Source organism: Siniperca chuatsi, linkage group LG5 (genome assembly GCF_020085105.1).
Source record: "Siniperca chuatsi isolate FFG_IHB_CAS linkage group LG5, ASM2008510v1, whole genome shotgun sequence".
In the NCBI taxonomy this organism is placed as follows: Eukaryota; Metazoa; Chordata; class Actinopteri; order Centrarchiformes; family Sinipercidae; genus Siniperca; species Siniperca chuatsi.
In genome coordinates this window covers 5,033,586-5,152,682 of record NC_058046.1, presented here as the reverse complement: position 1 = coordinate 5,152,682, position 119,097 = coordinate 5,033,586, and the positions used below count along the sequence as shown (strand labels likewise).

The window sequence follows — 119,097 nt, the reverse complement described above, 5'->3', positions numbered from 1 at the left end:
TGCATGATGATTTATTTGTTGATTATATTTTTGTGTTATTAATGGGAACATGCAAAGTAACTAGTAAGTAAAGTTATCAAACAAATGTAGTGGAGTAAAAAGTACAATATTACAAACATAGAGATTCAGTAAACTCTTTTGTCTCTGGGGTACTAACCTGGTTGAAAGAAAGGTCAAATGTACAACTGATGTGAATATTCGATCTGTAACCTTGCAGACATTTTCTACTTAAAATAAAAAGTCCCTTTAGCTCAAGATTTGAGATCAGTCCTTGCATCTGCACACATCATCTTGTCTATTTTTAAGAAATACCTGAACCACTGTGTTTCTGTGCACACTATTTACAAGCCTGCCATTTGCAAATCTTGCAGAGTGATATCCGACCAACCAGTCAGTGGTAAATGGCTTAATGGGAGTTAAACTGGTGGTAAACAACTTGCTAGTTTGACAAAAAAATAGGATGCTTGCAGATTTTGGAAGACTACTCATTGATCTCAATTCCTGTTGTCCCTTCTTTGGGTGTTCACCGGGTCTAAAGTGACGGGTCCCAGGGATGTTTTATAGGTGCTCATGATGTACTAGTAAATCTCTAGAGATCCCAAAGAGAGAGAGAGTTTATACAACTCAATTACATTTCAGCCAACAAAGTACATATTTAACCGTATCCTCTTAACACCAAAAGTGAAAACACAAAAATCTGTGTGTGTAGCTGCTGAGATACATTCCTGACAAAATCATGTGGTACAGAAATGTTTGTTTGACTGAACTGCAACTGAATTACTTTTGATGCCGATTAGTTCCTCCAGTTAAATATCATTGTGCCTCCCTGCAGCAGCGTGTATTGTGTCTATGGTACTCAATTTATAATAGCCAGTGGAATTACTGTGCTCTTCCCCCCCTGGGCTTGTAGTCATGCTGTAATATCTGAGTAGCATCCTACTAAAATATATTTACTGTAGCTCTTTTTTTCATGACGGCTGATATGCTACGTGGTGAATTAATACACTCTCTCATTAATTTCCTAGGCTTGACTGAGCTGAAACTGAATTAACCTCCACACTGGTCAGTCAGTCAGCCAAGTGGATTTATAGGCAGGGAGTGAAGTGAGGTGAAACACACAGGCACCCAATTAAAAATCCCTGCAGCCAAATGGAGGGGGGACGAAAAGTTACCAATTAAAAAGCAAGCATTTACACAGCGCTGAATCACCCGTTCAAGATAAATAACTGCTACACTTCATTGGCTGAGGTCCTGGTGCTGTAAGGTAACTGAAAGCAGGGTTACAACACTGAGTTTAATTGCCTCTATAAGGTAATAATGATAGATTATAATGCAGTAATGAAGTCTGTGATTTAACACATTTAACCTTTCTATTAGTATGACTGCTCTCTGAGCCATCCAGTAACAGGCTGCAGAGTGAAACAGCAGCGAGGCCAGTGCACCATATGAAAAGATGAGGTTGTTCTCTCGGCAACAGAAGACATTTAATGGCATGAGGGGAAAATATGGAAACACACAATTTACATTGCAAAGAATTTAGCATTTTTTCCCCTGCATGCAACCAGGCAACGTATTCAGGTTTTCATGTAATACTGGCTCCCACCACCCAAGGGAACCACTGAGTTGGAAATCATCACATGGGTAGAGGGGGCCAGAGGTCATGGCCACACCACTGGGAGGGTGGCTCAATTTCATAATATCTAATAATGTATACACTCTGTAAACTGGGTCTAATAATAAAGACATATTTTAGTAGTGATAAAATGACAAAACAAAACTTTATTTTGTAGAATATTATCACTCAACATAGTGTGCCAGTGACATATGTAAGGCTTGAGAAGATGGTTATGTTGCCTATTCTGAGAAAAAATTGAGCAGGGATTCAATATCTTTCAGTTTCTTTTGGACACTTTCAATACACACAACCACGTAATGGGGTTACCAACAAGCCTTTAAACCGTAGCCTGTGAAACATCAACGTGTTTGTTAGTGTGACATTTTATATTATTTATTATTATTTTGTATTTTATCATTTCTTATCAACCCTTTACATTTTAGGAAAAATAAGATCTTGATTTAACCAAATTTTTCAATCTGGTCTGGACCTGGTCTGGACAAATTGGGGGTGGCTTTACAAACTATCGGATTTCGCAGTGTAAATTAACCTGATCAAATTAATCACTCTAAAAATATGGTCAAAACACCAATAAAACATTAGATTAAACGCCATAACTTTAATACATATTTGCGCAAGACTATATTTGTTAAAAAACTGATAAAATTAGGAATACCCGATCCACATTATCATTATTTTCATCCTCTTGAACGTCACAGTACCCGTGTGAGGATGAAAACTTTCCGAGGAGTCCATGAAGGCAGCATTGCCTAGCAACAACGCAGTTTAGTTTCTCCGCTGGCTCTCAGCGTAAACTTTTAGCCAACTTTCTCTGACACTATGCCCAAAAAGAAGGATAAGAAAAGCGGCGACAAACAAGATGAAGTCAAGAAAACATCGAAAAAGGAGAGTTCCCCGACTCCCGCAGATAAAACCGCTTCTGACGACAAAGAGAAGGCTTTATACCCGACTCAAATACGATTTTTGAACGAGCAGTTGGAGAGGTGAGGCTGTTATACACGAAAAAGCGCTTCTCTATTTAACTCTAGGTAAAATAAGTCAGTGTAAGTTCCTTTAATGGGAATGATGTGATAACATGTTTATTCGTGCGAGTAAATACTTTGTAAATAATTTTGTTAGTCTTGTTTTTTAAACTTAAATTAAAATATGACTTCAGCGCAACTTTTACGTCATTTGCACTGTCGTAATGTAGTATGCTATGTTAGCTTGTCATTCGTTAGCTGTGTTATCACATTGAAATTAGACTCTTTCAAAGTGTATATACAAGATACCTAGCCATAACACATAACCAATGGCGGAAAGTAATTAAGTACATTTACTAATGTACTTTACTTATGTGAGATTTTGAGGTACTTTACTTGAGTATTTCCATTTTATGGTCCTTTACACTTCTGCTCCACTAACTACATTTCAGAAGGAAATACTGTGCTTTTTACTCCACTACATTTATTGAACAGCTATAGTTACTAGTCTACTACTAGTACTACTATCAACAACAGTGTAGATAATTAATAATCTAAAAATATGATACATAATAATATAACACTCACAGGGGCCATGTTTCTGTATTATGAGTACTTTTAATACCTTAAGTACATTTAGCTGATAATACTTCTGCACTTTTACTTGTAATGGAGTATTTTTCCATTGTCGTATTCTTACTTTTACTTAATAATGTCTGATTTTAAAGCCTAGACTGAGGCGTTCACCTGCTCTGGTGGCCTTCTTTAAAAATGTGTTTGAATTTCCGAAGGCCCACTCCAAATATGGGCACCGAGAATTATCACTACCTTGAAGTGAAAGTAAGTGTGCTTCAGACCAGCTTCAATCACAATTCAATGGGTTACACCTGCAGTTTTTGATGACACCTATTTCTTGTTCCTACTGAGGTTGAGTGCACTTAATGTAAGTCACTTTGGACAAAAGGATCCGCCAAATGAATGAAATGCAATTCCAGCATGCTAAAAATGAACCATAATACAGCATGCAACTATCACAACCCTGTGAGAGGCAGCAATGTGATGCATGGCATCCAGTCTGCCAGAAATACAGAAGAAGATACACATCACCCTTTTGTACATACAGTATGTTATTTTGTCCTTAACCCTTGGGCCTGCATGACCCTCTTCCTCCTCCAGATATCAGCTGAAATGTGACCAACTAGAGAGGCAGAAGAAGGACTTAAACTCTCAGTACAGTGCACTGGAGAAGGAGAAGAAGGACATTGTTGAGTATCTGAAACGCTCCCTGCTGGAAAAGGAGGACGAGGTGGACGAGCTGAAAGAGCGCCTGGAGAGTCAGCGGCAGGCTGCCGATAAGGAAAGAGACGCCCTGCAGCTGCAGCACAGTCGACTGAGGCAAGAGCTTCAAGACCGGATCGAAAAACTCACCGCAGAAAACATGACACTTGGTGAGATTGAATATCTCTGTGGGTTAAACTGGGGTCCAGTTCAGCTCTCACTGTAGCACGCTGGTCTCATGAAACGATTTGAGATTTTGAGAACTTTTCTGTGGTTTGATGTTTTTCCACATAAAACTGAGACATAATTATTTGATTGAGAAAATAATACAAATATCAAAGAAAAATGTTTTCCACACAGCATGACATTGTCACATCTTCCACCCTGTTGGAAATTAATTAATTAATTTATGATAGCTACTACAGCACATGTGAAATATAAACAGTTCTTTTGCACACTGACTCACTTAAAATTCACACCTCCAACCCAAAACCTATGATCACATTTTAGTAGATAGACATTTTTATTTATAGACACCTGAGCGTGAGATTAATCTTTTACAAACTTTTACACACTGACAAGGATGGTATGGAAATATGACAACAATGAATTTCTAGCCAGTTAACGCTAGATAGCCCAATTATACACTACATTGGTATTAACTGGTTTCATTGGACCTGTAACATCAACACATTGTAACTACAGTACATTCACTCACCATGGCAACAAACAAGATGGCTGGCTGAACAGTTTAGCAACCTCTACACTGCATTTAACACAAATTGGATGTAGAAACAAACTCATTGGTTTGCATTAAACCTCAGTAAGTGGAACCACTAAGGTTTAACTCTCTCCTCTCGTTCTCCTCTCCTCTCTCCTCCTCCAAAGCGGCGAGGCTTGCTAGTCTAGAGGAGTTTCAGAAGCAGAAGGAGCAGCTGATGTCCAACATGGAGTCTCTGGAGAAGCAGCTGGCCAGTCAGAAGGAGGAACACAAGGCTGCCGTCCACAGCCTGGAGATGAAAGCGCTGCTGGAAAACAAGAGGTTGAGACTGCTGATATACTGACAGCATTACATCTGAAATTACAGCTAACGATCATAGCCTATCCTAGCTATGAAAAAATAAAAAAATCAACAATATGGCAGAAATGTGTGGAAATAGCGTAACATTCCAGGCTTTTTTTGTATTGAAGGTAAAAAGCTGTTATGTACAGGGCTAAATAAACTTGACTTGCCTTCAGGATTATTAAATATACTATGCCTAAATGATTTACTCTCCCACTCTCCTCTCTTCTGTTCCCTGACAAAAGGTTGGAGAAGGACATGGAGAGCCACGTGGCGGTCATGGCGGCAGAGGTGCAGCACCTGGTGGACCAGAAGGTCCCGGAGACGACCAGGTTGGCCCTTCAGGAGAACACAGAGGTTAAGGCTCTGTTCAGCCAGCTGTCAGAGCAGGCACGGGTCCTGATGGGGGAGAACTCTGCCCTGCGAGACCGTAAGAGTCGGCTCAGTGTGGATGTGGACATCCTGGAGCAAATGCTCAGCGAGATGTCCCGCAAGAGCTGCATCCGCAAGAAGGTGAGAGTCCTGGATAATAAAGTTTTTTTTTTACCAATAAACAGATATCTATCTATTCATTGCTTGGGCTCAGTGGGTTTGATGATGTTTGCACACACGAGTTGTAATTGTAATGAACGACCTTGTAATTTTAAGATCTTGTCAACTAATGCATCAAAATTGGGTATCCGTAGATTCTTATTGTGTTTTTTGAAAGTTTCATGTTATTTTCTTTATATTTTGGGGGTTATATGATTAAGATTTAAAGTCCTCTATCAAAAAACATTTTTAAACTTGGTGCTATAAGGTCCTACTGTTCACTCCAATCACACAGAACTACATTTTTCTGTCAGGAAAGAAAAAAACATTTTTTTGCCAAATGATTTAAAATAACAGTGATTAGCTGATGTAACTAAATGTATTGTGAAATAGGTACCCCAGCCAAAAAATGTCAAATTGTTCCCAGTTACAAGTGGGGTCTGTAAGGAGACTGTATCTTTACTACTACTGACCATATTGTCATGAGATTTTGTTGTGTGGATATTTATGGACCCCAGAGGATGATTTCTTGACTAACAATTGACAAGCCTGAAAACCCAATGTATCTGTATTTTGCTGCAGATATTCATGGTCCCCAGATAATGAATCTTTATGTTTTTTGGTGACTCCTGGGCTTTTCCTAAAGTCCCATTGTCAGGGTAAATACTCTCCTTAATGGGCTGGCTTCTGGTTCATATACTATTCTACATAATATCTGCTTAGCGAGGATTGTTAGTCTGGAAGTGCAGTGGCAAATAAGAAGCACTCGAAGCTGTAACAGTTTAATTTTTGTCTTCTTTCCCACCACCACATTAACATAACATTAATTTTGTCTTTCCTTGGGCCTGGATTTTAATATTAAAAACTATTTGATTCACTAAAAACACTGGACATCTTCTCTCCGTCAGGTGGTGGAGCAGCTTACAGAAAAGTGTCAGCAGCTGCAGGTGGAGCTGAAAGACTGTCGGCAAGAACTCAAGCAGCTTCAGACCGAACACACAGGAGTCCTGGCTGAGATGGAGGCACTCAGGTCAAAGTTTACTCTGTCTCTACTGTCCGTACCATATCCACATACTGACTCATATTCTCTCCATTTATTTCAGTGTTCAGAGCAATTAACAAGAATATCTCAATTTTGAGTAAAAACCCACAAGGTTTCTGGAAAAAACAAAACAAAACAAATCCACAGTTTTTTTTTAATTTCAAACTAGCAGCGGCAACTCTTTAAACCAGGCTGTTCCTTTCAGTAGATTCAGTTATTACTCATATTATTTACCTTGTTATTTTTATTAGTAGTAGAAGTAAAAGACTGAGGAGATTACGCATCATTAGGATGAAGGACAAGTAAGGACAAGTAAGAGCTGACTCGTGAGGGTCAACTTACAAAGCTAATCAGGCACATTTGAACTAAAATAACAAGCCTAGTAATTATGCCACAAAAAGCCAATTAATTATACTTTGTTGCACACACAAATACCAAAAGCAAAAGACTGGAACATGCAGGAACACTGAAGCACACTCTTAACTGAACTTAACTGAAAGGACTAATTGGCCTTGATTTAATGCAGCTGACTGCAGCTCTGACCATGAAAATATCCAGCATGAGACACTGGAACATGACCTAAGTAAATACAGTAATTTAGTGTAGTTTCTGACCTTTTTAACAAAGAAAAACAGACTTTAAAAAATAAAAAAGGTGATAAGCTCATTAAAAGTTTTTGTGGTTCTTTTATTTAACTTGTTGTGTAAAACGCCTTTTAGTATGTTGAAAGTTTCAATCAAATTTATTATTATTAGAGATGATGATTTTTTTTTTACATACGTTTACATACACTGACGAAAAACAAAAAAATGACAATACCACATAAAAAATTAAAAATACAAAAATGCAGAGAAGAATCCCATGATGTGGATTTAAGAAACAAATGTCCAATAAGAAATACAGCTGCAACATGGTTGTTATCTTGAGTATCAGTGACATTTTGTGGAAGTTTTTCATCTAAAGTACAAGCTACAATCTGCATAAAAAGACAGCAGACAGTTGATGAGTTTCAGGCATGTGAACTAAAATTAGTTTGGACAACAGTAGGGAATGAAAGGTCTGAATTTAGCAGTGCACGTGTTGGACTGCACCAACTAGAAGACAGAGGCTTCACTCATTGTACTGAAAGTAAACACATAGTGAGAACTGATTAAATTAAACTTTAGTGACATTTGTAGGGAAATGGCATAAAACTGTCAGTGTTTTGTTTTCAGACAGGACCAGGCCTCACTGTCTCAGCAGTGCGGTAAAAAAAGAGCGGAGGTGAGTCGGCTGGAGGCGGAGCTACAGGAGGAGAGGAGGAAGAGAAGCAGGATGAAGAGCATCATGCAGGAAGCAGCCATCACACTCAGACAAGCCCTGATGGTAAAATAAGTCCTGACCCTAAACACCCCACGTCAGGAACATCAGGACACACAAACATGTTCAAGTGTCTTATTTTAGGACATATTTGCCAAATGTAAGCCTAATTGCTAAATTATTGGGGGGGGGGTTTCACTGGTATGTTTCTGTGACAAACAGGGAGGTTAACGAAAGGGAGCTCTGTGCTTCAGCAAAACCAGAAGAGGTGCTAGCACTAAAAAACATAACAGTGTGAAAAAGATACACATCTTTATTTATTGGTCAAAAACCAAGTTGTAATTATTTTTAACTAATAAACAAAGATCTAGTTTAGTTGGACATTGTTAGTTGGTTGTAATGTAAAAATGGGGAGGTTAAACATTCTTAGCAATAAGACAGTTATCCGTGTTAACTAATTAGCCTAGATGACCCTTTAAGTCACAATACAATAACTACACCATGATCCATATCATCAAACCAGCTGAACTGCTAAGGAATACACTCTCAAGCATTTTTACCACTAAGCTAAATGACTCTTACTCATGTAAATGGGAGACGTAGAAGTGTAAGAAGTTAACCCAAAAAACAGATACTTGTGTGTATATTGATCTTTGTTAATTGTATATTACTAAGAGGAATCTTGTGACAGTTCATCAGAGTGACATTTGAAATATCTACAAATGTTAAGCTGCTGCCTGCAATTGAAGTTGTATCATGTCATGCAAAGCATAAGGTTTACACCACTGTTAATTAAGTAGGCTAATAATGCACTGAACAATATAAGCAATTTAGCAACATTACATAGTAACATGAATACTGATATTTATCTGAGCCATTGAGATTGTTTCAGCCTCTTAGAAATGATTTCATGACTTCAGCTCTGATGTTGGCTCTGTTCCCTGCAGGAGGCACCTACCGAGCAGGACTCGGAGGTGGATTCTGTCCTCCAGTGGAAGCTGCTGATGCAGAAGCTGCTGGTAGTCTTGGACAGACCCACACTCACCAACTCGACCGCTGAGAAAGACAAACTGAATGAGCTGCAGATCTCTGACCCTGCAGCAGCTAGGTCATAAAATCACTCTCTCACTGGAGAGAGAGACTGGTTGTTTTGCGTACCACCACAATTTTGTAGCTTTTTGTGGGCTCTTTGATCTGCATTGTGCACCACATTGTGAGACTATAGTATCCATCAACTACATATAGAAATAATCAATGACTTTAATATGCTTAATAAGTCTCAGCTGAGTGAAACCAAACTGAGCACTTTGTCATCCTGTTTCTTGTGTCTTTACAGAGCAGGGACCTTGAATCCAGCTTTGAGTTTCCAGTTCGAGCTGGCCCGCTACAGGCCGGGCGATCTCGGCCTTGTACCCCGTCCCACACTGAAACACAAACACATACTGTCTAGGATGGGAGCTGGGTCCAGCAGCACCCACGTGCCTCTCCACAGGTTTGTTCAGACCTTGAAATTCACCTACTGGGTCTGCAGGGGGCAGTGTTGTTTGTTGAAGTCCTGTTTCAGTTTCCTTTTTGTCGACTTAACAACAGAATTGTCTTGTAGAAACAGAAAATTATAGTGCAAGAACTGTTAACGGGCTCTGGTGGAAAGAATATCGCCCTTGTGTTAAATTTAGGTTTACTTTTACAAACAATACATATATTTTGGAGAAAACATTAACTAACACTCATCATCCCCCCTATTTTAAATTAATAGAGGCTATCATTTTGATATTTAAGGACTTCAATCACCAAATATCAGTTAAAAAACAAAATTGATTCAGTTTGTTGTGTTGGAAATATACTCTTTAATATAACTCTGCTCACAAAAACCTCTTAAACTTGTTCATGACACTTATTTTACTGCTGTTGCTCTTTCCATCCCTCAGGAAGCCGTCCAGTCAGAAAACAGCTGGCTCCGTTAACCTGAGTGACTCAGCTGTCAGATTTTTGACCTCCAGAAACTCGTTCACTAAACCCAAATAACAGTAACTAAACTCGCTTCCTACTCATGTTGGTGAAAACCCTTCAGATCTCCAATCTGTTGATATGTTGCCTGTTAACTTCATTTACCTTCTGTCCTGTCCATATTTATTTTGTGCTATAAGTGAGCCGATGTAACTTTGTGGCCACAAGTTACAAATAATGATAAACACCAAAAATTAACTGTAGCAGTAAGGCACAAGTAGAGTGAACTGACTCAGTTTGTCTATTATACAGCAAAATCTATGTAAAGTTTGCTAACATCTGGTAACATTAGCCACTGAAGCTACTGGTCACACCAGACCGAGTAAGGATGTAAGCTATGAATTCAACTTTTCATTAATCAGAGAATTAATGTGCTATGTCTTCATTCAAAAAGTCACATTGTCTCACTTAAAGGCGGAGGTGGAAGAAGTACTCCAATCTTTTACTTAAGTAAAAGTAGTAAACCACAGTGTAGAAATACTCTGTTACGAGTAAAAGTCCTGCATTCAAAATTTTACTTAAGTACAAAAGGTATTAGCATCAGTATATACTTAAAGTACCAAAAGTAAAAGTACTCATTACGCAGAATGGCCTATTTCAGAACATTTTTTTAATTATTGGAGTATAATTTAATTACTTTATATACTTTATCAGCTGGGTAGCTGTGAATTTCCCCCGGGATCAATAAATTTTTATCTTAACCTACAATAACGCATAATTTATTACATTTATTTTGTATTATTAATCGAATCTGCAAAGTAACCAGTAACTAAAGTTGTGCCAAAACACTGACTTATACTGATTTATGAATAAAATCTCAACCTACTGCAAACCGCAAATTTTTTATAATAGATGCTTTTATCTTCAAGTCTTCATTAAAAGTAAATTTTACTATTAAGTACTAAGGAAGCGATTTTATCTTTGCCTTTTGAATTTACAAAGATGAAATTATTGATGTTTCAGATCATTCTGCTTCGATTTATATTATTTAGCCTGTTTTTTTGCTTTTGCTTCACATTTGTGGCATTTTTCTTTTCTTTTTCTTGACACCTGTATGTTATGTCTCTGGGTGAAATGCTACGTTTTGTTATGTTTTTGATCGACATTGTTTCTGATCAACATTTAAGATGTATATACACCTGTGAGCATGTTTTCATTTAATGCTGTGTTGTAGTCTAAAAACAGTGCGTCTCCAATCACCTAAGGTGTGTTTAATGTTAATTGATGACCCCCTCCTCCTGTGAAAGACCATATGATCTGTATATCTGGCCGGGTGTCTCATGCTCTGAGGACGGTCTTTGTGACCGAAAGCTAATTTGGTGTGAATGAGATTTAAGTGTGCGGCTGTTTTGATCTTTTTTTGCATCCAGCACCTTTTTGTTCTGTGGTAGTTTTTTTAGAACATTTTGCTAAATGTTGGACATTAACATTTTGTCTTAAAAAAATAAAATTTTTGTAGAGAAAAAAAAAATTAATACCTTCTTTTCTTCTGCTAAACAGGTAAGGAGAAGCATTTAGAAACCCAGCAGTCGCAGCACAGACTGAAAACTTCAGATTAAACCCAAAGAAATGTTTTCCCATCAGGCTGTGGTAAGAGAAACACAACTGGAAAACGTGATCCTCAGTGCCGTTTAATTTCCCATAAATGTTATGTTTACTTAAGCTTTGTGGGTCATCAAACAAGACGAGACACTGATAAATATACTTTAATTGATGTTTATTGTTATATGGCAAAGTCTCAGGCACTTCAATTCTCATTTGAGGATGAAAGTCAGTACCTTGATGAAAACTAGAGGACAGACAGCTTATATTACACATGAGAGACGGACAGAAAGAAACTGGACACGAAGACAAAAAGGAGAATAACTAAACTCTAATGACTACCGTATGTACAATGAAATACATATATCTGCATTAAAAACTATACTTTTGATAAATATATAACTTCATGGGTCGTTAAGTAGTAATAGGAAATATTCAAAATACTGTGATTCTTCTTTTTAAATAGATACAAAGGGTTTGTATAAAAGTACAATTTCTCCAGTCTAGGTCACGTCTATTCATTAATGCATCCATCCACATCAGTTGTCCATGTACTGTAGAGCTGGGCGCACATGTGTGAGACTGGGATGTCGAGGCGAGCAATATATACAGGAAATATTTCCTCTTACATGTGGGTGGATTATTCTCCATCTGTCTACTCTGATGCACTCAAAAAAGAAAAATTGAATCACAAATGAAGTTGTTTTGGTGCTCTTGAATGATCAACATTGAGCTTTAGAAATAAAATAAAAAAGTTGTCAAATTGCAAAAATCAAAACAAAAAAATGAACAAAAAGAAGGGAAAAATGGCATTTAGTAGTTGAATTTGTGTCCGTGTTGGTTTGCTGATTGTTTGAGACACTTCAGCCAGAATCTGATGAGAATCTGAGGCACCAGCTGGTTACATTCATATTCAAAGGGCACTTTGGGCTCGTCATGGAAGCAAGTGTGCACATAAATAAAGAACATTTCCAGAAATCTCATTGGTTGGTTGGTTGGTTGGTGCTTGCATCCAGCTGTGGGTAAGGCATCGTTCAGCGTGAACCAATAGCAGCGCAGGGTTTGTAGGGGGAGGCGGGGCCTCTAATCGAACATGCCCCTCCGAGTGGGACTTGGTGACATCTTTCTGCCGAGTCGAGGGGTCCCCTAGAATACAGACGTACACAAACACACGTGTAAATGTTTCACTTAACAGTCAACATGTAAAGAGATGTGAAATTACAAGAACAGGGTGGTTTTAAAATGGAGGGCGAGGCGAGGACGTACCGGTGACTGGCCCTTGGAGAAGTTGACATGTGCATAAAGCAACACTGCAATGTCCTTGTGTCCTGCTTCCAGAGCGATGGACAGGGCGTTACTCTCATCCTGAAAGAAAACAAGGATGAAGAGACACAAAGAAGGGGAAACAAAGAATAAAAGATCAGTTAGAAACACTGAAAAATAAAACCTGCCAAACAGAATTCAGTAAACAGTTTCTTCAAATATATGAAAAGGTTATATGCAGTTATCAACACACTATGAAAGATTTCATAAATGTCATTGTATATGCTGGATTTAACTAAATTTAAAGCCCCCCAAAAGCCAGTTTCAAATCTTTTCTGTATAACAATAAATATGGATGATTAAATTAGTCACAATAAAAGTAAATATTCAGAAAAAAACTGAAAACATTGAAAATGTTACTTCAGTAAAAGTATAATCAGGAAAATGTACCTAAAGTATTCAAAGAAAATGTCCCCTGTGACTGTTATACTATTATATATTATATCATTAGATTATTACTCATGCATTAATAAAAGCAGCATTTTACTGTTGTAGTTGAGACGCAGCTCATTGTTAACTATTTTGCATCAGACTGCAACTAATGATTATTTTCATTACGGATGAATCTGCTGATTATTTTCTCCATTAATCGACTGATTGTTTGGTTTGTGAAAAGTTCTGAAAATAGTGAGAAATGCCGTCACAATGACCCAGAGCCCAAAGTGACACCTTCACGATGCTTGTTTTGTCCAACCAACAGTACAAACTAAAGTTATCAAATAAATGTAGTGAAGTAAAAAGTACAATATTTCCCTCGGAAATGTAGTTAAGTATAAAGTGGCATGAAAACAAAATACTAACGTAAAGTACAAGTACCGAGTTACATTCCACCCCTTGTGCCCCGTCGTGTGTTACTCACGCTGTCACTCAGCGTGGCGTCGCAGCCGGGTTGAGCCAGCAGCAGTTTGACGATCTCCACGTGTCCGTGTTCGCTGGCACACATCAGCGCCGTGGAGCCCTCGTCGTCCTGGACATTGACATCGGCCCCGTGAGCCAGCAGGGCCCGAACCATGTCCATCCTGCCGTGACTGACCGCCAGCATCAGCCCCGTCTGACCAGCCTGACCGCACAGGGACAAGAAAAAGCTTTTTATTAATGCTAGCACACTGTTTTATGTCCAACATGTCTTCTCTGTTTTATTATTATTACTATTGTTTTTATCGTATATTATTGTTGGGAATTTTATTTTTGTATTTATTTATTGTCTGATTTTATTTGCCTCATTGCCTCCTGAAATGTTTTTAATCCTGGTTCAACCATGTAAAGCACTTTGTGAATAGTGAAAAGTGCTGTATAAACAAAGTTTATTGTTATTAATTATCACCCCAGGGCAGTTCTCCATGTAAGAAATCCAGAAAGCCTTCTTCAGCCCACTTTAAGATAATGTTGTACCAGGAATAGACTTTAATGCAAACATACTGATGCTGAAACAATTACTTGACACATCAATAGTCAGAAAACAAACAACTATGATAACTGAAGGCTGGAACTAAATTGTTTTTATTCTCGATGAAAGTGTCGGCCATTTTCTCAATTCATTTATTGTTTATATCAGGAAATAGTGAAAATGCCCATTATAATTACCAACATTGGTTGTTTTATCAGACCAACAGTCCAAAACCCAGAAATATTTAATTTACACTGCTATGAAACAGAGGAAAGCATCAAATCTTTGCGTTCGAGAAGCTGGAAGCAGAGAATGTTTGGCATTTTTGCACAATAAATGACTGAAACGATTAATCAATTATCAAAATTGCTTCTGCCCTAAACTGATTATTTGTGAAAGTTAAAATAAGTAATCAAGTAAAAATATCACTGATTCCAGCTTCTCAATTGTGAGGATTTGCTGCTTTTCCCTGTTTTATATTATTGTAGATCGAATATTTCTGGGGTTTTAACTGTTGGTTGGACAAAACAAGCAATTTGAAGACGACAGCTTGAGCTTTGCGGACTTAAAATGGGCATTTGTCACCATTTTTTTTTGACAAAGTATATGATTAATAATTATTTTTGTAACCATTATGTATTCATTATTTTGAGTAGTTAGCTAAGAAATGTATTTTATTACAACAAAAGTCTGGCTTATCATCAACACAACAGCTATGGTGAAATGAAATCATGAGGGTGAAGATGGAAATGGCTTCTGTGATACGAAATAATTACGTGATTGATATAAATTAGGGGTGAGAGTCATAATAAAAGATAAAGAGATAATTAAAAAAAAATGAAATGAAGTATAAACTGTGCCAGATGGAGCCGGGTACATGTGGGTGGAATAAACAGGTTAATGGTTGGAATCAGGATTATGTACATACATATTATAACTAAGTGACTGTATTGTTTGTTTCATAGAATTAATAAAGAAAAATGATTGCAGCCCTAAAACACACCTCATTATTTCGAGGCCAAATCATAAAATTATGACTCCGGCAGTAAGAAGTGTAACATGCACACTGACTGAGTTTAACACCACTTGGTGGCACCAAAGTACTATTTTTCCTACTTTGGGTAAAAGTACATCTGAAATGAAACTTTCTGGTAAAATCTTTTGCAGCCAAGACTTTCAACTGAGACTCCTGTGTAGAATCTGGTTTTGTGTGTTTCTGATTTACTAAATCATTCACTCATTTGAAGTCTTTTAAATATCCTTTTATATTCGCTGATATGTCAGTCAAGCACACTCTTCATTTCTGCCTCTTGTTTTAGTTTACAAAGAAAGTGTCCGTCATTGATTTGTCATCACAGCCTTCATTCCCCTGCTCTCTGAAACGTAAGCCATGTGTGGTGGCTGTTGGTGGCCTGCCGCTGCCTTCTGACCTCTGACCTCCAGTCACTGACCTGGCTGGCTCGAGCGTTGACGTCGCCCTTGCTGAAGAGCTCCTCCACAATACGCATGTCCTTGGGCGTCTCCACTGCGGCCAGCGCGGCCAGCATGATGGGTGTGTATCCCGCCTTGTTCTGCTGGTTCACGTTACACACATCTGAAACACACACACACACACACACACACACACACACGGACGCTGTGTTTAAAGCACTCTGCAGTAGCTTTAGGGCATACTTTTTCAGTGCGGGTGGTCTCGTATGCTATAACTGTCTGATTGACTTGTCACTGTCGCCCGTCAGTCAGCGCACACAGTAATGTAGAAGGACTTGTGTCAGGCCAGGTCAGTCTCTTCTCCAGGGACCATGATGCATTGTTTGAACCCTAAAGAACTCATCCTTTACTCTTTTTGTAAGCAGCCTTTTCGGACCGAAGCCTTTCAAAGAGACAAGACATCAGAGCCTGGAGGGGAGTGAGGCCGGTGTGAGGGTGGCTGCCCCGCCACTGAGGGGAGGAGAGGTCTAACGAACTGGGACTGGGTGTGAGGACAAAGGCTACAATGGGAACAGGGGGGTGGACATGCTGTCACAGAGCACAAGGACACAAAGGGCCGAGGAGACAAAAGGCTTTCAGAGTAGCGAGTGGCCGAGACCTCATCACAGTCTATTGAGCCTTCAGAGAGATCAGCGGTGAAGGAAATATTCAGATCTTTTACCTCGGTAAAAGCACTAATACCACGCTGTAAAAATACTCTGTTACAAGTAAACGTCCTGCATTGAAAATGTTACTTCAGTAAAAGTATAATCAGGAAAATGTACTTAAAGTATTCAAAGAAAATGTCCCCTGTGAATGTTATACTATTATATATTATATCATTAGATTATTACTTTGTTTGATTTTACTGTTGTAGTTGAGGTGGAGCTCATTGTTAACTATTTTGTGTCGGACTGCAACTCATGATTATTTTCATTACGGATGAATCTGCTGATTATTTTCTCCATTAATCGATTGATTGTTTGGTTTGTGAAAATTATGAAAATAGTGAGAAATGCCGTCACAATGACCCAGAGCCCAAAGTGACACCTTCACGATGCTTGTTTTGTCCAACCAAACAGTCCAAACCTCAAAATTATTAAAAAATAAATTAAAATAATTAAAAGGAAAATCAGCAAATCCTTAACGAGCTCAGTAATAGTGTTTGATTAGAATTCAAACCGGATTTCTGGTTTAGAGAGGTTAACGATTATCAAAATAGTTGCCAATTAATTTTCTGTCACTAATTGATTAATCAACTAATAGTTCCAGCTGTACTTGTATAAATTGTTGGGTAGTTTCATTTATAACAAAACATATTTTATAAGCTGAAACAGGGTTCTCCGCACATCCCAAAGCAATATGCAGCTGAATCAGGTGCTTCTCAGTCCAAGGGAAAAACAGAGACTGTAGAACAGTAATTGATTGGCAGCCTTTAATTGTGCAAACAGACTGACGTTTCCCTGCTGGAATCGAACCGGGGACATTGTGGTCACACTGTATGCGGATTAACCAAACTCTTATAGTTTTTCTTATTCTTGTTTCTATTTGGGTTGAACTTGTTCTGAGTTTTGACAACAATTACTCTAATGCTGGGTGAATTAAACCACGTGATGGTTATGAAGAAAGATCATTAGTTATAAGGAGTGTCTTTTTGTCTATGACTTCTGATGGACGTTTGCTACCACTTAAAGTGGCACAGTTTACTACTAGAAGAGTAAGTGGCGCTGATTCTGGCACTGTGTGTGTGTGTGACGTCTGTATGTTTAGACAATCTGCAATGGATCGCTCTGATCAGTGAGGAGCTGCCAAAGACCGAGAGAAGAAGAGGAAAAGGCAGAGGAAGTCAGTGTAGTTACACGCCTCTAAGTGTCCGAGTTACTGTTGGCTTTCTGCAGAAACCTGATATCTTAAAAGAGGACGATAAGGATGAAAGAAAGCAGGAGGAGGAGGAGACTGCAGAACACAAAAGCTTCTGCTGTTCTGATGAAGTAGTGAGGAGAGTAAAATTAAACTTGGCTGCATTTTAAGTAAAACAAAGATAATCTCAGGGTCTTGATGGATTAGGAAAGCTTTGAAACATTTTAGAAACACTGGACAACAGAGATTCCTTTCAACTTATTACTAAACACGAACAGGAAACAGATGCTCTGCTAAATGTTTTGATTTTATGCACTGAACTCAACACAAGCAATGCTTTGTGGCCACATGAAGATGAAAGAACGCTTTATAAATTTGCCTTCATGCTAACTTGTTGCTTTGCTTATTTCAGATTTACAGAATCATCCTGCTGCTCTCACCTGCATCCAGCAGCTTCTTCACCACCTGAAAGTTGGAGTGCGACACGCTGTAGTGCAGCGCCGTGTTGCCGTTGCCGTCGGCCATGTTGACGATGTGGCGCAGCACGGCCGGCGAGACGGCCCCGAAGGCCCCCAGGTAGTCCTCCACCATGCCCGCCACCGCCGCCTTCTGGCTGGACACACGAAACCACTCGTGCTGCACTGTGTTCAGACAGGCTCTCTGAGGAGGCGGGGGGAGGGGGGGCTCGTTAATGCTTGTAGACAGTATCTGTGCAGTGTTGTGTAGGGACGCTAATGTGCAAAAAAAATCAGAATCCAAAAATATGCTCATACATGCTGAGACCCAAATTAAACTAAATATTTAAACTTTAAAAGCCACTTTGTGCAGAATTACAAAATTACAGACTTTAGGAGTTTCAGACAGAGACTGCGGCACACGGGAATGCATGCTGCAGAAAAATGCTATAATCTCCTAAAAAAAGATTTCATAAGTGGGTAATTTTCTGTGGTGGAAAGTAACACTACATGTATCATGTTTTGTACCTAAAATCTTAGTCTTGAAAGAAACTAGTAACTAATAATCAGCTCCACCTCGACCAACTATAACAGTAAATTGTTAATTACACATGAATGCATCAGTATAGTAATAATCCAATATACAATAGTAAAATATTCACAGGAGTAATTTTTCAGCATTATGAGTACTTTTACTTTTGATACTTGAAGTACAGTACTGATAATACTTACAGTAAGTAATGTTTTCAATGCAGGACTTTAACTTGTAATGGAGTATTTTCACAGTCTAGTATTGCTATTTTTACTAAACTAGGATATGATTACTTTAGTAATTTTATTCATAGCATTTTAGGGTAAAATAAGGTAACCACAGAAAGTATTTTGCATAACACAGAACATAATATAAAAACTAGTGAGTTGGTTTGCAGTAAAAATAATAAAACCACAGAAAGGTGGTGTGGTGATGAAAAAAATACATTGTGAAGACAAATAACATAGGATCTCTGTGTTGGATACAGTTAAATGTTGTTATTCCACAGCTTAGTGTAGTATTAATATACAGTATACTTTATACAGTAGATTGCTATTATTAAGCACAACTGAGTATGACAAGACCACAAAAACTCCTCACCACATCTTTACTGCTCACAGCCTTCGGGTCACTGAGGTGAGTTTTGAGAATGTTGCAAGCAGCCAGCATCTTCTCACTTAGCTCATACCTTTGGAGAGACGTCAAACACAATGAAACGTTATTATTATTATTATTATTATAACATTCAAATAGCTTCAATCCCCATTTGCTTGTCCTTTATCTAATAATAGTAAAACATTTCCCCACATTAATGTGACTGATCAAATGTCCCCAGAAGCTACTGACAGAAAAATATGTATAACTGCAGCTGCTTTTGTCAGATTATTTATCATTATTACTCAGCTCGTTATCTACTGTGTCTGAGGTGAGAGTGAAGACAAAGCTAGAAGAACCAGCAAAAGAAAATACTCTCCAAATAAATTTCGAGGATAAATAAAATTCTCACAGTAGGTTAGTTCAGAAGAGTGAAAACAGTCAACTAAAATGGGATTTAGTTTTCTTTAACCCACCTCTCTCTCATCTCCTGCTTCTCTGAACTTTCCTCTTCGTCCTTCTTATTCACATCCTCTGCTCCCTCAGGCTGGAACACCTCCCTGGTGCTCCCTCCCTCCACGTTCTTATATTCCTCCTTTCCTCCGTACTCCTTCTCCTCATCCTCATCCTCCTCATCCGACCCAGAGGAGCTGCTGTCCTCTGAGCTGGAGTCGTCACTTGATGTAGTCTCGTACCTGGGCCACAAGGGGGCGACAAACACACAGAAACTTGAAGGTGTTTGCACACACAAAAAAAAAAAAAAAGCTGCAACATGCTCTCATCCAGAACGCCATGTGGATGTTAACAAGCCCACGTTTAACAAGAAAGAACATCAACACAACAGCCTCGTAAATGTAAAACAGCAGCACCTTTAACCTCACTTGGGATACTTAAAAACACTAATACATGACAAAACAGGCATCTTAAAATGCAAAATAAAAGATAATCTACTTAAATATTCATGACGGAGATTAAATACAAGTTCAAACAGGAGAGCCTGTGATTATATTTTCCGACTCACCCTCCGTTCACCCCGACGAACTGCAGGTTCTTCTTGGTGCCGTTGGAGTCGGGACGGCCATCTTTCTTCTTCATGATGGATTTCAGGGTGTTCTGGCTGCATGGCTGCCCTGCAGGAGAGAAAAGTGAGCACAGCAGGATAACTTAGAAAAGAAGATCAACACAAAAGTAAAAATGACATTTATCTGGAGTTTATAGATCATAAAAAGACAGCCTTTAAGTTTCTTTTAGTTTTAGATGTCGATTGGTTCTATAATGCCCTTAATGATGAGGCAACAGCTGCTTCTCAAACAGCTGTTGATTTCGTTAAATCCTACTGTGAATAATGTGTACTGTAGATAACTGTCAAGTCTCTATAAACTCTGTTTCTTTTTCTTCTCTTTTCCTGTATTTTTTCTTGTCATTTTATTATATATTTTTTATTATAATCCTCCTCATAAAATCTCCCGTTGCAGTCTTTTCCTGCAACATTAGAAAGTATCCTGCAGTTAACAGCCACACAACTTAACTAACACGCCCGCGAGTTAGTTCATCACAAATGGCTGATAACGCCTGAGTGATCCACTAAAGTCCTCTGACATGATCAAGAGCTTTGGCTTAGAGGAAAGTAGCCATTAAGTGTCTGTCTCATGTTCTTTCCAATGCAATCTGTCAGCGAAGCATTGGAAGTTTCCCCAAACCCTCAAGTATCTCAGTCATTTTAAATACAGGCCTCAGAAACCAAAATACCAGCCGAGAGCCAGAACACTCAGCACATCTGCCAAGACTTGCCCCGATGGAGGGGCCTCTTTCACTGCTCTGGGGAACAGCTGAGAGAGAGTGAGTGTGTGTGTGTTCATGTATCAACATGTATGCAGTTGCATATGTATACATTGGCGTGTGCACGCTCAGTAGCTACAGAGTCATTCTGCACGTTTCCCGTGTTTTGACAGGAGGGAGTGCGAGCAGCTCGTCAGGAGGAATCCAGGCTGATGGTGATGTTTGTGGCCATATTTTGCCTGTTGCCTGCTTCATATATGAAGTATGTGTGCAAACCATGAGGACAATGGCATTCAGGTGATGCTATAGACATATTTTACATATAAATAGCCACGAAAATCTGCAGCTATTTCTAAACCAACTGTAATATTAGAACTTCACCACTGAAGAAACTGATTAATTTTGTGTTTAGAGAGTGTATTTTTAGCAAGCTAACCATAGCCTCGTGATCTGGTCAGATAACTACCACTGCCTTTTTGCTAAAATATCAGATATACATAGCCTGCAACTCATTGTGTGTTTTTCATTTTTTGGCTCTGTGCACCAGCACACTGGATTTAACGATCTAGCAATGAGCAATTTTACAATAATGCAGCAGGACAATTATCCTGAAGTGGTTTCTTACAGCCAAAAAGTGGCCATAAAACATCATCTGATCTCGATCCAACTGATCATGTGTTTCACTGCTGAGGACCAGACCGAAGGCAAAAATCCACCAAAAAAACAACAACACATGAAGCGGAGATTGTTGCAGTACAGGCCTGGCAGAGCATCAGTCATGTCTCATGACCATCAGTCAGTCATCAGCAAAGTGTCATGTCTCCTCTAATTGATCGTACTTGATGGATGCAATACTTGATCTTTTTTTTTTAAACTTGGTTTTTGATATCTGCGTTATTTTGTTTGTGATGTGTGTATAGCACATGGGTGTAGCACTAGCTGAACTCCTGCGCTTGAATTCATTATCCAACAGATTTGAAGTTCAGCGGAACCAGCAATCCAAAAACAAATGTAAACCTATTATAGGCTGACTATATATGTGTTTGCCTTTTGTCTTTGTCCCCTTTTTGGCTCTGGTGAAGACACAGTGGTGTCGAAACATTGGTCTGTTTGCACTATTAAAAAGGATGCAAATCAATCAGTGTGCTTCAGTCTGTTTTCCCCTCTGGTTTCTGCTAATGTCTGTGGGTCAAATACGTCAGATAGTCATTGATATTTGGTGTCAAATTCCTTTTAGTCAAATAAATGATGAGTTTGTTAATTTGTCCAATTACTTTCTGTCCTCTTAAATTTAAGGACTATACAGTATATACTGTATAAAAAGAATTGCATTTCATCTTATGTGAAAATCATCAACTTAAAGCTGACATTCAGCACTTTCACCTCATAGTCATTGTTTCAATTCAAATCTATGTGCTGAGCCAACACAACAACAACAAAAAACTGTCACTATCCCAGCTCTTTCTGACTGCAGTGTATCTATTAGGAGCTGCCAATCAGCTGCTTTTCTCATTTAGCTTTCTTTGCTGACACACGTTACTTGACACTATTTAAGCTGCAACTCCTGTTGAAGGGATCAGAAAAGGTTAAAAGTACAGATACCTACAGTATTTTCTATAGACTTCACTTCATAACTAAACTGACCTACATCCTCAAAGCAGGAGTCTCTTTCTTGATTTACAGGTTGACATTTTCACACAGCCAGATGCTTAATGGACCTCCATGATGGAGCCAAACGGGACTAAGAAAAATGTGAGACACCACCACAATATCGTTGGTGGTGCAGGTGTGTGAAGGCAGCCGTACCATGTAGTGCTGTAGACATCTGCAGATCCATGCGGCTCTTCTGCTCCGCTGCACTGATCTGCTGCTGCTGTGCAGTTGTGCTGGCAGGTTTATCTGCAGGAGTGAGGCCTGATAAAGTCTTCTCCATCTGTGACCGCTCTGGTTGAACAGACAGTGACTGGGCGCAGAGCTGCTGACTGCAATCTAAAAGGAGGAGAGGTACACCAAAGTCAGTATCCAAATGCACAGGCAGGGCATGGCAGCTCAATTATGCAATAAAAGTGTACTACTATTGAAAAGGGTACCCTGTGGAGTTTTTGACCACTAGAGGTGCTGCGCAGAAATGTTATAATAAGCACGACCATGTTGTTTGAAACTGAAAGGATGGACACGCAAGCTACAAGCACAGGGACGAGGTGAATAATTTGCATTCTATTAAAAGGCCTTGAAAACCTTCTCTCAATCAGCTTGTTACTATGATGATGATGGGGTCCGACAAAAAACACATCATTTTGGTTATTTCACATGAGATTTCTGTATTTGTGGGCGCCCCCCCCTTTCTTTTCTGAACGATTTGAAATGGGCAGTGTTCACTTGGTAAAAGGTGATGTCATGTATTTCCGTGCACCAATGAGAGTTTAGTGAGATCTGAATCAAACGTGATGACAGTTGTGGGTTTTTTGAATGTTGTCAGGCCATCAAACCATACCCACACATACTGATGGAGCAGATTAGCCGATTCCTTAGAAGATAATAACTTTGATTGTTGCTTATTTAAATCATGAATATATAAGAAATAAGATACGGTGAATATTGGTGAATTTATAAAGACAAATCCTAAAGCCCCTGAAAGTTTGAGAATGCAACTAACTAAGCCTGCCTTTTTCCTGATCCCCTCACTTCCTAAAAAAAAAAAAATAAATAATAATAATTTACAACCTGCATGTCAACTCAGCCAATGTGTTGGTAAATAAAGCTGGAATTTACGTCAATGTCTTGCCAAGATGAGATTTGCTGCATGATGACTTTCATGCAATTTCAAAATCGACAGTTGGTGGCAGGAATGCATTAACAGAAGAGGGAGAAGGAAAAAAACACTGCTAGCTGATGTAAACAATGAAGGTTTCAAAACAGAAAATATGCTTTGTTTGTCTGATTTAGGGAGGGAATTTATAAGAAGTATAGAGAATATAAATATATGCATTTAGCAAGTTTGTCAGGTGTTAATGATACAAATACACAATGCAATCTGGTAAGAAAAAGTGAATGTACGCAAATCCATGCAACTCCACAATGTACCTTCAACTACTTTATTTAACCCTATTTACCACTTAAAAAAAAAAAAAAAAAAACAAAAAAACAATGACTAATTCAATGTGGATTTTTGTTAAAACAAAAAGCTTTAAACTGACAGACATTTTTTAATGAGTTGGCAAGTTATGGTTCGTTTAACTCTGTTAATATCTTCAGGTTCTTGACACAAAACAGCCTCAATAAAGTGACAGTAAAATGCAACTACAACCAACTGACTTGGAGAAAGTTGCTTACAGTTTTTTTCTGATCTTACTTGCAACTCCTTGGACACAGAAATCCAACTCCAACCATCGCTATCAGCATCTTAACGGACACTCTTTTACAGTTGTTCCCACTTATTGTGTTCAGGGCCGTGATTATACCGACATTAGTTACATGAACAGGAACTACGTCTGGTTAGTAATTCTACATTCCTAAAGAGGCCAGCAACTGACCAGAAACAAGCACGCACACAACTCAGACAATCGCCTCTGTGCCAGCCAGCATGAATGCATGTTATGTAACTCAGAAGGAGCTATGAATCAGCATCAGCAGTGAGGTGTTAGTGAAGGCAGGGCAGCCCGCAAAAACAACAAGTGGCTGATTGGTGCGACGTTACTGGTTCCCAAAAAGAAATGAGCTCATTGTTGGTTCATGTCCACAGCCCCCGCTGCATTTTTCAGGGTCAGAGATAACTTTGGCCTGTCTGATCCTATCAGGATTCTCTTTAGACAGTGTGTGATCCCTCTAACCACCCCCGAATCTTGATTATTAGACCTTGGTGTGTACGCCCAAATCTCTGTGTTTAATGTCTGTTTTTTTTATCTTCTTCCATCTTATTTCAAAATAAATGAACTGAATTCCTAATCCTATGGGTTATCATCTCAATTTTGTAAATTTCATGATTTACATCCTTCCCTGTGAAGTTTTTGGCCTCTAGTATTGCTATGGAGCCGTTTCTTTTACATGCGGTTCCCTGTTTGGTTTGTGCACGAGGATGCACGTGTACATGTGAGGGGTACGCAATACACAGTCCTGTCAGTGGTTTCACATTATTTCACTGATTGGAAGATGGCAGTAATATGTCAAGAAATGCACAAAAATGCCAACAAAGACGGAAGAAGAAGACTGCAAGCTAGTAAGTATGGATGTAAACAGTGCAGGATTTAAAATGCTTAAAAACATAAAATTTATTTTGTTTGTATACAAAATAACTCCACAGGTCGACTAAGTGCCGCTACTCTTAAAACTCTAAGGAGGTACTTATCAGACTGGTAAGAGCATAATTGAGGTGTTTTTACCCAGGAGTAATTGCTCTGGCCCCAAAAACTGCACTAAAATATAACAACTCCAAAACATTTCATTTGTAATTACCAAAACAGAATCATTCTTCTTGTAATCGTTAAGTGCCTTAGCTAAGCTAAGCTAATAAGAGACAGAAACTAGTTTAATCTATTGTACAATAAACCCTGGAAGAGAAAAAAGAAAATAACAATGTGCCCTCAGGCACTAAATACATGACTGCTTGCCAGCTATTCTGCTTGAGCAAGATACTGTGTATGTGTGTCTGTGTGCACATTTTCTGTTGTCTGCCCTTGAAACTATGGTTTGATTGCCTCTGACTGTGTTCATTGCCTGGCATGACTTTCAGCCAATTATCACAAGAACCATTTATGTTTTTGCAACACTTGTGAGCATGTGGAACCATTAGCATCCTCAGTGCTGGATGTGGTAAACCTCTCACCTTTGTTTGAGTTCCCAGAGTCTGACTGCAGCTTGAGGATGTCCTCAGCGCTTCCATGCTTCATGACCGTGTTAATGGACGAGAGCGTGCTGACCAGCTGACTGTTGATGGATCCAAACTGGGACTGGGGCTGACCAAAAGCTTCTGCAAGCTCGCTGTAGTTGTCAGCTAGCAGCATTTGTTGTTCCTGCAGCAGCTTCTGCACCCTCTCGATGTAATGATCCAGTCCGGCGCCCCCCTGGGCCTGAGCTTGCATTGCTGCAGCCTCAGTCTTAACCTCCAGAGTCTCTTTGCTGCTACTTGTGACAGATTCACTTGGCTGGGAGGGGCCGCATGCTATGTTCCTGGTTTTTAAGCCAACCAAGAAGTTCTCATGGATGCTAACTGGTCCCACCCCACATTCTTTGGTTTTAGTAGAGCTATCTTTGCTGAGGAATGACTCCACATCTGTGGTGGTTCCAACAGCGATCGAACGCATCTTTGCTGTTGAGTGAACATCTTTGACAAGTCCTTCTCCAGCAGCAACCGTCCTCGTTTCAGCCACAGCCGTGTTGGTGTGCTTGTCACAAGTGATCAACACCATATCAGTGAAAGAGTCAGTCAGGACAGCTGTTTTTGTGTTGGTGGATTTGCTCGCAACCTCTATCTCAGTATTTGTCTGCTGAGTTGCTGACTCAGGAGCAGCCATGACACTAGAGTCCACTTTGCTGATTAAATCTGGGTCAGTTCCTTGTGACACCAGCGTCTTGATAGGACTAACGATCACATCCACTGAACAATTTCCGCAGCCAATTGATCTCGACTCTTTGCTCAACTCCGCCATGGCTTTGCAGAGAGCCAAGCTGTCTACTGATTCTTCTGTGTTAACTCCCACTTCACAAACATTCAGCTCCATGCCTACCTGCTGGTGACATGTCTCCACCCATCTCCCTACACACTGATCATTTACCTCCACACGCTCATGCACCACCCACCGGTCCATAGGGATCTCTGGGCCGGTGGCAACACTCTGCACACTGGGTTGACAGGACACTCCTATAGTGTGGCTTTGTAGAGTTTTAGCTGTGTTAGCATGGCTGAATTCCAGATGGTCACCCACTCCCTGGCTGCGCATCTGGACTTTGGCCTCTACACAGGCATTGTACATCTCAGGCCTGGCCATCAAACCTTTGTCTGCTTTTTTCTTGTTTGACCCACCGGCTGCTTGGAGCTCCAGTTTTAGCTTTCCCATCTCTATTTGGTGAGTAGTTTCTTTCAGCTGCACCTCCAAGCGGTAGATCTTCTCCTTCAGTGCTTCAATGGTTTGCTGCTGGAGCTCAATCTCTTTCTCAGCTTCACTGGTCATGCCCAGCATGGCCTCGGTCACACCGACCGCAGCGCTGCGCATTTCCTGCCGCTCCGTCGATACTCCCGCATCCCGGAAACAATGTTCATTTGTCAGCTTTCTGTGAGTGGCAGGAAGGTTGTTCATGTTTTCATCAGTAACTATGCCAATGGACTTTTGGTGGGCCTGGTTTTGTGTGAGAGTATGAGGCTGAATTTCATTAATATTATTGTCCTGGGTTGTCTTTTCCAGAGCTTGGACGTCAGCAGCCAGACGTCTGAACTCCTCCAGCCGCTGAGCGCTCTGTTCCTGGGCTTCAGGCTCCATGATGTGCAGTTCTGTTTCCTTTTGGATGGGGCCCGGGTTCTCCATTTGGTCAGCACTGCCTACACTGTAGGAACGCTTACGGAAGCCACCAGGACCTTGATTTTTGGACTGAGCAGCCAACTGTCTTTTCTCTTCCTGAAGAACTGCAATCTTAACCTGTAAGATAGGAATGGTTTTCACCTGCTCCTCTAGCTCTTTCAGCTTCTTGAGGGCCACAACCATCTGCTCCCGAATTTGTTGAAGGTGTAATGGACTGACATTTGTCACAGGTGTGGCCATGCCTGAGCTCATGGGGCTGTGGCGGATGGAGCTCCCCATGGATGGCGGGTAGTAGGGGTTATACTCTCCATTGGGGAGGTGACCATTGATTAGAAGAGGCTGATGGGTGCTGGGGGAGATCTGGCTTGGGGCAATGGAGCCTGAGTAAGAGGACAGCGAGCTACTGGAGCCCATACCGCCAAAGCTGGCGAGACGGCGGCGGGGCATCGGAGGCTCACTGTGCGGCTGCATGAGCAGACGCTCCTGTTCGAGTCGAAGACGCGTCTCCATGAGGGTCCTCTCCACCTGTGGGTTGTGACGAGGAGCAAACCTGGGCGAAGGAGGTGGCAGGAGCTGTTTCTGCTCTGCGAGGCTCAAGTAGGATTGTTGCAGGGGTGCTTCACAGGTTGCCCTGGAGAGGGTGGGGGTCAGCGGCACAGCAATCTGGGGCCTGGAGTTGAAGAAGACTGGTGACTGCTTGTCGTCGCTGTTGGAAGAGGACAGGGAGTCTGTGGAGGTCCATTCAGCCTGAGTGCTGCCCCCGCCAGTGCTTCCCCGAGGCACCGACAAGGGTTTGGCCACTTTGGGCTTCCTCTGGATACTCAGCTTCCTAATGGTGTTGCCCCTCTCAATGTCATCGACATATTTAAGGAAGTCCAGGTCTAGCTGATAACCATAGGGAGTTTCAACATAGTAGGGGGCCACAGAGTCCTTCTCGTCTTCTGTGCTTGGGCATCTTTGTCCTTTTTCTGAAATAGAGACCACAAGAACATTACATGACACATTAGTTAAGAGTTTGGATTTGAATGTTTTTGTAAGGACCAAAAAATGTGCTACATTATTCACTTAATGTCTACAAATGTAACATAACACTCTTTTGAAGCCCTTGAAACAGCTTGAGTGTCAGTTAAAGTGTTTCCTCGGCCACTGACAATCGCCATAATTTGACAGTGCAAGTACAAACACGTCTCAGGTTTCTCACATCGCTGCTGGAAAAGCGTGAGTGATAATCATCCAACTATGCGAAGCCAACTCAAAATAGCAAGTGGCATAGTAAACTTCAAAATAAAAACAAATGCTGGATATCCTTGTATAATTTAGCCTGTTGAGGTTTGTGGAAACCAAACTGTAGTGCAAAGTGCCTTACAGTGCAAAGCTTGTAACAGATAAACAGGCTGTTGTTTGGATAAGAGAAGAGCCAAAGGGGTCAGTGAGACAGAAAAATAGACAATGTCAATATTTTCTAGTCCAAAATCCATCCCTCATGTCCCACATTTGAGTTTTAACAGACACAAATGAACCATATATTTGAAGACAGGAATAATAAACAAGCTACACTGAATTTCTTAAGTTCATACACTTTCATTTAAGCAACTTTGATTAACATGTACAAAGTCCAAACTCCACACATACGCCCTGTCAGAGAGATCTGAGTCTATAGAGCCAGTCAGCTTTCCAGGCCATTAGAAGACTCCACTACTGTCACACTGTGTTGGCTAAATACAGCGCCTTGTTCTTGGTATGCCTGGAACTCTCACCGACTAAAGCAAACACAGGCTTGAAATAAACGGCCCTGCTCCTTCCTTTCCAGTCCACCCAGCTCCGGCAACTTCTCCCGTCAATCCTTTCCATTCAGCTAAAACAGAGGAGGGAATTACAAGGCTAAGCCTGCTGCTAAAACCTCACCGCCTTGTTGTTCAAGTTTCACTCACCTCAGACCAACAGCACTCTCTCCATTTTTACTTTTCCTTCTTCACTCCTTTGCTCTGCTGGCTGTTTTAGAGGACAGGATATACTGTACTGAGGTCAGGCTGTTCAAGCTACAGAATCGCTGTTTCTCCTCACTCTGTGCACTCTCTCAAGCCTCTCTCCATAAGGGGGAAAAAAAGTTCTACTATTGGTGTAAACTAAGCACAGCACTGCTCTGGCGCACTATTGGACAGCTGCCTTCTCCAATCCCGTGAGGCTCCGAGTTGAGCGCTTTCCCTACCCAAATAAGAGTCCTGTTATTCAGTGGAGGGGAGGTGAACTCATGGCAATAACAGCCTGTTGTTGAGACAGATAGCTTAGCTACTGTACATGTCAAACGTTTATACTCTGGTGTAAGTGTATGTAAGACATAAGTATAAACCAAACAGTGTTATTTATAAGTCAGTTCCAACTTTCACAATGTGTTAAGGACAGTTCATGTGTAAGTAAAACTCTTGATATAGCTGACCTTTATTGTTTTTAGAAGTAATCTTAAATTTTATATCAAGTTAAGGCTCCAACTAGCAATTATTTTTAGCATTTTTCCATTACTTTATTTATTTTTTTAATCTATAAAAAGGGTCAGAATATAGCGAAACATGCTTGTCACAATTTCCCAGAGCACAAAGTGACGTCTTCAAACTGCTTATTTTGTCCGACAAACCCAAAGATATTCAATCTTATTCAATTAACAGTAAATTAAAAACAGAAAAACGGATGTTCATCATTTATCAAAAAAAATGAAAGTTTTCAAACTTCCTGTTGTATTATTTCCTGTTGATTGACTAATTTTATGAAATGCTTTTTTTACTTCACACCATGTAGTTTCACCAAATTAGAACAGAAACAAATAGTTACTAAAACCAACCAAAAATGCCAAATATTTACTGGTTCCAGCTTCACAAATGTGGGGATTTGTGGCTTTTCTTTGTCAAATATGTTAGTAAACTGAAAATGTGGGTTTTAGACAGTTGGTTGGATAAAACAAAGACATCCCCTTGGGCTCTGGGAAATTATAATGGCCATTTTTCACTATTATCTGACATTTTACAGGACAAAACGATTAACCAAAAAATTATCTGCAGAAAATAAATTGTTAGCTGCAGCCCTAAACCTAATATATTACTAATCAAAAGTTAATTTAAACTTTTACAGCTATGTATTCGTGCCAGTAAATAAAGCTATGTTCTTTTATTTTTAGGAAGTAAACTTAAATTTTGAATAAAGCTTTCCACCAAGTGCACTTCTTAAGACAAAGCCCGGGTTGTGTTTTCTGCTGCACTGACCTGAAATAAGCACATCCTTTTTTTCCCCTGGTATAAATAATCTCTGAGGCAGCACAGTCACGGTCTTGTGCTGTCCTGTCTCGGTTTGAGGACTCTCCCTGGCACGAGTTACAGAGTGCTGGTCAGCCATGTCTTTCTCTCTCTCTCTCTCTCTCACACACACACACAGAAGACAGGTTTGTTTTACTATCCCCATGGGGGACAGTCATTGACATAATGCTTTCCCTAGCCCCTTACCCTAACCTTAACAATCACAACTAAATGCCTAACCTTAACCCTTACCCTAACCTAATTGTAACCTGTACCCTAAAACCAAGTCTTAACCCTCAAAAAGCAGTCTCTACCCGTGGAGACCTCAATCTTTGTCACCACGGTGACACAAGTCCCCACCGGGATATACAGTGGTGTGCAAAAGTGTTTGCCCCCTTCCTGATTTCTTGTTTTTTTGCATGTTTGTCACACTTAAATGTTTCAGATCATCAGACAAATTTAAATAGTCAAAGATAACACAAGTAAACACAAAATGCAGTTTTTAAATGAAGGTTGTTATTATTAAGGGAAAACAAAATCCAAACCTACATGGCCCTGTGTGAAAAAGTGATTGCCCCCTAAACCTAATAACTGGTTGGGCCACCCTTAGCAGCAACAACTGCAATCAAGCGTTTGTGATAACTTGCAATGAGTCTTTTACAGCGCTGTGGAGGAATTTTGGCCCACTCATCTTTGCAGAATTGTTGTAATTCAGCCACATTTTTCGAGCATGAACTGCCTTTTTAAGGTCATGCCACAGCATCTCAATAGGATTCAGGTCAGGACTTTGACTAGGCCACTCCACAGTCTTCATTTTGTTCTTCAGCCATTCAGAGGTGGACTTGCTGGTGTGTTTTGGATCATTGTCCTGCTGCAGAACCCAAGTTCACTTCAGCTTGAGGTCATGAACAGATGGCCGGACATTCTCCTTTTTGGAGTTTTTGGTAGACAGCAGAATTCATGGTTCCATTTATCACAGCAAGTCTTCCAGGTCCTGAAGCAGCAAAACAGCCCCACACCATCACACTACCACCACCATATTTTACTGTTGGTATGATGTTCTTTTTCTGAAATGCGGTGTTACTTTTACACCAGATGTAATGGGACACACACCTTCCAAAAAGTTCAACTTTTGTCTCGTCAGTCCACAGAGTATTTTCCCAAAAGTCTTGGCGATCATCAAGATGTTTTCTGGCAAAAATGAGACGAGCCTTAATGTTCTATTTGCTCAGCAGTGGTTTTCGTCTTGGAACTCTGCCATGCAGGCCATTTTTGCCCAGTCTCTTTCTTATGGTGGAGTCATGAACACTGACCTTAACTGAGGCAAGTGAGGCCTGCAGTTCTTTGGATGTTGTTGTGGGGTCCCTGAATGGCAGAAGAAGAACAAAATGAAGACTTTGGAGTGGCCTAGTGGAGATAAGTAGAGCAAACTGTTTGCGAATGTTTATTCAACATCTGTTGCATAATAGCCGAACCTTATATGGATTCAGATGTGAACTTGATACAGCATTCTAGTGAGGCTGAGACTTTGGAGTGGCCTAGTCAAAGTCCTGACCTGAATCCTAGTGAGATGCTGTGGCATGACCTTAAAAAGGCAGTTCATGCTCAAAAACCCTCCAATGTGGCTGAATTACAACAATTCTGCAAAGATGAGTGGGCCAAAATTCCTCCACAGCGCAGAGTTAAAGACTCATTGAAAGTTTCGCAAACGCTTGATTGCAGTTGTTGCTGCTAAGGGTGGCCCAACCAGTTATTAGGTTTAGGGGGCAATCACTTTTTCACACAGGGCCATGTAGGTTTGGATTTTGTTTTCCCTTAATAATAACAACCTTCATTTAAAAACGGCATTTTGTGTTCACTTGTGTTATCTTTGACTAAATTTGTTTGATGGTCTGAAACATTTAAGTGTGACAAACATGCAAAAAAATAAGAAATCAGGAAGCGGGCAAACACTTTTGCACACCACTGTAAGAACATGAAACGCACACACACACACACACACACACACACACACACACACAGAGGAGTAACAGTCGGCCCTCTGGTACTGCAGAGACCCCGAACAGCTGAGCGATGACCTCATCAACACGGGACAACTGAAGGGGGTCACGCTCCAGTGACAGGGAGCCAACAGTGACACTGAGAGCCCGGGAGTCTGCTCCAGTTATCAACAGCTGTTACATTGTCAATTTGACAGGGATTACACAACAGTTAGACAGCCAGCAGTGTGAGACAGCACACTGTTCTGCAGGATTTTCTTTCCTCAATTAAAGACCAGCCATTTTTTTTAAAATGGCTATTAAAACTATTATTTGTTTCTGAATATAAGAGGTGATATTTTCAACATTTCCCAGTCTTCTTCTACAATCATCTCTGCTCATCTCTCTAAAACTGTTTGCCCAATCAGAGAACTAAACATTTTTTGTAGATGATGTGATGAAACCTTCCCAAGAAAATTGAGCTCCACCAAGATGACTAAGCACTGCTAGTATTTAAGGAACTTTCAAAAGGGTCCTCCACCTAGATTAAACATCCCCCTTTACTTGCCTCTGCATTTTTTGAAAGGGGGAGAAATGGGTAAGTAAGACATTAGTTGGTTAATTTGTAACTTCAAAATTTCCTTCATAAATTCTCTCAGGTAAGCTCCAATAGCATGACTAGTCTCTCTAGGGACTTTATGCTACATCAGGTTTTCATGCAGAAATAGAAGAGATGAGCTGAAACCTTGGGGTGTAATAATATACTGTACAATATATTTCAGCAATAATACAAATAAGTGACAATATGCAACACAAAGATGAAAAATGCATCACAACATAAACTAAATTTGGTCACTACCTTTTTGTTTCACCCGTGAACACCTTGAACTATCAAAGCGCTCAACAACCTGAAAACGTCGACAAGCTTTTGGACTTAAAAAAAAAAAAAAAAAACGCCCTTCTCCTACTCGAGAAATCTAAAAATCAGTTTGTGTGAAGAGGCCCACCAGTTCTAAGGGCCAGATCAGACTGCACGATGTCAGCCCGATGATGGGCGCATCCTGACAGATGCCGGGCTTTGGAAACAAAAATAAGCTTTGGGCATGATCATTGATGGTATTTATAAAATGTGTCATAGTGACACGCCGCATGACAACCTGTGCAGCACCTGGGACGCCTCGTGACGTCCCGACAAAAAGCCTTGCATGTCAGAATATTTGATCGCCTACATTTGGCACAGCGACCCTCTCGAAAGACAAAAATATTGTGTAGTCTTATCCTGGCATTATTCTTATTCTTCAACTGAATTTATTCTTCACTTCAATGCAGATAGAATCCTCCTTGTAAAAAATATTTTTTTCATTTAAGAGATTATAGTATTTGCATTTTGCACTAAGACTGTAAGAAAACAATAGGAGTAGGAGAACTGACACTTAAAAACCGTATTTGCACATTTTATCCCTAAGGAGGAATAAATGGGGAATTTTGTACAGTGAGTTTTAGAGCTGAAAGGTCGATCAACAAAAAAAAAAATAATAATAATTTCCTACACTTATATTTGAATAATCGTCATTCATCAATCAATAGTACCAAACATCTGCTGGTTCCTGCTTCTCCAATGTTAAAATTTGTTCATTTTTCTCCGTTTCATATCATTGTAAATCATTGGGTTTTGGACTAAAAAAGCAAAAGCAATGTGAAGATGACCTTGGGAAGTTGTGATGGACATTTTTCAGTATTTTCCAACGTTTTGTAGGCTAAGCAAACCATTAATTAAATGGAAAACTAAATCAACAGACTTAATCGATAATGCAAATAATAGTTAGATGCTGACCTAGTTAGCTTGTTTTCCTCCCAGTGCTGTTAAAAACATCATGAGTTTATCCAACAGTGTGCCAATTTTATCATTATACCCAACTGAAATCAATGTAGCAGAATACAAAAATCTACTTTGCCAAACAAGAGCTGAGGAAATCGGCCAACTGAGAGGTTTTTTAATTACTGAACTAAACATTATGTAAGTGCCAAGTCAACAACTTAAAAATAGCATTCATTCAGAACTTGGCACACAGCTTCCCAGCCCTGCTCTACTTCTCTCAGCTGGGACATCAAAATATTTCAGCCTAATTATCCAACATTAGCTGTAGATTCAGTCCAACAGTATATTCTGTATAAGCTCTAAAGTGATCGCCAAGAAAATGTGGCTGTTAAAAGTTCTCACTCGCATGTTTCCAGGAGCTACTTGCAGTCTTTCACAGATGATTTCCAGGCCAGAGGCTCTAACAGAAACCATGTGCTGAATGAACACAGTTGTTCTTTAAATTTAGTCAAATAAATTGATATCCGAAGAAACCGCGGTGTAATTATTCACACTTCACTTTGTAGCCAAATTCACCAACACACTGATGTGACACCAGTGGTTTAACACATGTTGTAGCCATTTCCAGTTTAACAGACATGTGCTCTGCATAAAATCCCTTTGAATACATCCAAGCTTTGGGGCTTCTCATGTCTGTACTTGAGCGATAAAAGATATTTCGTTTGCTTTTTGTATATTTTTTCTGCACCAACTGAAGTCTTTTTGCAACTCCTTTTCAGTATCTTTAAGCCTATGAACGCTCTCCCTGTGTCTGCTGTTAAAATATTGCGCTGAAGGCCAACTTGGGCCTTGATGTTAATCTGTGAGGAAAAAATATACAAGCAGGGCTTGGCTTATTTTGCACTGGCTCTGTAAAAAGTTTAATTTAGAGCTGACAAACTCCGTTTAACATCCACAGTGCCCTCGGAGACAGAATAAATTAGGCTGCTGGTCTAAATCTGTCTGCCAGTTGTTTGTTATCCAACCGGTACACAGAAAAGTCTTTGTTTGAAATTACTCATTTATTAATTTTATATTAAATTTTATTTCTATTTAGAAAACTTCTCACTTAACCACAGGTGAACACCAGATAAATAAAACCTAAAACATTTAAACCTAAAAGCAGCTCAGAAACACTGACCACATTATATACAGATACTGAATACTGGAACATTAAGCTTATAATGTACTGATGGCCGTTGTCATTCAGTGTAAAACGGTGATATTACAAATTTATTTGGTTGCAGAAGTTTAGATCTCACCGCACGCCAGATTTATTTGAAGTTATTCTGTTTTGTCTGCATGTGATAAGAGAAGTTTTTTGGAGAGAAACAACATCTTTTGTATTCTGCTTCTTCAGGTTTCGGCCATTTTGTTAAGTGCCGAAACTATTAAGTCCATCAATGTAACATAAAACAACGTCAATTCTGATCAATTAACTAACTAATCAAGTAAATATTTGTTGATTCCAGCTTGTCAAATGTGAGGTTTTTGATATTTGTCTCTGTTTTATATAATTGTAAACTGGATATTTTTGGGGGGGGTTTCTTTGAGTTGGGAGATAAAAAGCAGTTTGAAGACATCACCTGATGTTTTATAGACGAAACCAACTTATCATAAAAATAAGATAGAATAATAGATTCATCAATAATGAAAGTAATGATTAGCCCTAGTTTTGTGCAGAAGTAAAACTATACTACAGTTATTCTGTTCAACCTTTAAGTATAACTATCCCGCTTGACAACATACAGACAAATTAAAGAAAAACAAAACAAATGCAGATGCTTCCATACATTATGAGACTCATAATACTGAGACACTTGTTTTACCCTCATTTTGACATAAAACTCATAAAAACAGTGGAAAAACTCTGAGCAGCAGATATTTCCTTACAACTGAAGGAAACTCATCGGACAGAGACAAACAGTCTCATACACACAGCTGCAGAGAGGAATAATACAGTGAAGTACTCAACGTTTTGAAGTGCATTACACTGAGTGGGAGCAAACCATGATGCAAGTGCCTGGGTGGAGGGGACTCTGGTGGCCTGACTGACACACCCCCCCACACACACAGCCACACACACAGCCACACACACACACACACACACACAGGTCCTTTTCTGATACAACCAGCCTGGTATTTCCTGGCTCTGCCTGTGAGCTCTATACGCCTAATTACTCACAAGAAAAGTAGAGCCAACGTTTGATCAACACCTCATACTGCAGCAGCTCAACACCAGGAACAGCGAGACACATCCGTCTGCATAAAAAAAAACAATAAAATAACAGGAAACCAAACAAAACAAAAAAAAGAACAAGAACCTTAAAGCTGCACATTCCTGCCCTTTTCTAACTGAACCCGGGCAGGACATACGGAGCAGACGCTGATCTATTAGCTTCTTCTAGAAACTCACACGGCCGTGCCAGACTCTGCTGCCAAATTCAACAACTTAGCTCTGTACATGATGATGCAGACTGGAGGAAATGTTTGGGCTTCCTCTGCAAACATTGAGGCAGTTTGGAGAACTTTGCCCATCTCGGTCTTTTCTCATAGATGGTCAAGCAAAACAATCAAAGCCACTGTGATTCTGCAGGCTGGTATATTTCTAGTGAACAGATCTGCAACACGGGAATAATTATAATTATATTTGGCTATTCAAATCAGTTTTATAGGACGTTTTAGGGTTCTTTTGGTCGTTTGGGTGTGACCAACAGTAAGCCGAGGTGAGGCTATAAAGCCATGTCTACCATTAGCTTCATTCATGCCTGTACTGTTTTTTGATGAATGGTGATCCCTGGACCTCAAACTAGATGCTGCTTCAGGGAAGACAGCTCATCAAGCCGAGTGTGATAAGTGTTAAAACAGAAAATCGACTAGCTGGAGGGGAAGGCAGGACTAACAAAACACTTCATGCAAAAATGCTGCAAATTGTAACATTTGTTAAGAACAAAATTTACAAGAAACTTTGCTGAGAGGTAAAACAAGATCTTTACAGTGCACCACCATGGACAGACATGCTACATGCTTCTGCCTACATAGTGGAACACTCTCAGCATCTACGAAAAAAACTAAAATTTAAATAAATCTAAAATAGAAAACAGACTGCAGGTGCAAGAACTAAAAACATATTGGGGAAAAATAACTTAAGTTAATAAATAACTGCTATGTTTCTGCAATAAATTTGCATTATTTCCCCAGATATATGCAACAAAATGGACAGCTGTTTTCGCTCAACATCATCTTAACAAGACTTAAGAGTCTACATGTACAGCCAAGCTAGCAGCTCTGTGAGGCAGTACTAAGGCACAGCTGTGCTTTGAGCTAAATGCTAAAGTCATGCTAACATGCTCACAATGACGATTCTAAACATCTGCAACCTGCAGATGCAGCAGGTAAAATGTTTACGGTGTTTATCATTTTGGTTTAGCGTGTTAGCATGCATTTGCTAAGCAATAATCACAAAGTACAGCTGAGGCTGATGGGAATGTGTTTAGTTTTGCATGTATTTGGGCATAACCCAAAGTATTAGACTGACCCACTGAATGACTGCTAAATCAGCTATTTTTGGCCAGCTAGTCAATTTCCCCAACAACAATTCAAAAAGACAACAGCAAATGAGTAACTCTAGTAACTAATTAACAGCTTATTTCTTGTTCATCTAATCTTTACAAAAAACAAAAAACTTTTTAAATCCACAACATGCCATTTTTGGTTTTTGTTCGGATTAACAAAAAGAGACATTACGTGTTAATTGGTGATCTTTAGAGGTGCTGGCAGGTGGATTTTGTCACCTTTGGACAGAACCAGGCTAGCTATTTTCCCTGTTTCTACTCTTTATGCTAAGCTAAGCTAACTGGCTGTTTTATGCAAAGATCCACACAAGATGCTGGTCTCCCCCACCCCCCCTCCAACTGCGTGGCCAACTCTTCAGCCCCCTCTGAGAATGACTGTCATTGGTCATTTGCAGCGCGGGCAATACCAGTAGCAAAAAATGTTATTAATAAATCAGGCTTAATTATGTTACTTATCAGATGGACTACACTGTTAATATTTAACATCACTCATTAAAAAAGGACACATTTAAATTTTCTATCAAGCAGTAAAATGGTTTAGGTAGTGCACTAATTCTCATTACATGTGACTACTGTATTGTACATGCATACATTGTTGATGCTAAAATAATATACTGTTCAGCCCTACTGGCTGCAGAAGGCACCTTTGAAATACTGACAATGAACGGATTAATGCACACTGAGATACAGTCACACTTAAACGGACCGGTTCAACATCTATTCATCAAACACTGTTGTGCAAAGACACTAAGAGTCCAGAGCCTTCAGGACCAGTGAATAAAACAAACAATTATCCCGTTTAGTTTACTAAGACACAGCGCCCTGCCCCTTTGGCACACATTATTATAAGCTCACAGCACTTACATAAACACACACAATAGGAAAGGGACTGATGGGGCACAGTGAGAAAACAGTACCATGGGGTATTTCAAGTGGCAGCTGGATCTGTCCCCGCTGCAGAAACAAAACCACTTCGGTGAGTTTGAATGATCTGCGGGGGGGGACCACTGCTCTCTGGGTTTTCTGTCCACAACAGACTGGTGGCATTCAAGTCAGGCCAACGCCATCATGCTCTGCTCTGAGCCATGACTCAGGGTTTTTATTTTTAGACAAACCACGGCTTCACTGCATGAGCGAAGATGGTTCAAGTCATTATTTAGCTTGTTTCGCTCACAATCATCCTTTTCACATGTGCAGGTTTTTTTTTTTTTGGCATTGAGTCACAGGTTCTGCTTAAATAAATAGAGAAAGAATGACAAAACGCAGCAGGTTGATTAACAAGCTTTACCCCATATTTCCCTTTGCTGAAGAGTTTTACTAATTTTTCAAAGACAGTAGTGTTATGCGTTTTACCAAACTTTATGCCATACAAGTAGACAAGCTAGCAAAAAGTAGCCTACTAACAGTCCATCGGTCATGTGATCCTCACCTTGTAGGTTGTAGCGAACCTACCCAAAAACACTGGATACTACACTTCCCATAATGCAACTCAATACCATTTCATTAGACTCTACCTGCATCATAAATACATCTTTTAAACGCCACACCTCTAGTTTGTTTGCAGACTTTCCATTAAATATTCTACAAAAACTCTGAAGCCCAAGCCAAGATAACCTTGATGATATTGTTTGGGTTATTTTCTCAGGCTTGACAAATCTCGACCAGAGGCACAGAAGACTTTGTACAAATGTTTTATGTGCTGAGTAGTACTAGAGTAGAGTATACTAAAAACTTCAATCAGTTAAGTGTCCTCTTAAAAAGAACTGGATACTGCAAACGTAACAAAAACTGATGCAGAGAAATCGATGTTGATTTCTTTCCTCAAATTATTAGACCATCTTAAAATCATTTAGAGTGAGTATTACCCATTTTTGAGCACAGGAGCACTAAAGGTAAAGTTTTGCTGTCTTCTTGAAATTCTTTCAGTGCAGCAGGTGACCACGTTGGCATGTTAACTGCCAACACTGCAGAGAAGCTATTTTTACAGTTTGCAGGAGGTTAGCAGTGTTAGCGTAGCATTCCTCAGCACTTTTCACATTCTGTAAAAATGGACAATAAAAATACTTTGTTGGGCATTTAAAGTGAATCCACACATTTTTCTTGACAAGATTTACATACTTAAAAAAAAAAAAAAAAAAAAAAAAAAAAAAAAAAAAAAAGGTATATCTCCGTCGAAATACATGGTGGTGGCAGACCGACGTGGCTGTGGACGGTGTGTAAATGTCCTGAAAGCATCTGCTCTGCATGCTGTGCATTCCTGGAGGGATTTGGAAGTAAGAAGCTTCACTCTCTCCTGTTAGTCTGGCCAGGAATGTGAGCCGTCTGCAGGTGGGTGTTCAGAGCTACGCCTCGGCTGACAGCGTTTATTTCTCACTGAAGCGTGGAAATCTTCTCTGCATGTGCGCTGTGTGAACGCACACAACCTCAGTGTGTTTCAGAAGCACAAGCGGTGCAGAAATAACTTAGAGGAGCGAATTAGTTTAGAAAAAAGCGATTGTTTTTGTCCATTATAAGCTAATGTTCGACATTCCTGCAAGTATGCGTATGTCCATGGGAAGAATGTGTGAACAAATACAGCAAAAATTAAAACATGCTTTACAGATTTTTTAAAAATATTTCCAGCATTTTATTTCACTTCTGCTGTATAAAACCTGACTAATGAAGCATCGCGTTAGTTCGTGCAGGACACGGAAGTCATACGCCACAGCTGTAATCAGCTGACAGCCAGCAGGTTCAATCCTCGTTTCTAATCAGTCACACACCAGTCACAGCTCATTCTCATAACAAGGCGGTCCATTTAAACATGACTAAGCTTTGCCTCCACCTTTTTAGTTCAGGTAAATAGTATTATGTCTTTCTTAGGCTTGTCTTTGTATACCCGGGGTTGCATCGTGCTACTTGTTTTGGCTTAGCTTGGTGCTTGGCTCATCCAGGGAGCCTCTAAGAGCGGAGCATTCAGCACCAAGCATGACTGTCTTTCCATTTGTGGCGATAAATGGTTTAATTTATGATGAGAGAGTTCCTGGCTGAATGAAATTCATTAATAAGAAGTCATACTGAAAGATGCAACTAGGGCAGGGCAATGATTTTTGTTGTTTACTGACATACTGTGGACTAGTATATCATCTGTATTCTTTTAACAAAATGTGGTTATCCAAATTGATAATACCAAAAAAATTGCAAATAAAATTAAACGGAGTCTTAAAGAGTCTTGTCTAATCCGATTAATTGCTGTTTAAAATAGTTCAAGGCAGTTAACACTGATTTGATTATTTTATGTGTGACCTTCCATACATTTGCAATATCATAATATGGCAAATCACATCGCAAAAAACATTAATGTCAGATTATTAACTTCAACCACATCTCTCAGCCCTGGATATAACTGATCTGTCAGTCGCTCGCTCATTCTGATGACAATGCTACTGCTACATTTAGCAAGACGCTACAAAGCTATAAATGTCACACACTATATGTACCGATTTTATCACTGATGTAAACTCGTATTTCAATACCTAAAAATGTAACTAAATGACTACAGGTAAAAAAAAATTTTTTTAATCTTTTTCTAAATTCTTAATGCAAGAATGAACAGCTTTCACTTATGTATGTTGTTGAGACAGATGTGATGCCGTAAGCCTGAAACTGGACACCTAATCTACATTTAGCCTCATTGTATCCTTATCCAGCCAAGTTTTATTTAGTAAGGATGAGCACATATAGTTCTTGAGGCAGCCAGGAATCATTAAACATGTAAAAGTATACTTTATTCCACTATCTACAATAAGACCATGATGAATTAGTCTGATAAACAAGATGCACGTGCAAAACCAAACGTGGCAGAGAAAAAAACTAATTTCACACACAAAAAAGATAAAACATGCTACAGCATCACCAATTCAAGCATAATCAATGAATGAAAAGAAAGAGAACTCATATGATTAAAAAAAAAATATGTAAGAAAAGGGTTGGTTACCTGGGCCATTGCCATTCACGTGCATGGTTTGAGCCATGGCTGCAGCTGTGTGCTCTCAGTCCCACAACAAGACCTACTGCGGTCATGCAACTGCCATGCATCAAGTCCAGATTACCATGCAACCTGCAAACTGAGACAAAACACAAAAGGAAACAGTTACTCACATATCAAGTTAGTTGTAAAGAGTCACATGCAGACAGGTAAGCAAAGCAGCAAAACGCTCTTTATATCGGAGAGCTCTGCAAATATGTCATTATCATCATCCCAACATAAAATGCTATTGTAAGAACCAACGATATAAACACCAGAGAGAACAATTTTTACAGAAATTCAACCTTCGTGATAAGAGTCCCTGCCGATTTAAACATAAAATCTCTTATTTTGACTTTTCTTTAGTACTTTGACAAGAGATTTGTCCTTAAACTTGGTATCCTGTACAGTAAGCTGTGCGTCCACTGACAAAACCATAATGTAAAGTATAACAGAGAAACGGTAAAAAAAAAAAAAAAAAAACCCCCACAACTTTTCCAAAGAGTACACGAGAGGTCTCCATCAGACATGTACATCATGTTCTGTTACACAAAGGCCTTTTTTAGTGAAAGCTGAAGCCCACTTAATGTGATCGACAGCACTGACCTCTGCTTATTCACAGGTGTGTTTGCATCTGACATTTATAAGCATAAAAGGTCCTGTGTGCACTGGCCTGGTCATTATCAATGGATACATTATGAGCAGGAACAAAAGAGCTATTCTCCTCTAATAAAAAAGGAGCCAACACGAGGGGAAAAGGCGACTTCATGGGCCACAGAGAGGGCTGGTTTGTTAAATGAGTATCTGGAGGAGTAAAGATGCAGGCAAGGTTGCCTCAGATAGACCCAGGCTCTTTTTAGACACTCTGACTTCAGACTATTTACCAGCAAGACTACTGACCTCAGATCCTCTGCCCTGCTGATCGCTGGCTCCCAAAGTGGGACCTAGGCCACCTAGTGGCCTTTAAGAGGGTCCTTAAGAGTCCTCAGCAAAATAAGAGAAGCTTCCACTACTAGTGATATTTTATTTAAGTATCATTAAATGTCAGTGTAATGGAAACTTGTTAAAGAAGTCATTCTACAGTTCACACACTGTAGTTCAGCTGTTTCTTGCTTTTTATTTACTTAGTGGGAATCTGCTAAATTAGCAGCTCATTTGCACGTTATCTCCATTTTTCTGTTTTCTGTAAGACTGGAAGCATTTTATGAGCTTGTCGATGTTTCGAGAACCTCAGGGATCCGTGCCTTTTTACATCTTTAAAATCCTCAAACAGGGAGATGTGGTTTTGTTATCCATTATGATCTGAGAGAAGCAATATACACTCAGTTTATTAGGTACACCTAGCTAAAACGAACGCAGTCTAGTACAACAGCCCTGCATTAAATCCTACCTTCATTAGACTACAATGAGGTGGTCTAAATATTAGAAAGAACAGCGCCACAAACTACAGCCTCCAAAATGGCCATAAAGTTGAACCAGCACTTCTCTAAAAACTGAACTGAAGGACATACCTTAATCATTAAAAAGGTAGGATTTATTGCAGGGTTGTTGTATCAGACTGGATTAGTTTTAGCTAGGTGTAGCTAATGAACTAGCAACTAGGTCTATATTGTCATGTAGTAAATTTCCTTGAATTCAAACTGTTCATACATAAAAGAACCAGGTGAGAATGTCTGTTTTTGGCTAATCGAGGAAAAAAAATTTGTGATAAAATCAAGGTACTTCTTCAGGTTGATGCACAAAACCTGTAAATCTAATATGGCCACTAAGCAGCCCACACTGCTCTGCTAAAAAGAGGGTTATTAAAGGGGTAGCTACCTGAATAGACATGCAACATCTCCACCAATTGAAAAAGCGCATACTTGCGTATGTATTGGAAACCTATGAGACCCATATGGGATTTGTGGCCACATGATCTGAGTCTGAGGGAACATCTGAAAGGTCACTCTGTCAGGAGTTACGTTACAGGCGAGCTTTCACTCATCTGCAGCACATGTAAATCCTTGTTTACAGTACGCACCCAGATAAAAGCAGCACAGCAATGTCATGTTGCTGAGGTGTCTCTAAATCCTAACTGCACGTCATCCCGAGGGCCGATTATAGATCCGATACAGAGAGGAAAGAGATATGAGCCAACCGTGACAGAGTACTCAGAACTGTTCTAACACCCAAATAGACCGTAATCGTGTGGCTAAAAAGTCTGAAGTCCCTCCCCTCACATTTAAAATGAGCTACATGTGAAGTAACAGTAAATTAATACAATGTCCATTCTGACATAGCAGCATCCTTCCAAGAACAAGACTCTCAGCCTCTAAACTGCATTTTAGACTGTGGGATTTTTGGATTTGGAGAAAAATCTGCCGCTTTAGGGTACAAAACAGGAAGAGGAATATGTTCTTCCTGAGCAAAAGTACCAAAAGCTATTGAACGTTTTTGTTTATGACACATGGAAGGAGTGAATGTAGATGGAAAGAAAGAAAACCTTTGAAGATGCTCCCTAAAACTGTCGATTGATATTTTCCATGAACCTTATTGTTTCTAACCGCTTATTTAGTCAAAGAGTCAAGGTTCCTTTATTGGGTTGAACAACATGTCATGAGCCAAATTCCACCTTCCTGATATGCAACTGACACTGAGGCCTTCCTGGCAGTATGAACAGAAGGTCTAAACATAATGACAGCTATCACAATAATATGTGCGCACAGAGAGAGACACAAAGGGAAATAAACTTAATTACAAAAAGGCAAGGCTGACATGACACTGACTGGAATTCTGCTTCTATAAAAAAGGTACTCGTAAATGTCTCTGTGGACCTACAGCATGCAGAGAAAGGTGTTATGGGTAAAGGCAGGTCGTGGAGGGGCTGACGGGCATCCCTCCTAAATCTCAACAACACAGCAGGGGGTAGACGAAACCAAGCACAAAAGTAATACATACACGTATGAAAGAAACAGTCACGCGAACGTATCCGAGATGTTAAGCATAATCCCAGTTTAACAAAGCAAGAAAACATGACCGACAGACCAAACATTGCCGAAGTGTCCGGTTCCATCAGCTGCCAGAATGCAAACCTGAAGGAAATGCTCAGATGTAACATGCAGCGAAGAAAATAGAAAAAGCTACTTGGATTCTGTCATCCTCATTTATTTAGAGTTTAGACTTATTCAGCAAGTCTGTAAGAAGCTGACAGATGAGGGCTGTAAGACCAAAACATTATGCTTTTGTACTTTAAATAGATTTTCCATTATTGGCTTTGAGAATGTCTCGCCTTTCTTTCATGGCGTGCTAAAAGAGGAGAAAATATTAAGAGTAAAGCTGGTCCATCAAAATTATTGGTCGAATAAAAATGAAAGATTGTATCTGAAAGAATATTTTAAATTTTGCTTGTAATATTGTACGGTTTCTATTTATGGCCATTAGTATTTCTCTTGTAAATATTGTTTTTTGTAAAAGCCATTTTAAAAAGATGATGGTAATGTTGTTTTGTACAGTATCTATGATGATCTATAAGCCACGAGTGATCAATGGACATAATGAAACTGGAAACCTCCCCGAAGGCGCGATAGCCAAAACATTTTGGTGAATAAAGCATGGTGAACGTTGAAAATGCAAAACACAAAAAAGTGCTACATCATCTTCACTTTTCAAATGAAAAGCTTTCAAAGATGTATTCTGATGTAGAGCCTAATTGTAACAGCTGTAAGTCACATACACACTCTCTTATTCACACTTTCTGGACTTTTTGGTCCAGTACTATTCCCCTTATTGGACCTCTGTTTCTAAGACATTCTCAGAGGTATTTGGAAAACCATTTGAACCCTCCCCTCTAATAGCAATTTTTGGTGTTGTCCAAGAGGACTTCTCTTTATCCAAACAGGCAAATTCAGCAGCTTTTGCTTCTCTAGTAGCTAGACGCCCAATTCATTTAAAATGGAAGCCAGAATCACCACCATCACATATTCACTGGATTAGAGATCTTATGCCGTTTCTCCACCTAGAGAAAATTAAGTGTACTCTCAGTGGCTTAACTGACAGGTCCTGTAACTTATGGCAGCCATTTTTATCTTATGTAGACATACTAAAATTCCACTCTTTTCCTTAGCATACAGGTCTAGATTTAGTCAGTCAGTCTCTTGCTGGACTGTACAAGCTCCATTAAGCCTGGACTTTTTTGGACTTTATTTTTTTGTATTTATCTATTTATTTATACATTTTCAAATGTCTGTACAAACAAAACAAAAATACAGCTTACAATAAACCTTCCTCTCCTACTAGTCTGCACTCTCTCTTTCTTTTCTCTCCTTTGTGCTACACAGCAACAAGACATTCAGTTAATGATCAACATATTGGAGGAACTCACATTTCTACTCATTATTTACTTTCAGCATTTCTCTGAATATCCTCAAGAAAACATGAGCTTTCAGCCTGTTGCATAATAACTCAGTAAAACTGGGTGGACTAACTTGAAAGTAAACCTTTTAAAAAAAGACTTCAGTGTCACATGCATGAGATCCTAGTTTAAAACGGGCATCGAGGATTATCACCTTACATTTCTGGACCTTTTATCCAACAGATGTTTGAGGAATTGACTCCAACAAACCATTTCTTTTTTTCCAGCATTTGCGTTCTTGGAATCGTGTGAGGTTAACAGTGAAAACAAGGTGTTATTATGGCCTGTTGAACAGAGTTATGCTGCAGGTCAAAGCTTGCAGATCTGATGCTTTGTCATACCTACAGCAGACATAACCAAACAAATGTGTGACCACAATAAGCTGTTGGTATGTTACATGTTAACCTTCATAAAAACCACAACAGCGGGATCTGATATTCCAACAATCTGCTCATGCAGCTTACCTGTAACTCTCATTCTAACTTCCTCCTCACACAGCAGGCAGGTAGCAAACAGGACTGAGTGCACAAGCCCCCAACAACGAGCCTTTACCCAGCAGACCTCGGAGCGAGAGGGATAAGTTTCACGGCTAAGATTAGACAACTTCCTCAGATGACAGCCAAACGATCTGTGTCCTATAAGAGGAAACAGGACTTTAGGCTGTTTGGGTAGACCCGACCCCTGCACTGGGCCTCCAGGTAAAGCGCATGGCGAGCTAATGCAGTTAACAACCTGTGGTCACTCTTCAGCCTGCGCTGACCTTCAACTCACAGCTGAAAAACAGCTAATGAGGCAGACAATAGAACATAATGGAGAGCCTTTTCATTAACAGTTACATATTAACCAACACAGCAGCGTTTCCCTTCAGCCCTCAGCAGCTGAAGGTGAAGACCGAGCGTAAACAAAAAGCCATAATCACCAAATCTTAACCAAGCTGAGCCGAGGACGCTTCATCAGAGATGAGCTTTCAACATGAAAGACGTGTTAATCAGGTGTATCAGCAGATCTTTTGAGTAGCAATAGTAAGATTACACATGTAGTGACAAGTAAATGTTTAACTATACATTTGGATATTAAGTTACAGATTAATCATACTGATAATCGATAATATATTGAATTTTAAAAATGGATAAATCACTTCAGTCATTTAATCAACAAAAAAAATCTCAAATATGGCCTGGTTCCAAACTTTTACATGTGAGAATGTGCTGCTTTTATTGGTTTTATATATTGAAACTGTATATTGAATATTTTGGGGGTCTGTACTGAAATTTTTTAGACATAACATTTAGCCTCGCAGGACTTTTTTTTTTTTTTTACTTTTCAAAGACTAAATGATTAATGGATTGAAAATAATTGTCAGATTAACAATATAAGAAAAAAATAATTGCAACCTTACAATTCACACTGTTTTCCTTGTTCTCATCTTAATCATATCAGCTGATTAAATGCCTTCTTACTTCTTGCTAAGCTACATTTTAGTTTATTTTTATTTGCTCCCCAGTTACTAAATACAGGAAAACATTTGTATCATCTATAACAATATATTTTAACATTGCTCGGTGAAGTGACACCAAAAGGTTAAGTCTGTAAATGCACCGAATGTTATTTTCCCCCTAACCAAAAGGTAATGTTATGCTAAGTAGAACTAAACCACCAATATCTACCTATTAAACCATCAACAGTGTCCCAACAGTGCCTTTCCCACCTTGTATAGCAATACGTGGCCTTGGTGACAACACACCTATGAAAACCCGCATTTTATTTAACTGTTCATGTTAAAAAAAAATTATTAAAGTCATAGTTCTTAAGAGTCATTAAAAGTCTTTGACCAAGTGTAAGGAGAGAGTTTGTACAGTTTACTAACTGAAGTTCAAAACATTCTAACAGTCGAATACGTCTTGAACTAAATCACAGTCGACACAAACTGGCTGACAAACTGTTGCCAGAAGCCAAAGCTTTGTAGTTGTAAAGTGTGGCATCATTTTACTCGATAGCTCTGCTCATTTGCTGTAGTATCATAGTAGTTTTTAAATTCTGGTTCCTAGTAAAACGAAAACATCATTCAGCTTAGAAAGTAGTTGGTTTCAATGTATTCACTGGGCCAAACTATCAGTCAGTCTCTAAGACCTTTTAGAGTAATCAAAATCTTTACAACTTGATCTTTCCAGTTAGTTTGAACAAAGATTTTTTTTAAAAGTGTAACTCACCTTAATTCACTCTTGACTGAACAGAACAAGCAGATTTACAAGTAGCCTGAGCGTGACACGACGAAGAATTTAAATTTAAAAAAAAAAAAAAAAAAACAGGGCAATGACAAACCAGAACAACTTGTTTTGTTCCTCCTCAGCTGTTACATAAACATTAAACACGCACATATAGCTTTCAGAGTGCAGCGGCACGACAGGAGTTCCAGGTGAACGTCGACTGATTTACAGTGACTCAGGTCAGGTTCCTCTTCACAAGGAAGGGTGTTGCTGTTCGCCTAAATGATTAATTGTGATACGACAGACTCGACATGCAAGACAAACAAAAACAGATGCAAACTACCAAGTAATCAAACAAACAGTCACATATCATGCTTTTTTGTTTTCATGATAAAACGAAGCAAATCACAGAGCCCAGTGAATTACAAGGGAGGAAAAAAAAAAAGTCTACTCAAATTATAAATTTGTTCCCTTGAATTTGGACTTTGTAGCCCAATAAATATTCACAGGAATTACTAAATCAACTAGTTCATAAACCAGCTTCAAGGTCATTACGTTGATTAATTGATTAGTCAGCAGTTATCAGAGATATTTCCCCCAATACCTGCCAGGCTCCATAGAACTTGGTGTAATAATAAATAACTCAATTTTTAAGTGCATCGAGCGGTCACATGACCACAACAAATTAAACCTGGAGAGGCAGATGAAGAAGAGACATAACTTTTCATTAAGACTTTCCAAAATAATGTAGCAAAGGCGATGAGAAAACCCTGGATCACCACACATTAAATAAAAATACTTTTGGTTGCTAAAGATGGATCACTGCCGTCTCCAACTTCAGCTTTAAACCACATGAAGACAAATCGTTACAGATTCAAAGCTGCACTGAAATCAAGGTGAGTTTAAGGTTGTCGCTTGTTTGGGAAATACTGCGTGAAAAAGTGAAATTCTGGACACTTTCAAAAGTTCAACAATGTTACTTAAAAATCAAATCAGGATAAAAAATGATTCCACTATTGAGTCAAACCATCGGCATGGTTATTGACAAAGCATTCATGGAGGCCTAAATGCCACGCAGTGTGTCTAGACCCATTTGCTTACCATATAAAGTGAACAACTTAAGAAAAAAATACTTGGTGGTGGGACAGTTCACATTTTCCACTGTGAAAAAAAACAAAAAAAAACAGCTCAGGCTTTGTAACTTGTGTGTCAACAGTAAACAGAATGAAAAGAGAGGGCTGTAAAGGTTGCAAACCCGCTGCGCTGAATATTCAACAATCTTGTTTTTCCCCTAATAAAAGTTGAGGCTACAACTTTAATGGAGGAAAAAAGCCTCCAGAGAAACTGGGCTATTTTTATTCAGAGCATCAGAAAGGGCTCAGCAGCATGAAAAGCTGTGTGTGCAGCAGCATGTAGAGCAATTTATGTCTCTGTGGATAATCGACATGATTGTGCACAGGTGTCTTTTTCAGGAGCATCTCTGTAAGAATGGAAAAAGACAACCAAAGCCCCTTGTAACTAGATAGCACTTACAAACATACAGTATTCTAATACGTATGTGTGTTTGTCGGATAATTGCAGAACAAGCAGTGGCTACTTGTCGCCTCAGCTCTGCATCTGGCCCTCATTAGGAAATGCCTTTGAAGCTTTGGGGAAGAAGCTGCTGTGCCGACTATGGAGAAGACGCGGGTCGGGTGAGGAGGCCAGACGCCTCAACGCTGACGTTCACTACCGTTAAGCAGCGTTAGCCGCGGTACTGACCCCAGCTTGCGCTGTCCGACGGTTCGTTTCCCTTTGATGTCCTGCGTGAGCCTGCTGAGTTCAACTGTGGAGAGCCTGCCTCAAAGCCTTTCAATTATCCCAGCAAGGAAGGAGGAACTTACAGGAATGAAAGTCGGACGAAGGGATTTTGTCTTCTGCTTTATGAGTCTACTGTCACAAGGTCAGAGGAAAGAAAACACTTCCAGCTACATCCAAGTGGCTAAAAGTAAAGACTTCCCATCTCCAGGGAGATGAAGAAGCTTTTTCTGAAGCTAATATAAACCCTATACTCTATGCAGACAATGAATTCAAAACAGAGGGAATTCATGAAAAACAGGATCATTTATGAACAATATACAGTAAAGGTTAGAGTCTGCAGCCATGCTAGCAGGTCTGTGAGGCTGTACTATCGCACAGCGGTGGTTTGAGCTAAATACTAACGTTACCATGCTAACATGCTCACAATGTTAACGTGCTGATGTTTAGCAGGTTTAAGGTTTACCATGTTCACCATCTTAGTTTAGCGTTCTAGCATGCTAATATTTGCTAATTAGCACTAAACACAAAACACAGCTGTGGCTGACGGGAATGTCATTAATTTTGCAGGTGTCTGGACCAACATACTGGACAAGTTAAAAGTTTGATCTGCCAATTAAGGTATCAACAAAATTATTGCAATTCATCTCGAGGGGACATGAATGTCTGCACCAAATTTCATCCAATAGTTGTCGAGACATTTCACTCTAAACCACAAATGTCAACCTAATGGTGGCGCTACAGGAAAAAGTCGGGGGATCAAGTCCTCTGGTAATCATAAATGTCCGTACAAAATTTCACTACTGTCCATTAAATATTTGTTGCAATGTTTGATATTTCAGGCTGCAGGCTGATCCCAAGAGCCACGCTGCTAACATGGCTAAAACAGGGAAATTATAATAGATCATAACAACTATTACCTAATCTAATACCGGCCTATCATCACCCTTATTGGGGCTAATTACCATTCAGCCTGCAAACCTAGTATCTATTAGTTGTTGTTTCCCCACACATCTACCTCCTCCTGAACATGCCATTGGCATTGTCTGAAGTCTACTCTTAATACTGCATCAAACAGCAATGTGCATAAACATCGGATCACATTAATCCCAAAAGAGAAGGCCTGTATCTGCAGTAACTGATGCTGTGCTGGTGACAGATGCCCACCAGCACTCAAAATGTTGAAAACAAGCACCATACCTTCACGAATGGGTTCAGCGAGCCGGCCTCTTGTCCGAAAACTAAAATAAACCACTAACTAATTAACCAACAGCTCTTCAAAAGTGAAATCTGGACCCAGTTCTTGACCTAAAGTGCTCAAAAATCAGGACCATGAAACAAGACCAGTACAGTAGTCCATAAAGTGAGAGGATGAGTCAACGTTCAGTCAGTCCTGTTGCTGTATAATCACACATCAAGTTATTTCTGGTGCTATCACTTTCAACTCCCTGCTATTCTTCCTCTGGTGCAGCCGCAGGCCTTGTGCACGAGGATAAACATAGCATTCGACAACGACAAGCGCTTGGGTCAATTAAGACTAACTATGGAAATCAAAGAAAATTATACGCCATTATGTTCATTCCTCTGATTGACCATTGCTTCTTCATTATATCTCTTTCAGAAAACTTGTACAGTGTGTATCCAGAAAAAGATGCTTGAAAATGGATCCTTGTTATTTCAAGAAAGTCTGATTTTCAAGTTTATTCCTGTCTTGAGTGGAAAAAGGATTTAAAAGATTTCAAATTACAGAGCAACAGTTTGGAGTATCTGTGAGACACATGCGGAGATATTCGAATCCAGCTGAATCTAAATCTACAGCATATTGTACTCTTTAAATCTTAAAATTCAGCATCAGTTAAGATTGCTTTGCAAAAAAAATACTAACTTCAGTCTGATAAAATGCAAGAGCATGTCATTTAGTCAAGCCTTCATTTCTTCCAGAGGATAATTTCAAGGCGTGCAGCAGGTTAAAGCGTGCACTTAAAGAGACAGCATAAAAGACGATAACACCGGTGCCTCTAAAGTACTGTGGTTACCAAAAACACCCTCACATTTACACACAAATAAGCTGTATTCAGGGAGGAGAATACCAGAGCTGCACAGAACATTTCAAAACTTCCTACTCTCAACACAAGTGTAATTTTTCTGATTGGCAAGTAACACCCAACATACACAGGAACGTAACACAGCCAGTTTTGAAAATGAAAGCAGTCCTTTGTTCGCATCACAAAAAACACATTGAGCGCAAGAAGTTGCAGTAATAGGTGGGGAAAGCTCCTTAGAGTTGCTGTTTGTAAAACTTCCTGATTTATTTTAAATTTGAGTTGTCCCTCTCACATATCTTATATTTTTTCATTACAACTGGGAGTTTACTCAACAGATGGAGGCGGGACAAATTCCTAAATTAGGCATCTCAATCAGCTCGTAAAGCAGCTCAGTAAGTATCCCCCCCCCCCAAGATTTTGGAAAATGTTGTGGCTCCGCAGTTACTTATCTGGAATTCAATTATCATTTGCAGTGGGTGATAAGTACGACAGCATTGTTGTGCCGTATATTGCTGTCACAATGCCTTTTTGATACTCCCAGTGGGGCTGCCAAACTTCTACACAGTGACTTTACCTTCTCTGATAATACTCATTATTATTATTATTATTATTATTATTATTATTATTATTATCATCATCTATAGGGGTCAAAACTCCAGCAAGACTTTTAGTGTAAAGAACAACTTTATGCTGACACCATGGGTGACGTTGTGCACTACTCTGCAAAAACTCTGGGGGAAAAAAAAAAAAAAAAAAAAAAAAAAACACCTTTCTTTGGGAGTGAAACAGGAGTTCTGCAGGGTTCTGTTGTTGATCCACTTCTTTGAGTGAAGGCTGGAGACCCCAGTGAATCAATGTGTAGGAAAATGTTTTAATTTTTCTATTTAAAAAAAAAAAAAAAAAATATATATATATATATATATATATATATATATATATATATATATATATATATATATATATATATATATATATATATATATATATATATATATATATATATATATATATATATATATATATATATATATATATATATACACACACACACACTACAGTAACATCTGGAGTCGTTTTTCTAAGAGTTTTATGTTCACCTCAAAAAAGACAAATTGGACGTGACGTCACATAAGGGAAAGGGGCCAAGCTAGGTCAAGTTTAACATTAATAAATATGAATCCCAATGCTAGTTTTGACACTGAAGAGGTTGAAAATGTATATTCACATGCGTATGATGGACCACAGGCTTATGATTATGAGTCTGCTAGGTGTCCAAGAGGCCAGGAACAGACCAGGATTAGAAGAAATAACTGCAACTGGCAAGAAATAGAGTTGTGGTGCGAGAACCATGAATATATAAAGAGAAGAGAACGGCATACAGCGTCAGAGGTGGGGCTCCGTTAATTTATATGAAAGCTGCTCAGTGGCACATAAAGCCAAAAAAGTTAGACTTCCCATTATAAAATTATCTGGATCTTCTGCATCGTGCTGTCCATAGAGCAAGCGCACTAGAGACTCCGCCGGCCGAGCCGGAAGTTGTAATTCCACGGTTTGGCCACTATGTCAAATTGACTTCAAAGCCCGGCACACTTCCTGGGGACTTGACGAGAACCGGTGGAGAACTGGGCAGGTGTCTTGGTGAGTGACCGGCTAACGATAGCCAATGACAGCTAACTGTGTTCAAATCACAATATTGTAAAGTTTGCTCTCACATATCAGGCTATAACAAAACTAGTACTGGTTGCCTAATACTGGCAGGAGTATAGGGGCAGACTGAGAGGGAAATAATCTATTACTCTGTTGAGTTCTTTTAATTATCCAATTTTCTATATAGATACTGTAAATGAAGTGATCAATTTCTTATGAGTGATGAGAATAAATTGAACTTTAAAAAGAAAAAAAGGCTGAGACAATAAAAAAAAAAAAGATGTTGTCATGTGTTGTTACATTTATCTTCAACATAATCCTAAAATACAACAATGAATACTGATGAAAAGGACACTGATAGAACACTTTCCACTCAACTGTTTGACCATCTATAGCTACATTGTCACTAAAACGCATGTCTACGATAAAGACAATGTCAAAATGCTTTTCATCCAGAGGTTTATCTTCACCAGTTAATAAATGAACTTATTGTTGGGAGTAAAATATCTTAGAGTGTGAACGTTTTGCAACCTTGGTCATCATTTCTTGTTTTTCAGAGACTCTTTTCCATTTTCACTGTAACAAATTGTATACATTTTATGATTTAAGTTGTGCAACTTCAAAGTCTTTGTAGTTGTTTTTCATATAAAAGCCCATATAGATACAAGCAATGCAAATTAGAATAGGTTATAAATGCTATTATATGCAGCAGTCTATTAAAAGAATACTCTACACTTCTCTATCTGCTCCTACAAAATAAACCAACATTGCTGTTAGCCTCCCTTTAATAAACCCTGGAGTGGAGACCACATTTAGAAAGGTGTCTTTAATTGCTGTGCCTCTATTTTAGGAATGTGCTTTATCTGGTTCAAGCATTTATCTTGACAGCTGCCAGCAAAATATGCAGGTTCAACAGATCCCCCCTCCACCTTTCCTCAGCAAGGTTTGAACAACTGAATCTAAGATTTCAAAAGCTAAAATAAAAAAATAGGGAAAAAATAAATAAAATAAAAAAAACATCAGCATCTCACAGTGCTAGATTTCAGAGTATCTTTGCGCAAGTTCTTTAAAGATGTGGTTATGATTACCCTGATATAGGATTTATTGTGTTGATGATAAAAATCTGGCAGACGCACTCCAGCAACGTGCTCCACCTAGGATTTATTGTTCTGAGATTAACTTTTTTTTTTTGCCTGCAGCAAAAGGGCAAATCAGCTGCTTCTAGTTACCTTTTCTCAAATGCTACAACTAAAGTTTTTGCCAAGTTTCAAACAGTTTGTCTCATCTTTTATTGGTTCAATTAGATTTAGCCTTCAGGTTGTTTGAGGTAATAACACTTAATTTGCAAACAACAAAACAGGTGCAATTGATCTGTACCAGTAACCATTTTTGGAGGATGAAGTCCTGATTTAAGGATCATTTTCACTCCATTTTTCATCAAAACAACCTTAAAATGCATCATTTACTGTAGCGTTTAATTTAAGAAACATTGCCTACTGCTCTTTCATCAGGTAATTATCCATCCTCAGACATCCAAGTATTTTCAACTTTCTCCCTCACTGTTCCTCAAATACCTGACTATAAAAAGGAAAGAATAACTTTCCCCTTTACTCCAGAGACTGTGTGGTATATCATTAATCCGCCTATTGAGCCCACTGCAGCATGAAGTTGCCCTGAGCAGTGATTTAGGACTTCATCAACCCTGTTCAGGACACACAACTCTCCCAAAACTTTTTCCTCTAAACACAGTAATTCCTTCTGTTGACAACAGCGCCCCCTAGAGGGAAACGATGGCTCAGATCCAGAGAGCATGTGGCTTTGTAACAAAAACTTCAAACTGCACTCCCAACAATGGCAACTAGAAGAGTGGGAAAATAAGATGCATTTTGTTCTTTATAAATGACATTTACTGTGAAAACTCTCCACACAATCATAAGCTTTACTCTCTAAAGGTTTTTTTTCCCCAAAAAAAACGATATAAATGACTGTAAAATGCTCCAATTTATCTTTAAGTCTGGGTCCTGATTGGGACTGCAGCTATAGATTATTTTTCTATGTAAAATAACTCGCTGAGTATTTCATTGATTAATCTCTTTGGTCAATGAAATGTAAAAAAATAATAAATAAAAATTCCCAGAGCCCATGATTATATTACAAAAACCAGAGATAATCAATTTACAAGGTTTGGTATTTTGCCAAAATTACTTATAAGAGTTTATTAAAATAGTTGCTGGGTAATTTTCTGTCAATCGACTAATCGATTAATGTAGTAATCATTTAAGCTCAAACCCAAAAAAGAAAACAGCTAAAATTTTCAACATTTTCAATTTCACTGTCCTCAACATGTGTCTGAAAATTATCGAAACATCCTGTTTTGTGCACCTTTAAAGCGCTCAAAACCTTTCAAGGGTCCCAACAACGGCAAACGGTAATTTTAGCATCCTCTCTTACCCAGACAGCTGAACTTGGAGCTGGTTTCTAAACAGCAGACTCACAGACGTAAAACATCCTCTGGGGATTAAACCGTCATTTCATCTTTTAGTTCTGCCTCTCTCCATCATCCTCCTCTCCCCGAATTACTTGTTCAGTCTGGTTTGGACCACTTCCCCTCTCTCTGCACCCTCCCCCACCCGCCTCTGTCCAGCCTGCACTTGACCAAGGACTGGCTGGAGCCACTTATTTGTTTAGCTCTTGAGTGGAGTCACTAAGGCGGAGGAGGGGAGCCATGGGCTGGTGAACACCACCCACCACTCACCGCCCCACCCAGGGGACCCTCCTCAATGGGGCACCATGCAAACTAGACACAAAATGTCTCTGCAGTTTGTCATGTTGAGCAGAACTACGATCACAGTTTGTGTTACAAAAATCTGGCATCGTTAAGATTTATTTTGAACATTTTGAGTTTCACAATTTGTCCATCTCTATTAGTGCAGACCACATTTAAAAAGCAATTTTAAAGAGTGACAAACATGCATATCTTAATGTACATAGGGCTACATTATACAAACATACACTCAGTGGCCCCACTTTATTAGGACCAATCTAATCCGATCCAACTGCTCTGCCATAAAGTCTGCTTTTATGATGCCTATAATGTTCAGGTTTTCACACTGTCAGAGCCGTTAATCAAATTATGCGTTTTAGTATCGAGGTCGTAGTTTGTGATGGTGTTGGACTGCGTTATATTCAGAGGTGTTTCTAACGTTCTGTCCCCCTCTAAAATACATTATTATATACAAAAATATAATGTAGTTCAGTGCAACACCACCTTTAACTATGACCTCAGCAATAAAACACAATTAAATTCACACATTTCTGACAATGTCGAGAAAAACTGAATGTTATAAACTTCGTTAAAGGTAGAATTAATGGGAGAGCTGTTGTATCCAATTGCAATAGATTGTATAGTTGTACCTAATAAAGTGGCCACAGTGTATTTATTTTGTGCAGGCCTGGGCTATAATTCAGTATTCTCACCTATCAACTTTCAGTGGAATTGTATCACAATATCATGTTGTAGTTTCACACAAATCTTTCATCAAAATTAATGATTTCATTCCCATTTAAAACTAAGAAAATGTATTATTGAACTGTTTTATGTGTTTGAGTTTTGTCTAGTGTAACACGTAACAGTGGAACAAGTCTTATATTGATATTGACTTCAACCATACGACCCAGCACTAATTGCAAGATTTGTAATTTGAATCTGTGAAGCAGATGTGACTCGCGTATGTCTCAAAAACAGACTAACACTCCTAACAAGTAGCCCAAGGGAAGTTAATAAAATACCTCAACCAGTTACTGTACATGACAGCGTAATGAGATGCAAGGAAGAACACTGTGTGGAAACTTCAGCAGGTTCACAGCAGGACGTCCTGCACACGATGCACCACTAAAGCACAATCCAGCTTTTATATTTGGTCGCAAAAGTAACAACGAATTACATTGTCATTAAGAGTAACTGTCAGCCCCATCTCTGCAGCTCCCCTACTGTATGTCATCTACGTGTGCATGTTTTTTACGAATTTAAAGAAAAAGCCAGAAAAAGCATTACATGTTGATGTGAATTTAAACATTTTAAAAAAAGAGTTTGGTTTTCATTTTATGTCATAACACATGGCTCATTCTACATTGGATTAAGAGGTGACTGCCGTGCGTCACAGTAGCCTAACAGTTAAGGGTGCATACCACATAACCGCAACGTCCATGGTTCGATTTTTGCAGCCGAAGGACTTTTGTTGCATGTCATACCTCTCTCTCCAGTGGTGGCAGAGGTACTCAGATCTTGTACTTAAGTAAAAGTACCAATAAAACAGTGTAGAAATACTCTGTTACAAGTAAAAGTCCTGCATTCAAAGTAAAATGTATTCATCATGCAGAATGACCCCTGTCAGAATAATATATATTATATAATTGCATTACAATTATTGATGCATGTATGTGTGAGCATCAGTGTTGCAGCCGGTAAAGGTGGAGCTAATTTTAACTAATTTTTATACTGCTAGATATTTATGTAAAATACATCATAAATCATTTGTTGATTATATTTTGTATTAATAATATGAATCTGCAAAGTAACTAGTAACTAAAGCTGTCAAATAAATGGAGTAAAAAGTACAATATTGGCTTCTGAACATTAGAGTATAAAGTTGCAGAAAATAGAAATACTCAAGCATAATACTTGAGTAAATGTACTTAATTACTTTCCACCATTGCCTCTTTCTATCCTAAGACAAAAATGACAAAAAGTAATCTTAAGAAACAAAAGAATGACTGTAATAAATGTGTAGTAATCTAATTTTGATGGAGTGATGAGAATAAAATAAACTTCACAAAGAAAAAAAAGGAACTTGAAAACGAGACATGACATAAAAGCAAATGTTGCCACTGTATCTTCATCTCAAAATACAACAACTTTGCTTTGAACAAACAAGCAAAGTCCAGATGAAGTCTGTAGCTCCAGTGAGAGACTGTCACTCCCAAAGCGTTCACTTCTGTTGTCAGCTTTCTCAAAAGAGGCATTGTGGGAGAAAATCCCCATCTTAAGTGCTCCCATGTTTGCTTTTGTGCCAAGTGAGCCCACTCTGCTGACCTTCTGGAGACAAACCAATGAGATCCACCGCTGCGTCCTCTGCTGCCCTTCTCCTCTGACAGCAGCCACACAATGTACAACAAGCTAATTAAACTGATGACAGCACGAAGGAGGGAAAGGAAGCTCTTTCACTACACTTTAACAAAAGACACCGAACTGAACACTGAAGCCAAGACGCCCCCAAATGGACATTTTATAAAAACACCTTAAAATGAGAAACTACTGGCTCAGAGAGCAAAAGATTTCTGCAGAGTGAAGTAAGTTCAGCTCTACATTTTCACTATTCTGTGGTATTTGATGACAGCAGTGATGGACAGTTGCATGTCTGTAACACTGGCAGCCTGCCGGTCGAACACAACTATGTCAGGAATGTTTTTGGAGCTGGACAAACCTCGTCTGTCTTGATTAGACTTTTTTTTTTTTCTTTCCCCCCACCCCGCAATAAACACTTGAGCTGCTGGACCAATTATGGTGTTGATGAGTCATGGGTCACACTGCGCTGGATTACTGCCAGGGGAAGGCAGAGTGGTGTGGGAAGGTTACTCTAATGTATAGAGATGCTGCTCTGGGACCCATAATGATCAAACGCTGCATAGACATGATGAGAGGAGGAAGCCATTTAAAAATGGGGGACACGTTCTTCTGCAGCAAGTTGTCACGCAAGCATGCAACCAGATATCCTGCCACTAATTACGTGTCAGCATTTATCAGGTATGGACGTACTGTTGTACTACGTACGGCTGAAGGTGTGACTACACCGTCAAGAGAAACATCAGCCATAAAACCACTTTTAGGCTATACAATTTAACACAATGGAAAAAATAAGGTGCACATGTTTATGACTGCTATTGGATCAATTTTCACTGACAGATCTGATTATTTGTTTTGACGTTAGCCTCTTTGTTAGTTAACTGTAGAATCTAAAATAAGCTTACTAAAGACCGCTGTACAGTTGCTGTGATCAAATCAGCCTGCTGGTTTGTGATAATGGCAGTAACTATGGCTGTATCTGAAATTCACTAATTTAATATTCACTGTTGAGTGAAAAACACACCCACACAATAGGGAGGTCGTGGGTGAGTAGTAAATTGTGTTTTTGTCAGTGGTGGAAAGTAATTAAGTACATTTACTCAAGTACTGTACTAAGTACAATTTTGGGGTACATGAACTGTACTTGAGTACATCATTTGTCTACTACTTTTACTCCACTACATTTCAGGAGGGAAATATCGTACTTTTTACTTCACTACATTTATTTGACACTTGTTATTTGCAGATTAAGATTTTACATTCAAAACATATGAGGAATTTATAAAATATGACGCTTTGTTCAGTGCACACAATCTGCTTATAGAGTATTTTTAGTCCTTAATTTACTAGCTAGTCTTATTTTAAGTGCCACAATCTGCCAGTGCTGTAAAAATATTTCAACCTGTTTTTAATGTCATTTTATTCATTCATAATTGCAGTGCAGCAAACTACCTTATTCTTTCTTCCTCCAAGCTAGACATTCATTTCTAGAGCATTTTCAAAACTAATTGATTTTAATTAAAAATAAAAATATCCCTTTTTTCACTTTGTTTTAATATATTGAGGTTTGCAGGATGGATGGATACATACATACAGTAGGAAATAAAAAAATAATCCTTTTTTTTTGCATAATAAGTACTTTAAGTACATTTTGCTGACAGTACTTCAGTAGGATTTCGAATGCAAGACTTACTTGTAATCAAGTATTTTTAAAGTGTGGTATTACTACTTTACTTAAGTAAAAGGATCTGAATACTTCTTCCACCACTGGAGTTTTACACTTTTCAATCCCCTGGCGTTCTACAAAATATTTTATTTAAGCTTGCTTAAGCCTAAGAACTTCAGTGTACGGCCATTGCTGCTTACAGTTAGAAAGTGCTGTGCTGTATGGGGTCACATTGATCTCACACATAAAATAATGATCTCCACCAGTTCCACGCAGTGAAGTTTACAGGTTTTACATTGAAAAAGCAGCACTTGCATCAGATCAGTACTCAGTAACTGTGTTTAGGTATTAGAAGAGCGAAAAATGGAATCTGTGCGTTCACTTAATACAAGTCTGTCATTTCAGGAACGAAGGCAAAGCATTGCATTATGTGCTTAGGACACTACTTTTTATTGTTCCACTGTAGGAACTTTTGAACGCCCTACATAGTTACATGAAAAACTAAGACACTCAAAATGATGAATATAGAGCACTACATAGAAAACAGAGTGTTTTTGGAGCTAAAGTGTTCAGGTTAACGGAGTCGACACTACTAAAGCTACAATATGTGTTTCTTTGGAAAAACAGCTGTAGAGATAAAGGCAAGACAGTTTTCAGGGTCACAGTAACTTTGGCAACACACATACACACACTTATCTTTTACTTACTTTCACCATGTTTCCTAGTTTTTCTCTCTCTCTCTCTCTCTCTGAGCAGCAGTATTACAAGAGGAACTACGAATTCTGTGCTGCTAACAAGCACGTCAGCAAAGGGATTCACCCCCCTTTTTTTTACATCAAAATAAAAGAAATGACACCAATCTCCCATGAGGAAGGAGAGCGACAATCCCAAAGACGTTCAACGTTCAAAACCTCATTTCTGAAAATGACAAATCTAGAATGGACAATCAAGCTGTGTTTTTATGGAGCTCTCTTTCAAAATCAAATCAGCACTCTCTCAAAAGCCAGTTCTTGTCTCTAGGGGCTGCAGACCCAGCTGTGCCATGGTCGAGGTCCTGGGAACAAAAGAAGGCCGAGCATCGCCGGGGAGCAGGAACGACAACCTGCCAGCCTCAGAGGCTTTTAACCACAAGATGAGTATGAAACAGCCGCCAAGAGATAAGATGTTTTCCATTGACCGTTTTATCTGAATCATTACACTGCTTGGCTTCTGAAAGCAGTTGGTCTTTCAATTGATCAAAATCTCATGATCAATGTTATCACCGAGACACGAACAGAAGGCGGCAACTGACTGTGTGACCAACAGGTGACTGAGGAACGTGTACATATGTGAAAACGTCGTGCCATGGGGATTTAAACCAAGCACATTTAAAGCAATCCTAAATCACAATTAGAGCAGATACTAAAAAAAAAACAGTTTAAAAGATTTGACAGTGTCCGTTCTGAATTTAATTTTTTCCCCTCCTGCTTGTTGCTCCTTGTCATAAAAAAAAAATATGTCCACTAAATGCAATAGTGCAACTCGTGACGTCCAGAAACATGAAAAAACGCAAGAGCATAAGCTATATAAAAAGGTTGGCTACACAGACATCAAGTATCAGTAGCATAAATCTATTGCTGGCATGGGATTTGTTCATAATAAAATAAACAAACACCAGCCTTAAGCTCAGATCACGCCGTCATTTAAAAACGGTGACATTTTGTGGTGAAATCAATTCTTTTAAACTGAATTACCACAAAACATTCGCATCAAGTTCAACTTTTGGAAACTTTGACACATGAATTTGCGCCTTTTACCAATAGCAAGCAGTCTTGACAATGCCGACCTTTGAGGGAATGAAGAGCCGTTGAGTCCAAAATGGAGGACGCAGCTTATTAGCTACTTTACCCTCCACTATCAGAGTTTAAGCTGCTCCGCAAAACAGGACAGTTATGTGGCAGGAGTCAATAGAACAAATACGTCTTTTGAATAAACGGTGTGAACATTTTGTCCGGTAAGCAACCGAGCTAACAAACTTGCTAACTAACAGTTAACAAGCTAGCTAATTCAGAGAGCTCCCCCTCCCCGTCTTAAATAACTTTACTGAAAGAAATTATGGATAATCCTATAGCGCACTAGCATGTTCTTGGCTTATTAGTGTGTTAGCCATAAGCCCGCCAACTACAGTAGTTCAGTACTAGCCCTGCGAGTAGTCCACAGAGGAAAGAAAGCAGCAAGCCTGAGGTCCAATACGTTACTCAAAGCAATCAATGCCTGTAGAACGTCACATCTCTCATTGCTGATGCATCGGCCACAGGCCTTCCTCAGAGCTTTTATCCTTTAATTTATATGTAATTATTTGCTACTCTTGCTTTTATTGTAAGGTGTTCTGTAAATAAAAACCACAAGAGAAAAGCATAAAGTTTAAATGTAATGTGAAATATATTCATGTCCATCTGTTGAGCAGCTCGTCCCCAGCAGGCTCCGACGCTGGCCTCATTGTTTATCATGGCAACGTCAGGACCATACTGCTTAATGTGATGACATCAGTGGTTAGGCCTGATTAACGGGTTTCAATGTCATTTGTCATCAGGGATATCAAGCATGCTAATCTGGGGGACTCACCGTTATCCCTGCTCAGTCGCTGGGACACCTTGTGATGATAAAGCAACCAAACCGCAGCGATTAAGAGTTTATTTGGCCTTGAGTGCAAGTCTGTCATGTGGCATTCAGAGGAAATAAAGATCACAGCAACGGAAATTTTAGCAACAAATTCAGTAAACATTAAGATGCCAAATTAGGTGACTAACGCTCAAAAAAAAACAAAAAAAAAAAAACAAACTCCTCCATCCTCATTAATTCACAATTTCCCCTCTCTAAAGCTTTTCATTGAGATTTGTGTCTTTCCAGAGGCAGCGCCCCAAAAGAGACGAACTGAAGGATGGACTCGAGCATGTGAAAGAAAAGAAAGACGACAAGAGGGAGGGAGGAAGGGAGGGAGGGAGGCAGAGAGTGAGGACTAATCCCATTAGGGTGGCAGCTAAATGATTTGTTCCACTGAGAGAAGGGGAGATAAAAAAGGTGTGTGTGGGGAAGGAAGAGGGGTGTCTTTGGGGGGGAATGACAGTAGCGATGAGGCACAAACCTCTTCCAAAAATGAAACCCTTTTCTTCTCTCCCTGTTAGCAGCCCCGGGCATCCTCATTGACAGCGCTCAAAGCTGTCCACACGCCACTTTAGTCCCAAATTTGAAAGTCTAATTTATTCCCATGGGGGAAGCAACGAGGAAATATTAGAACAAAGAGAGCTGGTACACGCCAAATTCAGCCAGCAAACCATGACCCACAAAAGATTAAGAAAGCCTCTTTATCTGCATTTGGAGTGAACATTTAAGATTAAAAACAAATATTACATATGATTAGCAAGTTTAAAACAAAATGTTGACATGTCTAGCGCTGGGACCCCTAAAGGTAAAAGCCAAACAAAGATTTGGGTTTTACTTTTTCGATACAAGTGTCGATAGGATATTTTAATTTTTGTAACAATATCAAAACAAGAGGGTTTTTTTTGATACCTTACCATGAGAAATAAACATTTTGAAAACCTTTTTTATTTAACATAATAGGTAAAAGTTAAAATGTTGCAAACACAACGCAGTATAAATTAGATTTCAATCCGATTAAAGAATACAAATTTGACCAGACATCATCTTCCAGCTTTTGGTACTTTGTAGTTTTTGGATACTCCCCGCTACTGGTCCATAAAAAAAGTACAATAATACCCAGGCTTGCACATACACATGGAAAAACACTGTATCCCCTCACACTCAAACAATCTCTGAGAAGTGTGTCCTTCAACGCTGACAGCCTGACAGACACTTCAGCAGTTTCCATTCTCCAAGAATGATAAAGAAGAAGTCGTTAAAACAGCAGATGGTTGTTTGGCTCAGAGAGAGGCCAAGCTGCTCCAGGTGAAGAAAGACAACAGAAAGCATGCGTAAAAGAAATTTTTTGACATGCCTCACGTGTAATCACTTTATATAATGATAAATTGCCAATTCAAGGTTTCCTGTGATGTTTTATAGCTGACGTCATACAAAAAAAATGTATACACTTTAATGAAATAAAACATTAACCTTTAGGGAAAACAAGCAGCCGCACTATTTCACACAGCAAATGTCATATTTAAAAAGGAGTGGGTATTTGTTTACTAACTAAATTGACCACAAGATGGCGAGTCAGGATCTGGGTGGCTTACCACCTCAGCTAAACAATATTCTGGAAAAAAAAAAATCTAAAATGTACCCACATACAAACACAGCTGATCCAGGACACACTGGAAGGTGTTTTTTAAGTTTGCATTAATGCTTATATGTTGTTTAAAGTTTGTGAAACACCTACTTATGTACAGGAAAAGCGGTAGATTTAAGAGAACATAAGATTTATTTATGTATATATAAATTCTTAGTTTCACTTCACAATGAGCAATTTTAAAAGATAATTTAAAAAAACACCTCTGTATAATGCAATACAATTCAACATTATAACCTTCATGAAGGGAGGATTTACTGTTGTATTAGACTGCATTAGTTTTAGCTAAATGTACCTAACAAACTGGCAGCGTAGTGTGTATCAGCACTGCTGAATCGATTAGTCAATTAGTTGATCAACAGAAAATCAATTGTATAAGTCGTTTAGCAAGCACAAATGACAATCCTCCTCTGGTTCCAGGTCCTCAAGAGGGAGGATTTGCTGCTTTTCTAATTTTTATGTAATTGTTAATGAAATATCTTTGGATTTTGAACAGTTGGTGGGACAAAACAAACGGGTCCCCTTCCACGGAGGTCGCCATGTTGCACCACCATGTTTCTACAGTAGCCCAGAACGGCCAAACCAAACACTGGCTGTAGATTGGGTCGTTCGCGTTTTCACGAGTTTCGCATCCACTGTCCAACTATTAGAAGCACAACAATTACTCTATTAATCAATTAGTTGATACAAAAATAATAATAAAATCTGCAGCTACTTTGATAATCAATTTATTATCGATGGTTCCAGCTTCTCAAATGATATTTGCTGTTTCGTAATTTAATATCTTAAGGTTTTGGACTGTTAGTTGCACAAAACAAGCATACTGAAGACATCATCTTGGGCCCTGAGAAATTGTGAATGCCATGTTTCTACTATTAACATTTCACAGAGTAAAGGATTCATCGAGAAAATAATCAGCAGATTAACGGATACTGAAAATAATTAGCTAGTTAGTTGCAGCCCTAAAAGTTTCATAACGTCAGTTTACAGTTTGTTTCTTGTGTTATACTAAAAGGAATTACAGAGTAAGTAATGGACATTTGATAACATGAAAACGTTATCTTCATAGATTTTTTTCTTCAGTTGCCTACATCAGCATCATTTAACAATGCAGATTTGTATAAAAAAATCTTGTACACAAAGAAATGTCGTTTCAGTGTCTTTAGAAAGAGTTTTGTGTTGGAAAAAATGTAATTAAATTAAGGGATTCCTAGTCGTCGTTGAGCACAGAGGAAGCTGTATTAACTGTGGGACTAACTAATGACTTCTGTGTCATCCTTTTCATTATCTTGGCCTCAGCTCGCGGTCACAGGGTCATAGGCTACGAAAACAGTAGCATGCCTTCATAGGTAGAATGCAACACATTGTATTGTGTTGGCAGTGAAGGGGCGGGGGTGAGGAGGGGGTATCTTCCCAGTGGGAGTCATCCTGGTCGACAATAGCAGTAACATTCCACTGGAAACACTGTGGCATTATGGCTGCCCTCTTGTTTTGGTGGAAGTGGGGATCCTCCCGGCAAACAAAAGGGATTAACTCACAGGGTATTCTGGGAATTTTCAATGTCACGTTTGGGAATGATTTAGAGAAGGGGGGGCAAATTCGCTTTTATCACTCTTAAAAACTCATGTTTTGTTAGTAAAAATGTTTTTTCAAGCTTGTATTGACAGCTCTAAACAGGGACCACATATTCTCAGTGCGCCAGATTCCCACGCTTTAACTACTAAATGTGTTGTATCTGTTGCAAAGAATATGCTTACATAACTTTTAGTATTTTAATCTTATTTTTGACATTTTGTGCTTTAATTTTCTTTTCGGTTTGCTAAAAAACAAACAAACAAACAAAAAAAAGAGTTGAGCATTTATTTTGGGAAATGAAAACTTAAGTAGTACAGTGCACCCAGGTGAATACCAAAGAGGTTCATTACAAAGCTGCCATTTTGGCACATGAAACTTAAACTGGTGGCAGTAAAGGTTTTATCTTACAGCTAATGTCATGGGGATTTAAGCAATAAAAATAGTGTACTTTTAACTGAATTAGATGATTTGTTGGATGCGATGACAGGTTTGGCAGGGTAACGTATAAAATTGCAACTGCTGCTCCACAACCATCAATCAATTCAGTAATTGGTCCCAATCCTTGGAGACTCAGTACTGGTAACTAAAAAAAAAGACCAACACACAGGAGCCTTAAACAGGTATATGTTCTGAGCAGTATTATGGTTTAAATTGGTGGAGGTCTAGGGGTAAAAGATGCATACCAAGCAACTGCAAAGTCCCTGGTTTGAGTTTGAAATTTGTTTAAATATGGTACAGTGTTTACAGTGTATACATCATCTTTGGCATTGTCCTAGGTATCATAATCTTTTTAAAAGTCCCTAAAAATATATTTTAGCTTTGAAATAGTAATAATGTTGATACTATTTCCTTGCTTTTCATTTGAGGACCCAAAATGCAGTAAGTTTAAACATAATTTCTTTACCCTCACACAAAATGTCTTCTTCTCACAGAGATGATTTGTCACGTTTGGAGTGTGGACAGGTTAACACTTAATATTTGGCTTAGATCATCCTCCTGAGTCTTTATTATGAATTCTAACATCACTAACCATCTCTAATAAACAGACAGCCCCTGTCCAGAAGGCGCTGTCCATGAACAAATATTGACTCGAGTGGTGACCTGTGCTCTGCTATTATTTCAGCAACGCTGGAGGGCAGGAACAATCAGCATTTGCCCGTGGAGAGGTTTGGTGGCAGATGTCACTGAATATGCAAAACAGCTAGACGAGAGAGGAAGGGGGGGTAGCTGTAGCAACAATGAACAACAGATAAACTGGTACTGTCAAAAACATTTACTGTATCTGTGGTCAAAACCTGGCAAGGAAACATTATACCGCCATGCCTGTTTTCGTTTAAAATGTCCTCCAAATATGAGCTCATTGGAAAAGTGAGCCCCATCATTCTGCAACTCCAAAATATTAAGTACATAAAATCATTATGTAGTTTGTTTTCTGACCAGTCAGCCCGAGAGCCCACCACCACGTTTAGGTAGAAACTAACCACTCTGTCGGTGTTTGTCACTGCTAGGTACAGTCCACTTTTTATTGTTTCATATATCAAACCATCTTTGGCTGAGCAGAGAGCACATTTAAAAAAAATAAATAAATAAATAAAAAAGACAACAGTATCTCATGTTGTTGTTTGGTTAACTTGTAAAATTAACATCAATTAGTCGTTGATAAAAAAAATCTGCCAGGGTCATTTCAGCAGGTAGAATCAATCATTGCCTGCTACAGACTTTTTATTTAAAAAGCCCTTTTTTAAAAGTCTATTACATAGAGGCCTTTTCCGCGGTCCCTGTCTGCTAACCAGCTAGCTCCCGTTAGCTGAGCAACCAAAGAGAAAAGCAAACATGCTAAGTTTGCTCATTAGCTAGGTAATATCGTTTCCTAGGTGAGCTAAATAACAAAAAAGGATGGAACCACCCTCAAAAGATGGCCGCATGTCACTGATGCTTTATCACCAAACCAGTTTAACAGGCTGTTGAACGTCGGCCTGTTTTGTTTATTCAAATTAGAGATGGTGCTTGCTCTTTTAATAACTGAGTTTAACATTTGAGTTGTTAGGACACAAGGCAGATGTATGATTTGTAGTTGAGATACTGAAACAGGTGGTACATTTGGATCTATAAAAACACTGTTATATACAAAGTGTTATTGTGTTATATACACATATATACACACACAAATGAAATTATTATAAAATGATTAAACAGGTGCTCATGACTGCTAGGATAATTACACATCTACAGGTTTGTAGTGTTACATTATGTAGCAATCAGCAGACAGTAATAAGACTTTCCAGTAAATAAAGGCTACTTCTCTCAATAAAAAGTGCCAATCAAGCATGACATTTTTAAACAGTGTCAAGATAAGAGTAATATATGCACCAATAAACATAATACAACACAATCCCAATTATGTTACTGCTTTGATAAAGCATTTACAACATTTTAATTTCAACAAAGTAGTATCCTGATCAGTAATCCAGCCTCACAACAAGGCAGTGTTTAAGTCATCACTCCAAATGTTTATATTGCAGTTACATGTAATTAGAAAATTCCTCATCCAAACACACTAGATCAAAAGTAATTTTGTGTAACATTATGAGCTAACAGGCAGCAGGTATCTTCAGTCAACATTGGTTGTACAATTAAGAGTGTGGCGAAAGCAGCACATCAGCAGCAGTTGCAGTCCTATGTCAGTGTCTACACTGGATGTGTGCATTAACAGTGCTCACAGCCAAATAAGTAATCACACTAGTTACACGCTGGTCAGACAAAAACAGACTTAAAGCGTAAAAATTTGCTTGAGGTTGCAGTGGGGGGTGAAACGTCAGCCATTAAGCTTGATTCATAGCTGTACGTTAAGGCTACAGCACAGCTATGGCGTAGCCTCCGTAGCTGAGGTATGGCTCATCAAAAATGTAACTACACCTTGGGGCTACGGCGGCGACCGAGATACCACATGTGTACCGCAAGAACTGTGATTAGTCGGCTTTGGCTGCTTGTGTTGTCTGTTGTGATGCCGACGATGTTAAGTTTAGGAAAGACTCAGTAGTCTTCTCCTTTTCTGTAACACATCTAGCAAACCCACTGCAAACCTTCTGTTTACCACAATCGCTCTATTGATTGATCATAAACACAGAGATTGAACAGCATAAGTCCCCTTTTCATTAATGAGACAAGGAGAAATAACCTTCTAAGTTACCCGCATTTAACTCCAAGTATGTGGGTAGCCCATCACTGCTCTATATCACAAAGTAGATAAAATTATGTAAATATAGTTACTGTAGCGGATATAGTTACAGCATAATACAGCCTGATCAATAAGATGCGTACAGTGTTGCTGTGGTGATATCAGCGGGCAGGTATCTACCCCTGGCATCAAGTATAAATCCAGCTTTACTCAGTCAGTGGCGGTTGCAGTATGGATTCAAATTGAATCCAATCTGTTCTGTCAAACACGCGGGAGACTGTTTGAAAGCTGCTGAAAGTCATCCAGCGCAGTAGGCTGTGAATGAATACAGCTCTCGTCTCAGAGGGGAAAAGCCAAGCACCTGAGCTAAAAAGCTACACGCTTTTGAAGGAAAACTGTTGTACCAAAAAACGGTTCTTGTGAGAATCCTTCTCTCACAGGCGCCCGGCAGAGGAAGCGACCTTGTGCTCTTAACTCCTCAGAGGGGGAACATGGGATTGGTCAGGGAACCTGTGGACGGCGTCGCCATGGTGATCTGCCCCTCACTTTGTGGAAACTGAAACCTGAGAGGGTGCACGGCCATTGTAAAGCCAGCTTCACCACAGCACGGGGATGAGGACTAAAGTCACACAGCCAAACACTGTGGACATCGTTCAATGTACTAACAGCAGTCAATTTTCATACATTAAAAGTAAAGAAAACACATAAAAGTATCAACAAAAACTTTTATAACAATAAAAGAGCAAATTATTGCACATTCACTCAATCATCTATGTGTTGATTACAGAGCACGTGAATATTTTCTCACTATAATTAATGTGGGACGTTGAAATATGGCCTGCAGCAAATGCAGCCTCATATTAAAACACTTCCCATGTGGTGTGCTGACAGCAGGCCTTCATGTGCACAGGAGCTTTAACCACAGCAGATAAGATCAATGGTGTCACCAGGGAGTCAATCTCCACTGTAAACAAAGCCCCACTGACCACAAGAGGAAATAATTTACTGCTGCAGTTTTACAGTTTGCTGAGAAACGCCCGACCTTCTTCTTCGAAAAGATGTTTATACACCAAATCAAAGGCATGTCGCCCCAGACAGGTTTTATGAAAGACCCCTAACTGGAAAAACAGCTTTTTTCCCCCGATTTGAGGACCACTTCAGAGTGTTGTTGTCTTCACCTGACTGTAGTAATTTCCTGCGAGTTTGGGAAAAGAAGGAAAAAAAAAAAAAAAAAGCTACATTTCCTAAATGTTAAGTGGACACTCAATGGCTGTGACGAGACTCCTCGTGATGTTTTTTTTACAGTGAACTGATGTTACCGTCCTCCCAAAAGAAAGAACAAAAGTAGGATTGATGTCATGACTGCAACCTGTGTTGAAAAAAATCCACAAAAAGTATCCAACTAATAACTTCAACAAGGACGTAGACTTCCTTCCCTAGTTGGCATCTTGCAATTACAAATTAAATCTGATTTAACAAGACCAACCCAGTGCACACCAAGAGGCCAGTTGGTAGGCGGTTGCTGTTAGGGTCATGTGTGGCTGACCTGTAGTTTTTGGATTGTGTCCATCACCACTGCACCTTTTATTCTACCACAAGCAAGTGACCACGGGCCATCAACACCAGTGCAAAGCAGAACTTCAGCGCCAGTTGCAATTTGTTGTCGTGTATATTTTCAGGGGCGTCGCAGTGACCAAGTGTTAAGACATGAAATTTGATGCATGTCAGTTTCTGTCTCTCCCCACATTGTCACCTCTCTGCTGTCCACTTTGCAATAAAAGAATAATAATTTCAAAAAACTATAACAAGACTGTTTTATCAGATTCACAGCGGCCTGAAACTGGTTGGCTAGTTTTTGTTCATCTTTCCGTGATGATTTTAGCCATGCTAACATAGCATCTTGCTTAGCATCGGCATGTTATCATTGTCACTGCAAGCATTTTGGCACGCTGACGTTAGCATTTAGCTCAAAGCACCGCTGTGCCGAAGTACTGCCTCACAGAACCACAAGCATAGCTGTTTCGTGTAAGTTAGTCTTGTTACAACAAGACTGACTAGTTAGTTCTTCTCACGCATGTGCCCTGTGAACCTATGGGCATGTTAGTAGTGGTCAGCTGGTCGTGTGCATGTATGTTAAAGTGCAACTTTTAACAGAGGATGAGAGGCGACGCATCTGTCTTTGTCGGTGCTAGCTCTTTAAAGACATCTGGGTGCATCAGGGCCATTTGGTTTACTACTTGAGTGATAAACAGGTCACTTTCACACCTGTAGGTCCGTTTTGTCTTCACATTGACTTTTTACAAGCGAACCTAAAGGGGTAAACACATGAAGTCATATGGACTGACAGTAACTCAGTACTAGTTTTCGTGATTGGCATCATCCTCTGTACATGGACCCACGTGGTGAAATCATTTTCTGGTGACTGACAGCAGAGGCATCTTGTACCATAATGTCACACGGGGGTTAAGAATAGTAGTTTAAAACTAAAATCACATATCTACTATCATATAATCCTGTGGTTGGTCCATTTTGCTTTCATACCACAAATGAACAGCACCACAGTTCGCTTGGGAACAGACAGTGACCACCTGAAAACGTGGGTCTTAGCTGGCTGTTTTGTCAGAACCAGAGCTCAACTGACAGCTTTCGCACCAGCCCAAACACACTGAACCAAAGAGGCAAACACACCCGAGTTTTTCTGAACCACAACAAACAAGGTGTGAAAGCACCCCCAATACAAAGCACCCTTAAACAAGTAAAATCAGCCAGTGTCTTGTTAAAAGGCCACAATATATTAATTTTTGCACAGCTGCACATCCCAACTAAAAAAGGTGGAGCCCCAAACCAGCCTTGATATCAGAATGACTGGATCTTCACTGGGAATGTGTAGAGCAGCAGCTGTAGACACAACAGACACCCCTCACCCCCAAGCCCTGACCCTCAAACCAGTTCCCACCATCTACCTAACAGATATCAACTGTGCAGCTCTGGCTCATCAGTATTTCCAACATACTACACTTCCAGCAATCAGATCAATAATAACAGCAACAAAGTTTAATTTCATTTCCATTTAACAAGCTAGTATGAGTCACAACTGCACAAAAAGGCAAGTTCCGTGTTTATAGCGGATAATCTTATGAAAGAAGAAATAATGGCACATAATTTAGACGCAATGAGTGCATTTCTCCTGTGTTCTCTGGAAGTTGTCTTTTGCATGGAGAGAAGAGTTCAATGCTGCATTCAGTGGCGGTACTGAGCTATGGGGGGGGGACATGAATAAAACAAAAAGGTGTTCATCGGCAGGTTATATGAATCCAAATATGCAGCTCGAAAAATGAAGGCATCTACAGAAAACAATGCAACGTTTGTATTAGCAACTGTAGACTTGCCTTGCTAACTCCAAGTAACATTTTGCACTCACCTTCACCAGGTCTTAAAAGTTATTTTGTGAATGCATCTCCCTCAGCTGCAACTCATAGACAGCTCCCAGTACAACCAGAGAAGACACATCCCAGAGAGAAATGAGGGATTAACACGGATACGTCACCCAGCGCTGTCTCACACGGCAGAGCACGAGCCAATCACAACACAGCCGATCAGACAGCAAACACACACACAATGTAACCTGACAATACCAGCCAGTGAGGGAGACTGTAATATGAGCAGCCTGGTGACTAGCGGGCCGAGGCTCTGGGGTTCTCTCAGCCGTAAACAGTGGCATCCCTGGCAGGAGACAAATTAAACAGCTCTTTCTGTGGTGTAGAGGATAATGGAAGTGTGGAGAAATTGGGGGCGTTTCCAATAGCCTGCGGGTAAAAAGCTGCACAAGGCAACATTTTCATGTAAAAGTAGTTAACTCTCATTAAAGTGATGCTCCACCCAAAATCTATCTTTTGAGAATGAAACACACCGCCTTCAAGGCACAGCTGTAGTTTGATTTACAGTGGATTGAAAAGAATTCAACAGCGGCCTTTTTTCATGGCAGGAAAAGAGCATTAATACTAAGGCTGAGACTAACAATTATTTTCAATATCGATGAATCTGCCGGTTATTTCCTCGATTAATCCAGAGTCAGGGCGTGTTTGTCGAGTTTAGCATGAAGCGGACTAATTAAGTCAAATCTTGTTTGTTTGTTTAACCTGCATATAAGAAGAAATGTAAAAATGACAATTTGTGGTTTTAGGGGAGTTAGTTTAGGATATGCTGTAACTATTTCACACAGTGACTTCCTGGAGGCTTGTTGTTATCGTGCCTGTACAGAGACCAAAACCTACTTAATGAAGCGGTAATAACTACCTGTACTGAGTAGGGCTGCATGATTTGGTAAAAATAATAAAAATCATATAGCGATTATTTTGACAGATTATGATTGATTCATTTTCACTGAAGAAATTATTAAAATGATGATTATGTGACATTTGCTGGGGTCTGTACCAAACAAACATGTTTTCTTACATCTGGAGAACAAGATTTGTAGGCCAAGGCATCTCCGCAGCACCACAATACTTCATTATAATGCTGTTTTGTTACATTTTACCTTCATCCTGTAGGACTGACATGATTTGACAGATATGAATCCAAGATGCCCACAGCTTCTGTTCTCTGTGAAGAAGCAAATTACAAAACTTTTCAAATCCACCTTTTCAAGCCCACAGAGGGACAGCATACTTAGAAGTGAGGTTTTAAGTGGAGTAACTGTGTCTACTCTCTTCATTAAAAAGACACCATAGATTCACCTACGAATGGGATCAAATGGTATACACACTTCCACCCACTGAAAGTGACTAACAGCAGCACGTGAGCACTCTCTCCACAGAAATCTAGTACATCTCAACATTTCATTTGTTTTGTCTCTTGCATCTTTTGAGCCTTTTGACTGAAAGCATAATGGACAGGTTAAAGCGAGACTGAGATTTTGTTATTTCTTCTTTCAAAAGTTGCAGTCTTAGCAATGAAAAGCTGAATTCATGAGCAATAAAATGCATCTATTTTTTTCCCCACATACTTGTGTTACTAGTTGTATGCTTATTTTTTTTTCCTATCTTTGTTCAGCTTTGTCGTCATTGTTTTTAGCTGTACGTCTATCTTCCTGTAAGTTGTTCTTTGAACTGTGTATGTACATTGAGGGCAACTTAAAACCAGAGTGAAAGGTCCTTGTATGTGTACACATACTTGGCCAATAAAGCCAATTCTGGTTACTGGATACTGACGTTCTTTTCCTAAAGTTGTGAGTTTTCCCTAGTAAAACTAACAAAAGAAGCCAAATGGTTTCACTAAATGTGTGCCTTGTGGGGAAAAGAAAACCATTTCATAAACAGAATATGGTTTTTGGTAAACAAGGCTAGCATGCCACCTGGTTACGCCTGGATAGCTCTCCTGATAAGAGTTGAGTTCTGGCTAAATTGAATCGGACTGCCCAGACTGCCTTCTCGTGGAATGCTTCAACTTGACAGGGAAAGTCTGTACATGCCTGCATAGCTGAGGGATTATCACAGTATCAATTGAGGCCTGAATTCCCTTTGCACCTGCCTTGTCCTGCTTAACGTACAAGTAACAGGCGGGGATTTTTCACTCCTCCATTTCTCAGACAACTTGCCCTTCATTCACAGGCATTTCTGACGAGATAATGAGAAGCTGAGGGTGAGCTGCTTCTACAAACTGACACTTCCTTCTGACAGAGGCAGCCATGGCAGTTTTGTAAATACAAACGTTGAAAGTTTTGCAGATCTGTATCATTTCTGCAGCCCTTCAGATCCACTGAGGTCGCTCGGTATATACAGACAGATAAAGAGAGCTGCAAGTATTGTGGTGGTCTTGTGGTTAGAAAAAAAATGGAGCAGTAACAACATGACTGCTGGTTTAATCCCTGCCCAATATGGCAGATCGAGAGAGGATACTCTATACCTTCAAGCAAGGCAGCAACTCCAATCACATGAGCAGCTGGTCCATGACTCTCACTTTGTGAATTATACAGCATTTTTGTGTTTAATGATCATCATGTCAAAGCCACATTGTATGTACTATTAATAGGAATTCACTCAAAAACAGATAAAAGAGCGATACGGTTGCATTCGGTGACATTTCTTCCACAATGCCAGAGTAGTTCACAATGAAACAACTCTGTGACTGCATGTTTAAACTCTAACAAAGTAAGAGGAATTATCGACGCTTGCCGTGTTCATCGTAATGAAGGAAAACAGTGCAATGGTATGGCTTTTATGTTTTTTTGTATGGTTTCTGGTCAACAATGGAGGTGTTCTTTAGCTGTTAATTGGGTCTGTTCATGCACACATCTCTCAGTAAAAACCACAAGCCAAGCAGAAAACCTAACGGCACCATACGCTTTTACGGTCTGGTGGGTCACCTAAGGTCAACAGGAAGTTCACGAATAAGAAATCGAATGTGTGCCGATTAGAGCCAGTGTAATCGGCTGGTGTTTGCTTATCTCTCATGCATAAATATCTGTATACATGCTGGCAGGAGACAAATGTAAATCACGTTTTACAGGCTGCATTTTTTGCATGTTTTAACCTCATTCTTCTTGATTCAAGTTTAAAGTATTTTGGCGTATTTGTGCTTTTTATTTGTAACTTTTATTGGTTTACTGTACAAAGTTTACTGTGTTAAGGCCGAAACACACCGCCGCCGATCCATGCACTCCCCCTCTACTCTTGACTAAAAACAGTATATCAGCAGAGCCTTCTACTTTGTGATAGTTGAGCCATTTTCAGCACTGAAGAAAAGTGAAAATCGTCTGCATTTTCCTTGGAGCATGGGTAAGGCAGTTATGATAATTGAGGTGTTTGTGGTTCCCTGCCTCACCACATTGTGTTTTTTTCCTGCCACTCCTTCCATTGTGGTCAAATATCAAAATAATAATTTAAAGCAAGCCTCGTCAAGCAGCGTGCCTTTTCTTCAGGGCATCTTTTCAGTTTGTAATTAATTTAATTCACAGGAGCAGCCCATTAAGCTTTAGCAGAGACCATGAAAGACTAAAGCAGAAAGTCATGTCCACTACAGTCCTACAAGCAATGTTGACACTGACCCTCCTTCATAAGAAATCACTAATAAACAAAAGGTTTGTTTGTCTGTACAACTCCAAAAAAAAAACCCAAAAAAACAAAAAAAAACAAAACAAAAAAAAACAAATTACATCCAGTTTGAGCTGGAAGCAACATGTTGGACACACCACATGTCAGAAAGGTGTGGTCCAAGTGTAACTGTCAAAGTGATTCAGTAAAATGTTTTCCAGGCAATGTTTATGAAAGGTTGGTCAAAATTATATCTATTTACTATCCAAACAACTCAGTAGGTATTAATGAGGGATCAGGCATGCAAACGTTGTGGAAATGGCTCAAGAATGAACAGTAATTCAGCTGCGAGACCAGGAAAAAAAAAAATCCTCAATTCACGACTCATTTAAACTAAATTAATTTGCAAATGGCAAATGTCAAAGCTCTCTGATATAGAGAGCACATGATGACTGAGAGGAGGCATGAATGAAAGAAAGGGATTAACATACCAGGAAACAAAACATCTTTGTGAAACACACTTCAAGGTTTAGCTGGGGTTAATCCCAGAGAAATGCCTTCACTCATTCATGCTCACTGCGACACTTTTCCTCAGAACACAAATCTCACACAAGTTGAAGCATGCAGGACTGAATCATCTAACAATTCTCCATATGGTTTAAACAACTAGACCTCACATAGACAAAAGCCTAGCCAGGTCACAAGGAGGGAACATTTCAGTCAAGAATGGACATGAACATATTGTGATATTTAATGTGACAGTTTGTCAGCTTAGAGTTTTGCACACGTGTCCGTTTGGTCTTTTGTAATTCCTTAGTGACGGTAAGTGATGCAAGAATTTCAATTAACTCAGTTCACAACCTCACCAGATGCCACTGATGGGGACTTCAGCTCGACAGGCCTTAAAAAGGCAAAAGAGGTTATCATGTCCACCATCAGCAAGACAACAACTTCCTCTCATCAAGCTATTTCTGGACAATAAGGAGCAACGGAGCTATTTAACAAGCCAGAGTGAAAGCTGGGTATTGTATTACACTATATTTCACTTACAACATCTTTAAGGATCACTTAAATTGGTCTGAACAATCTTAACAGCCGTCTAACATTTCCTAATGCACTGGGAAATGTGAACTGTGGCAGAAATAATACTTAGTCTATAGCCACATTAGGGGCCCTGTGGGTGGATGACAAATTGAGAGACTACTTTGCTATTTTTAGATCCTTACCACTAGTGCGGCAAAAAATTGATAAACTTTGACCTGAAGGTGAAACCCCGAAAGGCCATATTGTTACCTAAATTAAAAAAAGGGTTTAAGGGAGAAGTTCGACATTTTGGGGAATACACTTATTCGGTTTCTCACCGAGAGTTAGATGAGAAGATTGATACCACTCATTTCTGTATGCTAAATATGATGCTACCGCCAGCAGCCGGCTAACTTAGCTTAGCATAAAGACTGGAAAAAGCTAGCCTGGCTCTGTTCACCGTTAACAAAATCCGCCAAACAGCACCTCTAAAGCTCACTAATTAAACACATTATATCTAATAATGTGCCACACTATTTCTTGGCCGGGACCAGTAACTGGTGCTGGAGTGTCTGCTGGTTCTGACCAAGAAATAGTCTGGTATATAACCCCCTGAACATGTTAGCTGTGAACTAGTTAACATGCATGTTCAGACTACTTTTTACATAGTGTGGGCTGAGCAGCTGTACAATCTAAACCTCCTAAAATATTCATTTTAAAAAGACTCCGGTTCGGATCCGTGGGAACAACACTTGACATCCCTAAAAATAATATTTGATGGAGGTAAAGAGTACACCGGCCATCATGTGGTATCTATTCAAGACATTTTTATTCTATTTCAACCTGGGAGACAATTAAAAAACAATGGGAAACCAAAATAATGACAGATTCTTCTAAGTTAACAATGTCCAATGATCAAGCATTCAAAATGATGATCTTTACACATTGCCACAACTCAAAAAAAGATCTACATCTGACCTTTACATCAACCGTAAACACTTAACGGTTTGTACAATATGCCTTAGAGCATTCTATATAGCCTAATATTTGTGATTAATGAGTGCATGAAAAAGCCAAACCCAACCAAAACAAAAGCCTCCCAATCCATCTCAGAGTCTTGTTTAGCCTCTCAATCCAGCAAGCACTGATTTAAAAAGAAGATTTGAAAGCAGTTCTGCCAGAGCTTTGATCACTCCAATAATGACTTCCTAGCAAATTTGCAAACAATGTGGGGCTGGCCTGGCAGCTGCCCCAGACCCTTGGTAATCTTTTAGGAGGATTGCCTGAAGCTTGACTTTTCTTTTTTGTTTTTATTACATTCAACAATTCCTCCATTTAGAAATCTACTGTGCCGACCTTGTTATTTTAGATTTTACAGGTTTATGCATATAGAGACTACACTTGTGTGATGTCTAATCTAATCTGATATCTCACCAAACAGATTTAGCTCTCAAATATGTACTTTGGTACAGCTCTCAATAAGGTTTGTTTTTTGCAGGGTAGCTCTAATTATTTAGTTTGAGTGCATCTACTAATCAAAGTAGGTTTGATCTTGTAATAACAGGGCAGTCCCTGAGGCTCATGTAGGTCTTCATCCCACTCATTAAGACCTGAACAGCTGTAACAACTCCCTTCACCTCCGCATTCAAAACTGAGAGTGGTTACTTCATGGTTATACAGCGTTCTTCAGGGCGTACAGACGGGTACAGAAAAACTCATCTTCTCAAGTTAATGCAGCCAAAAAGGCAGTATTTTAAGCACTAAGGCATGCAAGAGAAGCACAAATGGGACAGAAGTATGCACAGATGTTTGACCAAAACTTAAAATTACAACTCAGCACCCATCTACATAAAATTACAGAGAAAACATCACGACAAGGATTCCACAAAAACTGTACAGCCGCAAGAAAAGCAGGGCCAGATTTGACGTGCAACCCGCTCAGACGGGGCAGTGGAGTGGAAGTCATTTTCTCTAAATAAACACCGGAGGGATGGGAGTCATAATCACAGGGAGGTGGAGGCTGGGGGTGACACATCTGAGCAGCGGAGGCCCAGCTTTGATCATGTGGACAGAAGGGTCGTCTCACTAAGGTGTTAATTGAGAGACCTCTGCCATATGTCCACAAAGGCTGAATGACCAGCCTGATGATGTGGACCCAGAGCGCCGCTAAGCCTGATGTACCAACCGACGCCAGGCTGTGCTTCCACCCGATCTGCTTACGTGTTAGTGGGAAACCAGTGAGAGGCTGTGGAATGCCCTGCGTGCTGCTGGAGGACACGCACAATGTACAGATTCAACACTAAGCTTGTTACAGTACAAACAAGGCTGAGCTCAGAAACGTCAGTGAAATAAACAAGACGCACATGAGCTGCCTATACACTAAAAATCACTGTGATACATTTACGCTGATAAATAGTCTGTGCATTAATTAGCAGATATTTTATAAAAGTACTTTCCTTAGGTGGCAGTAATTAGCATTTTAATTATACAATTAACTTATAACCAAGAAAAACTAACAATTTAACAGATAGATGAAGCCAGCATGTCCGAAAAAGGCTTGTTCAAAATCATCTTGTCTGCAGATAGATGGTAAAAGTCCATGTATTGTTTTCAAGTTATTGATTCTCAATAACGTGCCGACAGATGAACAGACAGACAACACCTTGAAGGCATAATGCCTCGTATACTGTGGACCTAAAACAAATTATTTTTTGGCTCAACTGCCGAGGACCGGTAAGCTGAAAAGAAAAAAAGTTCCAGCCAATATTTAAGTTCACCACTTAGGCCACATAATAAGTTTATTAGGTACACTTAGCTAAAAGTAATGAAGTCTAATACAACAGCCGAGCAGAAAATCCTATCTTCATGGAGATTTAATGTTCACGTCTTGTTGAAACTGTTACAGAGAGGTGCTGATCATTTTGGAGACCCAAGTTTGTGCTGCCTTTGAAATGTATTGTGTTACACGAAGAGGTGTTTCTAATATTTTTCCCACCTGTGAAAATATGTCTCCCTACATGTGTTCGGTGCCATTTTGTGTAAAGAATTGGGTGTTGTTTAAACATACCTACATTGCATTACCTACATGCACTTTGGTGTGTTTGATGACTCTTGTACATCTGGACATTTACAGGCCAAGATCAGGAGAATGGGTATTTATATCTTACATTCATTTGTAATCAGTGTTGGTTTGATTAGGATGGCAGCACTGTAACTTCAAGGTTTTGTGACTATTGTCATATAATCAATATTATACAAGAAACAGCAGCCAAATTGTCTTAAAACAACATTATAATGGATTTGGACAGTTGGAAAAATCATTAAAAAAGGAATTTTTGAGAAAATTTGATATTTTCCCCAAAGTGACTGTACAAAAGATCACCAGGTTCACCAAAGCCACATAAGGTTGGTACTTTAATGTCTGAAGGAATGCTTTGTTTGGTCTCCTGGATGAAAGCTCGGTTTGTAATCTGTATTCTTATTATACCCAAGTGTAGAAAAATGGATTCAGGGATATGCCAAAAGTGCCACACTGGAAGCCAAAGAATTTCATTAAACCGCTGTCACAGAGCTCATATTCTTCCTCTTGACATATCAATTCAGAGCTTTATCTCTAAAGAAAAGTGGAAAAGCCTCTGAGCCCAGCAGAAGATGAAGAGCCCTCTTCTTGATCTCAGTTCTTCACCAGCACAATAGGGACCACCATCCAGGTCTATATCCCCACTATTCTGATCCTAACATGCTTTAGCTCCCCAGCACAAGCTTTTGCAGAGCTTTCATCTGCCTGCTTAAACCTCTGACAGTGAGAAAATAGGTAGTGGCATGCCAAATCAGAAGAGGAGAGGAAGAATTAACTCTGCTGCATGGTGTGGAGTCTGGATACGACCAACAGCGGCTTCATTTACACTGTATGCAACATTTCAAAGTTGATGACAGTCCCACATTAAGACACTTTTGTCAAGAGCCAGGCACTGTACTGTATTATAAAGGAGAGAGAGAAAATGAGTATAGTGAAAGAAAGGAAGTATTCTTTTAGAGGCCTGAAGTCAGGATGTTTGGGACTTGCAAACCTGTGGTGAAACCTGGTTAGCTGTTAAATCCATGGCAAACATGAGTCAGTATGGGTCATATAATGGTGAGGGATTACTAAATCATGGGTCAGTGCCTGAAAACTGTTTTAAGAGCATAATTAAAACGTCCTTTTTCCTCGCCTCCTCTAATGCACGCACCACATTTCCTTGCACTTGGAGCTCAAAGTTCAAACCCATGCTGCTGCATGTGAGATACTTCCAACACTCCCTTTACACCTGTCTGGCACGAGCAAGCTTTGTTGGGGGGGGGAGAGAAACAACCAGATTACCACAACGAGCTAGGTACAACAAACACCATATGACTTTAAACATAATCCTGTTTAACCAGCAGCGCTTCATGGGATTGTCTGGTCTGGTCGCTGCAGGACCACCTGACCCAGAACATGCATCGAGGACACATTAAACTTACCCAAGGAATTAAACCAAAGGCTCGCGCATGCTTATATAACGCTAAAAAAAATAATAACCTTCAAAAGCTTAAATACTTTAAGGACGATTGAATTAACATATCCCTTGCATTTATCTGAAACTCCCTGCGACTGCAAAGCGTTTAACTTACCCGACGCCAAGTGTCTCCCGAGCTCTTTCTGGACTTGAATGTAACTCCTCCTCACTGTTAATTCAACTGATTGTCCTTGGAGTCAAATTCTTGCAGGGTAAATCGTCCGGATAACGTAGCAACTTAACGTCAAACTCTACGAGGTTGTACCCCGTGGCACACGACACGTCCCGTCTGCACCACCAGCAGCCTCTTTGTACTTGTCCGCTTCAGCAGCAAGTTATTAACCGGCGGGCATGCGCAGTCGGCGCCCAGACGAGCTCAGCGCGGAAATGAAGGTCAATCAGTGCTACAGGTGTAGCTCACCTGCTGTAAAGTCGGCCTACTTTTACTGTCCGAGCTACAGGCGGCTAAACCACCACAATATTTACTGTTTTACTTCAGGAAGGTAATAAGGCTACTTAGCCTTAAAAACGAGTAACTTAAGCTAGTAAGCTGTTAGTTGATCTAAGGCTTTAACTGCTGGTTAATATTACACTTTATCTAGCAATTCAACGACATTTCTAGAGACTTAACGCTTTTATTAACTGATAACAATATCAACTGTTAATTGAATTGTACAGACGTTTAACTAGTAAATATTTTGTGACTTACTTAGTGACAGTTAACGCACCTAAACTAGCTAGCTAGATGTTTAGCTTATCTTCCGCGAAACAATATAGTTCTTGGAATGTCTAACGTATCTTAAATGGGGGCAGTTTTCGTTTGGCGCATTAATATGAGTGTTTATTAATTGTTCTGTGTCACACAAGTGCGGTTTTTTGGGGGGCTAATTTTAACGGTTTCTTAGATGGTTCAGCCTGTTAAACGTCTTAAAATATTATAATATATATATACAACCACAAGTTTATATAAATGTAAAGCTACACAGTGATTATTTACAAGATTAATGATAATTCTAGGCTACCAAAACACACCTACAGTGTTCGGGACAGAGCAAAGAGTGTGCGACCCAAACGAGGTTGTCTGACCAAGACCGCCATCTTGTGGCGTTTTGCTTTAACAGTTATAACACAGGAAGTTCAACACCTTAGAAAAGTATAGTTTTAGAGCATTAAAAGGTTAAGGTTATAGCTTATTTGTGGTTTAACTTCACTACAAGCAGTGGTGGAAATCAAGTAAGTACATTTACTCAAGTACTGCACAAATATACAATTTTTAGATACTTTAATTTTCCATTTTAGGGTACTTTATACTTCTACTCCACTACATTTTAGAGGCAAATATTGTACTTTTTTTTTCTCCACTACATCTATTTGTTACTGGCTACTTTGCAGATTCAGATAAATAATACAAAATATGATCAACAAATACATTTATATTATAGATTAAGATAAAACTTTATTGATCCCCAGGAGAAATTCACAAGCTACCCAGCAGTATATAAAGTAATTAAAATGAGCTCCACCTTTACCAGCTTCAACATTAAAGTGATGAACACATTAATGCATCAATAACTACAATCCAGTTATAAAATATACATTATTCTGAAATGGGCCATTCTACATAATGCATACTTTTACTTTTAGTACTTATAGTTTGATGTTAATACTTTTGAACTTTTACTTAAGTAAAATTTTAAATGCATGACTTTTACTTGTAACAGAGTATTTCTACACTGTGGTATTACTACTTTTACTTAAGTACAAGATCTGAGTACTTCTTCCCCCTGTGACTACAAGCTAATATTTTATTATTAATTATTTTAGGGCTATATTGTGTTGTGTCTTGTAGCTTGTTCACATAAAACTAAAACAATGACACCTATAAAATATAGAAAAAAAAATAATGCATGTAATGTGTTTTAACTTGCCCTTTTTGGAAACAATAACTTTGATTACATAGAGATTGTTTGAGACTAACAGCTAGACTGCAATAGATTAACATGGCCCTTTACAGTAAGACAATTTAAAGGCTGTAGCATATGTTTTGCTTATGCTCCCTTCTTTACTTTTTATTTATTTAACCAGGTCAAAGGCAGTAAGAAGCCTACATGTGCAATGGAGAAAAACAGGTCTGTTTTTGTGATCGATGGATGTGTAGTTAAGAGGATATATAGATACATAGATAGATACATGGATTACATAGCCAAAAGTATGTGGACACCCAAAAACTACACCCATGTGTGTAATTGTTGAACATCTCAGTCCAAAACCATTGGCATTAATGTGCCGCTATAACAGCCTCCACTCTTCTGCGAAGGCTCTCCACGAGATTTTGAAAATCCTGCTGATTCTGGCGATTGCAATTCATCCGAAAGGTGCAGGATGCGGGTTGAGCTCAGGGCTCTGACAAGGCCAGTCGAGTTCTTGCACACCAAATATAGGAAAAACACTTCACCTGGCTTTGTGCAGATGTTGACACAAAACTGGAAGCACTCTTTTGGCCAAAACATCACTGTATTCTGTAGCATTAAGATGTCCCTTAATTGCAAATAAGGGACCTAGCCCAAACCAAAAGCACACAAAAGAATATGGACATGGCTGTGCACATATAGAATAATATAGTATTAGATATATAGATAGATAGAACCAGGGTAAATTGGGAACAAAAAAAGAAATGATATATTATAAGATAATAAAAGTTCATCTATCCAAAAACAAGAAGAATGTGAATGAACACTATCAAAAGTTATGAAACTGTTCATTCACCCTATCGTTTTCAAACTTGCTGGAAAAGTACACGACCCGTCTTGCGCAACGACAGTTTGAAATCAGGCATGCACGGCGTCTATTATTCCGGTCACATCCCTCTATTGGTAACATTGTCATTCCATCACTACCCAGTTCAGTTTGTACAAAGCGGGTCGTGTTTCCAGCGGGGCCACACCTCTCCCGCAGCGCTGGATTGGCCCTTGTGTATTCACTCCCTCCACTGAGTTCCGCGTTGCAGAGCGTTTAAGTTCTGCAGCATTTCCCCCAGCTTCTTACTCTCGGGCTTCAGAGGACCATCTGCCACCATGTCTGACCAAGCAGCCTTCGACACCAACGTGGTCACCATGACCCGGTTCGTTATGGAAGAGGGCATGAAGGCGAAAGGCACCGGAGAGCTGACCACGCTGCTGAACTCGCTGTGCACGGCGGTGAAGGCGATCTCCTGCGCTGTGCGCAAAGCTGGGATCGCCCACCTGTGAGTAAACAACCCTCACTGAGTAGAAGATATTCTCGTTTATAAAGTTAACAGTGGTAGCACGTGTTGCACAGTTCTGTCTGTGCTTAAAAGTACCAATGACTGAAGTTTCAGTCCCACGGCATCCACGTTGGCACCAACTGAGCAGGAGACTGATGGGTTTCTGTGCGCCAGTCAGGAAGCCATACCTGACATCACCACGCCCACTTTCAGATGATCCGTCGTGCATACAATTTATTTCAACAAACACATTTCGGTCATATATTTAATGCCGGTAATGTGCAGCCTTAATGCCAGGATCCATTAGAAAGTCCATGCCTTTCTGCCCTGCTACCGTTTTATTTCCTTATCTTGTCTTCACTGTTTCAAACTGCTGTGTTTTAATACTTTGCATTTATGCATATTATGTCATTACTATGTGCTGTGTAGGTTAATAATGCCATGTTAAGTTTCTGGTTAAGGAAATGTTTACATAACCTAAGTATCTATTACAAAAATAGACCTGTTCCCTAAATATTTACATTAATGTACATATATATGTGTGTGTGTATATATATATATTTTACAATTTTGTGTTTGTATTTGTTGTTGTTTTCACGTGACCTACCTGAGCAGAAATCTTTTGTATGTGCTAAACCTTTGTGGCTGATGAGACATGATGTGATGCAGAGCTTTACTCAGTCACCAACTAACCTCTGCAGTTTAGAAATGCAGAGTCATGCATCACTTGCAGTTTTTTTCATTTCATGATTTTTATTCCAATCAATCTTATCTCAGTAACAAAAACTGTAGAGATGTTTAAATGATATTTTGTCAGTTAACAAAATAGAAACTACCAAAAATGAAAGTTTTTACAGAAGTAGAATTGTTGTTTATGTCTTATCAGTTATGGCATCGCTGGCAGCACCAATGTGACAGGTGACCAGGTGAAGAAGCTGGACATTCTGTCCAATGATCTGGTCATCAACATGATCAAGTCATCTTTTACCTCCTGTTTGCTGGTGTCTGAAGAGAATGAGAACGCCATCATTATAGAGCCAGAAAGAAGGGTAAGTGGGTCTGTGTGACAGCTGGAGAAAGAATAGACTTTGATTTAGACTTTAAAACAAAACCAGGGATCTTTGCTACTCCTGAAGCTTTCTCTGGGTTAATGTAAATGTCTGTTTTTCAGATCTTTTCCTCATGGGATCTTATCTCATATGACTGGTCGAGTAAAAATAGGCTTTCAGTTCCTGTCAAATTAAGTGTTATATGAAATTAGTTTCAGACTGACCACTTGCACAGCAATGATCAAACTTGTATTCAATTGTCACTGGTAGGTACAGTTAAAGGTTCCCCGTGGAGCTTTTGATTTCTAGTTGACCAGCGTTTTATTTGTCTCATGCACGCCCACGAGAACGCGGATGCACAAGGGTGACGCAATACACATTCCTACCAATGGTGTCACACTATTGCACTGATCTACAGGCAGCAGGAATCAGAATCAGAAACAGAAATACTTTATTGATCCCCGAAGGGAAACTCTTTGTTACAGCAGCTCGCCTTTACGTCAGTGCACAAAGGAGAAAGTACTATCAAAAAATATAATACAGTACACTATAAAACAGTTCAGAAAATAAATTAAGTACCAGGTGGGTCTAAAATAAAATGGGTCATGAAACGCAGCATTGTGCGAACAAGAGGCAGGGAAGAAGAAGGCCGCTAGCTAGTTAATATGAATGTAAACAAGAGGATTTAAAATACTTAAAAAATTGATGATTAAATGTTTTATGATGAAGGAAATGCATTCAACACATTTGTTTGACCTGAAGGACACACACACAGTGCGTTTAGGCGAGTAACACTGACTGTAAACATAACTTTTGTTTGTTTACAAGAAAACTCCACAGGGCAACTTTAACAACAGAGAAGTTATTTCTAGCACTTTTCCTTGTCTTCCAGGGCAAATACATTGTGTGCTTTGATCCTTTGGACGGCTCCTCCAACATCGACTGTCTCGTCTCCATCGGAACCATCTTTGCCATCTACAAAAAGGTACTAACACAGGTTCAAATTCTCATGATAAAGTGTCTTTGACCTTGATGTGCAAACCGAAAGCCAAGTCATGGCAGAATGATATGACTTGGCAATTTTTTTTAAATTAGCTTTTATAATTGTACTAGTCTGAGTGGTTTGAAGGCCAAGACAGATAAGTTACACGGAAGTTGTCGCTCATATTCATGTCTTTGATTTCGGCCAAGTTCATGCCAAAAATGTTACACTGATATACCCCCCAGAATTATATTATCCAAGTCAAAAAAAACTTTTATAACAAGGTTTTTTCTCACTCAAACCCAGGCTATTCTTCTTTTTATGGCCCTCGAAGTCAAAGCATTCCTATTCAGTGGCGGTTAAAATGTAAAATATGGTAATGCCATTTTACGAAGATGGTAAAGTGAAAAGGGAATGATTCCTTGATGACATTAGTTTATATGTTTCCCCTCAGACCACAGATGATGAGCCCTGTGAGAAGGACGCCCTGCAGCCTGGCAGGAACCTTGTGGCGGCAGGCTACGCCCTCTACGGCAGCGCCACCATGATGGTGATCTCCACCGGCCAGGGAGTCAACTGCTTCATGCTCGACCCAGTTAGTACTCTCTTGAAGGCCCTGTGTGTCACATAGAAAAAATCTTGCAAATTCATTTTGTACAAAACATGTGGTTCTGAGGTTATTGATAACATTTTCTGCTTTTTGCTCATCAGGCGATTGGCGAATTTATCCTGGTTGATCGGGATGTGAAGATCAAGAAGCGAGGCAAGATTTACAGCTTGAATGAAGGTTATGCAAAGCACTTTGAACCCGCCGTCACAGAGTACCTGCAGAAGAAGAAGTTCCCTCAGGTAAGACTGACGCAGGACGTGTGGGGAGAGCTTCAAGCAGAGTAGTGTTGTTAAATATTAATATTACATAAAATAGTAAACTAAATGTGTTATGTCCAGCTAATCTCCATCTTTCTTAAAGGCATTTTGGTGGCATTTGTTGGAGAGGGTCATTACTTTCACTTTTCATTGCCAGATTGTTCAAGCTTCTTTTAATTGTATTTATTATTCAGGGCCAGTCGACATTAATCAACATACATTAAAATGTAAATATGCCAAGACTGACACATTTTTACCTGCAGACTTGGATGTGAGGTTTGTATTTTCTAATGCAGATCTTGTCCAGTTTTAAATAGCTTACTAATGCAACATTGTAAATGACTGTAGGATGGCACTGAGCCCTACGGCGCCCGTTACATTGGCTCCATGGTGGCAGACGTCCACCGAACGCTGATGTATGGAGGCATCTTTTTATACCCAGGAAATGTGAAGAGCCCCAAAGGAAAGGTAAGGGCCCACTGCTGCTTTCTCCTGCATTAAACATTTTAAAGATCTAATAAACGCTCACTCTCAAATGTTCTATCTTAAAACAAAGTGGATGGTACACATTTAGTAAATACAATATTAGAAGTATATGGACATTGTATAAAGACATGAGCCCCCATTGTAAAAGTTACATTTTTAAAATATCCTGACGGGGTCTGCCTCCTGTAGTTTACGCACATGTGAACAAGCTTAAAGGATAAGGCTTGTGATATTCCACGTTTTTGTTATTGTCTATAAATCCCATGAAAAGACCAAAACCAACCGTGTTTTAGTCTGTCTCTCAATACTTTCCGACTTCTCAAGTCTGTTGTTTTCAACAAGGCCCAAGGCCATTGGTTCCTACTGAAGACAAACTTTTTAAAATACAGGTGATGGATATACAGTTAAATTTTTTAAAAAGGCTAAATAATTGTCCAGCAGTTTTAAGAAATTTTGAGCTACAGTGCAGTAGTAGTAGTAGTTTTTAGCAAATGTTACTCAAACAGGAGTAAATACTGTATTTGTTATAATTTTCATGTTTTTATAGATGAATACACTGAACCTTGGACTATTTTCAGCCGCAGATTTGGTATGCTAGCAAGTATTTACAGCAGCCGTACAGTGTACATGGGTTCAACTCAAAATAAACTACAGTGTCCATGTTTATCATAATGAAGGAACATGTCACCCAGTGCAACAGTGTGGCTCATTGATGTGTTTTTAATAGCTTTTGGAGAACAATGGAGGTCTACAGCACAGAGGAATAAGTTATATTAGGCTTTGGATACACAGACGATACTTTAATAGGATCATTTCACTGTTGGTTTTGGTCAGGATTTGTTTAAGAAAAGTGTAGAATATCACTAGACCTTTTTAATAACATCATCAACCATATGTTGAGTTTTCAAGAACCAATAAGATCTTTTTTCTTCAGTTTCACTTACGGTGATAAAAGAATAGTTTATTCAGTGTCACTTGTAACAGGAGGCCATACTGAAGAAAGTGTCACAACAAAGTGTGTCTTCACTCTCCACATCCTTCCAGTATTTGCAAGACTGAGCCAAACACGATGTTGTCACATTTTAAAAAGGTAGAAAGCAACTGTTTTTTAAAATGTATAGAAATAAGGAATAAAACTCCCAGCAGTAACCGTTAAAACAATTGTTTCATTGGTTGAACTTATGCTACCAGCTTGCAATGAGTTAGGGACTCAATTTAGTCCATCAAATCCATACAGTACCTGTAGTTAAAAAAATAAATGTTTTTTAAATAAGTCCCAGTTAACAAACAATGGTGCTCTTGCAGTCAGTGGCCACATCAAATGCAACAAGGAGGAAAAATCCAGGCACTCTTGAGTTTTGAGTAAAATTAAAAAGCCTTGCAATATTAAAGGCTTTTTATCATACTCAGGACAAACATTAGATTTACTTTTTACAATTTACAGATTAAAAAGTTGCAAACAAATAATTAAAAATTTCTATAATAATAATAATCAAAGCAACAAAAACTACTTAAAAGCAAGATTTAAAAGAGAAGTCTTAAGATGTTTCTTGGAGGAATTTACATAAGTTTAATGTTCTGGTCAGATTGTTCCACAGTTTTGATCCGTAATAGTTATCTCTCCGTATTTCTTTGTCTTGAAGGATAGGTTCACAGTTTTTCAAGTCTGTCTTAAAACAATAGTTAGGTGCCCTTACGAATGTTTTGCTTGCAGTAATTATTCCTTCTGTTCATACTGGCCGTTAAGAGAGCTCTTTCTAGTGCACTTCAAATGTAAGTGATGAGGGGGAAAAATCCACTTCTCATTCTGTGCAAAAGTTTATCCGAAGCTAATATGAGGAGAAAAAGACTGACTTTGGAAGATATCCAATCTGCTTGTCTAGCTCCGACTGCTGAAGCTTCAGATAAAATTTGTCTCAAGTGCTAAACCATTCAGAGAGTTATAAACTAGTAAAACCATTTTAAATTAGAATATTCAGTTTGGAGAGTTTGAAATTAGGAGTAGAAACTAAACTCCCCCTCTTCCTCAAAGCTGCGGCTGCTGTACGAATGCAACCCCATGGCCTACATCATGGAGCAGGCGGGCGGCATGGCCTCCACCGGCTTCGAGACCATCCTGGACATCCAGCCTGAGAGCATCCATCAGCGGGCTCCCGTGGCTATGGGTTCCCCCGAGGATGTGCTGGAGTACATCGCCATCTGCCAGAAACATGCCAAGAAGTGAGACCGCACTGACTCGCTCTCATAACCAGCACTCTCCGGCAAAGACCTCGTATCTCCAAACTGTCCACTTTTATGGGACTGAGGAAGTCGGCCTCAATTTGAGCTTGAAGTAAATGTATTTTTAATAATGTCTGGTGGAGTTTGAAATGGTTTCTTAAGCCCAAAAACAAAGTTGGAGTTACAAGGTTTTAATGCCATTCCAGCAATATTCATACTCATTGTAGAAAGCTGAGAAAGCTTAGAAAGAAGGTGGTTCAGTGGAAACATGAAAACTGGCTCTTAAGCTCAATAACGCACACAAACGCACACATTCCACAAAAAACTACCAAAATGTACCAAAGAAAAGCTTTTCCTCCTCACTTTACCTCCATTTGTGCCTTAATTAGAATGAACATACATTCTAGACGAATGAAGGACCAAATACAAACCTCTATGCAACAAAACCTGGTGCAATTTTATTATGTGAACAACTACTGCTTGGATTGATGAAGTCTCTCAATAAATCAACATGAGTCTCAGAAGACAAAATCAGTGTTTTCATCATTTTGAAATGTGTGTTTGCAAAAAGTGTCACATCTTTAAAACTCACCTTTTCACTAATAAGTAGTCTGTGTATTCATTGGCTGTTTGACATTTTTATTATAGCATCAAAAGGTTCAAGACGCAGTCTTAGTATTTTACAGAAAAAATGTAAGTACTCTAGGAAACATACAACCTTTCACATATGTGGATAGAATAAGCAAACTCTTGAGAAATTAAATGGAAGACTTCAAATAAATTGAAATTGAAAAGTTGGAAGATACACTGTCTACAAAAGTTAAGAGATACTTTATCCAGAGGAGTTGACCTTTAAGCTAAAGGTCAGTGGAAGCTCACGGAGCCCTAATGACATTTAAAGCTCACTTGAGCTGCTGTTGTGCTAAAACCAAGCAACTGACTCTGCTTCTACTCTCTTCAAGTTAAATTCACATCTCTTTCTCCCTCAGTCTTTAACCAAAGTGTCTTGTAGCTCAGAAACAAAATACTGAATATCAAAACTCCCTTTAAACTAAATCATATAAGTTGTTTTGAGTTGGTAGTGGGTGAAACAAAGCATACTGGATAAATAGATTACCCTATTATATGTACTCCGTGGTGAGTGGGCAGTTCATTTAAAGCATCAAAATGTAGTTCTAAACATTTCCTGCAGGATGTCTTAACCTAAGTAAACATGTTCACCCTTCATTGTTCACCACATGAAGTTGGATACAGAGTATAGAAAGTTGTTCCTCTATTGTCACAGCACCAAACTGATCACAGGTACATGTGCAAACAAAAGTGGTTAAAATGCTGAGAATTTACCTAAGAGCTCTCATGTTACCCAAGTTTTGAGTTACTGGTGCCAAAGATGTTGCAAGCCTTTTGACTAAATGAATAACAGTGCTTGTCTTGTGCAGGATTATAGTGTGCTAGTCTCTACAGCTGACATCTGACACCCCCCCTCACCCATCTCCAAATACACACACACACACACTCCCTCTTCCATTCGGCTGCACTCACAAATAGATCCCCTGGCTTGCCTTCATGGCTCTGGGTATGAAAAGGACTTGGCTGGTAATGAGGTCGCTCACTTACTGTCCGTCCTCCGTGCGATCTGCTGCCCACCAGGAGGGACAGAAGGACCAGAACCCAGCATGTCGGACCAGTCGACGTTTGACACGGACGTATGGACCCTGACCCGGTTCATCATCGAGACCGGCCGCCAGGCTAAGGGGGCAACCGGTGAGCTGACCCAGCTCATCAACGCCATGCTGACCGCCATCAAAGCCATTTCCTCTGCTGTGCGCAAGGCAGGCCTGGCCCACCTGTAAGTACTGAGGTACTGGATCAGGCTTAGTGGGAACCATTGATGTAAATGCACCATTACATTACTGACACTAAACAAATGTGCAGATTTTTATAAGAAATAATATTGTGATGATACCTTATGGAACTGTGTAAGACTTGTGTTGCTTGCCACAGAGAGGTCAGAGGTCAAGGTCAGCTGCAGACCAGCCAGTCATTGAGCTGGTAGGAATTCAGTGTCTTGCTAAAGGTGGTTGTTTGACATTTTGCTTCACTGCCTCAGTAGATTTAGGAGTGATTCAAGGGTTAAGGCTGTGTTCATAAGTTGAGGTTGTCTGATTTCAACACTCAACCCTAGAAGCAATGGAGTGGCAGAGCCAGTAGTGCTGATATGATTGATTGTTTTGTGGAAGTAGAAGTCATGCTGCAAGGCATTGAGCGTTGTATGATTTTAGGTGCATTTCGACACTCTAATCTGGACGTGATAAAATACTGTGCAGCTTTTTTCAGTGTCTAGCAGGAGATAAAATAGTAACATTGTGATTGCACAACATTTGTTGATCTGTTGAAAAGTGACACAACAACCAGTTCTTTGTTAAGGGATTTAACCTTGGAGAGAAGCCAGTGTTATGGAGGATTATGTGAATTCACTGAGAGGCTAAAAAGGGTGATTTCTTGCTGTGGTTGTGAGTCAAGTCTTTTTAGCAGCACTACCTTTTAGGCTGCATACAAATCTTGACATCCAAGCATGGCCCTGTCCTTTAATCTTAGCCTTGCACAGAAGAGATGTACCAGATTTAGCTACTAGCTAATTTCCATCTGCCGTCCCTGGGCAGGTACACACAAACACTAATACAACTAATGCAATTAATACAAATACACAATGTTTATATTCTGCCTGTAAATGCTAAATAGAGGGACTTGGAAGTAAAGTGTTGCCCTGAAAATGTTCCATATGAAGGAGAATTACTGAAACCGTGCCAACTCATAAAGAATGAATCATTATTCAGTGAATTTCACACACATTGAACTTATGTAACCAAACACAAATCAACATTGTTTGAAACTAAATGAAGAAAATTGATGTTCACAAGCTGACTGAATGCATATTTTGCATGTGACTGCTACAGTGGCCATTTTGATTTAACTGGGGAAGAAAAAACAAGTTAATCATGATCCATTTTTGTCTTTGTTGTCCTCCCATGAAGCTTTCACCTGAAACGCTTTGTCTCCACCAGCTCTTCTAGCTTCTACAAGTAGCTGACATGCTAACAAGTTGTCTCTCAATCAAGTTGTATGTGTGTGAGACTAAAGCTTGGCTGCTGATTGGTCCGCACAGGCAGGGCTTGGCGGGCTCAGTGAACGTGACAGGGGACGATGTGAAGAAGCTGGACGTGCTGTCTAACGACCTGGTCATCAACATGCTGCAGGCCTCCTACAGCACCTGCTGCATGGTGTCTGAGGAGAACAAGGAGCTCATCATCACTCCCAAAGACAAGAGGGTGAGTTGTGAACACTGGTCGTCTGCTGAGGAGAGCAACCACACTGCATTATGATGGATGCTAGGGGGTTTTTTCATGTTCAAGTTGCGTTTGGCAGACATTTTGTGTAGGAATACACCTGTCCTATAATTCACAAGTTAATTAGATAAGATAAGCCTTTATTGATCCCCAGAGGGAAGTATACAAAACAACAATAAGACTAGAAATAAAAATAGAAACTTTGCAAGAGCAATTAAACTCAAAATTAGTTTAGGCAAGCAGTACACATACATGCAGTACCCACGACCAGCGTTGCACTTAAACTAATAGTGAATTACTGCCTCAAGTGACGTGGTTAAGTAATGACACATAGTGTTTGTATTAATATAGAAATATAGTATATAATGTAATAAAACAGTACAACGTATTAACATAATATAGTATGGGATATAAAATATAAGGTGAAATGTAGTAATATAGTTTAACATAATATATAGTATATTACAGCAATATATCATAGAATATAAAACATAGTATAATATATAATAAATGTTATGATTAGATGAGGATGTGTGCTGAAGGGAAACATTCTCCACACACAGATATTAATGAATCAAAAGTAAGTGCGCCATTCAGAGAAAGTTTGGCACATTAACTAAATCTGCTTAGAAGAGAAAAATGTGTTGAAAGCTCACTTTACTGATCGCACATTAATTGATCTCTGGGTAAAGACGTCCTTCAGACTTTCAAAAGTTGAGACAGTTACCTGCTGTTTCCACTTGGTGCCACCAAAGTGTGAGTTTACGAGATGCAGCTGAAAGAATCCAAAAAAACAGATCAACAGATTACACAATCTGAGAATATCTCTGTTATGACTGCTACTCCATATTATAGGTGGACCCGTCACAGTGAGTTTTCATTGTGTATTCGTAACATTTAAGAATTACTTATGAAGCTAGAGTTTTCCTGAAACTTTCTTGAGATTCCTAGTTTGGCAGCCACTGCTGAATGACATCTGGGAGGATGGAAGGAGCATTTAGTGGCCATTTTGGCGCAACTAGAACTGCTCATTCTGAATTGCTTATCATACCTGTGTGTTTTGAACCCATATCCTGAGAAGTCAGAGTAATAGCAATAAGATATAGTACAGGGGCGATTGTGGCTTAGTGGTAGAGCGGCTTCTCCCAGCCCACATGTCGAAGTGTCCTTGGGACAAGACACTGAACCCCAAATTGCTCCCGAGGGCTGTGCCTTCGGTGTGTGAATGTGTGTGAATGGGGTGAATGTGTTATGTAGTTGCAGCGCTTTGAGTAGTCAGAAAGACTAGAAAGGCACTATATAAGTACAGTCCATTTGTATTCTGGAGGATCTGTTTCATATCAGAATCTCAGTCAGGTTTATTGCCAAGTAGGTTTACACATGCAAGGAATTTGCTTTGTTATATGCTTAACAATAAGCATATAATTAGAAAATATAAAGAAAGTTAAAATAACACAGAATAATGTAAATGTAAGACAAGCAGATGCATGTTTGGTAAGTGAGTGTTTGATCTTAAATACAGTAAAACAGAAAATAAGTTAAACAGTTCACATAGACTTGAAATCCACCGAGTGCTGCCCTGACGTGTGACCACACTGTCCTCTTACATCTTTTAAATAAATATTGCAGATTGAATGAAACTCCTGGCTGCTTTTGAATTAGACGACCCATAAATTATTCCGAATTGACTGACAAAGGAGCCTTGTAAATTAATCAGGTCTACAGCCACAACTAACAACTGGATGCTGTTTACACATTTATTTTCAATTTAAAGGTCTTCTTGTCATTTTGTGATCTATATGTAGAGCTTGGTACTGATAATTATTTCTAATTTTAAAAAGGGAAATAAATGTTGGATATATATATGTGTATAAATAACTGTATATATTGTTTTTATTTTTAAATATTTGTATATATGTTCCGTGTGTGTAGCGTGAAGGGGCTACAACTTTAATTTCATTGTGCAGCCCTGTGTTGTAGAATGACAAATAAATGTTCCTTAAAAATAAAGGACTATGAAAGTTTGGGACCGTCTCTTATAAAGAGAAACAGATTATGAGGATTTTTTAAATAACTTGTAGTATTTTTTTATTTTTGAGAACATGCATTGGAACAAAATTCAGTGTTTTTTTGTAATTCTAAATAACTTCTTGGCCTGTTTGTATTTCGTCACAGGGAAAGTACGTGGTCTGTTTCGACCCTCTGGACGGCTCCAGCAACATCGACTGCTTGGCTTCAATCGGCACCATATTTGCCATCTACAAACGAGTGAGTCTGACCTCTGCGAAGATACACAAACCATGCAGGCACTGAAAAGAATATTCAGATATCAAGTCTCCTTATTTACCATTGTTACTGTAAGTAAAATTGTATATATTTTTTTAAGATTTTCATGAATGAGGAAAGGAATGATTTTATTTCTCGTTGAGTCCCATTTTTAAAGTTATGCAACAGGGAATTAAAGGTCATGAGGCTCATTCCAGACAGTAAATGATCAGATAAAGCATGTATTGAAATAAGAAAGGAAACAAAATCTATGCAGAAAAACTCCCTTTGCTTTTAAATGTTTGTAAAGTGATTATATGATTATGGCACATTGTAAATATTCAGTCCTCTGAATGTATTTATTTCAGTAAGAAGGTCTGATTATATTTTATGCAATTTTACTAATACAACTCCATGTACAAAAGGAGGAGGAATACCTTTAAAATAACGAATACATTTAGAAAAACAAGCATCAAACAAATATAGATAAGCTCATCTCTTTTTGTTTTGGATAGCAGAAATAATTGTGACGTAACTACATTCATCACATTTTATGAAATGTGAGTATGTGAGCGTAACAGTTTTATATATTATATATCTGGATATTTATAGTGTAAATACACATCTTGAGTGTCTGCTCTGCAGACACAAGGGGGCACTGCTGTCCAGCTAATCCAGGTTTCCACTCATTTAATCATTTGCAGAATTACAGTCTGCTTTTTTGGCCTAGCAAGTAGAGAAACCACGTCACTTTCTCATATTGGTCATGTTAAACATTTCACAACACAAAGCTACAAATCCCACTTACTGTGTGATGAACAAACGATGCCCGCAAACATTTGGGTTTGATTGAATATAAATAGATACTTTATTGAGGTGTTTGTTTTTTCCCGTTTTGCTTTGCCTTATTTTGAATAAGTTGTAAGTGTACGTTAAACATTTTTGTTTATTGTGAACTACAACTTATAAACAAATAGACTGACAGACAGACTCAAACTGTGATTTATGTTTGGGTTTTCTTACCTGTTTCTTTACCTGTTTCTCTGAAATTGCACGCTTTTAATTTAAAATGGTGATATCAGATTGTTGTTCTTGTTGTTTGTACAATAGTAGATTTAGGAAATTAGCACCCTCACCCTGTTGATTGAACCCTTTTTGCTGCGTACAGTCCTTGAAACAGACACTATAGTTTAGTGGTATCTGAGGAACTGAAATCTACAGGATACCACTGTTCATGTTTCCCTCTTTGTTGGTTTATTTCCCCCGTCGGGTCGTTCAGGCATCAGAGGGGGAGCCCACAGAGAAAGATGCCCTGCAGCCAGGAAACAGCATTGTGTGTGCAGGCTACACCCTGTACGGCAGTGCCACCCTGGTGGCCCTCAGCACCGGCGCCGGCCTCAACTTCTTTATGTTGGACCCCGTGAGTACTTCATACTCACTACAGTTAAATGAAATGTCTCCAGTTTTCCTCGGAGATCTGAATGTCAAAGTGCTCTGTGCTGGCGAAGTGACAGGAAGTGAGACCCAGATGTCGGTTTTCTGCTCTACCCGACGTTACTGTTTCTCCCTTTGTGTCTTTTGCTGTCATTGTTTACTGTTATATGCTTTTATTGCCCCATAGCTGCTTTAATTTGAGAAAACACATATTATCCTGTCAATCATTCCTCCGTTCTGCACGTCTCCACAATGCAATCAGGGATGTAGTGGACTGTAAACACACATAAATCCCTTTTTATGTGGAAGAAAGTGTGTGCCATCTTAACTATCCTTGTATAGATCCTTAAGAAATCCATAAATCTTGTAGTACAAAGGTCTTCTAAGGCAAAAAAAGAGCATAAATTCAAGACAGATGGAATTTCAGGCCTTTTTGTATTTATTGGTTTCCCTTTTCAATACCCCTGACTGGAGGTCATAGCTTCTCTGTTTTTAATTTTCAGTCAGTAAAACGCTTTTGTCATCTTTCACACACACACACAAGGACTTACCCTTGTCATATTCTGCATCTTATTCCAACTTCAGAATTACCCACAAATAGAAATCTACAAAGAAAACTTTCTTTTACTCAGAGGCAACAACGGATCATTGGGAATTTGCCTTGTAGGTTTAGTTATTATAGGATGAAATGGTTCCCTTTTATGTTTGTAAGTAATCTTGTTGTTGTTGTTGTTATGTATTCAGAAACCTGACAAAACCACAGTGTTGTGCTGTTTTCAAGCATGCAATTCACCAACCACGAGAGATCTTAAGGCCTAAAGAGAATAATGTTGTCCCTGCACTCTTAAGCCTGCCAAATAATGTCATTACATATTACATTATGTTATAATACAGAACAGGTATTCTGCAGACTTCTCTCTAGCTTTTTTTTAAATGGACTGTACTCTCTCCATAAGTATATTTAGGTTGTTTTGAAATATGACACATTCTTTGTGTCAACAAATTCTCTGTTGTTGTTGTTGTTTCAATAAATTCAGTCTTGTGCTGTGGATTATCACACCTAAACATTGCGCTGGTGCTCCTCAGGCCATCGGTGAGTTCATCCTGATTGAGAGGAACGTGAAGATCAAGCAGAAGGGGAAGATCTACAGTCTTAACGAGGGGTACGCCAAGTACTTCCACCCCTCCGTCAACGAGTACCTCAAGCACAAGAAGTACCCAGAGGTGAGAGCGTATTACAAAATTAAACAAACACACAACATTCCCTCTTTAATTTGAACCACAGTTTTGACATTGATCAGTTCTACTTTGTGTTTGAGGTTTTGAATCTGATACCTTTTAATCAAAACTGTACAATAGAAATAAGTCTTGTCTCCCCTCAGAGCATCTAATCTGCTGACTAACAGCTATACTTATGCTCTGTGTGAGGCAGGATTTCAAACACCAGCGGCCTCTCACACACATCATGTGAATCCTGACCAAGCGTTCGCTCTGGTAGAATGAGTTTACATGAGGACTTCTGGTTTGCAGCACACAAAAAGCTGTTTTTTTCAAAGGGTATCAGCAGACTGGAGTTCTTTAAATGTTTTTCAACAACAGAAATAATGTACAAACCTCAAGAGGAAAAGCTACTTTCACTCTTTTTTTTACTTTTTCCTCTAAGAAATTGTCATTTTCAGCCCATTTTTTTTAGCTAAAATAAGGAATTCACCTTTCACCTCCTTTAATTTTATTGTGAAAATGAATAGTGATGTGAAATAATTCGCCTTTTGAACAATACCCAAGTTAAAATCTGGTTGGCTGATGGCAATAACTGAATATTAGTATTAGAGTTGTTTCAGTGGCAATTTTACAATTAGACAACAGCAAACAAACAGATAAAGCGTATGTCGTCAATTTAAGGTAAAAATCTTGAGTTTAAAAGGTTAAAGTAAAGATGCTTCACGCAACCAGGTACCGCAGGCAGAGTGTGCAAAGAGTAACCATCCTGACCCAAACGATGTGAACGATCAGTTGAGCGTGACAGTTCGGTCCGACAGGATGAAGGGCAGCCGCTCGGTCAGCTGAGCTGCAGGATGGCGACACAGTTATTGCAGGAAACATCGTGTTCCTCAGGAAACTGCAGCTTCTCATCTGGAAACTCTGATCCCCACACACACTCAGCACTTCTCCAGCAGTCGCTAACATGACTGCAAAGTTTGTTTAGTCATCAGCATCCGAGTCATCAGTAATGGGTTCGCTGATGTACAGCACTTTTATGAAATATCAGCTTGAATGTCCTTCTCTGAGGCATTTTTACCATTTATACAGCACCAAGCTTGAGGCCTGTTGGCCTCAGCTGTGAGATTAAAGGAATACTCCACTTAAAATCAAACACTGCCTGTAGGCTTGAAAGGTGGTGCTGAAAAGTTTGTTCGAGGGCGGCAGCTGTAGTCAGCTTGAATTCACATCAGTTAGAATGGATTCCAACATTAATGTCAAATAAAGTAAATAAAAGTATCAAAACCACTCTTGCAGCATAATCCACTTCTTCTCTGTCCATTTTACTCAGTATGTTTCCACCAAACTATGACTAAATGCACAGCCTCTGCTTGTCGTTAACATTTATAGCTGTTTATATTTGTCGCTCGCAGCCGTGTTTGGTCACAAAGTGTTCTTTTGGGACTATCTATTCATATCTTGAATCTTGCACTGCACTATAATTCTTCTATTTTATTTTACTTGTTGAAATCCTATTTGAATGTGTCTTTTTATTTTGCCTTGTGTTTCTGTTCTTGATGCCTTTTATGTCTAAGATAAAGCACTTTGAACTGTCTTGTTGTTGAAAGGTGCTATACGAATAAACTTGGAGGTATTAAAGGTATTCATTTAATGCTAACATAACATACAGACATATTTTTAGAGCACATTTCATACACAAGATGCAGCTCAAAGTGCATTACAAAACAAAAATTAACTAAATAAATTGAATGGGTCAGTGATGTTTTTGTGCTGGCTGTCACCTTTTCATAAAGACCTGCTAAACTTTCAGTGTCAGTGTTAGCGTCCCATGATAGTTTAAGGATTGTTTCCGAGCCTTTTACACCTTGCAAAAGTACATTTAGTATTTTAGGCATGAAAATAGAAAATGTCAGTTTCGCCACTTTATCTTCTACTAATATCTTCCACAAGTTAAAAACTTACATTGGTTAGTCATCATGTTACACTTCACACAACCCTCATGACCCAGCACAATGCAGCAGTAGCCACACTGTTACTTACTGTAGTATGTGCATTGCATTATGAAATAGCAAAAACTTGTCTCACAAGGTTGAACTGGAATGCAAACGCTGCAGAAAAGACCCATGGGGAAGTTTACATGTAGAGTAAAGGTGGTATCCTTTCTCCTTTTTTTTTAAAAATATCTCAGTGTTAGTATCAGTCCTCTCTCCTGCTCTTTTGTAAACCAGGTGTGCTCTAAGACGGGGACTTCCAACTTGTCACCTGTTGAAACTAAATTCTACTGTTGGTAACTCACAGGTTGCAAATGCAGAATGATTTTCAAATTTGAAGTCTGGAAAATCAGGAAAATAGACATATACAACCATCTATTCCACAAATCTTTTCAGAACTTCCTAAACCATCTGCCAGAGACACGACATTAATGTAAAATCTGACAATTTTTATCAAAAAATCTCAAATGATGAGTATTACGTATGTGTGCGAGCCAAACGCAGATGATTTTAACACTAGATGGTTGTCTAATACTGACACACTTATAGAAATACTAGGTTGCAAACAAAAAGTCAGGTTAACACCACCTGATCGGTAATAAAGTAATGAAGATTGAAGTTTGAAGATCATTTTCATACACATCTCACCCTCAAAAACTTTCCCACGCCCTCTTGCTACTTCCCTCTACTCTTTTTCATTTTATTTTATTTCAGGAAGTTTCATGTTGTCTCATCTGTGGCCAGCTGGATGTGATTTTTGAGAGTGTGTGTTTGTGAGTGTTGCGTAGTGTGGGTGGGTCTGTCTATGTGAAATACTCACACACACCGTCATGATGACTGGGATGTGACTCAACAAACACATGACTCTGCATCACATTGTGCCAGTCTGAACATGAAGCTCACTTCAGAGCAACTCCACTCAGATTCTCCTTTAAGATAAGAGTGCTGTTTGGTTTTGTTAAGAACATTAAAGTGTGGAATCAGGGAACGAAACATGGGGAAATAAATTAAAGAAGAAAAAAGACACACTTTCCACAAATAAAACTTATCAAAACTGGACTTTTCATACTCTGAAAGTCCACATGTTGAACCAAACAGTGATCTTGAAGCAGCCTGTTTTTGTAGGTTTGTGTAATGCCGTTCCTTTGGCAGGCTTAATGTATGTTCCAGCTGCTGCAGACGGACTTTGACCTGTCTGTGGTTTGCTGTTTAGTTTTTCATCAGCGGCAGGTCAGAACGGCTCACGATCTCTGAACGAAGCGGATCTGCTGTAGCTGCAACTTTCAACTTTCAACATAATGTATATTACCCTGTATAATTATACTGTATTATAACTATACGGGAAAACAAAATATGTGTTAAACCCGGCTGTATCAATCACTCTGAACCTCAGATTTGCTAAAAAATAGTTGAAACTAACTGTAAGCAAACCAGTTTTCTTTCATACCATAACCCAATTTCATGTCCTGTCTCTTAAAACAAATAGAAAGTAATACACAAAGCTTTTAAACATTTGAAAATAACAAACATTTTTGGCAAAAGTCACAAAAATAAGAAATTACTTAGAAAACTGTTTTGTAAATGATTCCTCAGAAAAATGTTACCAATCTGAAAATCATTTAGTTATCTATCAGAGTGCCAATACTTCAGTTTGTCTTTATCAACAGAGAAAAAAAAGCTTTTGCATTGTTGCACAATATTTGATGACATAATAATAAAATAATGCAAAAGGGATCAATCATTCAGTGATGTTTTGTTATGGACGTCTTTCGGTGTGTGCAGGGTCACAAACAAATGAAGAGCAGTAAGCAGAGCTCCCTTTTACATGCAGGATGTGGTTCTTTTTTCCTTCTAAACCAGATTTAACATTGTTTTTACCAAACAGGCAGCTTAAAGTTTGTTTTAGATTTAAACATTGAATGATTTCCGAAGGTTTTGTCTGACACATTTCAAAGAGTCTTTAAAGCCGGCTGATGGCTTCGCTCTCATGGAAACTACGAAGGCAAATGAAGAGCAAGTTATCTGAGAGGTCAAAACACAAGACCGTTTTATGTAACGTCCATGTTTAAAAGTGACTGTCTGCATTGTGTGTGTGTGTGTGTGTGTGTGTCCGGTGAGCTCCAGAGAAAACAGCTGATCCTGTTAACCTTTTGTATCTCTAGATTATAAAAAGTCAGATAATAAGTGTTTAGACAACAGCCCTCAAATAATCAACTATCACACTGGCTTGACAAGGAAACATCGAGATCACAGAAAGGCTTCGACTGGATTGGGATTTACCTCACTAGTAAAACACATACGGTTTAATTTAGGCGTGAAAGTCTCCATATTTTTGCAAAAATAAGAGTATATATTTAAAATGTACCCTTGCCTCCTGCAGGATGGCAGCTCTCCTTACGGAGCTCGATATGTGGGCTCTATGGTCTCAGATGTTCACCGCACCATCGCCTACGGAGGGATCTTCATGTACCCCGCCAACGAGAAGAGCCCCAAGGGAAAGGTAACCGCTGACCTCCACGAAGCCAGCTCGCTGAAGCACCGCCAGATTGTCAGATTTTGTGATTTCCTCATCGCCACCGACGTCTCTCTTTTGAGAACATTAATCTTTGTATACGTAAATTGAATCGAACTTTTGGTACAAGCAGGAGCAAAAAGTAGAAGTTTAAAGGTCATTTTAATATGATTCTTCTCAAGATTTCTTTCCTATACATTTGTGAAACATCTAAATGAACTGCTTTAATGTTGCCGTGAAGTAATGATTCAGATACATGACGTACTAATATTTATATCATCATAATGCTTTCTAAACCTAGAAGAAGTGTTATATATTAACCTTTGTTACATGTTTTTTTTCCACCTGATAGCAGCAATACGCTACTTCGCAACAGTTTTTTGTCAGATAAAATCTAATAACTGCTACAAAAATGTACTCTTTGTGCTGTTGGGTCATCAAAGAGGAAATCTGCTATTCTTCCCTTAAAATGCTGTATGAAAAAAGCCTGCTTACGAAGCTTTTGAAAATAACACACATTTTAAATGTGCTTCTTATTTGTGTAAAGAAAAAAAACTAAACTTAACTGTGTTTTTCTTTAAATTTACTCCCCAAAGCTGCGGTTGTTGTACGAGTGCAACCCCATCGCTTTCCTCATCGAGCAGGCGGGAGGCCTCGCCACCACCGGCACTCAGAGGGTACTGGACGTTCAGCCCGAAACGCTCCACCAGCGGGTGCCCTTCGTGGTCGGCTCCCCTGATGACGTCAACGAGTACCTGTCCTTTGTCAAGAAGTACCAGTAAAGCAGCAACAGCTTTAACACACGTCAGGATTCTCCCAGTATTTCAATGAAAGAGGACAGAAAGAGGTTTTCTAAAATTTTGCATGTTGATGATTATGATTATTTTGCATTTACTACAAATGTATAAGTTGTCAAATCTCTTGATCACAGATCATAGAATAAAACTTGAATATTACTTTAATAAGTCCAACAATTTTAGTAATATCTAATCCCTCAGATAATATGTAGATAATGGACGTAGATAATATGTGATCATCGGAAAACATCACAATTACAGTCATGAGAAGTATGTCCTCTACGGCTTCCCATACATTTAAGCTCGTCCTTGCACCTCTTTTAGAACAATAATAGGATTGCGGCCTATCATGTACTTTAAAATTTAAAAGTCATTAAACGTACATTTTTGCGAAACAAATGATTGTTTTGTTCAGTCAAATGTTTTTGAAGGTAAAACAACATGATGAGAATATGTTATTTAAAAGAAAACTGCTAATTGTTTCTGAATTTCCTATTCCAGTATTAGATTTTTCCAGTGGTGGTGTAGAAATTGAATTAAAACTACCGATTTGTTTGTATTCATATTCACTCTTTTTAAACATCCATGGAAATAAATGCTGCTTTAAATTTTGGCTTTAAAGGATCATGATCGAAACTCTTCTGTCGATTCTACTATTAAAACGTCTCTTGGTGAAACTCAGTCTAGCTCTGGTGTTAAATTTGGGGGGGGGAACATTTTTCAGACAGCGTTAATGACACACTGATGAAGACGGTTAAGAAGATGAAGTTTATTACCATGTAGAATTTCCACTTGTTGCCCAAATCCTTTTTCCTTCGTTTGTTTCTTGTTTCATTAAAGTTAAACCTAAAACTACTGGAATCAGACTATAAAATGAACACAATGCATTGGTTTTTAAAGTTGCTTAAAAAAACTAAAATCCCAGAAAAAATACAAAGGACACGACCGCAGTGTCCTTAAAGGTAGCTGTACGGGACTTTAACCAGGATATTGTTTCCGTGAAGACGAGATGCTTTCACGTTTTCAAATATTTCACTGCTGTGAACAAATTAAATTCCATTCACCTCCTTTGAATTTTGGAGTCAGATATCTCAAAACTTTGGAACATAAAACCAAAACTATCCGCATGGCTGGACACCACCAGGGGTAAGGGAGAAAACATGTTTATGTTTTTGTTGTGATTAGGTGAACTGAGCCTTTAATCTCTCTCTCTCCCTCAGTCCTCCTGTCCCTTGTTTTAGGTTGCACAACACATTCTTCCAGCTGCTCTTACTGTTTGCTCTGCATATCAGCCTCGACTGAACTCTGAGGTGAAGTAAATATGTTACAGAAACATGTACACACACACACACACACACACACACACACACACACCTTCACCCTGACCAGCTTTACTGCTAAGACAGGACACTTTTAATACTGTGATTTGGGTCAGTCAGCAGGCCATATCTGACCTAAAATAACTCGTTAAAAGAGAAAGCTTCACTGTTATCAGATTTTTAGCGTAATAGTGTAAAAGTCCTGCATTCGAAATTGTTCTTAAGTAAAAGTATTATCATCAAAATACACAGACGGGGGACAAATTAAAGGAAAAACCTGAATAAAAGAGTGGAGAAACATAAATGCAGATGCTTCTGTGCACCAGGGCTCACTGAACGGGTCGGTGAGGATGAAAATGATGTCAATAAAATGCTACGGCCTTTACAGTCACCAGATCTCAACCCAGTTTCACACCTATGGAAGATTTTGGACCAACGTGTAAGACAATGCTCTCCACCACCATCTCCATAACACCAAATGATATAACTGAACTCTTATCGTCTGTGACTGTCTCTGATGGTATATGTCATTTTGTTATGTCTGGCTAGGTTTATTTTTGCTGTACTCAGGTCTCTCTTGCAAAAGAGATCTTGATCTTAATGATATCATCTGATTAAATAAAGGCTTTATATATAAATAAATTCCTCTTGGGGAGGAATGGTGTTCATCCCATCATGGCGAGGAGCAGTAAAAAGTACAATATTCCCCTCTAAAATGTAGTGGAGTAGAAGTATAAAGTAGCATAAAATGTAAAAGTACAAGTACCTCAAAATTGTACTTGAGTAAATGTACTTATTTACTTTCCACCACTGGGCCTTAACATATTTTTCAAAAGTGCAATTTTGAGTTTTGCTATAATAACCTACTGTAAAACTTCTTGTAAATACATTATATACTTCTATACATCTCACTTTTGAGAAGATATTTTTAATCTGAATATACGGAAATTGAATCAAACTTTTGAGCAAAACGTAGACAAAGAATAAAGAGCAATTAGAGTAGCAAAGAATCTGGAAAATCATTGTATATTGAATATCTTTGGGTTTTGGATTGTTGGACAACTCATTTGATGACGTAACCACAGACTGTGGGAACCAATTTTCTGACATCTTATCATAAAATTATCTTTAAATCATTTAGTTCACATTAATCAACAAACGTAATCGTTAGTTGCAGCCCTAGTTAACACCTAATACCTTAAGGACTCATCTTTAAGTGACCACTTTCCCCGCAGTAAAGGGGCGACTCTGTTTCCTTATGAATCAACGCCATTGTTAAAGAATCAATAATCCTATAAGATCCCAGTACCAGACGTCAGGGAGCACAGCTGCTTTTACTGAGATCATATGACTCAGTCTTTGCTCTACATGTCAAACCAGCATGTGAGGTTAACAACAGAGTACAGCGCTCTGAATAACACAATTAAAACATTAAATATTGTGTTTGGTAGCTTTAGTTACAAGATTTATAGTTTTAATTAAAAGATATAGCAGGTCCAGAAATGATTTTGCGATCAATTCCATTTATCTGTAACAGCTGAGAATATTATGTGGCGACACTGATCCCTAAATTTGTCAGTGAGGGTTTTGAGAAACAAGATTAATTTTACAAAACAAACATCCTTCGTCAATCAATGGCCCTCTGTTGGTGCTTCTGTCTGAGTGAAGAGTCTTTAAAAGTTAGGGATCAATAGAGGTGACGGATTACTTAATGCTAAGCACCTTTCACCGCTAATCAAAACAGTGCTTTGCCATATAATGATGCAAGTTTTTTCTCTGCATTTTTCTAACCTAAATAATTTATTTAAATATAAGTGTGTTTATTTTGTTCTTATTTTTAGGAGAAACACAAATAAATGGCTTCATTTCGGCACTTTGTACAGTATTTTTTATGTATAATCTTTATGAAAACACATGTATCGCCAAATCAGGTGACTTTGAATTTTTCCAGAAAAACTGAAATGTTGCTTTATGTGCTGAGAAACTTGTTCCGTTAAAAACCCACTAGACTTCCCGAAAAACACAGTCAGAGCTGAACGTAAGGCTGTTGTTCTTGGCTCATGAGAAGTTGACATTTTGGGGGATACGTGGTTTTCACAGCACAGCGACAATATACAAAGCAATCAAAAAAATATTCCAAACACCAAACTAGTGTTTCACAACTTTAATTGATCACAGTAAAAGTAGAAAAAAAAAAAAACGACATTTACAATGACCGAAGCAAGTGTTAACGAATCACTCACCAAGTAGCATACACATATTTACAAACAATAAAACACTAGACTAAAATCTTCAGACGAAATAAAGTGGCATCAAACCAGCCAAAACAAAATGGCGCCATTTCCCTAAAAATCAGTGTTTCTTCTCTTAAAACATCACAGAATCTCCTGTTAATGCGTCGCTCTGACCGAAGCCTCGTCCTTCGCCTTGAGCCAAACTATTGCAATAAAAACACTCACAAAGTGGAGCTGTGCAAAACCTTAAACGAGAGGATAACTGGCCGCTGTCGCAATGCCACAGTGGTTCTTTCTGTCTTTAGCCATGTAGATGTAGCCTTTGTCTCCCCACTTGTCACTCCAGCTGAAAGAAGACAAACAAAACAAAAGTCAGGAAATGAGTTTGAGACTTTATTCGCCCCCTTTATTAAACAATTACAATCAGAGTAGCTGCAGTTTTAGAGAATTGCAATCAAAAGCCAAACTAGCTGCAGAGACAAGTCCTATTTACATTACATTTGTAGAATTACTTCTTCTGTAACACTTTGTGCCGTTCCTGTTTAAATCCTACATTAAATCGGACAAAGTCACACTGCAGTTTGTCACATTTCAGGAGATGCAAGTTAATGCTGACTGAAACTATTAAAATATATATACTATTTTGAAAATCAAAATATAACCAGAAAGAGCCTTAAAATATTCAGTAGGTTGTCTAGACTTTTCCAGGTAATACTAAACCTCAACAAAACATGGCAGACTGGGGATAAAATGCTTCATGTTTTTCACTGACCTGTTCTTCACGATCCAGTATTTCTTGCCGTCCACATCTTCGCCCTCGAAGCCGTAACCCACCACCAGCACACCGTGATCCAGCTCCTCGCTGCTGCATTCCTTCTCATAGTAGATTCCTAAAATAAAAATCCCAGTCAGTTATAAATGAAGTGTCCTAAAAAAAAACAGGTGGCAGACGAAAGCAAACAAATGTGTCTTTAACTGCGTTTCTTTTCCACAAAGCTAAGAACTGACCTGATTGGTAGAACTGGAAAGACTCGTGGCCGGCGTCGATGGCGACTGAAACGGGTCCCACGGCGGCCACGGCCTTCATCAGAGCGCGCTCCTTGCCGCTGGGGATGTCGATGAATCCGGTGTCGTTGGCAGAGTTGTAGTTGGGGTCGTAGTGACACGGCTGGTCGTCCTGGAAGCAGACAAGAAGAAGAAGATGATGATGATGATGATGAGCGGGACGTTATGGTGCCAAAACCAAAATATTCTAATCCGCATTTCCTGCAGAAATTACTTTAAGGAGTAATAAGATCAATAAAGGATATAAATGATTGGAGTTTGTTAAGTTCCTTTCACAACTATCAAAACCAGATTTTCAACCACTTATGAACGTTTCATGAAGAGCAGCAACGATTAATAAATTAAACGATCAGTCGATCGGCAGAGGGTTAATCGGCAACTATTTCGATAATCGATTGTTTAAAATGTATTTTTCAAGCAAAAATCATTTGATTACAGTAAATTTTATATTTTTGGACTGTTGGTAGGACAGAAGACATTATTTATTATTTATATTTATTTATTTATTTATTTATTTATTTATATATATATATATATATATATATATATATATATATATATATATATATATATATATATATATATATATATATATATATATATATATATATATATATATATATATATATATATATATATATATATATATATATATATATATATATATATATATATCTCCGACAAGTTTATCAATAATGAAAATACGCATTAGTTGCAGCCCTTGTTTTATTAACCTAAATTTAAGACTTTGGGCCTTTAAAAAACACATTTTAAATGCCAATTATGTTCTAAAAGAAGACAAATTTCACAGTTGGGCGAAATAAATTAGGAAAAAAAAGCTATCTACATAGTTGTTTACAGCAGAAGATCCAAGATAGAAAAATAAACATCTTTAAAAATTTTACTCTAAGACTATTTAACTCCTTTAAAAGGTGATTTTCTAGACATTTAAGACGTGTCCACTTCGTCCCATGAGATACGTACTGTTCCCAGGTAAGGATAAGCTTCCTCGGAGTCCAGGCCCTGGTTGTCCTTGACGTACTGGAAGGCCTGGTCCATCAGACCGCCGTTGCAGCCCTCGTTGCCCTCGGGTCTCGAGCAGTCCACCAGGTTCTGCTCGCTCAGCGACACCAGTTTTCCTGTCTTCCTGAAGTGCTGACCCTCCAGAGCTCCGGTGGTGCTGAAGGCCCAGCAAGAGCCACACTGACCCTGAGGGGGGGAGGGGAGGGAAAAGTTGTAACGATTGGCTGTACAGACATAAACGTCACCTGTACAAAGTTATTGTGTTTTTAAAATCATTTTAATTCATATTTATAATTTTTCATGTTCTTGTGTCCCTTTCTGATGTTGCCCATTTTGTTGCTGTTCTCATCTGCATGACCCTGAACCACTGAACAAAGAGTTAAAGCAGAGATAAAAATAGATTTAAAAAAATGCCCCTGCTTCCAGCCTGTCAAATGTCAATATTTGCTATATTTCTTACCTTTCTAGGACTGTAAATGGAATACTTTGGGGTTTTGGACTGTCGTTCAGACAAAACAGGTGATTTTTAGCTCAGTTTCCTTAGATTTACTGGTTTCGGCCTTTTAGCTGTTTGAGAATCCAGAGCTAAAACTGTGATAAGACACGATCCCAGCTTTTGTTGTACTGCCTTTGAACAATCTTCCACTTAGCATTTGTCCTGCTGGTACTGTCTGCTTTTAAAATCCTGCCTCAAAAACATTTTCTACCATCACCTTCTGGACAGACTAATGGTAGTTTTGCAAAATGGCGTTTTGACATGTATTAATGCTGGACCTTTTCTTTTTAAAAGCTCCCTCTTACCATCATCTTTTTATTCTTATATTTTGCTCTTTTTTCTATACAAATATCTTCGATAGTTTTATTTCATTGTGTCTAAATGTTGTTTTAGTCCTTTAATTGTGTTCTTATGGCACCCTGTATCTTGTTATTGCACTTTATTTCCCGGACAGCACTTTGCGTCCATAAATGAAATTATATTGCACGTTGCACTTTGACTAATATATATATATATGACAGTGTGTGCTTCACCCCGGTCTGGTTTACAGCGAGCTGGTCGGACTGGTTTCAGCTTACAGGGTATTAATGTATGGCGAGGGGGTGGAGAGAAGAAACTGCGCGCTCAGGGTGGAGGAGTGTTGGTGGAGCACACAGATAACAAAAACAACCTGCAAGTGGCCATCTTATCTTTCTGTTAAAGCAAAACATGTGCTGCAGTGGACAGCGTGCCCTTGTCGCTTCAAGTAAGCAAATGTATAACGATACAACTGCTCAAAGTTACGTAATCGTGTTTACCAAAGTTAACAGCTGATATTAGGTCATGCATTTGGATCTCCTGTAACACTGACATGGCTATTAAAATAAGAGCTGATTCATTGTGACTCCAGCGACGCAACTGACCATATGTGCGTTTAAGAAAAATCAATGGTTTCACAGAGATGGACACTTACTCAAGTTTACTCTTAAGTCCCCTTTTGTGATGATTAAGACTCAAAAACTATTCAATTTCATTGCCTGTTGCTCCGTCTTGTCTAAGTCACTAAACTGGACATTGGATCATTAACATCACTGCAATACATAATTGTGCAATATTCTCTGTTTAATACTCCTGTGCAATATACTGTTTCAGTTTACAATTCCCTGTTTATTGATATTTATTCATACATTATATTATTACATTGTACATACTTAACCTGTAAATCCACTTTTGTACTTTACACTTATTTTAGCTTTTATACTTATATCCACTTTTGTACTTAATTTTTCTTACCTGTATTATAGCGCATTATATTTTGCTTTGCTTTGTACTTCTATTCCTGTGTGCACTGACGTGACAGTGAGCAGCTGTAATGAAAGGGTTTCCTCTCGGGGATCAATAAAGTATTTCTGATTCTGATGTGCTAGTAGCCACACACAGCTACAAGTCCTAACTGATCTATCAAGATCCTAAATGTCTTCTGGCTACACTGCGGCTGCCAAATCTTTCCTACGCTTTACCTTATGACTCATGCCAAGACTTAAAAACCTGTTTAACCACACCTTGACTCCCCAAGGTTGTCGGTCTGAGGCGACACGAGACATAAAAACAGCCGTTACCTGGTCCTTAACGGGAGTGACGTAGCCTTTATCTCTCCAGTCTACGGCACGTGGGGCCTCCAGGAAGTTGGGCTCCATGAACAGGGACCCCTTGAACTTCCTCGCGGCTTGGCGCTTGTAGCCGTTCATGATCTGCCTGAACTCCTCGTGAGTCTGTGGAAAGACAAAGTTAAGAGAGTAAATGACACTGACAATGTGAATTAGACCAACAAGAGGACTTGAAGACAAAAAGGCAATGAGCTGCTGTGGTTTACGATCGTTAATGTGCCTGTGTGCGTTTTTAGCTGCAGACTCTTTAGCTGGTTTTTTTAGTTAATCTAAGCAGACAGAATCTATTTTTTGTTGTGTTTTTCTGGATCTGGATCAGTATACTTCTGTTTATAGTAATGCTATCTGTATATAATGTCCATAGTACCACTTGTAAAATATTTTCAAAATACTGCTCTATCCTGCATTCATGCTCACACTTCATATCCTGCACTTCTGGTTAGACCTAAAGTGCATTTTGCTGCCTTGTACTTGTGTAATGACAATAAAGTTTAATCTAATATTTGGACAAGTGCTTTATGCATACAATGTTTTATGACAGAATTTAAAAAAAAAAAAAAAGTCACTTATCCTTAATTTGAGGATTCACGATTCTCCTCCCAAACCTTAGCACACTCTTCTTGCATTGCCTACTTTGCCAGTTATCAAATCCATTTTCCTCGGCTTTCTTTGCATTACAGACACTTTTCTAAAAAGAACCCCGGTGTGCGTTTCCAAGCCAGATATGGGTCTGTGTGTTGAAACCGGGGCCTCTTACCATGTCTCCAAAGTGGTTCATGCCCAGGCGGTAGGTATGTGTTCCCATGGAGTGCTCCAGGTTGTGCAGCTCGATCTTCTTCAGGTTCTTCTCCCACACCATCCTCCTCCAGCCCTCCTCCTTCTACAAAAAACAAACATTTAGACTGTGTTCATGGCCAGAAAAGCATGCTGGAAAGAAAGAAGGGGGAGGGGGGGGCAACACATCACCTCATGATATTTTTTTGTATGCCAGGTCTTCCACAGATTCCAGTGCTCATCCAGCTGTCGGTCCAGCATGGGGGCTGAGAGGGCAGCACTCAGGCACACGGCCAACACCGCTACAGGCAGCATCGTGGCTTCCTGCCGGGAAACAACAAGTTAGGACTCCATTTCCAAAGACCACTGCTGACGAAAGAGACGGACTCCATTGCAAAAGACCTAATTTCTAAGGAAAAGCGGGCGAGTCATGCTCGTATTCCGTATCACATGTTTGTCTGTAAAGAAACGGGATCCGCATTAAAGCTGCAATACACATTCCCGACAGTACAGTCATTTCCCGACAGCTCCCCCCCCCCCAAACCAGGGATACTAGTTGGGGCAAATAAGGGTATTACATAAGTATATTATATAAATGTTGACTGTATGCAATAAAAAGGGGGGAGGTTTTGATTGTTTGAGGCCTGTTTTCCTGCAAATTGGTGAGCGGAAACTTCGCCAGATCCCAACCGAGTCCTGGTTTTGTTTTGTTCGCAGGTCACGGGATCTGGTGCGGCGGCGGAGAGCCAAGAAACCGGCCTGGACATCGAAACTACAACCAGGAAAACGAAAATAAAACCAAAACTTTAACCGGCGGCTACCAGACAGCGGTCTTTTCCACATGGATCCACTGCTGTGGGATGTTGCTTCTGTCTTAAATTTAAGAAGAGGCAAAGAAACTAGCAATGGCTGCTTTCAGCTAAACGAGAGAGAGACGACGACGACAAAGGCAGCCGAATGAAACAAGATGGCTAAGGCTGGCGGATAACAATAAAACTCTAGGCATTTTTGACTCAAAAACTAAATTAAAACGAGACATTAGCTTAAATAGACGCTTTTTTAAAACAGACGCTGGAATGTTGTTAATTCTGGTCTCAAATGACGGAAGAAAAAAAACAAACTTAAATGCATCAATATTACCGCCCTGAATTTAGGCGTCAAGCATCAGAGAGCGAGTAAAATGAGGAAATTGAAAGACTTACTGTGATTTCTGTAATGTTGAAGAAAGGGAAATGATTCGCTTTGACCTAGAGACACAAAGTTTATAAAGGCCCAAGTGGCTGCAGAATAACGTCCCACCGAGCTCTCTGATTGGTCCGCTCCTTGTTTATTACACCGAAGCCCCGCCCCGACGTGAGATGTCATCATGGAAGCACGTGATTCCCCCCCCCTGGAATGGTGTCGAGTACAGGACATTGTGTTTTTTTGCAGGATTGTTGCAGCTGAAACTGTGAAAAAAAGGGCTTTTTATTTACTCAGGGTTGTTTGTTTGAACTTGTTTAATGTTAAGGACCCTCTAATAGATATTCTTAGTGACGTACAATGCCGCTCACATGATTAAAAGACTTTTTTTAGTGATGAAATCAGCCTTCAGATTAGCTTAGTAAGGCAAAAACACACAGCTGAGTCCCTAATGAGGGAATATGCCACTGGATGTTTGAAATAGGTCTGATCATTTGTTGATATTAGAAATGGGGGGAGTGAAACTTCTTATTGCAACTGACTTATTGTTAAGATTTGACTTTTGGTGCAGGATTTCATCCTCCTCACCTCAGCACTCATTGTGTTCACATGCACTTAAGTAATCGGGATAGTGTCGGCTTTCTGCAGTAATTTGATTTCTTTAATGTCATGTATATAAGAAATCTGGGGCCCGTAATCAGAGTAGACAAACCTGATTTTTCCCAGCTAGAAAGTAAACTTCTTGGCCGCATAGATGTGTCACCAGGGTTTCTAATCGACTTCTTACATGTACGCATGTGCATGACAAAGACTTCAGACAGTGAAAGTATTGCTGTGACAGCAGAAATTAAAACAAAAGGCCATTAAATGTACGACTAAGTCTAACTAACTCACACAAAGTAGCCTCTAGAAGTCTAAATAAGTCGGTTTCCACCACTAAACACTTGACTATTTGTAAAATTCAGACACACTGTGCTGCATGTATGCACAGATTTGTACGTGTGTGCATGTAAACGTGCTGATTAACTAACACTAAGGACTGCGGTGGACTGAAACGTTACACAAAACAAGCATTTAAGACACTGTAGGTCGACATCATTCAGTTTATGGGCTCCTTGGTGGCTGCAGGAGCCTGAGCTGGATGGATTAGTGAACGGACCGATGAAATGACTGTTATTAACGTTTCTTGTCCAGATAGATTGAGTATCTACCAATACAGAGGCCAACCTGATATTTATTGTATTTTTGTTTATCTTTTTCATACATGCATACAGAGACAGACTACAGTACGCCTACATTAGGAAGTAGGACGCTTTGGAAAGGAGTCAGCCTCTCTTCATCTTCAACTCCAGCGTGAAAGTTCAGGTGGAGTTTTCAACCAACTGCAGCACTTTAAAGTTAAGGTTGAGCTGCAAAATGATTCAAAAAAAAAAATACTCAAAATACGTACAAAGGGGGATTTTTATGTGTCAATGCCCAGCGACCCATCATCTCATTCTTCACCCAAGACCTGAGCAACCACTTTGTTTGATTATGCCTCAGACAAAGCTGTGATTTTTAAAAGCCCGTCAGTGAAATTAAAGTAATTCCCCTCAAGTTTACCATTGAATTGAAGAGTGCAAGGGGACGCCCACATGAGAGAATATTTGTTTTTGGTTTACTCTGTAGACGAGGAGATAACAGAGAGAGTGAAACTAATACAAGATAGATTTTTTTGATCATTTTGCAACAGAGGGTTGTATAATGAGATTTTGTTATGTAGTTCCCTTTATGCAACTAAATATACATATATATATACACAGTAGTTTTACATGGTGGAGTGCTGAGGATGAATGTAGCAGTCCCACAGCCTGAGGGAAGAAGCTGCTCCGTAGTCTGGTGGTCCGACAGCGGATATTTCTTGCCAGACGGCAGCAGGGTGAACAGGCTGTGGCTGGTAAACTTTAGTATCCTCCCGATGAGCACAGAGTTGCCACAACATTTTTCTAAACTGTCCCATCTTCAAATGGAGATACATTTAGCCAACCAGTCCAAATATGATTTAAAAAAAACACAAGAGCAGGGGCTTTTGGTTGATAACAGTGACCTCTATAAAGGATATATAAGATGTATGATACTATCAGTGATGGCCAGTGTTTTCATGAATATGCATCACAGCAGGACTTCCAGGAACTGCCGGCACAAAGTCTGAGTTCATCAGTCGATGCTCATGTGATTGATAAGATTGTGAAAGAACAGGCAGACTTGTTTATGCATTTACAACAAAATCTTTTGTTTCCTAACGCTTCTTATTTGTGATAGTCTGACACCAGTGGTGGAAAGTAATCAAGTACATTTACTGAAGGACAATTTTTGAGGCACTTTACATCACTTGAATATTTGTATTTCAGGCTACTTTATACTTCGACTCCATCACATTTCTGAGGGAAATCTTAGTCTTTTTTTGCTGCTTTCATCTGACAGCTTTAGTTACTTTTCAGGTTGATAATCAACAAATAAAATGCATTTTTTCTATAGATTTAACTACCAAACAGTATATAAAGTAGTTACAATTAGCCCAACTTTGACCAGCTGCAGCAGTAAAATGCTGCTTACACGTTAATGCATTATTTTGCTGACAATACTTATGTATTTTTACTTAAAGTATTTGAGTACTTCTTCTACCACTGTGAACCACAAATAATGAAAATACTGGTGCACAGACTAAAGTCCAGACCTATTTAAATTATTTCTTTTTTTCCTTCGTATTTTATTTATTCAGCTTGGCAATTATATCTTCTGTTGGGACTCCCTTTTTATTAATAAAATAATAGTTTGACATTTTGGGAACTAAGCTTACTGGCCTTCTTGTCAAGAGTTAGATGGGAAGATTGATACCACTCTCAGTTATTTACGATAAATATGAAGTTGGAGCCAGCAGCCGGTTAGCTTAGCATAAAGACTGGAAACAGGGGGAAACCGCTAGTCTTGCACATAACTGCCTGTAAAACAGGCAACTTGTCATTTTTAATCTTTGGTTTTTGTACGAATTAAACAAGATATAACATGTTAGTGAGCTTGCAGAGTTGCTGGTAGGCAGATTTTTGTGCAGACTTTGTGCTAAGCTAAGCTAGCTGGCTCCTGGCTCCATCTTCATATTTATCTAGCTTCATATTAACTGTACAGACATGAGAGTGGTATCGATCTTCTCATCTAACTCTTGACAAAAAAGCTAATGAGTGTATTTCCCAAAATGTTGAACTACTGCTTTGAATATAATGAGTCTAAAAATACTGGAATCAACCAATTAAATACCCACCACATGTAAGTTTTTAAACTTCCCTGGGCTGCTGAAACCAGGATTTATTGGTACTCAAAAAAGTAAATTGATTAAATCATACAAACCTCATACTAACAACAAATACATTAAATGCTAAACAGTGATATAATGTGACATGATTCGTCTACATCTGTCCATGTAATGTGTCATGTCTTTCTGTTGTCACATTCAGGAAGCATGATGTTCCAAAATTTCCTTGGTGCAACGCTGCGGTTATGTTAACATGGCATCATACTTTACAGTAGGCTAAAAATACACCATTTCCTTGCATTTGCAGGAATTTGAAAGCAAATTGCGTCCTCAGCAGCTGATGTATGACTGGGTCGTGTTGTTTAAGCAGAGCGACACATGACAGTGGTTGACTGAGCACTTCCTGTATCAGCATGCAAGTCTGGTCACTTACCATATCCATCTTTTAGTCACCTGCAGTTGGCTTTTCATGTTCGTAAATATTGTCAACAGGGGGGAAGTATTCATATCCGTTGCTTAAATACAAGTAGCAATACGTAAAAGGGCCAATGGTTTATCAGCAATATTAACTGAAGTGTCAAATTAAAATATTTTTAGGCAATACAAGGGTTTGAGATGAAGCGGACAACATGCAAATAACTGAATATATTTTCTCTGTTTACATGTTTTAACTCCAAAGGAAAAGTTCGACATTTGGGGAAATAAGCTTTTTCGCTTCCTTGTCAAGAGCTAGATGAGAAGATCGATACCACTCTTGTCGGTACGATATAGGAACTACTGCCAGCAGCTGGTTAGCTTAGCTTAGCAGACTGGAAACAGGGGGGAAACAGCTAGCTTAGCTGTGTCCAAAGGTAACAAAATCCACCTACAAGCACCTCTAAAGTTAACTAACATATATCTTGTTTTTATAATTTGTACAAAAACCAGAGTAAAAAGGACAAGTTGCAGTTTTACAGGCACTTATGTGCCAGGGTAGCTGTTTTCCCCTGTTTCCAGTCTTTATGCTAAGCTAACTAGCTACCAGCACCTCCAAAGCTCACTAATTAACACGTTATATCTTGTCTGTTTAATCCGAAACCTTTGATTAAACCAAAGTATAAAAATGACAATTTGCTATTGCTCTGGACCAGTAACTTCCTGGAGCTGTTGCCTGGCAACTGGTCCTGGGCAAGAAAC

At 39.1% G+C, this 119,097-nt stretch overlaps 5 protein-coding genes across 14 annotated transcripts; 3 read left to right on the top strand and 2 right to left on the bottom strand.

Moving 5' to 3' along the window:
• Window positions 1-2,359: 2,359 nt before the first annotated feature.
• On the top strand, window positions 2,360-17,834 carry LOC122876103 (cilia- and flagella-associated protein 157-like). 8 transcript variants are annotated; one of them, XR_006378012.1, is made up of 11 exons: window positions 2,365-2,619; window positions 3,775-4,046; window positions 4,765-4,918; window positions 5,185-5,452; window positions 6,379-6,500; window positions 7,727-7,877; window positions 8,759-8,919; window positions 9,148-9,303; window positions 9,740-9,838; window positions 11,319-11,408; window positions 15,429-15,563. XR_006378012.1 is itself a non-coding variant. In XM_044196016.1 (10 exons), the coding sequence occupies exons 1-9, from the start codon at window positions 2,456-2,458 to the stop codon at window positions 9,834-9,836; spliced, it is 1,545 nt and encodes a 514-aa protein (XP_044051951.1). In that variant the 5' UTR covers window positions 2,365-2,455; the 3' UTR covers window positions 9,837-9,838; window positions 11,319-11,733. The 8 variants fall into 8 exon arrangements, 5 of the variants coding, with proteins under 5 accessions (XP_044051953.1, XP_044051954.1, XP_044051951.1 ...); XR_006378013.1 differs by lacking the exons at window positions 9,740-9,838; window positions 15,429-15,563 and adding an exon at window positions 17,311-17,834; XR_006378014.1 differs by lacking the exon at window positions 9,740-9,838.
• kank1a (KN motif and ankyrin repeat domains 1a) lies at window positions 11,519-82,817 on the bottom strand. 2 transcript variants are annotated; one of them, XM_044196013.1, is made up of 12 exons: window positions 82,594-82,817; window positions 41,945-42,074; window positions 25,583-28,240; window positions 22,567-22,749; window positions 20,003-20,111; window positions 19,458-19,676; window positions 18,988-19,075; window positions 17,841-18,060; window positions 15,522-15,664; window positions 13,543-13,743; window positions 12,627-12,725; window positions 11,519-12,506 (listed from the first exon to the last, which is right to left on the bottom strand). In XM_044196013.1, exons 2-12 carry the CDS (start codon window positions 41,979-41,981, stop codon window positions 12,444-12,446), a joined length of 4,020 nt encoding a protein of 1,339 aa, XP_044051948.1. In that variant the 5' UTR covers window positions 41,982-42,074; window positions 82,594-82,817; the 3' UTR covers window positions 11,519-12,443. The 2 variants fall into 2 exon arrangements, with proteins under 2 accessions (XP_044051948.1, XP_044051949.1); XM_044196014.1 differs by lacking the exons at window positions 41,945-42,074; window positions 82,594-82,817 and adding an exon at window positions 46,829-46,856.
• A 2,517-nt stretch (window positions 82,818-85,334) lies between these two features.
• On the top strand, window positions 85,335-91,857 carry LOC122876104 (fructose-1,6-bisphosphatase 1-like). Its single transcript, XM_044196021.1, has 7 exons — window positions 85,335-85,722; window positions 86,609-86,771; window positions 87,664-87,756; window positions 88,208-88,348; window positions 88,465-88,602; window positions 88,969-89,088; window positions 91,139-91,857. Exons 1-7 carry the CDS (start codon window positions 85,553-85,555, stop codon window positions 91,328-91,330), a joined length of 1,017 nt encoding a protein of 338 aa, XP_044051956.1. The 5' UTR covers window positions 85,335-85,552; the 3' UTR covers window positions 91,331-91,857.
• A 1,032-nt stretch (window positions 91,858-92,889) lies between these two features.
• On the top strand, window positions 92,890-105,574 carry fbp2 (fructose-1,6-bisphosphatase 2). The gene is made up of 7 exons (XM_044196011.1): window positions 92,890-93,175; window positions 94,493-94,655; window positions 96,849-96,941; window positions 98,218-98,358; window positions 99,459-99,596; window positions 103,965-104,084; window positions 104,693-105,574. Exons 1-7 carry the CDS (start codon window positions 93,003-93,005, stop codon window positions 104,876-104,878), a joined length of 1,014 nt encoding a protein of 337 aa, XP_044051946.1. The 5' UTR covers window positions 92,890-93,002; the 3' UTR covers window positions 104,879-105,574.
• Window positions 105,575-108,361: 2,787 nt separating this feature from the next.
• On the bottom strand, window positions 108,362-114,803 carry ctsla (cathepsin La). 2 transcript variants are annotated; one of them, XM_044196009.1, is made up of 8 exons: window positions 114,653-114,803; window positions 113,643-113,774; window positions 113,434-113,556; window positions 112,629-112,781; window positions 110,496-110,720; window positions 109,455-109,623; window positions 109,219-109,336; window positions 108,362-108,792 (listed from the first exon to the last, which is right to left on the bottom strand). In XM_044196009.1, the coding sequence occupies exons 2-8, from the start codon at window positions 113,763-113,765 to the stop codon at window positions 108,693-108,695; spliced, it is 1,011 nt and encodes a 336-aa protein (XP_044051944.1). In that variant the 5' UTR covers window positions 113,766-113,774; window positions 114,653-114,803; the 3' UTR covers window positions 108,362-108,692. The 2 variants fall into 2 exon arrangements, with proteins under 2 accessions (XP_044051944.1, XP_044051945.1); XM_044196010.1 differs by lacking the exon at window positions 114,653-114,803 and adding an exon at window positions 114,272-114,290.
• Between the last annotated feature and the right edge of the window lie 4,294 nt (window positions 114,804-119,097).

Bases quoted from the DNA above. Each gene is read 5' to 3' on its own strand.
- LOC122876103 (XM_044196016.1), top strand. From the start codon at position 2,456: ATGCCCAAAAAGAAGGATAAGAAAAGCGGCGACAAACAAGATGAAGTC. The intron at 2,620-3,774 runs GTGAGGCTGTTA...TTCCTCCTCCAG, and splicing joins TTGAACGAGCAGTTGGAGAG to ATATCAGCTGAAATGTGACC. The intron at 8,920-9,147 runs GTCATAAAATCA...GTGTCTTTACAG, and splicing joins TCTGACCCTGCAGCAGCTAG to AGCAGGGACCTTGAATCCAG.
- kank1a (XM_044196013.1), bottom strand. From the start codon at position 41,981: ATGGCTCAAACCATGCACGTGAATGGCAATGGCCCAG. The intron at 12,726-13,542 runs GTGAGTAACACA...GTTTTCTTTCAG, and splicing joins ACGCCACGCTGAGTGACAGC to GATGAGAGTAACGCCCTGTC. The intron at 12,507-12,626 runs GTACGTCCTCGC...TCTGTATTCTAG, and splicing joins TCTCCAAGGGCCAGTCACCG to GGGACCCCTCGACTCGGCAG.
- LOC122876104 (XM_044196021.1), top strand. From the start codon at position 85,553: ATGTCTGACCAAGCAGCCTTCGACACCAACGTGGTCACCATGACCCGG. The intron at 85,723-86,608 runs GTGAGTAAACAA...ATGTCTTATCAG, and splicing joins AAAGCTGGGATCGCCCACCT to TTATGGCATCGCTGGCAGCA. The intron at 88,603-88,968 runs GTAAGACTGACG...AAATGACTGTAG, and splicing joins AGAAGAAGAAGTTCCCTCAG to GATGGCACTGAGCCCTACGG.
- fbp2 (XM_044196011.1), top strand. From the start codon at position 93,003: ATGTCGGACCAGTCGACGTTTGACACGGACGTATGGACCCTGACCCGG. The intron at 98,359-99,458 runs GTGAGTACTTCA...GGTGCTCCTCAG, and splicing joins ACTTCTTTATGTTGGACCCC to GCCATCGGTGAGTTCATCCT. The intron at 104,085-104,692 runs GTAACCGCTGAC...TACTCCCCAAAG, and splicing joins AGAAGAGCCCCAAGGGAAAG to CTGCGGTTGTTGTACGAGTG.
- ctsla (XM_044196009.1), bottom strand. From the start codon at position 113,765: ATGCTGCCTGTAGCGGTGTTGGCCGTGTGCCTGAGTGCTGCCCTCTCA. The intron at 112,782-113,433 runs GTAAGAGGCCCC...GTCTTTCCACAG, and splicing joins TGAACCACTTTGGAGACATG to ACTCACGAGGAGTTCAGGCA. The intron at 108,793-109,218 runs GTCAGTGAAAAA...GTCTTCTTTCAG, and splicing joins TACTGGATCGTGAAGAACAG to CTGGAGTGACAAGTGGGGAG.